Source organism: Tursiops truncatus, chromosome 10 (genome assembly GCF_011762595.2).
Source record: "Tursiops truncatus isolate mTurTru1 chromosome 10, mTurTru1.mat.Y, whole genome shotgun sequence".
NCBI lineage: Eukaryota > Metazoa > Chordata > Mammalia > Artiodactyla > Delphinidae > Tursiops > Tursiops truncatus.
Genome location: NC_047043.1, coordinates 36,264,613 through 36,386,508, shown reverse-complemented (window position 1 = coordinate 36,386,508; position 121,896 = coordinate 36,264,613). Strand labels below are relative to the sequence as shown.

Below are 121,896 nucleotides of genomic sequence, written 5' to 3'. Positions count from 1 at the left end.
GGTTGGACCAATGGTGGTGTAATTCACTGGAAAAAGAGCAGGCTTATGGGAGAATATAAGGTCAGACTTGAATCTATGGGTGTGAAGTGACTGAGGATGTTCGTCAGACTTTTGGCCATATTGGTCTGAAGATCAGAAGAGGCGTTTGGCAAAGGAAGTCATCTGTGTCCATATGGTAAAATGCCACAGGCGGCCTTCTTCCTCTGGACCTTTGTTCAATATCTGTAAAGAATGTACTGTATGCTGCGTGTTGGGGATACAGCAGTGAACAAGAAGACTGGGTTTCTGCCCTCAACCAGTTTTCCGTTTACCTCTCTAAACTTGTTACTTTTTTTTTTTCAGTAATGGAAGCGTGGAGTCCTAACCACTGGACCGCCAGGGAATTCCCTCTCTAAACTTGTTCTTAATCTGTAAAATTAAGATAATAATGAGAATAAGAGAGATGAGTCGATGTGATGGCACCTGGCGTTTTTTGTTTTTGATATTTGTTTCTCGTACCCAAAGCCGGAAGATACCTGGTTACTTTTGCTTTTGTATCCTTTCCCCGTTGGGTCTTCTGCGCAGGCGCCCTGGGCTGCTCAGGGGCAGGGGGTGGGGCGGGCCAGAACTACAGCGGTCTGCCCCGGGGCCAGGGCCCGGGAGGGTGGAGGGAGCTGGATGCCCTGACGTCATCAAGCTGCGCGTCCCGCAGGGCGGGACCCGAGCGCGACTACGCGGCCAGCGGACCGGGGCGGGTTTGTGGGGAAGCGAAACTGGGGGAGGAGGAGGCGGCTCTGGCAGCGGCAGGGCCAGGCCTGGTGGCGGCGGCATCGGCGGCCTGATCCCCCCCTCTCCGCTCCTTGGCAGCTCGCCCTCTTCCCTCAGCGTGAGTGCCGACGCGCGGCCCGGGGGGAGCGAGCGGGCGGGCCCGCGGGCTCAGTATCTTCCCCTCGGCCCCCCACGGGCGGTCGTGACCCTCACCGCCCTTTCTCTCTCCCTTCCTCCTTTACACCCTTCTTCCCCGCGCCCCATCCCCAGTCCATCAGCTGCCGCTGCCAAACGTTTCTGCGCACACATTCACACACTCACGTTATCTACAAATGAAAAGACTGGCCCGGGGAGATGTGAGCTCATCTCTTCCCTCTATGAATAGGGGTGGTAGTGCGAAACCGAGGCCCAGGTAGAGAAGACTGGAGAGGGGATTTGAACCCCTTCCCTGGGGGAGCAGCAGGTAGAACCAGGCCTTCTGCCTTCCACTTAGAAGTCCTCTGCCAGGGCACATTCTTTTGGATGTGTAGGTCACTTGAGCTGGGCACTGGTTAGCTGTGCGGCCTTCCCCTCTCGGGCCTCAGTTTCTTTTAGTGGAAAAGGAGAGGGTTGAATGAGGTGATTTGGAAGGCCCAAATCTAAGGTGGTTTGGGGAGGAGCATCGGTATCTCCTGCCTTTCGGACGCTATTTCCTCTCCTTTGTTGGCACCTACCTCAACACAGTTCTTGAGTTTCCTGTGCTTCCAGTCTCCCCCGGAGTAGCTAGGAATCAGAGGGCCCTTTTTGCTTACGTTATGGGCCTTTGGGGTGAGGGGATATTTAACACGGTAGTTTAAAGTGAAATGTGGCTCAGCCTGGTGTTGCTTTCTGTTTGTTCAACGCCTCCTGTTCTTCCTACTTCCGCAGGATAGCCCCTGCCTGTGCCTATAAGAGGCTGCCTCCTTAGGAAGGATGAGATTATGTGTTGGGTAGGCTTCCTCATCCTTGAGCTGGAGAGAAGTGAAACGTGATTCATGTTTGAAATCACGAGGGGATCAGTGGTATCTTTGGATTTCATCACTCTCTTGCTGCTGTGACCCATACTGTAAGCCTGTTCTTGTGCACCTGCAACTCCCCTTTCCTAAGGAATTGCAGCCCAGCTGAGCACCCACCTGTTTGCTCCTATTTTTGAGTACTTTCTCTTTTCTGAGTCCTCTTATAAACAACGGTTGTGTGTAAACCACACTGTATTCACTTCTACTCTTAATTGTTCTTTAATTTGATCATTCCTTAAGATTTCAGGAATCTCATAACCACTTCATTCCATCTCATTTTTTCCCCTCATGCTTGCCTCTCATGCTTACCCATGGGCATGGATGATGGTGACATGGTGCCTTGCCTGTTTCCATTCTTTTTTGTGGAGGTGGGTTCTTGTTCTTAAACTTGTTTTTGTATCTGAGTCCTATGATATGGCTACCTCCGGTCCTGCTAACTTTCCCACTCTTCTGTTTCCTCAGTCCTAAGTCAACCACTGCGTCCATTCCTTACTCCGTTTAAAAACTTGCCCAATTCTCCCATGTTTTCAAACATCCTGAAGTAAACCAAAACCCAGCATTTGTATCATATTGTATAATCTCTTAATTGTCCTGGTGAAATAATAATGGTGATGTAGCAATCATTCTGGGATGATTTTTTCACCTTGGAAATATTTGTTGATATTCATCAGGTTTCATAATTAATTTCTAGTGTACATTGTTGTCACACATAGCCAGTGTTGCATCAAAAATATAGAATAACAAGTACGCAAGGTGTTTTTCCTCCTGTGGCTCGTGGAGTTGATCCATGACTTTTTGGTATCTGACACCAATGGCCCAGAGGCTGCGGGTCTGTGAGCACATTTTCCAGTAAAACTAACAGCTGTTATTGAAAACCAGAGCTTGGCTAGCATCCTTCCTGGACCTCATTCTGAGGAAGAAGCTATTCAAGTGCTGGCAATGGAAGCTGTTTGGAGTTGACAACTTTCATGCATTAATGGTTCATTCCCATTCTTTGAAATTCCTGCTGTGATCCTAGTGTGTCTGACAAGGGCAGCTGACTATCTGGATTTGTGGTTGCAGCAACAATGAGGAGGAGAAATGATTCAGAATGCACTGCCCCTCTCAAGAAACAGAAGAAAAGAGTTGCAGAGCTTGCCCTGAACCTCAGCTCTACATCTGACGATGAACCTCCCTCCTCTGTCAATCATGCAGCAAAAGGTAAGCTTACCTATGTGGTCAGAGGCCACTGACCATCTGGTTATTTGAATCACTGATGCCTGAGTTGGGCAGAATACAGTTCAGTGCCTCTTGAGGAAGATTAGGCAAATTCTACAGAGGGATACTGGTTGTAGACTCTCTTCTCTTTTACCATTCTCCTCCTGGGAGTTGGGAACTTGTTTTAACTAAAAAATTGGAATTTTTACAGGTGTGCCTTAGTTCTGTTGTGGTCCTTCAGGTGGCACTCTTTTGCTGCCTTAAACCAGGTGGAAGTAGCGGTGAGCATTGAGTGCCCTGTGCTTTCAGCTGTTAATGATCTTGGGGCTCTTTCACAGGGCTGGGCTCTTTGCTGCAGTGATCTGGCCTAATTCCTCTCAGGTTTTTGCATTCTGTTTCCTCAATTCCCTCAGCAGTTATGATCAGAAACACCCAAATGAATTGGAGCATCCCTGTGTTCGCTGTTTACTTTAAGCTCTAAGGATTTCACTGATCTGGTTGAAACTAGCATTTTGCTTTGCCTGCTTTTTAGGGTTACAGATGTTCACAGTTTCCACAGGTGCTTTCTATGAGAAATTGTGAAGCATCTCAGAGCTTGCCTGAAATACCAAACAATTAGAAGTAGTTCCATTTGCATTTATCTTTACTTGCCAGCTGTATTAATTTCCTAACAAAGTACCACAAACTGGGTAGCTTAAAACAATAGAAATTTATTCTCCACACTTCTGGAGGCTAGAAGTCTAAAATCAATGTGCCAGCAGGGCCATGCTCCCTCCCAAGGCTCTAGGGAAGAATCCTTCCTTGCCTTTTCTAGTTTCTGGTGGTTGCTGGTGATCCTTGGTGTTCCTTGGCTTGTAGCAGCATAATTCCAGTCTCTGCCTCTGTGTGTGTCTGTGTTCAAATTTCCCTCTTCTTATGAGGATATCAGTCATTGGATGAGGGCCCACCCTAATCCAGTATGACTTCATCTTAATTTGATTACATCTGCAAAGACCCTATTTCCAAATGCCATGTTCCCAGGTGCTGGGTGGACATGAACTTTTGGGCACTATTTAACCCAGTACACCAGCAGTCTTGCATTTTGTATCCTCTGCTGGGTCACTGGTAAATTGGAATGAAATATGGTGACAGATTGATGACTGAAAGAGTGTGAAGAATCCTTTGAGGGTGATAGAAAATACAATTTATTCTCAACTGGTTGGCTAATTGAAGGGCGGTTACTCATCAGCTGTACTGAGTAGCTGGTCCAGAAAGGAGAAGCTTGACAGGCCTTACATACAGCTAATGAAGCCTTTGGGGCGGCTGTGATCCTGGCTGGATCAAGAGACTCTCTTATAACCTTGTGTGTGGAGATACGTGTGCCTTTAAAGTTGTCACAGTGTATTCCAGGGTAGGTGAGAAAGGCTGTATGTAACTGAGGTTACTAAGTGGGAGGGCAAAAATATATTGGGCGTATAGGTTCTAGGGCCTGTTGAGGAAAGGGAGTTTTGCTATCACCTGGGATTTGAGCAACTTGATGAAGGTAGAGTCTCCTTGGGCAGGGCTCTGGGGTAGTGGGAGAAATGGCCTGCAAGAAAGGGAGAGCGTGCCTGGGGGAATAAATGATACTTAGGTGGTGGAGGTATCTGGTTCTAATCGGATCTTGGGGGACAACTGCTCTCAAGAGAATGGCTCCCAGGTAGAGGAAGGTGTATAGTTAAGGATCTTTCAAGGGAACCAGTCTAATTTAAATTTCAAGCTTTTAAAAATGTGACTGTGAATTGAGATTATCCTCCTCCCTCCCACCCTCCCACGAACTCACTTTAATTGTACCAAATGTCTTTAACCTTTTCTAGAAGTAGCACCGTATGACTCAGTCAGAATTGACTGTTGCTGTTGTTTGTACAGAATGGAAATCTAGAGGTGGCCTGTACCTTGTATGTGTCTGGCAATAGGCCATTTGGTCCCTTTCATTTGCATAAAAATGAGGCAGGAGGCAGAGGCAAACAAACATTGTTAGATTTCCCTGGGTCAGCCTATTTTAGGAAGGGCAGCTCCACATTGACCAAAAAACTCTGAGGGCTAGAGTCTGGTGTCTTCATCAGCAAGACTGCCCCTCCCCCTGCAACCCTATGCCTGGTGTGGAATAAATGCTCAGTAAATATTTACTGAATAGAACCAATGGAAGGCAGCAGTAGTATCTTTTCCAAGAAGCTTAAAATGCTTTGCCTCATTCATTTTGCCTATGTCTCCTCCAGTCTGCAGAGGATCATTTCATTAAGTACTTCGCATTTATATCATCTCTGTTCTGTGTTGGCTTCTCTCAGGCATCCCCTGGACAGTGTGCCCTCGTAGTTAACTATCTCGCCAGAAACTACATATCCCCTGAGATCTATATGCAGCTTTCCTATTCAAGTCATTGTATTAAAGCAGGTGTGTTTCCTTTTGCTCCAACCCCTTCTACCCGGACATACTGTTGAACAGATGATTGAAAAATGCTCTTTAGGGAGTACAAATAGAAAAAAAAAAAATAGTTGCTATTTCTGTCTGTCTGGGCCTTGTTTGTACTTTCTCTGCTAGATCAATGTGATGACTCATTAATAGAACTATTTAGTTTAATCGGTTTTTATTTTACATTATTGACAGGGTAGCTGCATTGCCAGTCAGAGTCTAACATCTGACCAGACTAAAGAAGAAAAGGGATGTTGTTGTCATGGCCACTGGGGAATCATATACTCTTTAGAGTATTTTAAGAGGAGTTTGAAGGCATTTTCAAGCCTAAATAAACTCTTGGAAATTTGCTATTAAATAACATTTTGAAGCAAGGAGAGGCAGATGGAGGTCATTTTTTTCTTTTTGGTTGGTTGTCACAGAGAAACTGTGGTCTAGACCCCAAGACAATTTCCTTTTCTCTTCAGCTGTGCATCTAATGTGGGCTCCTGGCCCTCCCACAGCATGTTGCTTTGGAAGTGGCTGGGCTCCTTCACCGGCACCACACTGAAAGTGCCTTCCCCTCCGTCAGGTTTAATTCTACGCTAAATAGGCCATTTTCCCTGAAACACCATGGTTTTCCTGTCAGCCCAGATTCATGACCTTAATCAAAAACTTCCTTTATTGGTGTCTGTTTAAATTGCTTTAACGAGTTACCATTTGTCTGGCATGAAGGAGAAATGAGTCTTTAACCAGGAATGAGTGTATTCCACAGCAGTTGTTAGGCAGGATGTGGTGTTTATTAAAGTCCATAATTTATTCTTCTGCATCTGTGTGCTGCTCACCTTGGCCAGTAGTGGTTAGAGCTGTCCCTCCTTGTGTGTTGTCACTGTCATTTTTAATCTTGGCATGTTTGACCTACTGTTCTGTTACGGAAAATTTTGTCAGTAGCTGGGAAATCTCTGATTCTTCTATAAAGTGAACCTGTTTTCTTTAAACTGACTTAAGAGTAATGATTTCTATCAGGTAGAGGAGAAATCTTAAATGAAAGCTCTAAATAATGTCTTGGGCTCTCTGGTAGGTTTTAGAAGGGGAGCTCCTGGGGAGGTAAATGGGAATGCCACCCAATTTTGGCAAGTTCTTAATGAAACTCATGATTTTAATAGTCTGACCTTATTACTCCTGTTAATTTATATCCTCATCACAAGATTGTCTGCTCAATGTTTGCTAAATTCTTATCAGTCTCGGGAGGCTGAACTTCCTCTTTAGTTCCTGCTGTAGCCAAGACAGTTGTCTTCTTTTCATCTGAAAAGAGTGGCCCCAAAGGCCCAGGGGTGAAAATGAGTAGTGGCTGTGGCAGTCTGTGGACTCAGGACTAATCTAGGGAACTTTGTCTTAAATCATGTCAGGCTGAGAATTGGCTTTAAATAGCACATGAAATAAAAGAGAGAAGTAAGGCTTATCTGCTTATCCAGCACACTTTTTGGTCTCACAAAGAAAAGCCTAGTAGGGTGATATTTTAGCTCTTATCAACCTCATTCTCAGAACCTGGACAGGACAGCTATCTGTACATTAGGTAACACCTAAGGAAGAGGAATGGAGTGGAAAGATCTTTGTGCCAGAGTCTGGTGCTGGAATATTGCACCAGAGCCACCAAGGATTTGCCCAATGAGCCTTGCACCCAGATTTGGTTCTTCCTGTCATTTTGGTCCAAAAATGGCATGAGGACAAAGAAAACAAAAGATCTCTCTCTGAGATCTGAGAGTGGCAGGAACCCTGCATGCCCAGGAATGATATTCATACCATTGATGGGTGCCCAGTGATGGATCCTTAAGCAAACCTAACAGCCTGGCAACTCCCTAGAGCTGGACCAAGGGCACACTCTCCTTTGAGAAGGACATCAGGTTTTCCTGACCTTTATATAGATAGACCTGTGAATCTCCAGATAGCTGGTGAAAGAAATAACAGCTGATTTAACATTGTAGTTTCTAGGTTAGTCTCTGGATTCCTGGGCTGCCCAGGGAAACTTTAGGGCAGTGCTCAGGGAGCTGCCCCCATTCCTGCACTAATCGGTACAGGTTGGAGGCATGGAAGCAACTGAGTGAAGAGACTCTGCACCTTTGGAAGCACAGTTCTTTAACATATGGGAGCTCTGTTGCAGAGCACATTTCTCCTTCACGTGGGCAATGAGAGATGAGAGGCCCAGGCTTAGTTTTAAGCTACTCAGAAGGTCTTTCCCCTCATATCTGCTGTCCTCTGAAGATTTCTCTGGAAAGGAACCAAATTCTGCACAAGGCTTAGAATGATACTTTATTTCTTTATAGCTTTTTTTTAAACCCTAATTTTCAAACTAATATATTCTTATTTATCACACAGAAAATGCAGAAAAGGCAAAACAAAATAAATATCACCTCACTTCTCAGTTTCCATGGTTACTCATTGTTAATGTTCCGGGTCTTTCTTTCTGAGTGGCACTCTCTGGCACTGTGACATGTGCTGCATTGGTCCATGTAAGCAAGTCAGCTCCTTATTGAGGGAATTGAACAGCCACCTTTTTAAGAGGACGAAGGCAGATTTGGTGCCTCTCATTCAGGGGTATTCTCAACCAGAATTCCTCCTTAGGAGCCAGAATTTTGGTTTTAAGTTTATTCTGATTTTTTCACACATGTTCACCTGCCTTTCTTTTGCAAAATGTTATACCCTTAAAAATGCATATTTATTTTAACTATTGGGTTTTTAAGTTCTCTGGGGGTAAGATTGTTACTTTTGGATAGTATTCCATTGTATATAGCATGGACCGTTTATAAAACAGAGCATGGACTGTTTATAAAACAGGTCCTGAACCAAAGTTGTTGTCTGATCTGTTAAACAATATCAGATGTCCTTTTTCAGCCTACTGGGGTGCAGGGTGCTAAGTGATAGTCCAAGGGGGAGTCAGTTCTCTGCTAGGATATAGGTATTCCATCCTCATGCTTAAACTTTTTGTTGTTTTTGTTGTTGAACCTTTAAAAAAACTTTTTTTTTAAAGACTTCTTTTTTTTTTAGAGCAGTTTTTAAGGTTCACAGCAAAATTGAAAGTACAAAGATATCTCCTACACACCCTGCCCTTATATGCACAGCCTCTCCCAGTAGCACCATCTCTTACCAGAGTGCTACATTTGTTACATTGATGAACCTGTGCTGACACAACATTATCAACCAGAGTTCATAGTTTATATGATGGTTCACTCTTGATGTTGTACACTCCATGGGTTTGGGCAAATATATAATGACATGTACCCTTCCTTATTTATTTATTTATTTTTTTGCGGTATGCGGGCCTCTCACTGTTGTGGCCTCTCCCGTTGCGGAGCACAGGCTCTGGATGCGCAGGCTCAGTGGCCATGGCTCATGGGCCTAGCCGCTCCGCAGCATGTGGGATCTTCCAGACCGGGGCACGAACCCATGTCCCCTGCATCGGCAGGCGGATTCTCAACCACTGCGCCACCAGGGAAGCCCCCCTTCCTTATATTTTTGAGGGCTGAATGTCTTCCACTGCATGTATGAGGTGTTGTAAGAGGAAATATCCTGAGGTACACTTAGTAGGTGCTTAGCAAAGATGACAACTGGGTGACAGTTCTTTAAATTCACTACAGTGAGCAGTTAATTTCTGTTAAATGCAAAGCCTTAGTCCAAGTGTTGGAGATAGAATGTTGGTTGTGGCAGAGTCCTTGCTCTCTAGGAGTGACCCTGTCCAGTGGGGTGGCATGTGACAACTAGCTCGCAGGAAGTGTGATGAGTGCTGTGCTGATGGTATGAATACTGGTGCTACTGGAGCACCGTGGAAGGGAGAGTCAGGCCTGGGGTGCTGGGGAAGACTTCGCTCTTCTCTGAATGTCAACCCTTAGTTTGTGTTCTCACTGGGAAATGGGTGGATCAGTGCAGACAGTCTTTAGAATTAGGATGTAATCCTCAAGTTATGAATACCTGTATAATGCCCATTTTGGGTATATATAAATAATTTTTTTACATGGCTGCCCTTTGTGCCTTTCCGCAAATACCTCCCACAAGCAGCCAAACTTTGAGTCAACATCTCTTCTCAGGGACTTCCTTTCTTCCTTAAAGGAATTGTGCTACATTGCTAAGTTATTTTTTTTTTTTCACATTTATTTAAAATTTTAATTAAGATAATTAATATCTTTTAATTAAGATAATATATTCACATGGTTCATAAATCAAAAATATAAAATGATAGCCAATATAAACTCTAGTGATATAAAAATGTAAATCAAGTTTCACTTCTTCCACTTTCACTCGTTCCAGGTAATCATTTTGGTATTCTTTTTCCATGCCTCAACCCCACATGTGTGGATAATCACTTTTACTGGTCTTGTATATCTTTCCTTCCAACAGCTCTTTTTGCAGTTACCAGAAATAAAAATTTATATTTTTATTGTCCCTCTTTAGTACACAAGAGTTAGGATGCCATGTTCATGAATATGGTCTAGGTCTTCTATCATTCAGTTGACAATGTGTCTCGGTGATCTCACGATTTCAATACAGAGGGAGGTTCCCAAGTTTTCTTGGTTTTTGGCATTCTTAGTGCTGCCTTAACTTTTTTCACCATGCCCTAAAAATACCAAAAGAAATACCTAACAGTTTAGTTTATTAAGTATTTAGGTCTAAATAACAAGCATTTATATCCTAACAACTGATAGATGTTTGTAAGAATAATATTCATAAATTGAAGAATTAAAAAAAATTTATTCTTAAATAAGCACAATTACTTATTAATGAGATTTGTATACTGTTGAGCACTATACAACTTCTCAAACCTTGGGATCAGATTGGATACTACCACACTTATTTCCTGTTCTGCATTCCTCCTGGCTTGCAGTTTAATACCATTTTCAATGGGAATATGCAGAAATTGTTTACCAGATTTTTTTTTTGCCACGCAGAGCGGCATGCAGGATCTTAGTTCCCCGACTAGGGATCGAACCCTCGCCCCCTGCAGTGGAAGTGTGGAATCTTAATCATTGAACAGCCAGGGAAGTCCACTGTTTACCAGATTTTTGAGATACAATCTATTTCCTTAAGAAACTACCTGAATAAAATTATATTGGGTTGAAATATCTTTTTTTGCGGTACGCGGGCCTCTCACTGTTGTGGCCTCTCCTGTTGCGGAGCACAGGCTCCAGACGCGCAGGCTCAGCGGCCATGGCTCACGGGCCTAGCCGCTCCGCGGCATGTGGGATCTTCCCGGACCGGGGCACGAACCTGTGTCCCCTGCATCGGCAGGCAGACTCTCAACCACTGCGCCACCAGGGAAGCCTGAAATACCATTTTTTTTGGCCATGCCGTGTGGCTTGCTGGATCTTAGTTCCCCAACCAGGGATCTAACCTGGGCTCCAGCGGTGGAAGCACCGAGTCCTAACCACTGGGCTGCCAGAGAATTCCCTGAAATATCTTTAAAAAGAAAATAATAATTAATTAATTTTTGGCTGCATTGGGTCTTCATTGCTGTGCATGGGCTTTCTCTAGTTGTGGCGAGCAGGGGCTACTCTTAGTTGCAGTGCGCGGGCTTCTCATTGCGGTGGCTTCTCTTGTTGTGGAGCACAGGCTCTAGGAGTGTGGGCTTCAGTAGCTGTGGCATGTGGGCTCAGTAGTTGTGGCTCGTGGGCTCTAGAGCACAGGCTCAGTAGTTGTGACACACAGGCTTAGTTGCTCCGTGGCATGTGGGATCTTCCTGGACTACGGCTAGAACCCATGTCCCCTGCATTGGCAGGCGGATTCTTAACCACTGCGCCAGCAGGCAAGTCCTGAAATATCTTTTAAGTTAAGAGATTCACGTATCTATAAAAGATGGGGAAAGACCCAGTTACAGTGACTATCTAGACTGTGGATTATCCCACTTTTGACCAGGAGACAGGTAACCCACCACTTCCGGCAGCTGCTAAGGTGGGTCTTATTTGGAATCCTTTGGCAACAAGGTTGCTGACAATGAAGATAGTGGCTTGGCTCACTCAGGCCGGCAGCTCCCTCCTGGAGCCTTTAAGTGCAGCTCCTCTACTCTCTGCCTCTGTTGGTGTTGCTGCTTGAGCACCCCGTCTTCACTGTCCTCTCTTTTTCTTCTCTTTTTCCTTCCTTTCCTGTCTTCCCCTCCCCCTTCGCTTCTCCCTTTCTCTTTCCCACTTTCCACCTGTGAGCCGGCTCTTCTCTGGGGCTGTGCTGTATGTAGATCCACCATCTCACCTACAAGTTTGAAGGACTATGAAAACAGGAAACTAGGAGGTTAAACAATCAGAAACTGTTAGTCCTGTGATAGAATTGTTGAAAATGAAACCAGGTATCAGTGTTTGGAAATTGATTTTCAAATAATAAATAACAATCATATCATCAATAAATACATGTTATATCTGACAGTGTACTTTCAAATACATTTTTTCACTTAATCTTCAAACAACCCTATGAGGAAGATATTACCATCCCAGTTTTGTAAGGGATGGGAAAGGAAAACTGATATTTTGAACTCTTGTATGTCAAGTACCATTAGGAACCACAGTGACTTGCCCAGGATTACACAGTTTGTAAGAGGTAGAGAATACATTTGACCTGGGTCATTTAATGAACTTTATGTGTGCAGTGCATATACTGAACACTAGTTGAATAAATGAAACTTGGACTTCTAGAGGCTATATTGTGCCATAAACGCACCAAAACATCTTCCTTTTTTCTTTTCCAGCATCTGCTACAAGCCTAAGTGGGTCTGACAGTGAGACTGAGGGGAAGCAACGCAGCTCAGACTCTTTTGATGATGCATTCAAAGCAGACTCTCTTGTGGAGGGAACTTCTTCTCGCTATTCCATGTATAACAGCGTGTCCCAGAAGCTTATGGTATGTCAGGGGTTGGGTTGGGTTGTGTTGGGTTTCTGAAGCTCTACTAGCAGAGTGAGAGAAGGGAAATTGTGTTGGTATGAGAAGAAGCAAAGTGAGGGCATGAGTTTTTCCTCTGCTTTAGTTTAGTAGAGAGCTGCTATAGTTTAGTAGAGAGAGTGTGACCCCTTCTTGATAGAAGTATCACATTTGAATCATCCATGGGAAGTGGCTGCTGACGCCTGCTTCTCCTGTCCTGTCCAGAGCTGAGTTCTTGTGAGTATATGTGAACACATGAATGTGTGTCTGTGGATAAAGAGGCTTCATGCTGAGATTTTTTTCCCTAGTGAGTGAGCTCAATAGAAATGACTAAAATCCTGCTCACTCCTAGGTACCTAAAATAAATGGGAGTAGTAGTCTTCTGTATTACTTCCAAAAGAGGGCCTAGTTTTCCTTAATAACTTCAGCACCCGCATTGGTATACCACAAGAAGGAAGGTGAAAAGGAAGATCTGCTACTTTCCTTATGAGACTTCAGTGTATGTGCAAAGGTTAGGGAAATCCAAGTTTGTCTTCTGTCTAGCTTCAAGAATATTATAGTTGACCTCTCCATTTTCTGTTGGATTCATTTAAGAATGAGAACTGCCACTTCTGAAGTCATAGTCAGGATTCTGGGTTGGGGCCAAAAACTTTGGGGAAGTGGAAGATGGGGAAGTTTGTGACTGAGTCAGACTCTTTGACCTGGGGAAAGATTTGTGGCTACTGTAGGAATTTCATCCAGCTCCTGAGCTGGTAATGCCCCTTCCATATGGAATATAGACCTTCTAGGGTAAATCAGATCTTCTTAGGATTGGAGTTCTTTTATTAGACAAGGGTGTGTGGGTTTTGGGATTCGGGTCTCTGGTTTGGGGGGTATGTAACTGGGCTCAGTAACTCTAGAGTTTAATGTAAGCTTTTTAGTTAGGTGTGACATTTAAAAAAATGTTTCTGTCCAGAGTCTTATAGTATCTCCCATACCTCAGTTTTACATGAAGTGATTTTTTCAGTTAATCTCTTGATTAAGTGGGCTCCTACAAGCCCTCATTGTCCTTGCCTAGTAAGGCCGTTTGACTGGTTAAAGGGTAAGGTTTAGAAGTTGCCGCTTGAAGCGGTTCCATTTTAAATTATGTTCTCTTTATCAACTTTACTCTGGATCTACTTCTCACCTAATCAGACAAATTAGCTGGAAGGGTAGTTGTGCAAATGTCCAGTGAGATTCATTATATACTCTTGGTGCCTTTAATTACAGCTATGAGGTCCCTTCTCTTTTATCCAACTTATAGTTGCCCTAGAGTTTCACCTCCAGAATAGACAGCCACTGGGCCCACAGTTAAACTGCAGTTATTTATTTATGCTTCTTTTCATTAGGCTAGAAGGAAAACCTTAGGCCTTACTCGTTTATATTTCTCAGGGTTTAACACGTCTGACACATGATAAGGGCTAAATAAAAGTCTGTTTATTTATATAAATGCACCATTACTTCTCTTTTTCAGGCCAAGATGGGCTTCAAGGAAGGTGAAGGATTGGGTAAATACAGCCAGGGTCGGAAAGACATCGTTGAGGCCTCTAATCAGAAAGGTCGACGAGGCTTGGGTCTGACGCTGCAGGGCTTTGACCAAGAGCTGAATGTGGACTGGCGAGCTGAGCCAGAGGTAACTGATATGGAGAGGAGGAGACAGGAAAGCCATTTATGGCTCTATGAAGCCATATTAACATTAACAAACTAGAAGTCTCCAGAGACAGTATGATCAGGGTGGTTAGTGGAGATTGGAACTAGTTTCTTATGTGGAAGATACTGGGGGTGTCCAAAATGGAAAACAGGAGTCTGGGGGAGATATGGTGGGATGTGGATTTGTTTCCTGTTGCTTCATATAGGACTGTCTAAGACCAGTGGGTATAAGATGCAAGAAGGCAGGGCTTCCCTGGTGGTGCAGTGGTTGAGAGTCCGCCTGCCGATGCAGGGGACATGGGTTCGTGCCCTGGTCTGGGAAGATCCCACATGCCGTGGAGCGGCTGGGCCCGTGAGCCATGGCCGCTGAGCCTGCGCGTCCGGAGCCTGTGCTCCACAGCGGGAGAGGCCACACAGTGAGAGGCCTGCGTACCGCAAAAAAAAAAAAAAAAAAAGATGCAAGAAGGCAGAGTGTGTCTCCACATAGAACTTTAATAAATATATACAGCTTTCCACCAGTGACGGAGGTGCCTAATGAGGTAGTGAGCTCCCTTTGCTGAAAGGATTCAAATGGGGCCAAATGAGGACCTACTCTCCCATTGTGTGAATGACTGGATTAGGTGCCCTCCAAGGTCCTTGCACCTCCACAGGTTTATGACATCTCGGTATTAAATAGGTGTTTGTTTATGCCATATAGCTTTTCTGTTGTGGGTTTAGTCTGCTTATCTCCTTGGGCACGAGTTTGCTGAATACCAAAGGAGGCTCTATCCCTTTTCATGACACAGGTAATGTTGAGATTTTATTTTTATTTATTTATTTATGCCCTACCTTATTCCACAGAGGATTTGAAGTAGGTATAATAAAAGCACCTAAAAATAATGGTAAAATATTACCATTATAGAGTTGAAACTAGAGAAAATAGAGCACAGATATCTAGCCTTCCACATAGTTGCTGTAGTTGAGCTTCAGATGTGGGTCTGAACTCTGGAAAATTGATATTTTATTTGTCTCCTGAACTGATGTTCCAGTTCAGGAAAGAAGTCCTGGGAACCTGTGCATGATAAAAGCCTAGTAAGGTGTCAGAGTAAGATGCTGATAAGCCAGGAGCTAATGGGTTCTGGGGCTGGTCCTGCTGTGCTGCCTTGTAGTTATGAGGAGACGAGACAGGCAGAATAGGGCAAATATTTGTAACTGGGGCTAGATGTAGGTTTTTACTTCAGACATACTTGGTGCTTTCCATGTCCTCATTTGTGTGAAAACAAGTGAAGAGTCCCTATCCTCTCAATGGGGCAGAATTAGAACTAACTTTGCAAACTTAGAATCTGAAATTTGCTCATAAAATCTGTTTTTAATGTAGACAGACTATTGGGAAAAAAGAATTTTTTTTTTTTGTGGCCATGTCGCACGGCTTGCAGGATCTTAGTTCCCCTGACCAGAGATTGAACCTGGGCCGTGGCAGTGAAAGTACTGAGTACTAACCACTGGACCACCAGGGAATTCCATGAAAAATTTCTTCGAGGCAAAGCTGTCCTAATTATCATTTACCATAATTTACTTTTGCTCTTAAAAAAGATGTCCTGTCTTTTGGATAAGAATTTGGCTCAACTGTTAGTTGGTGGCCACTTCTTTAAGGTAGATGAGTCTGGGCAGCCTGAGGTGAACGTCCAGTTCCTGGAGTCACCACACGGAGAGTGCTCAGTGGCCACTGCAGCCCAGGAATATGGAGTGCAAGGTGTGAAGCTTCAAAGTCCACTTTGTGGGTAGCCTTAATGTTCAGACTTCCATGGGGAGATTGAGTCTGCTTTTCCTCTCCAAAGGGGCATCCAAAGTGTATATGAGCTTCTTTTTAGAGGTTATAATTCACAGCTATTTATGCTTAACGGGGGTGGATTTGACCAGGGGGAGAAACCATGATTCACTGCTAGATTCATCGACAAAATTTTCAGTAATTTTTCTTTTAAACTTTTTCTCTGTTAAGTGTGGTTGGCTTGCCCTCAAGACCTTGCATTGTGATACCATTTTATGCCTTTCAGAGCATGTAATATTGCCTTTAATCTCATCGCTTCAATTCACAGTGGTGAATCTCTTCTCCACACTTGCTTGGAGGGAATGTGTGGAGCTGCCAATGCAGGTTAGCCACCTGTTTAGGTTTTATAATCCATGTCTTTCTAGCCCAGTGAACTTAGTTCTGGCTGCATGTTAGAATCACCTGGAGACTTCTAAAAACATACTTATACCCAGTCCCCACTTCAGACCAATAGAATCATATACTCTGAGGGTGAGGCCCAGGCATCAGTACTTTTTAAAAGGTCTGCAGATGATCCTAATGTATAGCCAGGATGAAAACCACTGTTTTAGCTTGATAAGGAAAGTAATTGAAAAATTAAGAGGAAGCAACATTAGAGATGCCAGTTTCTGCTCTGTCTTGGAATGAAAGGTATCAGGAGGTGAGACTCATTGCACTGAGTCTTCCTGATGTAATTACCTTATCATGGACTTAAATCCTATGTTTACTTCTCTGTGTCCCCACTGCTCTGATTATAGGCCTCTTGAGTTAAGGACCATGTGTTTTTTCTTTTTTTTTTTTGGCCACGTTGCAGGGCATGCGGGATCTTAGTTTCCCAACCAGGGATCAAACCTGTATACCCCCTCCAGTGGAAACGCACAATACTAACCACTGGACTGCCAGGGAAGTCCCAAGGACCATATCTTTTTTTTTTTTTAACATCTTTATTGGAGTATAATTGCTTTACAATGGTGTGTTAGTTTCTGCTTTATAACAAAGTGAATCAGTTATACATATACACATGTTCCCATATCTCTTCCCTCCTGCATCTCCCTCCCTCCCACCCTCGCTATCCAACCCCTCTAGGTGGTCACAGACCACCTAGCTGATCTCCCTGTGCTATGCGGCTGCTTCCCACTAGCTATCCACTTTACACTTGGTAGTGTATATATGTCCATGCCACTCTCTCACCTCGTCACAGCCTGCCCCTCCCCCTCCCCATATCCTCAAGTCCATGCTCTAGTAGGTCTGTGTCTTTATTCCCATCTTACCCCTAGGTTCTTCATGACCTTTTTTTTTTTCCCTTAGATTCCATATATATGTGTTAGCATACGGTATTTGTTTTTCTCTTTCTGACTTACTTCGCTCTGTATGACAGACTCTAGGTCCAACCACCTCACCCCAAATAACTCAATTTCGTTTCTTTTTATGGCTGAGTAATATTCCATTGTATATATGTGCCACATCTTCTTTATCCATTCATCTGTTGATGGACACTTAGGTTGCTTCCATGTCCTGGTTATTGTAAATAGAGCTGCAATGAACATTTTGGTACATGACTCTTTTTGAATTACGGTTTTCTCAGGGTATATGCCAGTAGTGGGATTGCTGGGTCGTATGGTAGTTTTATTTGTAGTGTTGTTTGTTTTTTAATTAATTTATTTATTTTTGACTGTGTTGGGTCGTCGTTTCCGTGCGAGGGCTTTCTCTAGTTGCGGCAAGCGGGAGCCACTCTTCATCGTGGTGCACGGGCCTCTCACTATCGCGGCCTCTCTTTTTGCGGAGCACAGGCTCCAGATGTGCAGGCTCGGTAGTTGTGGCTCACGGGCCCAGTTGCTCCATGGCATGTGGGATCTTCCCAGATCAGGGCTCGAGCCCATGTCCCCTGCATTGGCAGGCAGATTCTCAACCGCTGAGCCACCAGGGAAGCCCTATTTGTAGTGTTTTAAGAAACCTCCATACTGTTCTGCATAGTGGCTGTATCAATTTGCATTCCCACCAACAGTGCGAGAGTGTTCCCTTTTCTCCACACCCTCTCCAGCATTTATTGTTTGTAGATTTTTTTGATGATGGCCATTCTGTCCGGTATGAGATGATATCTCATTGTAGTTTTGATTTGCATTTCTCTAATGATTAATGATGTTGAGTATTCTTTCATGTGTTGGTTGGCAATCTGTATATCTTCTTTGGAGAAATGTCTATTTAGGTCTTCTGCCCATTTTTGGATTGGGTTCTTTGTTTTTTTGTTATTGAGCTGCTTGTAAATTTTGGAGATTAATCCTTTGTCAGTTGCTTCATGTGCAAATATTTTCTCCCATTCTGAGGGTTATCTTTTGGTCTTGTTTATGGTTTCCTTCGCTGTGCAAAAGCTTTTAAGTTTCATTAGGTCCCATTTGTTTATTTTTGTTTTTATTTCCATTTCTCTAGGAGGTGGGTCAAAAAGGATCTTGCTGTGATTTATGTCATAGAGTGTTCTGCCTATGTTTTCCTCTAAGAGTTTTATAGTGTCTGGCCTTACATTTAGGTCTTTAATCCATTTTGAGTTTATTTTTGTGTGTGGTGTTAGGGAGTGTTCTAATTTCATACTTTTACATGTAGCTGTCCAGTTTTCCCAGCACCACTTATTGAAGAGGCTGTCTTTTCTCCACTGTATATTCTTGCCTCCTTTATCAAAGATAAGGTGACCATGTGTGTGTGGGTTTATCTCTGGGCTTTCTATCCTGTTCCATTGATCTATATTTCTGTTTTTAGGACCATATCTTTTAAACTCTGCATTCTGAGCTCTTAGCCCACAGTAGGTATTCATCAAATAATATTGGAACAAATGAAAGAAACTTTGTAAGTTGGGGAAGTTTCTTAGGATTCAATCCAGAATTGGACCCGGCCTTCAGAAGTTAAACTTTAGAATTCTGGCTCTTAGTTCTAATGTCTGACACTGCTAGTGGCCTCAGCTTCCTGGACCCTTTTCACTCTGAGTCCCTCTTGATTGTTTTGGGGAAGCCCTGGTGAGTTGGGGCATAGCCCTGAGGGTCTATCTTACCTGACTTACTTCCCTCTCTTTTGTTTGTAGCCCAGTGCCTGTGAGCAGGTGTCATGGTTCCCAGAATGTACCACTGAAATTCCTGACACTCAGGAAATGAGCGATTGGATGGTTGTGGGAAAGGTAGGATTTCAGGAAAATGTACCCTGAATTCTTGGCACTTATCTCCTGACTTTTCTCCTCCTCAAGTCAGTTGTGTACATCTGTGTACTCACAGTTTAAGAAAAATGTGAATCTGAGCATTCTGCGTCAAGAGGGTGTGTCAGGGGCTTTACGGATATGCCCCTGTCAGATGAGGCAGACAGGGTTTTTCCTCCTTTAACTTGCAAGGCAGCACGAAATGTATAACTTCTGTCTTCCTCTTGGTTGCTTTTTAGAGTAGCTTATTATACATCTGTATATTCTGGTCACTGCTGGGCACTGTTTCAGGTAGATGAAAAGGCACTATCCCTGTCCTCAGAAAGTATTGAGGGAGTTGTTACGGAGGAAATTTAATTTCCTTCTGGAAAATTATAAGAATAAAGTAGATAGCTATACCAAGTCAGCATGGTCTGGAGAGCAGTTCTCAAAGTGTAGGGACCTCCAGGGATCTCCCTGACCCTTTCACGGGGTCTACCAGGTCAAAGTTATTTTAATAATGATACTGAAAAGTTATTTGCCTTTTTCATTCTCATTCTCTCACAAGTGTCCAGTGGAGTTTTCCAGTGACCATGACATGTGATATCACGACCAATTGAATGCAAATGTGGACAGGAGAATCTAGCTGTTGTGTATTAAGCCAGATATTGAGAGATTTGCAAAATGGAAAACAGGGCCACTCTTCTCAATAAATTTTTTTTTTGGAAATGTAGTTTTTTCTCATAAAAATGTTATTTATGTTAATAAACCATCTTCTTTTAAACTAAATTAGTAAATATTTAAATGTTTTCTCAGTTTTAACTTCTAATATATATACACATATCTCTTATATAAACAAAAGCTCTTTGGGGGGTCCTCAGTGATCTTGAAGAGTGTAAACCTGAGAACGCTAAGTTTGAGCATCACTGATTTAGAGGTAGCCTCACTCAGACATGAAGTTGGACTTGACATCCCCATGAGGCTCCCTCACCCTTGTTTTCTGTGACACTACCAGGTCAGTGCCTGGTATCCTGCCTTTGTACTCATCACAGAGCAGGAGGCTTCCTGGTTGAGGGAAAGGCTTCTGTCATTTGGGGCATTCCCCATCCTTCTGCCTCCACACTCTAGGGACAGACAGCTTGGATGTCTCCTTCCTGTTTGCTTTTCTCAGCCTCAGCATTCATGAGTCTTGTATGCATATGGTGCTCTAGTCAGAGTACCCACGGGGCTGCTTCATCTCACAGCCACCTGGACTAGAGCCAGAGGGATTTAGGATTTTCTTTTTCCCGCCCCTCAGGGATTGATGTTCTTTGGCCCCTTTTGCTCTACTCACTCAGAACCCTAGTTTCTCCATCCATCCCCCCAAATACAGTTGCTTGTGGTCATTATTGATTGTTTTCTTCTCCCTGTAGAGAAAGATGATTATTGAAGATGAAACAGAGTTTTGTGGGGAAGAGCTGCTTCACAGTGTGTTGCAATGTAAGGTAAGGACTCGTGGCTAGAGCTGGAGTTGAAGATTTTGTGTGAGGGGTTGTGCTGGGCTTTTCTTGTTCTTTTGAGTCAGTTGTGGGGAGGCTGAAGTTTAGCTAAGATTTTTCCTTGAGATCAGATAGGTAGCTTGGTACATTTCTGTGAGGTGTCCTTTTTCCTGGTGGCTCTCCTGCCCTGTAGTGTTGTGCTATCCCTGTGATCAGTAGCCAGGAAAGGAACCACTTAATTTCAGTGGGTCGGTTCATTGTAATCCTGAAGGGGGCCTGACATAGTGAAAGGTTCAGAATCATTGTGTAGCATCAGATAGAGCTGAATTCAAATCCTAGTTTAGCAGCTTTTTTTTTTTTTTCCTGTGTGACCTTGGGCCACTTGCTTTAGCTTCTCTGAGTTTGAGTTTCCTCACCTATAAATTGGGGAGAAAATACTCACTTCCCAGTGTTGTTGTAAAAATTAAAAGAAGTAGCTGGTGTTACCCTCCCCTTGATGTCTTTTGGCCTGTCTTTGGGTCAGGAAGTGCATTGCCTGGGGCAGAATGGGCCAAGGAAACTCTGAGGAAGAAATGGGTTGGAGAAGAAGCAAGGCCTCAGACTAGCTTCACAGAGCTTATTTTTCTGGCAGGCAGAGTGTTGGGAATATCCTTAAGGTGACTGGAACTCAGGTAAGGTGAGGCTTTCTTTTTTCAGAGAGAATATTAGAAAACAGAGAAGGGTTCCCTCCTGTGTGGTAGGTGCCCTCAGAAAACTCTGGTCTTGGTTTGTCTACCCTGTCTCTGGGTACCCTTCATATCAGAACTCTGGTCCCTTGGGAAGTTGCTGCTGGGGTGGAGAAGCAGATTTGTTATGAGGATTACCAGTGCCAGGAGGTGACTCCGTGCCATTTATTAACCACTTAACCATGTGCCAGGCACATGCTTACTTCCCTTTTATTTTGTACCATTTTACAGGTGAGGTAGTTGAGGGTCAGTGATTGAGTGACTAGTCTAGGGTCACACATCTGGTCATTTCAGAACTGGGATACGGCAGGAGCCTAGCTCTTCAGAGGGCTGTGAATCAGGCCCGTCAAGCTCATTAAGACACCTGTTTCATCCCAAAGTGTGATGCTCACCTTCAGGTTCTGATTCTCTCTGGGCAGAATGTGTTTGATGTCCTGGATGGGGAGGAGATGCGGCGAGCTCGGACCCGGGCCAATCCCTACGAGATGATCCGAGGAGTCTTCTTCCTAAACAGGTTTGCTGACATTTCCTTCCCCCTCACCCCGATGTACACTGCTCTACCTTTTCATTTGAGCCTTAGCTCTCCATATGTCTGGTACTGAGGCACACTTTTCTGTCTTGCTTTGTTGCAGGGCGGCAATGAAGATGGCTAACATGGATTTTGTGTTTGATCGCATGTTTACAAATCCGAGGGACTCTTATGGGGTGAGAACAAGATTTTGCTTCTGAATTCATAGTGCCAAATGAGCTTGAGCTTCAGAAATTGCCATTTGTGCAGTGCTAGGAGAGTATTCCTGCTAGGTGATAGAGATGTATTTTGTGAAAGAGATATATTTTGCTTTGAGCTCTTCAGGTAGGGTTCCACAGTGCTTCCCTGTGGTCCCAGGAGTGCCCCAGTAAGCAGTTGTCTCTAGGGCTTCAGGCCCTGAGTCCCACCCCCCAACTCTGCAGACCCTGCTGCTCACTCTGAGTGGAGGCAGCAGGGCTTGCAGGGGTGGAGAAGGGGCATTCCTGACAAAATCAGCAGCTGTGCATCTATAGGCCTAGGGAGCAGGGAGATGAGGCCATGAGCTAGAACACAGGCCTCCCTCCTGCATTCATTAAACGTGTATTTATCAAAACCCCTACATTGTGCCAGGCACAGTACCAGGAATATAATTTTGAAGGAGATAGATGTGACCCCTTTCCCTGTGGTGCTTGTGTTCTGGAAATTCTGGTGGACTTGAGAGCTGATAAGGGTACAGCGTTGGGGGTTTGTAAAGCCTTTCTGTGCTCATTGATGTGTGGAGGCCAGTTGCCACCAAGGAGCTTTCCCCTGCTTTCTTCCTACCATGGATGAGGTAGAGCCTGAGTACAGTCAGCCCTCCGTGTCTGTAGGTTCTGCATCCACCAATACAGAGGGCCGACTGTACACTGCCATTTTATATAAAGGACTTGAGCATCTGCAGATTTTGGTGGCTGCAGGGGTCCTGAAACCAATCCCCTGCAGACACTGCGGGATGACTGTATACAGTCCTTACAGTGAGTGTTCCAAATTGAAACTTGTGACATCATCTGATTTGGTTGCTGTTTCTGATATGAGAGGGCAGTACTCTGGGAAACGTTTGAGTGTTGAATGAAATGTGGGTATCTGGGTTCTTTCACTGGTCTATTTAAAATCAATATTGTGTCTGAAGACCTAGACTGTGTTCAGTGAGGGTTGAGGGCGGGCATGGAGTGCAGCACTTAGTCGCAGGTGGTGTCACTTAGGTTCATACCTTCTTTGTGTCTCAGCTGCCTCATCTCTGAAATTAGCCCTACTAACCTGCCAGAGGGCTGGGGTAGGACCAAAAGACTCTTAAGATTTGTTCCAGCTCTAAAATCTGTGATTTCAAACATGGCCCCTTTCCCTTTCTGCCTCTCTGAACAAGCTTTATGTGGGATCATAATTACCAGTCTTTGGCCCTTCTCAAGAAGTGGTAGAGCAAAATGATTTTCTACTTTGCTACATGTCATTTTTCTGAACACAGACCCTCCATAATGATAGAGAAAGAAAAAAGGAAATTTCATTCTAACATTCCCTTCAGGGTTTCAAAGCATTTTTACCCAGTCCTAGAAAGTTAGTTCTCTCTGACAGTGAAGGGGCCAGGAGCCAGCTGTTCCCAAACCTGTTTCTGCTTCACTCACCCTCCTTCTACTAGGCCCCGATTATCCACTGCTTAAAGAAACTTGTTTTCCAAGTTCTTTAATGTTTCGGCTTCACCCTGACTACTTCTTCAGTGCTGGCGAAACTGGTAGGTGGACCCCTCTAGTCTTTAGTTATTTTTCTCTCCCAGGTCTCCCTCCCCATTTTACAGTACCAGCAAGCTGCACTAAAGGGCTCTTGGAATTAGCATCTTGAGAAAATTCGGTTAATATAATGTTGATTTAATTTTTTGAGCTCCAAATGATTTCTTTTAAACCCCTGCCTGGCAAAGGAACTCTGTCAAGCGGCTGGGAAGTCACAGCATCACTTTGGGCTTTTGAATGTTAAACGCCTCCAGCAGCTGGTATCTGGTTATTTTCTTTCGCTGTCAGGAAAATGAAGTAGGCATCAGGGTTGTCCCATTGAGGTCGAGGGTGGAGATATTAGTTACATAGGAAAAGGCAGCCGTGTTTGTGATGCTTCAGGCAGCTTCTTGACTTGAATTGATTGATAGTGGCCATGGAGAATTGCCCTTTCAGAGATGTTCTTCTGCACTACACTATAAAAAGTGATTTCTCTTCAGCTCCTAGTGTTTTCTTCTCTCTTTTCACCTCTGTTTTCCCCCAAGGACCAGAGTGACAGCCAAGCCCGGCAGGCTTGGTGTGTTTTTCAGGCGAGACACTCTAGAGCACTCCCAGCAGAGCTGGGAGTGGTGGAAGCCCCAGGCACATGCCCAGGTTGGCTAGGTTCTCAGTGGCTCTTGCATCAGGCAAATTACAGAATAAGAGTGTGGAGAACTTGAAGCTTGGGAAAGTGTGAGGAGGTTGGAGGTGGGAAGCCAGAGGGAGGGTCTCTGAGGTTTTTCAGTGTGTTTCTGCTTCTGCAGGTTGTGGAAAAAGGAGAAAAGAGGCTAGGGTAGGGAAATAAAGAAATCATAAACAAGAATTGGAAGGGACAAGGGAAAGAAGGGAATTTAGATTGTTTGGGTATATGGAAGCATATTATAAACCAAAACGTTATGTGAGGGACTTGTGTGCTTGGGGTTATTGTTGAGGTAAGAAAACATTGGCTGTGAAGCGTAACAGGAGACAAAAACTGAATGTAGATCTTTAAGTTTCAGTGCTGTCTTAGAAGAAATTAGACAGCACTTACAAAGTGCCCACTGCATGTGGAGCACAGTGCTAGGCATTGCAAAGACGGAAGGATGGAAGGGACCAGAGTTTTGACTCTAAGGAGGTTGATCTAGTTGAATATAATGTTATCTTACATTTGTTTAGTATTGTACAGTTTCTAAAGGTCTTTGACATATGGTACTTCATTTAACCCTCTAATAGCCTTAAAAAATAATCTGCATTAGTCCCAGTTTACAGTTGAGGAAGCTCGAGCTTAAAGACATAAGTTACGGACTTGCCTTTGACTGCACAGCCAGTAAATGGCAGAGGTGAGAATCCCAGATGTCCTTTCTATGAAAGGACCTTCTGGCTGTGGCCTGTGAGGGTATGACACATCTTGAAATCACAGAACAGATCATATTTATGCCCTCTTCTTGAAGGTGAGATGCTTTCATTGATTCATTCCCCTTCCTTCTCCCAGTCTTCCTTTGGGCCATCTGCTTACCCAGAGAGACTGGAGCCTGGGGCTAGGACATGGCCAGTGGTGAGGAACAATGTTTTCACTCTTTCTAGCATGTGCAAGCCTTAAAATTGTGACCCCTGCCTCACTACCACGTTGCAGCCTGGGAAGTGCCGCGTAATATTCTCGGCAAATGCCATTAGGTCTTTCTTTGTGTGTGCAAATGAATATAATCCAAAAATATGAAAACTGATGGCTCAGGAACAAAAAGTATGCTAGGGTGGAGTGGCAGGGGTAGGGGAGAAAGAACTGATATATCCCAGCATGCTGAATGGGCTTGTCACAGGATGATGAAGTTTATTTTTAGCTAAAGTCTTTCTCCTGAGACTTTTCCACCGTTTTGATAAAGGTAGATAACCATCATCAGAGGCAAGGCCCTTGTCACCTAGAAAGTGACTGGATTGTGAGCATCAGTATTTCCATTTCTTTCTTATAACTGTTTCCCCTGGAGCTTTCTGATCTTTATCTAGCAGTTAACAGAGCTCTGGACAAGCACCCAGCCATGCCAAACCTGTAGAGAGAGAAGGCTGAGCTGCCTTAGCCCCTTTCTGCTGGATGTTCATGAGGGTCCCCTGCAGTCACCCCCTCCAGAACTCAACCTCTTGTCACCAGTGCAGATGGTTTATCCTCTCTGCTGTGGAGGGTTGGGACAAGTAGAATTCATCATCTAGGGCCCAGGTGTGTAGAAGAGAAGTGTAAACACACAGTCTAGGTCTGCACGCAGCATACATTTTATTTTGTTTATTTATTTGGCCGTGCTGCATGGCTTGCGGGATTAAGTTCCCCGACCAGGGATCGAACCTGGGCCACAGCAGTGAAAACCGGGAATCCTAACCACTAGGCCACCAGGGAACTCCCAACATTTTAGATTAAGAGTTAAAGCCACTCAAGTGGCCAAAACTATAATCCAATAAAAATACAAATGATTATTGTAATTTAGTTATTCCTTAGGTGGGTGGGTGCTCTGATGGCTGCCCGGAAGCTGCACACCATTGTCTCCTGTTCTCTCTACCTTGTCAGCTCCCAGCTATGCACCACCCAGGCCGTGGCTAGCAGAGGAGCAAAGGCAGGAGAGGGAGGGGGTGCTAAAAAGGAAGAGACTCAATGCACTGTGGTATCTTGGATGGGGTCATGGAACAGAACAAGGGCTCTAGTGAGATCGGAATCAAGTCTGGACTTTAGTTAATAGTAATGTACCTGTGTCAGTTTCTTAATTTTGACAAATGACAATGTAAGATGTTAATAAAACTGGGTGAAGGGTATATGCGAACTTTATTCTTGCACCTTATCTATAAATCTAAAATTATTCCATGATAAAAAGTTAATTGGAAAAAAAAGGGACAGCCTCAGAGGTAGGGGAGAAGGGAAGCAGAGGCTATGATCTGGAAAGATAGGCCCTGTGGCTGAGAGGGGGTGATGTGAGAGCCCCTCAGACTTTGGTTGGACAGGAAGGCCTGCATCTAATGGTCAGGCTGATGGGATTCTGATTTAGCTTTGCTGCGGACTGTCTGTGAACAAGTCGCTTTGTGTCTTGGGGTCTCTTTTTCCCTATCTGTAATGTGGGGTTAGAATATTCTGCTCAGTGGGACTTTTGTAAGGCAGGATATGATGCTGAGAAATAATGCTGAGGAAAAGATGCTGAGAAATAAAAAATGCACACTTAGATGCCCATTAAGATGTTTTTATTAGGAGTCTGAGCTAGGCCTGGTGGGTTGAAAGGCATCAGGGGTGTTTGAGGTGGGGATGGGCAAAAACTTTGGAGGGCAATGATCACAGAGGACACATTTCTGGGCGCTTGTGGCTCTGGCCACAGGAACTCTGCATTGTGCTTGCTGAAAGGCTTATTTTACTCCCCCTGCCTTCTCTTTCCTGCTCCCCATTTAGCCATCTTTTTTCCCTTCCTCCCCTGACTTCCACTTGCCTTTGCAGAAACCACTGGTGAAGGACCGGGAAGCTGAGCTTCTATACTTTGCTGACGTCTGTGCAGGCCCAGGTGGCTTCTCGGAGTATGTGCTGTGGAGGAAGAAGTGGCACGCAAAGGGCTTTGGAATGACTCTGAAGGGTCCTAACGATTTTAAGCTGGAAGACTTCTACTCGGCCTCCAGTGAGCTCTTCGAACCCTACTACGGTAGGGATGTGGAGGAGGGTAGCAGGGGCTATGAGAGGCAGTTCTCTTTGGAGACTTTAGGTCAGAAGTAGTTATTATCCACTTGCCATGTTTTCTTTCCCAGGTCTCTGAGTCTGGGGTTCCCAGCCAATGTCATGAAGGTCTCGGTTCCCTCTAGACTGTCCCTTTTTACCCCAGGCCTGTGGGTACAGGTTAAATACTCCACTAAGCAAACTCTCACCAGAGCCATATTAATTCCTCCTTTCTTCTCTTGTGGTGACAGGAGATAATGAAACTGCCTGATCTCCGGCTGAGAACTGGCAGGGTTATTAACACATACAAACCCACACCCATCTCCAGCCAGCTCAGCAGCCCTCCAGCAGTTCCCTCCACTCTGGCTCGCTTTTTGTGATTTGGCAGCAAATCCTAAGTCCTTTGTTAACAGTTCTTATTAAGAAATTGATATTGGTTCCTAAATGTAGGTGCTTTAAACACAACTTTGATCTTGAGTATGAAGACCTTCTGTTTCAGTTGATGACTCTTGGCTGGTCAGCTCCTTCTGAACTCTGCTTTATTATAGCAGGGCACTGTTTTTGCCTCCTGTCCATCACTGCAAGGCAGCCTTGTATGATGGGTCCTTCAGTGAGTTGCTCCTCACAGGGGCTTTTCTCCTGGGCCTCGAGGTACACCTGGTACCTGTGTTCACAGCCCCAGAGAGCTTGTGTCCCAGCTCCAGGGATGCACAGGGCATATGAGCTAAATGTGAATCTTGTGTCTTGTCAGGTGAGGGTGGGATCGATGGAGATGGAGACATCACCCGCCCAGAGAACATCACTGCTTTTCGGAATTTTGTCCTGGATAACACAGATCGCAAGGGTGTCCACTTTCTGATGGCTGATGGGGTAGGTGACCTGCTCTTCATAGGGTGATGCTTTAGGGACTTATCATGTTAGAGGCTTGAAAATTGGTTTTGTTTGTTTTGATTTGGTCCTTTAGCTGCCCTGGAAGGGCAGATAGTAGGGATGTGTGATGTATGTTTTTATTCTTTTCGTGCATCTTTTCAGTGGTAACTTTGTCAAGGCTGTGATGTTGTGGGCATCTTTGCTTGGAGCAAGTGGACCTTCTCAGCTCACTTCTTCAGAGGGCCTTGGCTGGCTATGAGACATGGTGAGAGGAGGGCCATGACTAAGATGAGCTAGGCAGAGCTGACCGGGAAGAACATTCCCATCATTTGTCACCTGGGTGCTGCTCCTGGTAGAGGCTGTCTACACATGGCCGCTCCTAAGCCTCTGGATGGGCTAATAGGTGACCGTATAACCGAAGGCAGCAGCTCAAAGGAGTCCTCCGGGACTCCACAGGAGGCTCGGTCAATCACTGGGCTACAGTGAATATTCACGTCGCCTGTTTCTTGGGCAGGTATTTGATGTATAGAGGCAAGTCCCCTGCAGCTTTCTCACCTAGTAATCTGATGCTGCAGGTAGTCTTTTCTGGAATGAGCCACAAATTAGTGTAGAGGAGGGTCAGAGAAGTCACAGTTGCACCAGGGTCACATGGCCAGAGTTGAGAAGAGCCTCTGGAGCCCCTTGGGTAGCCTTTCAAGCAGTAGCCCTGTGGAGAGGTGAAGAAATGTTTAGGATATCAGCACAGGATCTGAACATGCACCTCGCTCACCAAAGCTTTGTGCACAGCAGGCGACAACAGATAGACAGGCTTGGGTGGAGGGGAGGGAGGGGCTGCTTCACCTGTGCTTGAGGGATCTGATAGTGCTTGGGAGGCAGGCAGCCTTGCAGTTTGTCAGCCAGAGTGGCAAACTCAAGGATTGTCCTTCTGGCTTAGGCAGCTTAGACTGGTGACCTGTGTGGCTGATTTATTTGTTTGTCTGTTTCCCCTATAAACAGACATGCATTTTAAGAAGCATCTGTAAATCTGGAAGACGTTGCTAAACATTTTTGATTCTGGAGACCTGGCCAGGCTGGGCCCAGCTTAATGGAGGCCAGCCTCTTTACTTTTCTTAATTATTGTGATGAAAAACACATAATGTAAAATTTACCATTGCAACCGTTTTTAAGTTTACAGTTCAGTAGTGTTAAGTATATTCACACTATTGTGAGACAGATCTCCAAAACTTTTTCATTTTGCAAAATTGAAACTCTGTACCCATTAAACAACAACTCCCCTCTCTTCCTATCACAGCCCCTGGCCTCCTTCACTTCTGTGTGAGCATGGCTGTCTGCTCCCTGCTGGGATCTCACAGAGAGGGAGACCACTCCAAGAATAGCAGTGTACATTCTTTGAACAAACACCCTGGCCAGAGACACTGCCAGCTGGAGGGAGAGGCTTCATGGTCTTGGGACAGGAAAGGGGGTTTTGTGAATAAATCCTTGGTCTGCAGAGAAAGAGATTACTGTGACTGTCAGAGTTATGCTAACTTTTCTCCTGTCACCAGATTGGGGCCTGTTCGGTGGTCAGCCCACAACTGAGCAAACCCATTTGCAGAGTTTCAGGCCACATGTACTCCCTGGATCTCACTGGATTCACCAGGGCATTTAGTTTCCTATCTTGTAGTTGGCCTGTGACTAGCGTATTTTGACTCTGTTCTGCCATACTCTTCCCTTGGATTCCCACGTGAGTTTTAAAATTTTCTGGACCATCTCCTTGGAGGAGCAGACTTGGTTCCATCCCCGGGAGTGATAGAGCAGGAAAACAGCACTGGCTCAGTAGTCAGGCCTGGGTCCCAGGTGCTGTCTTCACCACAGTGAGCCATGTGACCACGCCGAAGAATCTAAACACCGAGCTGTATCTTTATCGGTCAGATGGTGGAGATCAATGAAAACACTTCAAGAAATCTCACAGAAGATGAGGTAGGGGGTACTCTTTTCAGTCCTCATCACTTCTGTTTTCTACCCTGATCCTTGTGCTCTCATTTCAGGGTTTCTCAGTGGAGGGACAGGAGAACCTGCAGGAGATCCTCAGCAAACAGCTGCTGCTCTGTCAGTTCCTCATGGCGCTGTCCGTTGTCCGGACAGGTGACACTGCCTCTGCTGTCTCCCCACCCGGACCCACCTCTTAGAGGCCCTGTTGGACAAGAGCATGTATAGGGGTTGGCTTGGAAGTTAAAAAACAATCTGCTTATATTAGGTGACAGGTGGCTGAATGAGGAATTTAGGGGAAAAAGTGCCATAGAATCCCCAAAGTCCCCTCTAAAACTGAGTCTTTCCCTTATATTGCCTGTGACTTTAATGGACCCAGCTGCTGGGTCCCTGACTTCGTCATACTCCCTGAGACTGCCTTACCCACCTTGTGGAATGGAAGCTGCTGACTGCTACTGGTGTTTTCTCTCTCATCTAGGAGGCCACTTCATCTGTAAAACCTTTGACCTCTTCACACCTTTCAGTGTGGGGCTCATCTACCTGCTGTACTGCTGCTTTGAACGAGTATGTCTCTTTAAGCCGATCACCAGCCGTCCTGCCAACTCAGAGAGGTGAGACTTTCCTGTCCATTTTAATCAGACTAGTTGGCTAAATGTCAGAACAGCAAATCCTGGTGCATCTCTGGCATGACCACTCAAGCTACATTAAAAACCTTGACTTAAAAAAAGTGATTGGAGCCAAGAGGAGTCAGGATTTGGATTTTAATGGTTCTTCAATGTACCCGTCAGCCTCTGCCTCCTTTTCCACAAACCTTATTCACCACACTTACGTGGGCAACCCTTGGCTTGGCCCGGGAGGGAGAAGGAGACCAATAGAACGGTCACCTGGAGGGACTAAGTGGGCCACTAGCCAGAGTCACTGTTGGTGTCCCAGGTGGGACACAGTGTCCATACACGATGTGAGAGAAGATGTGGCCAATCCGAATTTCTAAGTGGCTTGTTAAAAACACAGATTTCTGGGCCCTGTCCCTGGAGAGTCTGATTGTCTTTAACTTAACAGACTTCCCAGGTGACGATGATGCAGCCAACCTGGCACAGGGCAGTTGGGAACCACAGCCATAGAGAGTAGAAATACAGCCCAACATAAAAAGAAAGGATTTGAGGTGAACTTTGCAACACACAGACTGTGCTGTTCTTTGTGCATAGACAAGAGCTTCACGACTCAGCAAGGGGATTGGGGAAGGGAAAAGTGAGGGAAGCCCTTGCTCAGTGGAGTGACAGGGTATCTCCTGCCAGGTATGTGGTGTGCAAGGGCCTGAAGGTGGGCATCGATGACGTGCGGGATTACCTCTTCTCAGTCAATATTAAACTCAACCAGCTGCGGAACACCGATTCCGACGTCAACCTTGTGGTCCCCTTGGAGGTGATCAAGGGAGACCATGAATTTACTGACTACGTGATACGGTCCAATGAAAGGTAAGCAAACCAATGTGTTTTTTTCCTTTGTTTCTTCTTTTTTTGCTGGCACCACTGGGCTATCAGGAAAGACCAGAGAATGAAGGACTGAATGACCAGCTCTTTGTATCACTTTGTTAATTTTGAAAAATTGGTAACTGGGATTGGTCTGCTTATTCCAGGGCTCCCTGGGACTTTGGGTACCTTGAGGACTTTCATCCTGCTCCCATGCCCTGCCACAAGGGTGGCCAGTGGGAGCCTGGCTGGCATACCCCTGCCCATGGGAGCCTGAGTATGATAGTGAAAGCTGACAGAGAGCAGACTTGTTCTGTGTCCTCAGAGGAAGGAGTAATTTCCCTTTAATTGCTTCCATTTGTAAAATGCCATCATAGTTTGTTGCCCTGTGAAGTCCCCTGGTTGGAAGCAAGAGACGGCTGGAAAGCAAGTATATAACATGCTTTGGAAATTTCTGTTACCAAAGCTTTTGCCAGTCCATGAGTTCCCCAAATAGGCCATGTGAATGCTGGTTTTTGTTTTTTTTTTAACCTTCATTAATTGTTTTCCCCCTTCCCCGTTAGTGGTGATAATTTAAAGTTGTGACAGTTGGCTCAGTTTGCTAAGTGGGCAAGCCTTATTGAACAGTTTTCTAGATAGGCTGGAGAGTTGTATAGTGGCAATGAATCAATAGAAGTGCTTTCTTAGGGGAGCCAAACAGGTGTTGTAAAGGTCATTTCTAAGAGTACAATCCCAAGTCTTCCAGAGAAGTTCCTTCCATGTCCTGGCTATTGTAAATAGAGCTGCAGTGAACATTGTGGTACATGATTCTTTTTGAATTATGGTTTTCTCAGGGTATATGCCCAGTAGGGGGATTGCTGGGTCATATGATAGTTCTATTTTTAGTTTTTAAAGGAACCTCCATACTGTTCTCCATAGTGGCTGTATCAATTTACATTCCCACCAACAGTGCAAGAGGGTTCCCTTTTCTCCACACCCTCTCCAGCTTTTATTGTTTGTAGATTTTTTGATTATGGACATTCTGACTGGTGTGAGGTGATACCTCATCGTAGTTTTGATTTGCATTTCTCTAATGATTAGTGATGTTGAGCATTCTTTCATGTGTTTGTTGGCAATCTGTATATCTTCTTTGGAGAAACGTCTATTTAGGTCTTCTGCCCATTTTTGGATTGGGTTGTTTGTTTTTTTGATATTGATCTGCATGAGCTGCTTGTAAATTTTGGAGATTAATCCTTTGTCAGTTGCTTCATTTGCAAATATTTTCTCCTGTTCTGAGGGTTGTCTTTTCATCTTGTTTATGGTTTCCTTTGCTGTGCAGAAGCTTTTAAGTTTCATTAGGTCCCATTTGTTTATTTTTTTTCTTATTTCCATTTCTCTAGGGGGTGGGTCAAAAAGGACCTTGCTGTGATTTATGTCATAGAGTGTTCTGCCTATGTTTTCCTCTAAGAGTTTTATAGTGTCTGGCCTTACATTTAGGTCTTTAATCCATTTTGAGTTTATTTTTGTGTATGGTGTTAGAGAATGTTCTAATTTCATTCTTTTACATGTAGCTGTCCAGTTTTCCCAGCACCACTTATTGAAGAGGCTGTCTTTTGTCCATTGTATGTTCTTGCCTCCCTTATCAAAAATAAGGTGACCATATGTGCGTGGGTTTATCTCTGGGCTTTCTAGCCTGTTCCATTGATCTATATTTCTGTTTTTGTGCCAGTACCATACTGTCTTTTTTTTGTTTGTTTTTTAAATTTGTTTTTGGCTGTGTTGGGTCTTCGTTGCTACGCACAGGCTTTCTCTGGTTTCAGCAAGCGGGAGCTACTCTTCATTGCCGTGCGCGGGCTTCTCATTGCGGTGGCTTCTCTTGTTGTGGAGCACGGGCTCTAGGCATGCGGGCTTCAGTAGTTGCAGCACGTGGGCTCAGTAGTTGTGGCTGTGGCCTCTAGAGCACAGGCTCAGTAGTTGTGGCGCACAGGCTTAGTTGCTCCGCAGCATGTGGGATCTTCCCGGACCAGGGCTCAAACCTGTGTCCCCTGCATTGGGAGGCAGATTCCTAACCACTGTGCTACGAGGGAAGTCCCATACTGTCTTGATTACTGTAGCTTTGTAGTACAATCTGAAGTCCAGGAGCCTGATTCCTCCAGCTCTGTTTTTCTTTCTCAAGATTGCTTTGGCTATTCGGGGTCTTTTGTGTTTCCATACAAATTGTGAAATTTTTTGTTCTAGTTCTGTGAAAAATGCCATTAGTAGTTTGATAGGGATTGCATTGAATCTGTAGATTGCTTTGGGTAGTATAGTCATTTTCACAATGTTGATTCTTCCAATCCAAGAACATGGTATATCTCTCCACCTGTTTGTATCATCCTTAATTTCTTTCATCAGTGTCTTATAGTTTTCTGCATACAGGTCTTTTGTCTCCTTAGGTAGGTTTATTCCTAGGTATTTTATTCTTTTTGTTGCAGTGGTAAATGGGAGTGTTTCCTTAATTTCTCATTCAGATTTTTCATCATTAATGTATAGGAATACAAGAGATTTCTGTGCATTAATTTTGTATCCTGCTTCTTTACCAAATTCATTGATTAGCTCTAGTAGCCTTCTGGTAGCATCTTTAGGATTCTCTATGTATAGTATCATGTCATCTGCAAACAGTGACAGCTTTACTTCTTCTTTTCCGATTTGGATTCCTTTTATTTCTTTTTCTTCTCCGATTGCTGTGGCTAAATCTTCCAAAACTATGTTGAATAATTGGACTTCTTTTTGTTGAGCCACGCTGGCATCTGATATGGGTGTGTGTGGATGCATGGCAAAACTGGACTTCTCAATGCTCCCAACTGCACAGAGTGTTTAAGCAACCTGTAAATTGATTTGCATCTTTATTAAGTTGTTGGAATTATTTATATATTCTGAATGCAAGTCTGGTGTGTTGTGAATATCTTTCCCCAATCTGTGGTTTGCCTATTCATTTTCTTAATGGTGTCTTTTGATAAGCAGAAGTTAAAAAAATTTTTGAGTCCTTTTTTTTTTTTTTTTTTTTTTTTTTGGGGTATGCGGGCCTCTCACTGTTGCGGCCTCTCCTGCTGCGGAGCACAGGCTCCAGACGCGCAGGCTCAGTGGCCATGGCTTACGGGCCTAGCCACTTCGCAGCATGTGGGATCTTCCCGGACCGGGGCACGAACCCGTGTCCCGAACCCATGTCCCCTGCATTGGCAGGCGGACTCTCAACCACTGCGCCACTAGGGAAGCCCTTCCAGAACTTTTTAACCATCCAAAGCAGAAACTCTCTACCTGTGAAACAGTAACTCCCATTCCCCTTATCCCCCATTCCCCTTTCTATCTCTGTGAATTTGCTTATTGCAGGTACCTCATATAAGTGCATTCATACAATAATTGTCGTTTTGTGTCTGGCTATTTCACTTAGCATAATGTTTGCAAGATTGATCATGTTGTAACGTGTCAGGATCTCATTCCTTTTTAAAGGCTAATTAATAATTCATTATATGTACATACCACATTTTGTTTATCCATTCAGCTGATGATGGACATTTGGGTTTTCCCCACATTTTAGCTATTGAGAGTAATACTGCCATGAATATTGGTGTGCAAAGTAACTGTTTGTGTCCCTGCTTTCAGTTTGTCTGGGTATACCTCTGGAAGTGGGATTGCTGCACCATTTTACGTTCTCACCAGCAATGCACCAGGGTTCCAATTTCTTCATATCTTCTCCAACACTTCAGCCATCCTAATGGGTCTGAACTGGTCATTGTAGTTTTGGTTTGCGTTTCCCTAATGAGTAATGATGTTGAGTATGTTTTCATATGCAAATTGGCTGTTTGTATATCTTCTTTGGAGAAATGTCTATTCAAGTCCTTGGCCCATTTTTATTTCTAAAATTTTATTTTTTATTGAAGTATAATTGACTTACGATATCATATTAGTTTTAGGTGTACAACATAGTTATTTGATATTTTTATACATTACAAAATGGTCACTGAAGTCTAGTTACCATCTGTCACCTTAAAAAGTTATTATATTATTTACTATATTCTCTGTGCTGTACATTGCATCTTGTGACTTATTTATTTTATAACTGGAAGTTTGTACCTCTTAATCTCCCTCTCTGATTTCACTCATCCCCCCTCCACTCCCCTCCCTTCTGGCAACCACCAGTTTGTTCTCTGTATCTGTGAGTCTATTTCTGTTCTGTTCTGTTTGTTCATTTTTTTTTAATTCCACATAAGTGAAGTCATACAGTATTTATCTTTCTCTGACTTATTTTACTTAGCATAATACTCTCTAGGTCCATCCATGTTGTTGCAAATGGCAAGATTTCATTCTTTTTTATGGCTGAGTAATATTCCTTTGTGTATATATACCACATCTTCATTCATCTGTTGATGGACACTTAGGTTGCTTCTGTATATTGGCTATTGTAAATAATGCTGCAGTGAACATAGGGGTGCATATATCTTTTTGAATTAGCATTTATGTTTTCTTCAGAAAAATAGCCAGAGTGGAATTGCTAGATCATGTGGTAGTTCTATCTTTAATTTTTTGAGGAGCCTCCATACTGCTTTCCATAGTGGCTGTACCAATTTACATTCCTACCAATAGTGCACGAATGTTCCTTTTTCTCCATATCCTCGCCAACATTTTTTGTTGTCTTTTTGATAACAGCTATTCTGACGGGGAGGTGATATCTCAGTGTGGTTTTGATTTGCATTTTCTTGATGATTAGTGACGATCTTTTCATGTGTCTCTTGTCCATCTGTATGTCTTCCACAGAAAAATGTCTATTCAGATCCTCTGCCCATTTTTAATCAGGTGTTTTTTTTTTTAAATTGAAGTATAGTTGATTTACAATGTTGTGTTAGTTTCTAGTGTACAGCAAAGTGATTCAGTTTTATATATATATAAAACGTGTATTATTTTTCAGATTCTTTTCCATTATAGTTTATTATAAGATATTGAATATAGTTCCCTGTGTTATACAGTAGGACCTTGTTGCTTATTTATTTTATATAGTTTATATTTGATAATCCCAAACTCCTAATTTATCTCTTCCCTCTTGGGTAACCATAAATTTGTTTTCAGTGTCTGTGAGTCTGTTTCTGTTAGTCTGTTTTGTAAACAAGTACGTATGCATAATTTTTTTAGATTCCACATATACGTGATATAGTATGATATTTGTCTTTGTCTTACTTAGTATGATAATCTCTGGGTCCATCCATGTTGCTGCAAATGGCATTGTTCTTTTTTTATAGTTGAGTATATTCCATTATGTATATATATGCACCACATCTTCTTTATCCATTCATCTAGGTGTTTTTGTTTTTTTGATGTTGAGTTGTATGAGTTCTTTGTATATTTTGGATTATAACCCCTTATCAGATATATTGTTTGCAAATATCTCCCTCCCATTGCTGTGCAAAAGCCTTTCAGCTTTTGATGTAGTGCCATTTGTTTATTTTTATTTCCCTTGCCTAAGGAGACATATCAAAAAAAAATTGCTAAGACTGATGTCAAAGAGCATACTACCTGTGTTTTCTTCTGTAAGTTTTATGGTTTCAAGTCTTACTTATATTTAAGTCTTTAATCTATTTTGAGTTTATTTTTGTGTATGGAGTGAGAAAGTAGGCCAGTTTGATTCTTTGGCATGTAGCTATCCAGTTTTCTCAACACTGTTTATTGAAGAGGCTGTTTTTTCCTCATTGTATATTCTTGCCTCCATTGTCATAGATTAATTGACCCTATTTCCCTAGTTTGAAATTAGGGAGTGTTACACCTCCAGCTTTGTTCTTCTTCTGAAGGTTGTTTTGGATATTTGTGGTCTTTTACGGTTTCACACAAATTTTAGAATTATTTGTTCTAGTTCTGTGAAAAATGCCATCGGTATTTTGTTAAGGATTGCATTGACTCTGTAGATTGCCTTGGGTAGTATGGTCATTTTAACAATATTCTTCCAACCCATTGGAATCCATTCTTCCAATCCAATATTCTTCCAGCCAAATGGAAAGTATATCTTTTCATTTGGTTTTGTTATCTTCAGTTTCTTGAATGAATCAATGTCTTATAGTTTTCTGAGTACACATCTTTTTACCTCCTTGGTTAGATTTATTTGTAGGTATTTTATCTTTTCAATGCAGTTGTAAATGGTATTGTTTTCTTAATTTCTCTTTCTGATAGATTGTTGTTAGTATATAGAAATGCAACAGATTTCAGTATATTAATTTTGTATCCTACAACTTTACTGAGTTCATTTATTCTAATAACATTTTGGTGGCATCTGTAGGATTTTCTGTATATAGTATATGTATATGTCATCTGCAAACAGTAACAATTTTACTTCTTCCTGTCCAATTTGGATAACTTTTATTTCTTTTTCTTGTGTGATTGTTGTGGCTAGGACTTCCAATACGATGATGTTGAATAAAAGTGGCGAGAGTGGGCACTCTTGTCTTGTTCCTGATCTTAGAGGAAAGATTTACGGCTTTTCACTGTTGGGTATGATGTCGGCTGTAGGTTTGTCATCTATGGCCTTTATTATGTTGAGATATGTTCTCTCTACCAACTTTGTTGAGAGTTTTTTTCATCATAAATGGATGTTGAGTTTTGTCAAAAACTTTTTCTGTATCTATGGAGATGATCATACGATTTTTATTCAGTTTGCTGATGTGGTGTATTATGTTGATTGATTTGCAGATATTGAACCATCCTTGCACCCCTGGGATAAATTCCATTTGATCATGGTCTTAATCTTTTTTTTTTTTTTAAGATGTTGGGGCTAGGAGTTTATTAATTAATTTATTTATTTTTGCTGTGTTGGGTCTTTGTTTCTGTGCGAGGGCTTTCTCTAGTTGTGGCAAGCGGGGGCCACTCTTCATCGTGGTGCGTGGGCCTGTCACTATCGTGGCGTCTCTTGTTGCAGAGCACAGGCTCCAGATGCACAGGCTCAGTACTTGTGGCTCACGGGCCCAGTTGCTCCACGGCATGTGGGATCCTCCCGGACCAGGGCTCGAACCCATGTCCCCTGCATTAGCAGGCAGATTCTCAACCACTGCGCCACCAGGAAAGCCCTGGTCTTAATCTTTTTAAAGTATTGTTGAGTTCAGTTTGCTAATATTTTGTTGAGGATTTTTACATCTGTGTTTATAAGTGATATTTAGCCTGTAATTTTCTTTTTTTGTGGTGTCTTTGGTTTTGGTAGCAGGGTGATGCTGGCCTAGTAGAATGAGTTCAGAAGCATTCCTTTCTCTTCCATTTTTTAGAGTAGTTTGAGAAAGATAGGTATTAACTCTTCTTTAAATGTTTGTTAGAATTCACCTGTGAAGCTGTCTGGTCCTGGACTTTTGTTTGTTGGGAGGTTTTTTGTTTGTTTGTTTTTACTCATTCAGTTTTATCATTGGTAATCACTCTGTTCATATTTTCTATTTCTTCTCTTTTAAAAAATTTTATTGAAGTATAGTTGATTTACAGTGTTGTGTTTAATTTCTGCTTTACAGTAAAGTGACTCAGTTACACATATATATATATTCTTTTTCATATTTTTTTCCACTATGGTTTATCATAGGATATTGAATATATTTCCCTTTGCTATACAGTAGAACCTTGTCGTTTATCCATCCTATATATAATAGTTTGCACCTGCTAATCGCAAACTCCAATCCTTCTCCTTCCCTCCACACTCCCCCCGCACCCCCGGCAACCACAAGTCTGTTCTCTATGTCTGTGAGTCAGTTTTTGTTTCATAGATATGTTCATTTGTGTCATATTTTAGATTCCACATATAAGTAATATCATATGGCATTTGTCTTTCTCTTTCTGACATACTTCACTTAGTATGATAATCTCTAGGTCCATCCGTGTTGCTGCAAATGGCATTATTTCATTCTTTTTAATGGCTGAGTAATATTCCATTATATATATATATATATATATATATATATACACACACATCACATTTTCTTTATCCATTCATTCAATGGATTCTATTTCTTCTTAATTCAGTCTTAAGAGATTGTATATTTCTAGGAATTTATCCATTTTTCCTAGGTTGTCAGTATAATTGTAGTAATTTTTAAATTTCCTTTGTATTTCTGTGGTGTTGGTTGTGACTTCTCTTTCATTCTGATTTTATTTATCCGGGCCCTCTCTCGTTTTTTCTTGATGAATTTGGCTAAAAGTTTATGAATTTTGTTTATCTTTTCAAAGAACCAGCTTTTAGTTTCATTGATCTTTTCCGTTGTTTTCTTCCGCCTCTATTTCATTTCTTTCTGCTCTGATCTTTCTTTCCTTCTACTAACTTTGGGTTTTGTTTCTTCTTCTTTCTCTAGTTCATAAAGGACATGTACAGTTAGATTGTTTGATATTTTTCTTATTTCCTGAGGTAGGCTTGTATTGCTATAAATTTCCCCTTTAGAACTGCTTTTGCTGTGTCCCATAGGTTTTTGGATCATTGTGTTTCCATTTTCATTTGACTTTAGGTACTTTTTTATTTCCTCTTTGATTTCTTCAGTGACCCATTAGTTGTTTAGTAGCATACTGTTTAGCCTCCACATGTTTGTTTTTTGCAGTTTTTTTCTTGTAGTTGATTTCCAGTTTCATACCTTGTGGTTGGAAACAATGCTTGGTATGATTTCAGTCTTTATAAATTTATTGAGACTTGGTTTGTGGCCTAGCATGTGATCCATCCTGAGAATGTTTCACCTGTACTTGAAAATAATGTGTATTCTACTGCTTTTGGATGGAATGTTCTATGTATATATCTTGAGTCAATCTGGTCTAATGTGTTATATAAGGCCAATGTTTCCTTATTGATTTTCTTTCTGGATGATCTGTCCATTGATGTTAAGTGGGGTGCTAAAATCCCCTACTGCTGTTGTGTTACTGTCAATATCTCCCTTTATGTTTGTTAATATTTGCTGTATGTATTTAGGTGCTCCTATGTTGTATGCATATATATTTACAATTGTTATATCTTCTTGTTGGATTGATCCCTTTATCACTGTATAATGTTCTTCTCTGTCTCTTGTTACAGTTTTTGTTTTAGAGTCTATTTTGTCTGATATGGGTATAGCTACCCCAGCTTTCTTTTAGTTTCCATTTGCATGGAGTATCTTTTCCATCCCCTCACGTTCAGTCTCTGTGTGTCTTTAGATCTGAAGTGAGTCTTACAGGAAGCATATATGTGGGTCTTGTTTTTTTATCCATTCAGCCACTGCATGTCTTTTGATTGGAGCATTTAGTTCATTTGCATTTAAAGTAATTATTGATAGGTATGTACTTATTGCCATTTTGTTCACTGTTTTCTGGTTGTTTTTGTAGTTCTTTTCCTTTTGAAAAAGAAAGGTTCCTTTCTTTTTCTTTTGCTCTCTTACCTTGTGATTTGATGACTGTCTTTAGTGTTATGTTTGGATTCCTTTCTCATTTGTGTGTGTATTTATAAAAGGTTTTGGTTTGTGGTTACTGTGAAGTTAATACATAACAATCTATATATATATATATATACGTGATTATTAAGTTGACGAGCTCTTACATTTGAATGCGTTCTAAAAACCTTGCATTTGTACTTCCCTCTTCCCCCTCCCACGTTTAACATTTTTGACATCATATTTTATGTACTTATGTCTGTGTGTCCCTTAACTACTTATTGTGGATATAAATTATTTTACTATTTTTGACTTTAACCCTTCCTAATAGCTTTATAAGTGGCTGATTTGCTAACTTTACTGTATATCTGCCTTTATCAATGGAATTTTTCCTTTTTAATTTTCGTATTTATAGTTGTGGCCTTTTCTGCTTTGAGAAGTCCCTTTAAACATTTATTGTAAAGCTGGTTTAGTGTTGCTAAACTCTCTCAGCTTTTGCTTGTTTATAAAAATCTTTATCTCTCCTTCAAATCTGAATGACGTTCTTGGAAGGTAGAGTATTCTCGGTTGTAGATTTTTTTTCCCCTTTCATCACTTTGAATATATTATGCCACTCCCTTCTGGTCTGCAAATTTTCTGTTGAAAAGTCAGCTGACAGTCTTACGGGAGTTCCCATGTATGTAACTAGTTGTCCTTCTCTTGCAGCTTTTAAGATTCTGTCTTTATCTTTTAATTTTTGCCATTTTAATTATAGTGTGTCTTGGTGTTGACCTCTTTGGATTCATCTTGTTTGGGACTCTCTGTGTTGCCTGGACTTCTGTGTTTCCTGGATGTCTGTTTTCTTTCCTAGGTTAGGGAAGTTTTCAGCTATTTTCTCCTCAAATAAGTTCTCTGCCCCCATTTCTCTCTTTTTTCCTTCTGGGACCTCCATAATGCAAATGTTAGTATGACTGATGTTGCCCCAGAGTTCTCTTAAACTGTCCTCATTTTTTAAAATTCGTTTTTCAGCTTAGGTGATTTATACTATTCTGTCTTCCAGTTCACTTATCTGTTTCTCTGTATCATCTAATACACTGCTGATTCCTTCTAGTGTGTTTTTTATTTACGTTATTATATTCTTCAGCTCCGTTTGATTCTTCTTTATATTTTTTAACTCTTTGTTAAACTTCTTACTGTGTTCATCCATTCACCGAGTTCATTAAGCTTCCTTATGGTTATTACCTTGAACCCTTGATTGGGTAGATTGCTTATCTCCACCTCGCTTAATTCTTCTGGGGTTTTGTCTTATGTCTTCACTTGGGATATATTCCTCATTTTGCCTGATTCTCTGTTTACTTCTATGTATTAGGTAGGTTGGTTACGTTTCCCAACCTTGGAGAAGTGGACTTATATAAGAGATGTCGTATGGGCCCAGCAACACACTCCCCTCTGGTTACCAGAGGTATGGGCTCTAGGGCTATGGGCTGCATGGGCCCTTCAGTTGTGGCAGGGTTGATTATTGTGGGTGTGCTGTTAGGTGGGGCTGGCCCCTGACCCAGTTGGCTGCCAGGCCCTACCTTGTGTGGTAGTTACCAGCTCGCTAGTGGGTGGGGCTGGGTCCCATTGTGGCTGACTGCCTGTCCCAGGAGGGTCCTGGGGCTGGTGCTCACACTCTGGTGGGTGGGGCCTGATCCTGGGGTGGTGGCTGTGGGGCCCTGGGGGACCAGGGGCTGGTGCTGGCTGCTTGTGGATGGGGCTGAGTCCTAGGGCAGCTGTCAGAAGGGGCTGGGGGGGTCTCAGGACTGGTGCTAGCCCATTGGTGGGTGGGCAAGCCCCCAGCACTAATAGGTAGAGGGAGGACACCAAAATGGCACTTGCACACACCACTGTCCTCATGGTAGAATAAGCTCCCCCAAAATGGCTGTTGCCAGCATCTGTGTCCCCAAGAGGAGTCCCAGTGGCCTCCTGTCTCTCTGGGAGACTCTCCAAGATCACCAAGTGGGTCTCACGCAGCCTCCTTTACAATTACTGCCTGAGTGCTGGGACTTGGGAGTATGTGAGAATTTTCATGTGCCCTTTAAGAGTGGAGTCTCTGTCTCCTACAGCCCTCCAGCTCTCTTGTAAGTAAGCCCCGCTGGCCTTCAAAGCCAGACATTATGGGGCTCATCTTCCTGGTGCAAAGCCCCTGGGCTGGGGAATCCAATCCAGGGCTCAGATGCCTCAGTCCTTGGGGAGAACCTGGGCAGTTGTGATTATCCTTCCATTTGTGAGTTACCTACCCAGGGGTGTGGGTCTTGACTATACCACATCTCCACCCCTCCTACCCATCTCATTGTGGTTTCTTCTTTATAGCTAGAAAATCTCTTCTGGTAGTCTTCAGGTTGTTCTTATAGCCAGTTGCTCTCTAAATAATTGTAATTTTGGTGTCCCATGTGAAGAGGTGAGCTCAGGGTCTTCCTACTCTGCCATCGTGGCCACACCTCCCTTTGCCCATTTTTTTTTCTTTTTTTATAAATTTATTGTATTTATTTATTTTTGGCTGCGTTGGGTCTTCGTTGCTGTGTGGGCTTTCTCTAGCTGCGGTGAGCGGGGGCTACTCTTCATTGTGGTGCATGGGCTTCTCATTGTAGTGGCTTCTCTTGTTGTAGAGCACAGGCTCTAGGCGTGCGGGCTTCAGTAGTTGAGGCATGTGGTCTCAGTAGTTGTGGTGCACAGGCTTAGTTGCTTTGCGGGATGTGGGATCTTCACAGGCCAGGGATCGAACCCGTGTCCCCTGCATTGGCAGGCGGATTCTTAACCACTGTGCCACCAGGGAAGCCCTGCCCATTTTTAAATTGGTTTGTTTGATTTTTGTTGTTGTGTTATAGGAGTTCTTTATACATTCTGGGTATTAATCTGTTAATCAGATATATGATTTGAAAATATTTTTTCGCATTCTGTGGGTTTTTTATTATATTGATTGTGTCCTTTGATGCACAGAAGTTTTAAATTTTGATGTAGTCCATTTTATCTGTTTTTTTCTTTTATTGCCTATGCTTCAAGTCCATTCCTAAATCCAGTGTCATGAAGCTTTTCCCTGTGTTTTCTTCTGAGAGTTTCATAGTTTTAGCTCTTATGTTTAGGTCTTTGATCCATTTTGAATTGATTTTTATAGATGGTGTAAAGTGAGAGTCTAACTTTATTCTTTTGCATGTGGATATCCAGTTTTCCCAGCACCATTTGTTGAAAAGACTATCCATTCCCCATGGAATGCCTTGGCACTCTTGTTGAAAATCATTTGATCATATATGTGAGGGTTTATTTCTGAGCTCTCTATTCTGTTCCATTGGTCTTGATACCAGTACCACACTGTTTTACTGCAGTGTCATAGTAAGTTTTTTTGAATTCAGGGTATATGAGGTCCCCAGCTTTGTTCTTCATTTGCAGTATTGTTTTGGCTATTTGGGGTCCTCTGAGTTTCCATATGATTTCTAGGATGGATTTTTCTATTTCTGCAGAAACTGCCATTGGGATTTTGATAGGGATTGTACTGAATCTGTAGATTGCTTCGGGTAGTATTGTCATGTTAACAATATTAAGTCTTCCAATCCATGAACACAGCATGCCCTTCCATTTATTTATGTCTCTTTTCATTTTGTTCAGCAGTGTTATGTAGCTTTCAGTGTACGTCTTTCACTTCCTTGATTTAATTTATTCCTCAGTATTTTATTGTTTTTGATGCTATTGTAGATAGAGTTGATGATTTCATTTTCAGATTGTTCATTGTTAGTGTATAGAGATGTGACTGATTTTTGTCTGTTGATTTTGTATCCTGCAAGTTAGCTGAAACTTGATTATTATAACAGTTTATTGTGGAACCTTCAGGGTTTTTTGCATAAAAGGTCTGTCATCTGCGAACTGAGATAATTTTACTTCTTCCTTTTCAATTCAGTTGCCTAGAAGTTTTAAATTTTGCTGCTGAAATCCAGTTTATCAGTTTTTTCTTTTTGTTGGTGATTTTTGTTTTCTCTAAAAATTTTTCATGTATACTAAAGACATGAAAATATTCTCCAGCTTTCATCTAGAAATTTTATAGTTTTAGCTTATATGTTTAGGTCCATAATCCATCTGAAATTAATCTTTGTATATGGTATGATGTAGTGGTCAAAGTTCTTTTTTTCCTTATAAATATCCAGTTCTAGCACCATTTGTTGAAAATACTTTTCCTTTTCCCATTTAATTGCTTTGGCACCCTTGTTGAAAATTATTTGACTGTATATGTGTGATTTTATCCAGGGCACTCTGTTTTGTTTCCATTAATCTGTTTTTCTGTCCTTTGTTATGTTTTCTTGATGACTATACCTTGAAAAAAGTCATCTTGAGATCAGATAGTATATGTTCTCAATCTTTGTTCTTCTTTTTCAAGATTGTATTAGCTAGTCCAGGTGTTTTTTTTGTTTTGTTTTTCATTTCCATATAAATTTTAGGATCAGCTTTTCAATTTCTACAGTAGGCCTGCTGGATTTTTGATGGAGATTACATTAAATTTATAGGTCAATTTGGGGAAAAATTGACATCTTAACAATATTGAATCTCCCTATAAATGAACCAAAAAATAACCATTTATTTAGGTTCTTTAATGTTTCTCAGCAGTTTTATAGTTTTCAGTATAGAGGTGTTATACATCTTTTGTTAAATTTATTTCTAAGAATTTTATGGGTTTGGATGCTATTGTAAATTGTGTTTTAAAAATTTCCTTTTCTAATTGTTCATTGCTAGTATATGGAAATACAATTGATTTTTGTATATTGACTACGTATTTTGTGTGAATGCTTAATTTACTTATTAGTTCTAGTAGTTCGGTAGATTCATTAAGATTTTTTACATATATAACCATGTCTTCTGCAAATAAATAATTGTATGCTTTCCTTTCCAATTTATATGCCTTTTAATGTCCATTGACAGATGACTAAATATATATATTCCTTTATATATATATATTTAAAGGAATTAAAAAGGGATTAATAAAGGGAAATTTATAGCATTTAAATATATAGATATTTAAACAAGACAAAAACTTCAAAAGATTACAGATTTATAGATTAACACCCCTCATGAACATAGACATAAAAATCCTTAATAAAATGTTAGTAAATCAAATTTAGCAATATATATGTGATACTCGTGACCAACTGGAGTTTATCTAAAAATGCAAGATCTGTATACCTTTTGAAAATCATTCATTGTACCTCACTGTATTAAAGGAATAAAGAAGAAAAATAATATAATAATTTTTATAGATACAGAAAGACTATTTGACAAAATTAAACATCCATTCATGATTAAAAACTCTCAGCAAACTAGGAATAAAAGAAAACTTTGTCAGTCTGGTAAAGGACATCTACAAAAAACCTACCTACAGCTGACATCATACTTAATGGTTAAATACTTTATACTTAAAATCAAGAATAAGGCAAAGATGTCTGTTTTCACCCTTCAATTCAATATTATACTGGAGGAACTAGTCAGTGCAATAAAGAAAAAAACAGAACTACCATATGATCCAGCAATTCTACTTCTGAGTATTTATCCAAAAGAACTGAAATTAGGATCACAAAAAGATATGAGCCCCCCCGTCCCCCCAACCAATGTTCACTGCAGCATTACTCACAATAACCAAGATTTGGAAACAACCTAAATGTCCATTGACAGATGAATGGATAAAGAAAATCTGGTATATACATAAATGGAATATTTCCCTTAAGCCTAAAGAATTTCTTTTAGAATTACTTTTTTAGTGCAAGTCTGTTGGAGAGTAATTCCTTCAGCTTTTGTCTTTTGAAAATACATTTATTTCTCTTTCGAAGGATATTTTCATTGAATTTAGAATTTGAGGCATTTTTCTTTCAGCACTTTAAAGATATTGTTCCACTATTCTCTGCCTTTCTTGTTCTTGATGAGAAGTCAGCCATTATTCTTATCATTGTTTCTCTGTATGTCATGTGTCCTTTTTTCTCTGACTGCTTTCTAGATTTTCCCTTTATATTTTGTCAGTTAATCTATGACAAAGCAAGAATATACAAGAATATACAATGGAGAAAAGACAGTCTTTTCAATAAGTGGTACTGGGGAAACTGGTCAGCTACATGTAAGAGAATGAAATTAGAACATTTTCTCACACTATGTACAAAATTAAACTCAAAATGGATGAAAGACCCATGTAAGACCAGAAACCATAAAACTAGAAGAAAACAAGGGCAGAACACTCTTTGACATAAAGTATAGAAATTTGGGGGAGGATCAGGTCCTAAGGCAAAGGAAACAAAAATAAAGAAATTCCACCTAATTAAACTTAAAAGCTTTTGCACAGCAAAGGAAACCAACAAAATGAAAAGACAACCTACCGAATGGGAGAAAATATTTGCAAACGATGTGACTGATAAAAGGTTAATATCCAAAATATGGAAACAGTTCATATAATTCAAATATCAATAAAAACAAACCATCCAATTAAAAAAATGGGCAGAAGACCTGAATAGATATTTTCCCAAGGAAGACATACAGATGGCCAACAGGCATATGAAAAGGTGCTCAGTATCACTAATCAGAGAAATGCAAATCAAATGAGATCACCTTGCATTTGTCAGAATGGCCATCATCAAACAACAAATGTTGGTGAGGATGCGGAGAAAAGGAAACCCTACTACACTGTTGGCGAGAATGTAAATTGGTGCAGCTACTGTGGAAAACAGTGTGGAGGTTCCTCAAAAAACTGATCCAGCATGTGATCCAGCAATTCCACTCCTGGGTATTTATACGGAGAAAACAAACACGAATTTGAAAAGATTGCATCCCACTGTTCATAGCAGCATTATTTATAACAGCCAAGATATGGAAGCAACCTAAGTGTCCATCAACAGCTGAATGGATAAAGAAGATGTGAGATATATATATATAGAGAGAGAGAGATACACACACAATGGAATATTTATTACTCAGTCATAAAAAGAATGAAATTCTGCCATTTGCAACAATATGGATGGACCTAGAGTGATGGACCTTAGTGAAATCAGTCAGAGAAAGACAAATACTGTATGTTATCACTTATATGTGGAATCTAAAAAATAAATGAATGAATAATAAAACAGAAACAGACTCACAGATTTAGAGAACAAACTAGTGGTTGCCAGTGGGGAGAGGGAGGAGGGGAGGGGCAAGATAGGGGTACGGGATTAACAGGTACAAACTACTATGTGTACAATATGTAAGCTACAAGGATATATAGCCAATATTTTATAACTTTAAATAGAGTGTAATATATTAAAATTTTGAATCACTATGTTGTATACCTGCAACTAACATAATATTGTAAATCAACTATACGTCAGTAAATTAAATAAGTAAAAAAACATTTATTGCTAATATACTTTTCATTTCTAAAGTTTTTATTTGCTTTTTAAAAATACAGTTTTTATTATTTATTTTAATTAATTAATTTGGTTGTGCCGGGTCTTAGTTGCGGCTCATGGCCTCCTTAGTTGTGGCATGTGGGCTCCTTTGGTTGTGGCAGGTGGGCTCCTTAGTTGCGGCATGCGGGCTCCTGAGTTGTGGCATGCAAACTCTTAGTTGCGCATGCATGTGGGATCTAGTTCCTTGGCTAGGGATCGGACCTGGGCCCCCTGCATTGGGAGCATGGAGTCTTAACCACTGCACCATTAGGGAAGTCCCCAAAATACAGTTTTTATATCTCTGCCAATATTCTCCATCTTTTATGCATGTTATACCTTTTCCACTAGATCCTTTAACGTGTTTTTCACAGTTATTTTAAAGGTCCTGTCTGATAATTCCAACATTTGGATCACCTCTGGGTCTTGTTCTATTGGACTGTTTTCCATCTTGTTAGTGGGTCACATCTTGCTTTATCACGTCTCACTTTTAAAATTAAAAGCCAGACGTTGTGTCTAAAAGAGTCATGGAGCCTAAAGTAGAAAGGGCAGCTGTTGGTGCAGGTAAGTCAGTTTAGTGTGTAGTTGAACTGGGTCTGCGCTCTGTTGTTGCTTTATTTAGCATCAGTTCAGAGAATTCCCTGGTGGTCCAGTGGTTAGGATTCCACGCTTCCACTGCAGGGGGCACAGTTTCGATCCCTGGTTGGGGAACTAAGATCCTGCAAAACTAAGATTCTTTAAAAAAAAAAAAAAAGAATCAATTCACTACTGCTTTCAAATTTTTAAGGATGCTATCAGAACCTTCCTTTTAGCTGGACTTGGGATCTGAGTGTCTGGAGGGTTTGACTCAGTTCTTCTGCTTTACCCTAAGCCTTTATCAGGTACCTTAAGGGTATGGTCGAGGGGTTTCTCTTTTGACTCTCTAGCCCCTCCCTCAAACATAGATGGCCACTGCTCTGGCTAAACTTCTCTGTCCTGATGTCTATTGGCTGTCTTTTTTGGTAATCCTTCTGAGATAAAATCATTTTTTTTCTTCTAGCCATTGTAGTCTGCAGATCAAAGCTCTGGCTAAAATCCATGCCTTTGTTCAAGACACGTGAGTGTTGCCCCTTTCCAGAATTCACCTATTTCAAGGGAAGATCTTTATGTTTTGTTCCTCCTCCTGAGCTCTTTGTTTATTTCATTTACACAAACACTTAAAAATACCTACTTTTTTTAATCTCATACTTTGCTGTAGTCTGTGAAGGATGCCAGAGGAGCATATGGCATGAACCTTGCCCTCAAAGATTATGTTGTCTTTGGACAGACAAGGGTAAGCCAGGAAAAGGATACAGGAAAGTTGTTAACAGTGCATCAGAGGATGTAGAGTGGCATAGCATGCGTAGAACATCTAACGTTCAGGGGACACAGAGTAAAGAGTGATCAAGAGAGGAGATGTAGGACTGGTCAAGGAAAACCTCTGGTAGGGGGTGAGCATAAGTTAATTCAGCTTTCTGGGACGTGGTGACATCCTGGGATGGACTCAATGTGGCCTTTGTCAGAGGAGCCAGCATGTGCCGATGGGTAATTGGAAGAAGGGTGTGTGGGGACCCTGACATCCAGGGTGGTCAGGAGGGTGGTCTCCTCCCTTCCCTTTGTGGTGGGACAAGGAGGCCATCTCACTTTGTGTATATCTGAGCTCCTGTCTCCAAGAGGCAGAGGCATGGGAGTCTTATAAGCACCCTGTGTAATGGCAACTTGGCCTCGTATGTGCATGTACACACTGACGTCCTCTCTCTGGGGTTCTGATGGGTGCACGGGAGGCACACTCCTTGTATGCCTTTGACGTTTTAGTCATTTACTGGCTTCATTTTCCCAGGACACTGAGTGAGCCTCGGCAGGCAGAGATCCGGAAAGAGTGCCTCCGGCTTTGGGGGGTGAGTGTCTCCCCAGCCCATTTTTGCTCCAGGGCAGGGAAACTTTAAAGAAGAATGGGACTGACTCCCAACCCGGTCATCTTAGGGTTCCCCGCCCCTGCCCCAATGAAGAGATCTGCCTACCCTCACAGCACTCCAGAATTGGATGTCTCAGCATTGTTGGGAGTAACCTCCTTGGCCCTTTCACTGCTCGTTTAGCCCTGCAGGCTGGTTAGCAAGGACAAGGGTGGTGGGTAAACAGGCCTCATTTTCCTGCTGGTGGCCCTGGGTAGCGACACTGACTACAGAGAGCCCCAGAGAAAGGTAAGTGGCCTTTGGGGTGTGCTACCACAGGGCCTGAAAGGGAGCAGTGACTGAATTAGCCAACTCCACTCCCACCCCACCCCAGCTTCCTTTGTTGTGTGCCATTTCCTCTTGCCCAGCCTGAGCCTAAGCCCTTGCCTGCGTAAACTCACACACAGCCTTGGTCAAAAATGCGTTTGAAAACCAAAGCTCTTTGCTGTCTTGTTTTAGATCCCAGACCAGGCTAGAGTTGCTCCTTCTTCCACAGACCCAAAATCTAAGTTCTTCGAGCTAATCCAGGTAAGCTTGGTATCTGGTGAAAATAAAAAGTTAGAGAGGCCTAATTAGATGTAGTATCACTGAGACCCCCAGATGCCTGGCCTCCAGAGGGCTTGTGCAGGTACCACATGGGTTCCCGGGGCTGGGCTGAGGCCACCACAGATGGGAATTTTTGGTGTAGGGTGTTCAGTTCCCTGGGAGCCCATCAGGCTGCCTGAAGATTCTTGGCCCGAGATGTGTTCTGTTCAGCATTCCCGCTGCCCAAAGGGTGGTGCTGGCTCTCACTCTCTGGCAAGTTTAGGGTCCTGTGAGTGTGCCTGCAGGGGAGACATGAAGTATGGGATGATCTTAGGCTGGGGAGCTGGTCAGAGGGCCAGGAGGGGCTGCCAGGAGAGCTCACAGTGGAGCTGGCCTAAACTTAGACTTTCTGTTCTGTTTCTGGTGAGTGGTCCTCAGAATTCTTCTGCCCTATGTTTTCCTACCACCTGACTTCCAGCTTTTCCCTGGGCTTTATTTAAATCTGGCCCAGATCATGGGCCATTGTGCTGGTTAGGGACTGGAGAATGAGGTTCAAGATGGCCTCAAAAAAAAAAAATAGCACGTGTAAATTTTTCTGAATGGGTAGAGAGATTACTTAGCTGCTTTCAAACCAACTGCTTGCAAGTCTTTGCCTTCAGTTTTAGTGAAGGGGAGGCTTTTATATTCTGGTGACATTTCCTTATAGCTCTGGTAAATCGATCTGTACTCTGGGGACTCGGTGTTCTTTCCTTTCCCAGGCTCTCCTAATAGATCCTAAAGAAACACTCCAAGCAGACAGAATTAGATCCCAGTTAGTGCATGTGTAGGTAGAGCAGGGGGCATGTTTCAGACAGCAAGTGCTTCCTGTCCCTCCCCTCCCCCAGCCTGCCCTAACTCCCTGCCCCACCCCCCACCCCCCAGGCACCCGTACTGAGCGCCTGTCCCTTCCCCCAACCCAGCCGTGTTTTCTCTGACCCGGGGCTGCAGGGCACTGAGATCGACATCTTCAGCTATAAGCCCACGCTGCTTACTTCCAAAACCCTGGAGAAGATCCGCCCAGTGCTCGACTACCGCTGCATGGTGTCTGGCAGTGAGCAGAAGTTCCTCATCGGCCTGGGGGTAAGTCTGCAGCTGGCTTCCTACCCAGCTTGGGTGGTGGAAGCTTGCTGTCTGTCTGTGGGAATCTGGACAGCTGCCTGCCACACTTGGTGCACGTTCTCTTGGCACCAGGGAGCTGGAGCTTTGACTGCAGGGAAGGTATTTCTTGAAACTTCACTTCCTTTCTTCCTCTAAGTTAGCCAAATATCATTCATTCATTCTTTCTATCTTTCATTTATCCATGTATTTGCTTATTCACCTCCATGTATCGCTAAAGGGAACACTGCCTCCTTTCTTGTGATGTGGAGCTTCCTAGGCTAGCAGGATGGTCAGTAGGCTAAGCTGGCTTGAGCCCATGCAGCTATTTCTTTGCAACACCACCACCATCCCATGTCATCCCCTGTCTTTGGAGTCTAAAATGAGGTGAGGGAAAACCTTGGCAGTTCTATATCTTAATTGGGTAAAGTCCTCATTGCTCTTTCTTTTCACTCTGAGTTGTCTTTATAGTTTTATCTCTTCTTCCTCACTTACTTTCTCTGTGTCCTCTCACACTTTATCTTTTTTTACTTTCTCTCTGCTCTGCTCTGTTCTCCGGACCCTTCACCAAACCCACTTCAGACATACACCAAGCTGGATCTTTCTTGAGGGCCTCTGATCATGAACTCAGGCCTCTTGAATAGTGCCCTGAGCCTGTTCCCTCCCAGTGGGACAGAGTCAGAGCTCTCCTCTTCCACTGAGGCAGTGGAGGACAACACTGTCATTATAGTGTACGAAGTATAACTGACTAATCTCTCTGAGACCTTTTCTTCTGGCATTTCCCAGCCCCATCAGCTTGTAGCCACCAACTAAAAGCCCTTTTGAGAGCTGAGCTTCTCACCACTCAATGTCTTTGTCTGCCTGACCTGGCCCTTTCTCTCTGCCCATAGAAGTCTCAGATCTACACATGGGATGGCCGCCAGTCAGACCGCTGGGTCAAGCTGGACCTGAAGACAGAGCTACCCCGGGACACTCTGCTCTCTGTGGAGATTGTCCATGAGCTGAAAGGGGAGGTTAGAGGTGGTTCTGCTCACGTGTATGGCTCTGCCATCTGGGGAACAGCTGGGCCTGTCCCTTCGCCCCCATGCCCCCTGAGTTAACTGGGTTATGTGTATGTGGTGCCTGAGAGGGCCCAAGGCCTGGCGAATGCTTTGTAATTGTTCCTCCTCCTCGAGTAGTTGCTCTAAGCCATGGCATATTCAGGTAGGAAGGACCACAGTCTCCTTATGTTTAGGAGATCTTGATCATCTCTGTGTAGCAAAGTCCCTGGTGAACCTGCTGCATATTTTTTAGCTGCTGATTGTTATTGACCAAGGATTCCTTGGGAAAGAAGCAACTTGTTATTTCCCATGAGCTTTGGGTATTACAGCCATACAGATAACTTTCAGAACAGTCAGTGGGAACAGTTGGCCAGAGTGGGAAGCCAGGGCCTGCTGGAGCACCATGGCGGCAGCCTCACTGGGTTTGAGATTCAAGGGGGCTCATCACCCATCACCTCAGGCCTCTGTCTTCTCAGAAGCATGGGCCAGCCTGGTGCTGAGAATCAACTGGGAGGGAGGTGAGAGAAATATCCTGTGTTTAGAGCCCTTCCCTTCCCCCGGCTATGTGTAGAATGGAGGCCAGCGTGCCACCGTGGGCAGAGTGAGCCCCAGGCCAATTCCTGGCAGGGTGGGCAGCATACTTGTCCTTCTAGGGGAAGGCCCAGCGGAAGATTAGTGCCATCCACATCCTCGATGTCCTTGTGCTGAATGGCAGCGACGTGCGGGAGCAGCACTTTAACCAACGGTCTGACCTGGGCCCTGGGGGAGGGAAGGTGGGCCGGGGTGGGCCAGGGCAGCTCTATGGCGGCAGCCTCTGTGGCTTGGGCCTCTCCCAGGCTTTCTCTGCTTAAGAGCATCCTCAGAGTTTCCCTCTTCTACCCACTAGCTGGTTCCAAGGGCAGGGTGAGAAATTGGTGTTGACACTCCCAGTTACCAGGACTTGGGCCTTGATTTCATACATACTAGCACACTCTATTTTGCCTCAGCTGTTCAGATCAGAGGTGATGTTTGTTTTAAGGTTGAGCAAGAGGGTGACCTTATGGGGAAGAGGGAGGGTCTTCTCCTCTGAAGAATGTGTTCTGTTCTTGGTGGTCCCACTTAAGTCAGTTTATGGATCCCACAACTCCCACAGAGGTACTTTTGTTCGTGGATAGATTCCTAATCAGTCGTTTAAAAGGGGGGTACAAAAAGGAGAGACATCTTACACCGCTATGGTGCTGAAGTCACTCCTAAGTTGGTTCATCTGAGTGGGTGTACTGTGGTATCTGTGGTTTGGGGTGAAGGAGCCGACGCACAGAATAAAGATGATGCTTGAAGTTCTGGTGGAGGTGACTGAACACAGCCGAAGTTACACTTCAGGGAAACCAACCAAGATGTATTGAAAGTAGAGGTCAGAATCCAGAGTGGGGGAGAGGGCGTTCATGACGACATCACTGGAGAAGGGCAAGGGTGGGCTTCCTGGGAGACATGAGTGCTGCCTCTTGGAGCAGTTTTGCTGCAGATTCAGGAGTGTACTCCCACTGGTGCCATGACAGTGCCCTGGGGCTGCAGGTGCTGGTAAAGATACCCTTACTTGCCTCTGAGAGACTCTGTTTGGATTGTAGAATTCAGCTTGCTGAGAAATTTGTGAAAGCTGTTTCCAAGCCCAGTCGGCCTGACATGAATCCCATCAGGTGAGCAGATCATCTCTCCCCCCAAATCCTCCTCTCCCATTGCTTCTTTCTGGCCAGTGCCTGCCTCCCTGTCCTGTGAGGGCTGGGAGGGCTCAGTGGAGGAGACCAGACCAGGCTGGCATTAGAGATCAGACTGCCATTGAGTGATTTGCTTGGGGGTGCTGGGTAGGTGACTCCTTTGCCCCAGAGTATCCCCCATTCCTGCCTGTCACAGTGGGCCAGCCTCCACAGGAGAGGTTCGTTCCTCAGGTTTAAGGCATCCTCATTAAAGACACACATGCCTCTGAGAGCACTAACACACCTTGTGAGCCACACATTCATGCTTGAATATCATTAGCATATCAATCCTGGCCTTTTCATTTTTTTCAGGTAAGAAAAGGGTGCTGAGGGAATGGGAGTTTTTGAACATGAAAAAGAAAAGGTTGGTTTGAGGTAATGGGATCCTTGGTGCATGGAAAGAAGGCCATGGTTTGTTGCCACGTTAGGTAATGTAAAAGTTCTAGGCCTTTAGAGGGTAACAGTGAGGGAGCAGACAGATGGAACAGACTTTTCCAGTCTGGGCTGAGGTCTGAGGTTATTATCTTTGGGGCTTCATGTGACTAGAGACTGAGGTACATTTTATCAAAATAATTTTCATTATTCTTTTTAATACAGATTTACATAGGATTAAATCCAATAGTGGGAATGCACTTTTAGAAGTCTTCTGAAAGTCTAAAAGTAATTTCTTCTTGCACTTTAAAATGTCCTGTCTGCCGGTTCCTGAGAAGCAGCTTCCAGGGGTCCTGCCTCTGCTGCTTGTGACGGTCTGGTTGCTTGGCTTCTGGGCACCTTACTCAGTAGCAGTTCCAAAGGCGTGTTCAGGGGCCCCCAGAGGTGGAGGGCTGGGCATCAAACAGGAGCCTTGCGTCCTGGGTAGGGGGGTCTCCTCACCCCTAATGGTAATAGGCCTATTAGGACGATTTGGAAGCAACTCTGTTACAGGAAGGCCTAAAATCCATGTAGACAGACCTGGGCAAGAGCCTGGCCCTTGGTGTTCTGGCCTCTAGAGATGGTGACGGTGACCCAGGGTGGGAATGCTGACAGGCACATCTTGGTCTGCCAGACCTTCCTCTTTCCCCCACCTGACTTCCTGAACCATAGCTGTGCTCCCCGGGTGCCCTGGGGCAGGCTCCAGGGGGTGCTTGGCAGCTCTGAAACCTAGGGCTTGTCTGTGGAGGGTGGCAGTGACAGGCTAGGGGTCCTCATTCTTGGTGGGTTGGGTGGTGCAGGGCCTGAGGCAGAAGGTGAGGATAGGCACAGCCTCCTGCCTACCAGCTGCTGCCCAGACAAGTGTCCCACCAAGAATCCTTTGTCAGCTCTTTGTCCGTCTGTCCACAGGGTGAAGGAGGTATACAGGCTGGAGGAGATGGAGAAGATTTTTGTCAGGTGAGTGACTCAGCCAGGGTAGCTCAGGATTTGAGAGGAGTTGGGGTGGGGGGCATGGCAGTGTCCAGGATTCGTTCTCTTTTTCTGTAGCGGTGGGTTAGGGGTGTGGTGGTGAGTTGCCCTGGTGGCTGCCTCTACCGCCCCCCCACCTCCTTTGCCTGCGTGGCTCAGCTGCAGCCAAGGGCCCCCCAGCTAAGAGCTGATTCAGCACTGTCAGGAGGGGAGCCGGGCGGGTGTGTGTCAGGCAGAAATACGGGCTCACTGATGCTGTAACAGTTACGAGGGGTGTGTGCGTCAGGCAGAAATACCAGCGGGCTTGTTGATGCTGTAACAGTTACGATTGTCCCTGCTAGGGGCAGAGCATCAAGCTGCTTGAAACACTATAAATCCCAGCTCCTGGTGCTGACAGAGAGATTGAGCCTGGAGGGGTAGAGGGGGTGTAACTGCTTCCTCATAATCTTAGCGGTGTGCAGGGTGCTCAGATCTGAGGGTCTCATCCTGGGTGTGCCCCTGTGGCCACTGGAGCTGGGCTGGGTCTCAGTGCTCCCGAATTAACTCTTTAGTAGCCACACTGATGCCATGGGTGGTGAACTGAAGATCCAGTGGCACTCGTAGTCAGATCTTACCCTTACCGGTGTCACCCTGACACCCCGCAAACAGCAGCAACATAGCAGGGGCATGTGTCACTTCCCTGCCTCCATTGCTTAGTTGGGAGTTCAGAGCCTGAGTTCTAAACCCAGCACCGCACTCAAACTCACTTTCTGTGTGGCCTGGAGCAACTCAAGTCTCTGCCTCAGTTTCTCATGTTGAACTGAGGTAAAGTACTGTGGTTGGTTGGCTGATTTTGACATTAGCCAGAGACTAACGTTAGGGCTCTCTCTCTCTCTCTCTCTCTCACACACACACACACTCACGCTTCCTGTTTGCATGCCTACTCTGGAAAATCAAGGTTGGAAATGAAGATCATCAAGGGCTCCAGTGGCACGCCAAAGCTCAGCTATACAGGGCGGGACGACCGGCACTTTGTGCCCACTGGCCTCTACATTGTCAGGACAGTGAATGGTGGGTGATGAGCCACTGTTCCCTAACCCCACTCCCTCAGCCAGGGCAACTGGCCCAGACCCTACTTGAGCCAGAGCTAAGGGCTCCCTACTGAGGTGGGCATTTCTTTGAGGTGTATGTTGAGCGGGACTGTGTTCCCTGAGCCTCTTCTGTTCTTCGGTGGATCCTGGGGGGGTTGTGCTGGGGCTGGAGAGAGGGGAGCCCAACTTGTATATGCACACGTGGTGTCCTCATGGCAGGAGAAGGGCCTTCGCAGTGGGCAACAGCAGATCCAGAAAGTCAAGCTTGGCCATTCGTATCACCTGTAGAATCCTTTTTCCTTAGTACCCTCTGGCTAACAGACTCCTACTCCCTCTGCCAGGGCCCGAGAGATGTTGCCCTGGTAGCAGGTTGGCGGGACTGGGGAGAGTTGTTGAGAATTATCTTAGTTGTCTTCCTGGAGCCCCTTTGGGCGGGTGATGAAGGCTGTGTCCTCACAGGCTCTTCTCCGCTGCTGTTTGGCGGGGATGGGAGTGGAGGAACGGGCGTGAAGGAAGGCATGCCCTTCACTGGCCTGACCTGTCCCCCATGGGTATTTTGTGTCCTTTCTGGGCTTCTTCCCCCTTTCCTTCTGTCAGAGCCATGGACTATGGGATTCAGCAAAAGCTTCAAGAGGAAGTTCTTCTACAACAAGAAAACCAAGAACTCTACCTTTGACCTCCCTTCAGACGCCATTGCTCCATTTCAGTAAGTAGCCTTCTTCCAGGCCTGCCCCCTGCAGCCCCAGGTACTCCTGCTAGAATGCCAGCCTGACCTCTCGGGGCACACCCGGGTCCTGAGACTGACTGCTGCCCATGCAGGGGCTTCCCACGAGGGTATGGCTGTGATGGTTGGGGGTCCTGGGTGTGAAGGGCCCGACCCTGGCCGGGTGTGGGCTAATGCTGAGGTCCACAGTCTTGCCTTTGGACCCAGTGTGTTGCCGGATTGTTGGTCATAGGTTTCGACAGCAGCCAGTAGCCCTGATGTGCCTGTAATTAGCCACTGACACCAGTGTGTCACCACACTAATACTGTTCTATTAGAGCAGCAGAGACAGATAAACCAGGAATATCAGTAATTAAAGGATCCAGTAGGATGCAATTAGCAGCAGCAGCTGTGTGTTGAAAAAAGCTGGTTCTGGAAGGCAGGGAGCAGGGCCTACTAGGTACATTTGGCTGCCGGAGGGAAGACGCTCAATTGGAGTCATTAGTGAGACCTGCCCTCCCCCCTGCCCCCAGTGCACACACACACACTCTTAAGAACACCCATCCCCGAAGTCACGGGTGCCAGGATGGGTGGTGAGCTCTTGGTCCTGCTCCACGTGGGTACAGCCCTCTGACCTCCCTTCTCCTCCCCAGCATCTGCTACTACGGCCGGCTCTTCTGGGAGTGGGGGGATGGCATCCGTGTGCATGACTCCCAGAAGCCCCAGGACCCAGACAAGCTGTCCAAGGAGGACGTCCTCTCCTTCATCCAGACGCACAGCGCCTGAGGATGCCCACCCCTGCCGAATGCCCTGTCGTTCCCTGAGCCTGGCCGTGAGGTTGGTGGCCTCCTCTGAAGAGCTCAGTTGGGGCCTTCTGGGACACTTTTTGGAATTCCCTCCCCGGAGCCCTGCCTGGGAACTGTCTCCCCTGCTGGGACTCAGCCTGAAGGATGCAGCTCCTACAGCACGTTTGAGGTCAGGGCCCAGGGCACATGGGGCCAGTGGAGGATGTGTCTGTCAGAGGGCAGCAGGGCTTCGGCTCTGCCATTCCTTCCTGTATCCTGTAGACTCACTTTTCTGAGTTCCACACAGTGCCCTGAGGGGGCGGCCATGCTCCTGCTTTGCCCAACTTTTCATTGGGCCGACCCTGAGAGGCAGGAGGCCTGCTGTTGTGAGCTGGCCAGGAGCAGCTGCTATATAAATCAAGGTTTTGTTTCTTTGAACTTGCTCTGTTTTGATGCCAAGTTGGAGATTTTCTTGTCTCCTCCCCCTACCCTCTCCTGGTCTTCCCTGGAGTTCTTCCCAGCCCAAACCTCTGACCGTCCCGCAGGCCGGGAAGGGAGGCATGTGGACCCCACATCTCTGACACCACGTCAGGATGCAGGTAGCATTGTCTGGTGGTAGGTGCGACTGCTTCCTGGGGTTGTAGAGCCTTCCTGGGCCTCACCCCTTTTGATCCAAACCTCGGGCAGCTCTAGAAGGGAAGGAAGCAGCCTTGAAGACCTGCCATTTTCTATGCGCCAAACAGTAGTGGCCCCACTGTAACAGAGGTCCTGTTGGGTTGGGTTGCACTCAGTCCTCTGGCAATCATGGCACTCCCGTTTGTCCCAGCCACCTTGCCACCCTCCCCCCTCCGTTTTTTCATCCCCAGCAGGAGGCACAGTTGCTTTTGTTTGTCCTTTTGTGGTCATTCCATTTCCTCTATCTTGGCGGGGTGGAGGGGGAAGCTGGGCAGTAGCTTTGGGTGGGGGAGGGAACCTGTGGTTGTTTTTAATGGGAAATACCTCTCAGAGATGCTCCTGTGGGCTCCCTAGGGTCTCATCCCAGTGCTAGACTGGTTTCCATGGAGATAGAGGGCACTGAGGCTCCCCATGAGGTTGGAATTGACTCCACCTCAGGGGTCTCAGGCCAGCATCCCCCAGGCTGTCAGCAGCACCGCTGAGATGCTGTATTTCCACCCAATTCTGGGTATCAGTGTGTCTTGCAGAATCTTGGATCATTAAAGATAAACATATTTTTAATGCCTGTGTGGCTCTGTGCTGGGGCTTGTCCTTCGGTGCTTTGTGGTCTGGGACTTGCGTGAATGAAACAGCTTGGGCTGGAGGTGAAGGGGAGGAAGCTGTACTCAAGAGGGGAGAAAAGAGGGTGGGTTTAATCAGAGCCTTGTCCAAGCTCAGGGCTGCTGTTTGCTGCCAAAGAGGGGCCCAAGGAAGAGTCAAAATTATGTGGCTCCTGTGAGAAGCAGGGATTAGAGGATGAATGAACCTACAGCCCGGCAGGGCAATGTGACAATCCAGGATCAATGTGTGTGACTAAAATAACAGAGGCGTCAGACCAATTAGTGCCACTAGACGGGGAAGACAGAAAGGGAGAGATGGTTTCGCTGACCCCGCCAACCTCCCCTGCTCTGCGTCTGCACTGGAGGCCGTGCGCGTGCTGATGGCGCCTCTCCCTCTCTGCTCTAGGCTAGCGTTTCTCCACCAGTCCCATCACCAGTGCAGGTTCTCCCTTAGAGCCCGCTGCCTACACATTGCTTAGCTCCTTCACCTGGGCCCCCAGATTCCTTCCTTAATGTTTCACAGCCTTAGTTTAGCTCGCAGGGCAACTCCTTTCCTTGCGTTTACTTACTTGGTGTGATCTCGGCTCCCAAGCCCCTTCATCCTCTTGGTTGCCCTACTCAGCCTTACTCCAGCCTCCCACTCCCAGCCCTCCTGGCCCCTGTGCTGGGAGTAGAGGGCTGTGCTCGGGGGCGGTGGAGGGAGGGGAATGTCTGTGTTTGCCGCTCCTGCAAACGCCGCCTGATTTACTGGCCACTCACCGTTAAGTCTGTGTGGTCATTACCGTGGCTCCAGCTGCCCACTGGCTCTGCCACACCTCGCCAGACTTGCAGCCTCTTGAAGATGGATTAACTCCGCACTCCCGTGGGACCACCACACGACCACCTCAAGTCCCCAAGTTGCCCTTTGCTGCACAGGCTGCATTTTTTCTGCCATAATCACAGGCAGTGGCATCGACTGGAGGGCAAGACAGGGTTTGGTGGGGGGTGGCAGACAAGTGGTGCAAGGTCTGCCTCTCAGCCCCAGCAGTGCCCAAGTCCTCGAGATGGCGCCCACTATGGTTTGCCTTAGGAAGCACTTTGCTAACGCCTTACTCCCCACCTAAGCTGGGGGCTTACCTTCAGGCCCCTCTCCTCCCTTGCATCCTGAATGCCACCCCACTGCCCCCAGCTGCCACCAGATCATGACATTTACTCAGCACACAGAAGCAGCCAGGGTGGTTTTTATTGCCTTTCCCTTGGGCTAAGCCAACATAAAGTCCTTCTGGAGACTCAAGCCCCACAGCAGGAATGGGAGGCAAGAGGGGCTGGGCCAACAGGAAGCCCTGCTCTGATGTCTGGGTCAGGGAGAACTGGCCCTTGTACCTTGGTCCTCTTGGGGTTTGAAGGGCCTGCTTGGCCGTGACCACGGAGCTGAGGGGAAGCCTGTGCTGACTGGAGAAATCTCAGGCTCACAGGGTCCAGTAGGCGTAGATAAGCGTCAGAAGGAGGAAGATGGCCACAGACAGCAGCATGTTCTTCCGGTTTTCCTGCCGAAGCAACTCCAGCTCCTTCTCTGGGAGGAAAAAGGGTGATGGACAGGTGGTCTGGGCCCATCTGCCACTCTCATCTGCCTCCGCCTATCCCACCAATGGGTACACACACTGCTGAGTGCAGAGGTGTTCCCTCCCAGCTGCCTCCTTATCCATAAAAATGACCGTCCTCCTCGATCTGCCCAGATTTGGCTACAGATCCTGGCCCAAAAAAGCCCCAACCCCCAATGCTGCTCAACCATTTCTTTCCAAATGTAGTTGAAGATGGACTATGTGAGGGAGTCACAAAAAGGCCACACCTAAAAGCCAAGCTAGGTGGTGGCATGGCCTCACCAGGTGAGCCCTCTGGCCCGTCACTGGGTGCCCCCATGGTGCTCCTCCTTCCAGGGTGTCTCACCTGGTCAATTAGAGACTGAGGGCAGCTGGGACCTCCTTGGGCCTGACACTGGAGTAGGGACAGGGTGGGCCCACACCACCAGTGCTCCTAGTCCTTCCCTGCTGGATGCCCAGCTCAGCAGGAACGAGGTATGCTAAGACGAGGTAGTTTGTGCCCACAAGGCAGGCAGGCCGCCTCTAGAGGAAGCCAGCCCTGCTATTCTACAGCCACACTGTATCCATTCATATGATACACAGGTGGTTGGTATTCTGTGAGGGCTGACCTGAGTGCTAAATGCTACAATTTTGTGTGAAAATTGCTAGGTTCGAGAGGGAACTGATGTCCCATCCCTCCCTGTGTGAGGAAGCAGGGAGATACCTGCAAACCAGCTCTGGGCAGGCCAGACGGGACCCGGGTAGGGGTGTGTGACAGGCACCGTGCTAACAGTGTTGATTCAGCCTGGTTCCTACAGGAGGCTCCCTGCCATATGGACTATTCTAGGGCTGATTCTTGGCCAGGCCTGGCCCCTCAGGGTGAATAGAACAGACAAGCCTGAGGAGCCTCTGCAGACCCATTTCCTCCTGGGCTGCTGGGGGCAGCGCCCAGCAGCCACCCTCTAGCTCCGTGCCGTCTGGGCTCTACCTGGCTTTGCACCCAGCATCCAGAAGGTGGCAGCATTGCTCCACTCACAGTAGCCCTTCACAGCACCCAAGTGGGAGGTTCATCCTCCACCCTGGACCCCAAAGACCCTATTCCCATCACTCCATTGCAGGGTTTTCCTGGGAGAGAGTGGAGGTCTGGGAGGAGGGGGCAGGGAGGACAGACCTCCCAAGTCAGGGTGGATGTGAGGATCTCTTCACCTGGCCACAGCCATACCCCTTCATCCCACAGGAGAACAGACCCACAGGACTCTCCATCTCCCTGGGAACAGAGGAACAAACTTGCTCTTCCAGGATGCTGGGCCTTCAGTTGGTGCCTGCAACCCCCTGGGGGCTGGCTCTCTCCCAAAGAATGCCCTTGACCCCCATCACTTTGTGGGCTCCCTGGGCTGTCTGACCCTTCCTGATCCTAGGACGCGAGGGTGGGGCTGGTAATGGCAGGGAGCTTTCTTACCATAGTTGGAGGCTTTGTTCATCAGGCTGCTTTTCTCCTTCTCCAGAGAACTCCTGTGAGGGGGAAGGGGTCAAAATGGCTCAGGCCCTTTTTCTTTTTCCCACCTGAGGGACAGCTGGCACACCAGAGCAAGGGAGACAAGAGGAACATGGGCTCAGGTCTCTGGTGGCAGGGGGATGGGAGGGGTGGCAGTTGAGGGCTGGGGCCCCGGGACAGATAGGAAGGACTGGGGGATGTCGGGAGGAGCATTACCTGGCCTCTGAGCTCAGCTCTGCCCCACAGAGCCTGGAGTTCACAGCCTCCAGGTCTCTCCAGCATCGTGACAGCTTCTTCTCCAGCCCATCCATCTGAAAGACACAGCACACCCAGCAGGTAGAGATGGGTGGCAGAGCCTTTCAATTTTCAAGACAGCTGGGATCCTGGGAGCAGGAGGAGGGAGCCTCTAGGCGTCTTTGAACTAGCAGCTATGTTTTGCTGTCCTCTACCTCCACGTGGTGCAGGCTGAGCGCGCCTAGAAACAGCTTTGAGTGTTGCTCAGGGTCTCCAAGCTGCCCTGACCCACTGGGCCAAGCATGGGTTGGGGCAGATGGGAGCAGCACCCCCAGTCAGCTGTCTCCTCAGCACAGGCCCCAGCTGGGCCCCACGGCAGGAGCAACCAGAGCCCTGAATGTGGCAGGCACAGGCGGCTCCTAGAATGAAACGAGACGATGCAGGAAGCCTCTGCCTTTCCAAAGCATTCCACGTGTGATTAGACATCTAGGGGCCAAAAAGCAGAGGCATGTTTTCTCGTTGGTACACTTCATCTTAAAGTAACCCAAGCTGTAATAATATACATTTTTCCATGAGATTCAATAAAAGTTACTGACAGTACAGCTCAAAAACACTTCTGTTAGTTTCCGACTCGGTTCTTGCGCAAAAGCATTGACCATCATCAAGATAGCTGTAACTTGGGCTGGGGGGGGGGTGGGGTGGTGCAAAATAGCTAAGCTCCTGAAAGGCTGCGTGCCAAAGGTACCAGTTCTCCCATTTGTTTTGATTATAGTTTCAGAGATGTGTTCTTGGGGAAATAATTTGAGTTATGGGGAAATGTTTTATGAAATACTGGACTGGATCATCCAAGGTCCTGGTATCATGCATTTGGCTTTGAAAGTTCATCTGTGTCCATCTGTCTCCAGGTGTCTGTCTAATCGGCCACCTCTCTCGGCCTGGGCCTGTTCTTCTTGAACCTCTGCCCTGCTGGTGGGAGCCTAGATTTCAGTGGGTGGGAGTTCAGAGGGCCCTGTGTCCCTCATAGCAGCTGAATGAATAGTGCTTTGGGTCCAGCTAATGCTTGATTTTCCATATGACTTCACTCATTCTCACCACATCCCTGGGAGGGATAGCAAATACTGATACAAGCTCTATTTCACAAATGGGAGAATGGGTCCTCCAAATGGAATGATTTTTCTGAGGAGTCAGAGTGGAACACTCCTTTCCTTATCGGTCTCAGCCAGTTCTCTGCTCCAGTCCTTTCTGGAGTGGCCCCTGGACAGACGGTAATCAATGACTGCAACTACGAATCCCATCCCTGGCCAGTGTTCTGCCCCTCCCCCTGGCCAGTACCCATCCCAGCCATTCTGGGTCAGCTACTTTCCCTCATCCCAACGCCCAGCCCAAAGGACACACCATCTACCCGCTTCCCTGCAGCCCCAGCCTGCTGCCAACTCCAGCTCTGGAATTAGGGCCCGGTGGGAGGGAGCAACTGCAGAGCCTTGAGTTTAACTGCTTGGTTAACTGTGTCACTTCTCTGCTAACGGGCACCAAAGGGAGGGCTGTCCTGGGAAACAGCCCCAGCCAGGAGATGGGGCCTGTGCCTGGGAGGCCAAAGGCCATGCTGAAACCTGCACTGTAGGGAAATGAGCACTGGCAAGCCAGGCTCAGGGAACAGCAACAGCCTGATGTGAAGGTTAGTGGAGACGGAGCCGGGAGGAGCAGGTGCTTCAGGCCACCATGAAGCCTGCCCTTCATAGCAGTACCCCCAACACACACAGCCAGCCCCTCAGTACCCTAAGACTTGCTGTTTCTACCTCCTGGTGTAGAAACCACAGAGCACCAAATTCCACGCTGGGTCCCACACAAAGCTTGATTCTTGATGCTCTATCTCCTCCGTGAAGCCTTCTCTACGGCCCTTGGCTGGAGAGGTACTGCCTCCTTCCCCTGGCTGATTAACCAAGCCTTCTCTCATGAAGCTGAGCGCATACTGTGTCATCCAGCTACATGTGTCCAAACCTCATCTTGCCAAACTCTGGGAGCCGCTAGGGCAGATGATGTAAACCTGCAGCCCAGTGGTCAAGTCTAGCCGAGATCGGCCCATGCCACTTGTGTATGTGACTGCCTGGCCTCTAAGGATGCCTGACTTTGTAGCTCCTGTCCTAGAAGGCCTGGCCCACTGCAGTCCTTGTGTTTGTAGCCATGGAGGAATGAGTAGGGTTGGACGTGGGTGGGGCCCAGGGGCTGGGCTTCATGTGGCACCGGGAGTCTAAAATCCTCCCCTCATGCCCACAGAAGCTGGAAGAAGCTAGGAGAAGCAGCTGTATGTGCACATAGATTATGTACTTTGTGGATTACCCAGTGCAAGTATTAGTCCTAGGTTAGATTTCTCCCTGCCCCACCTTTGGCCAGCCCCTGGTTTGCATGTCATTCTGGGGAGGAAGTTGGGGGACTTCCATCCCTAAACACCTCTACAAGGCTACCAAGGGCCCAAACGGGATAACTGGGCCAGAGTGAGGCCAAGAACTCATGCTCAGCAAAACCTTTAAATTGAGGTTGGCAAACCACAAGTGGCCAAGCTGGTCGGCTGTCATGCTCTGGGCAGGGCCTGTGGAGCTGGCAGCTAGAGGCCTTTATCTGAACGAGCCCAATCTATCTGCAGTTCCATGAATACCCCCACTTTCACTTACCACTTTTTAATGAGCTTAAACAGACTAACACAAATCAAGGTTTTAGGGACTCAAGTTCTAACCTCCCTCTATGAATATTTATGTCCTGCTGCAGCTCTCTCTGATTCCCTTCTAAATATCAAGTTCTCCTCCTTTATAACCCAGCTGCTTGATATGGGCTGAGTGAGGGGGAGTCTGGGACTGTCAGGAGGCTCTTCAGTAGGCCACAGACCCATCCTCAGAAGGTGACCCCACTGACGGTTAAACACCCTGCAGCATTTGTTGATGCAGAAGCCAGTTCTCAAGCAGCTATAATAACGGGTGCCAACATTCTAGTGACCTACTGGCCGCAGATAAGGCAGGGAGGGAGGGTCAGGATGCATCTTTTAGTTGTGGCTGGGGTCGGAAGTGGTGGCTACAGAGCAAAGCTAGCCCAGCAAGATGGACCCAGAAATAGGGGAGAAGACCTAGGAAGTGGGCCTTAAAAGAAGCCCCTAGTTGGCTTTTCAGTCAACTCTCAATGACTTGCACACAAATAATGCACTTCACAGACTCCCCAAAACAAATCTATAGTCCTTGATTAGCTTCCTCTCTGCCACCAGGCTGAAGGCAACAGAGGACAAGATAGCCAGGACCAGGAGAGAAACACGGGTTAGGACCAGAATAAGGAGACAAACGTCAAGAAGATTCTGGAAGCATAAGGGTCAGAACTGGGCAAGCAGTTGGGAGCCCAAGTGCTCAGAAGCCTGAAATTGTAGTTCCTGAAAAGTGTGGTAATAAGGAGTGTGGGCTGTAATCAGATGCCTCAGCTGGCCGTTCACTTGCCGTGTGTCTAGGTGACTTCCTTAATTCAGTGCCTCAGTTTACTCATGTGTAAAACAAAGATAATAATGTTTCCTATTTCAAAGAATTGTGAAGATGATATGAGGCAATACGTGTAAGATACTTAGTACCTAACACACGGTGATGGTATAACAAGTGTTTGCTAGCATTATTATCAGAGAATGGTTTTCATTAGATCTGTAGGGAATAAAAAGAAAATTGAGTTAATATGTGGCAAGAGTAAGAGGAGATAGAAGCAGGGGTGTGTGATGGAGAGTACTCTCCATTGGTCACTGGCTGGCAGCAGCAGGGAGGGGAGCCCCTCTGGCTCAGATATGGCCATGCTGATTCTATGGAGGGGTTCAGCAGGAGTGGGGCCTGCAGGGTAGACCATCACAATAGCAATGCCTCTACAGGCCAGCCTCTCCAGCTGGCTCGGGACACAGCATGCTGGGAACCTCATGATCCTGCCGGGGGTTGAAGCGCTGGGGTAGTGTCTGGAGCTGGTGCCAAGTTGTAGAGGCTCGGCCTGCTGGAAGCTGAGGATGAGAGGTCTAGGGCAGTGTCTAAGGGCAGAACAGACTCAGGTGTGGTCTGGGCCCTGATGGGCATCTGAGGAGACACGGAAAAGCAGGTGGAGCCTAGCAGCTGGAGTGCAGGTTCACTGACGCCATGGCTCTACAGCGCCTGGTGCCCAGCTAAGCTGGGAGCAGGAATGCAAAGCCCCAGGACTAAAGCAGAAAGAGGCCCCATCAAAGAGATCCGACCAACTCCAATGGGAAGAGGAGGTTACACTCTGGAGGCCAGGGAGGCCCCCAGGACTCCTGCCCAACAGGCTGGATAGTGGGTCAGTTGGCAGGAAGGGCACGGCTGACCCAACTGGTTCAGTTCTGGGACTTCCCTAGAGCTGCAGGGGGCAGCACTGCTGGCTGTGACTGTCACAGGTAAAGTAATAGCCAAGGTAGGGACTGAGACTGGCACTCATTCAGGCACAGAGTCGGGGCAGAGAGTGGATGCCCTTGATGTACAATAACATGGACACAAGGAGTGTCCATGCATTACGTTTATACTCAGAAGACCAAGTGTCCGTTTTTATACAGGAAAAAAGAACAGTGTGTCTAAGTCATTGAGATGACAGTCAGTAGGTGAAACGGCTGCAAAGGGACCTGAGGAATCAGCAAGGCAGTGGTGTGAGCTCCATACCAGTTAGCCAGCTGTGCCTTCTGGCACATCACATAGAGCTGAGGACCTGGTAGGTGTTGTGTAAACCTGTGTGCAAGCAGTTCAGGGGACTGGGAAATAGGTGGTGAATATGCAGGGTGTCCTGGTGGGAAAGTCTACTCTTGACCCCAAGACCAGAAGTAGCTAAAACCTGCCCATGGAGACTGCTGGTCTGAGCCTCGGCAGGGAAGAAGGGAGGAGAAGAAAGGGAGGCAGAAAAGATATATGGGGCAGGGAGTGGAAAGGAGCAACCCTCAAGTAGGAGGGAGTTGAGGGCCCCAGGGGAGGCCCTGGAGACAGGATCCAGAAGTTTGTACTTTAACAGGAAAGGCCCACGAGGGATTCCTCCACAGTCAGGATGGGAACAGCTGCCTTTCTTAACCAGGCATGGACTGGGGGATCGGAGCCTGGTGGGTGGCTTCAAGAGTGGGCAAAGGAGAAGGCTCAGTGAGAAGTATAAGACCAAGAATTCTCCACAGAGGTGGGGATGTTTCCTGCAGAAGAACTTGAAGTTCTGAAGTTAGACTGACAGTCAAGGTCAGCAGAGGCCCCAACCCCAGCCAAGTGGGGCCACTGCTCCTGCTGGTAGTCATCATTGCCAGGGTCTCTTCCTGCAGCCTTCCTCCAGGACCCCTCCCTCAGAAGCAGCTCTGAGCACTCAGCTGGCAGTTCAGTAGCCCTGAGCCAGCTAAGCAAAATCACCTCTGCTACCTGACTTGGGGAACAACACCCTATTCTCAGAGCTTTAGGGAAGTCTCCCTGGAGTCCTATATGCCATAAAATCACTGTGTTAAGAGAAACTGTAAAATTCTCCCAGAATCCCTGGGTGGCGTCTTTTCAGGAATGTGGAGCCTCCCAGTACGGAAGCCCAAAATGAGGCCTCTCTGGGGGCGGGGAAGGTGAGTGCCATCTTGCACACAGATAAGTGCCCAGTACCCAGGTTAGGCCAGGCCCGCGGGGGGCCAGCTCCAGGTCTGGCTGCTGCCAAGGCCTCCAAGCAGCTTTTATTCTGCCAACAAGCACTATTGAAGGTGGCTGAATGGTGCTCCCACAAGCATCTTGACAGCCTGGGAGGTGGCTCCCTGCCCACTCCCTAAGGAGCCACTGTCTAGGGCCCAACGTTCTTCTGGGAAAGGGCAGAGGCACCCTTGGGGCTTGGCACTGCCAGGCAAGCCACTGTGCTTTCTGGTTTAGGAAGTTGTTTCCGGTCTTGCTGGCCTTGCTCTTGGGAGATTCTGGGCTGTGAGTGACAAAAAGGGGCTGGCAATGAGTTAACCTCAGGAGTCAAGCAGCGGTCATGGGGCATATCCTGCACCTGCCTGGCCGGGTCCTTGCTGGGCACCAAGACCTAATAAAGAGCACGGTGTCAAGGTACCTGAGCCCAACTCAAATCATGGACTTTCACATGTCTGGATGGCACAGCACAAGTCAGAACAGTCTCTGGAAGCCCAAAGTCCACAATAATACCAGTAGCAGCCAACACTACGGTAGCAGGCATATGTGCCAGGCACTGCTCTAAGCACCTCACATGACTCCCTCACAGGACACTCACAATAACCCTGGCGGGAGAGGAGTAGCATCAGTATCCACACCTTGTGGATGAAGAAACTTGGGCTGCGGGGATGAAGTAACTCGTCCAGGGTCACGCAGCCAGTACCCGGGGGAGCGGGCGGTGGGAGTCGGTGCTGTGAGCTACCAGCACACATGGGGGAAGCTCAGAGGCACCAGCCCAGAGCCACTCTTAGCTCCTGGGCATAAACTCCGCTCCTTACACCCTGGGCCATGCAGTTTGTGGGCAGCTTCCCATATGCTCCCCAATGTCTGCAACAACTCTGCAAGGAAGGGACTTTTTACAGTCTCCCTTTTACAGAGGAGCAAACTCGCACATGGAGAATTTAAGCAACCTGCCCTAGGTCGTGTCACTGGGAAGTGGCAGAATTGGGGTCTGAATCTGGGTTTTTCTGCTTCAGAGCTTATGCTCCTTCCACCTCTTCAAGCTCTTTCTCCAAAATCCCTCATGAAAACATTCATGACAAAGAAGGGTTCTGTGGAACAAAATCATTCCACATCCCAGTCAAAACCCATTTAAGCTTGTTGATCTGGCTTTAACAGATTCTCTACTCTGAATAATCTTGTATAAGGGCTTTGCTTGCTTTCTGTCCACATAACAGATACTCACTGTGAGGGGAGAACCTGATTGAAATCTGTTTGCTTGGAGACAGTGAGCGTCTCCAAGCCCAGCGTCTGTCCTCACACTGAAGGCAATTACGCTCTAACTCTGGGCTTCACGGACATCCCAGGCACCCTCCCCCAAACCGCCTACGCTGCCAAAGCACCCTCCAAAACACACACAAAACAGACCCGGGTTTGAGAAGGAAAAAGGTGGGTTAGTTGGGCCTGATAAACCCTCCTTTCCCCAAAGTCTTTCTTCTCACTTGCTAATAACTCACAGCCCAGAGAGTGGTGTCAGCTGTTTCAGCTCCAGCCCCAGCAGTCTGGGAACCGGATTTCTGGAAATCCACTCATTTTCACATGTCAGGGAAGCCCCAGAATGTTTATTATAATGGGTAGAGAAGCCGGACCGCCTGCCCAGATGGTCTCTGGCAGGAGAGCAGGGGCTTCCCATCTGGGGCCTTGAGGCCACACAGCCAAGTGACATGGGGGTCACGGGCCTTGATTTTCCAGGTGACTATCCTCAAACCCCAAAGGACCGATTACCCTGATACGGCTTAAGGGATGTGTTTCTGTGGAGGAGGCTCTGTGAGGGCAGAAAACAAAAACCTCCGCCATGGCTCCCAAATCATCAGAAGTTTCTCTCCCAGGCTGGGCAGATGAAGACAATAAACCTTCCCAGTTTTTAATCAATGAACAACTTCCAGGAAAAGCAGAGAGCCAAGAGACTTGTCATTTCTCTGGAGAGTCACCTCCCGCCCCAGGTCAGGAACGTGGAGGTCCTCTTGAAGCCCGCGCAAGCTCCGAGGGCTTCTGGTCTCTGAGAGGCTCTGCAAGCAGAGGCACGTCAGTCCTCACCTGAGCCTTCAGCTGTCCCTGGGCCAGAACGTTGTCTGGGGTTTCTTTTCTCTTCTTTCCCCCAATATATATTTTTTGATAAAGTAGCAAAAGCTTCTTCATCGCTGAAAGGCTCAAAGCACTTTTCAAGAATTGGCATCCACCCCGTGCCTTATGAATTCATTAATTAAGATGCTGGCAAACAGCCACTCCACACATGCTGACATCCAGCCGTGTTAGGTAATGAGGTTTTAGTCTCCTGACCCCCATCAGATGGAGTTGAGCCAGACGCAGGCTGCTGAGAGAAATCACCTGCCCAATGGCGACCTGTCGCTTGTGCCTGGCAGCAGGTGAGGCTCATTTAATGGTCAGCCGCCCTTGAACTGTGTCTGCAGGCCTCAAGCCTTTCTCCCAGCCCTGACTGGGCAGCCGCCAGCAAGACAGTGTCCAGCCGCCTGCTCCACTGTGGCCTCCTGATCTCTCACCAATGAACCACTCAACTGGGCCCAGAAGTCAAGAGTGAGGGTTCAAGTGCCTCCTCTAGCCTCTCAAAACCAATTCAGTAAATATTTACGGAGAGTCCACTAGGCTGCTTCTATCCCTTGTCTTAGAACATCAGTAGGTTCCTGTCAGCCTTGTAACAGCCTGTTCCAGGACTGAGACTGTCTTCATCCCCACTTAGTGCTCCTCCCTGCCCCCAGGGAGCTCACAGTGGTGGCTGACATTACACAATCACAAGTGTCCACACTCCTCTCTTCCTGGTGCTCATCCTGCTTTGGCCATTTTCTCCACTCAAACTACCACCTACCCTTCATCGTCACTGATCCTGGCCCCTTTTTCTGATAAGAATTCCAGTGAATTTTAAGTAACTCCTATTAGGGCTTCCCTGGTGCCGCAGTGGTTGAGGGTCCGCCTGCCGATGCAGGGGATGTGGGTTTGTGCCCCGGTCCGGGAGGATCCCACATGCCACGGAGCGGCTGGGCCTGTGAGCCATGGCCGCTGAGCCTGCGCGTCCGGAGCCTGTGCTCCGCAACAGGAGAGGCCACAGCAGTGAGAGGCCCGCGTACAACAACAACAACAACAACAACAACAACAACAAAATGACTCCCATTAACTTTTATTCCCTCTAGCAGATACTATTAGTTGCCCAACACAACATTGATTCCCTACCCCTCCCCCTTTGCCTGCCTCCACCACAGAAGTAAGAAAAGCTCAACAGATGCTTTCCCAGCCTCACTGCAGCCAGAGGTGGTCATGACCAGTTCTGGCCAACGAGATGTTCCAGAAGTTGGCTGGGAGACGACTGAGAGAGCTTATGCTTTGCTGATAAAAGGGACAAGATTGTTATAGATCCTTTTTCTTTTTTCCCTGACTTAAAGTTGAATATGATGACTGGAGCTGTGGCAGCTATCTTGTGACTAAGAGGAAACAGCTGAGAGAATGCAGAAACACCAGCCCTGACATAGCTGAACCTTTGAACCAATGCCAGTAGCCACCTCCCTCCAAATTTCTTGTGATGGGAATAAAAAGTATCTTCTTGTTTGATTAGGTCACTGAGGTCAGTTTTCTGTAACCTGTAGCTAAAACCTTTCCAAATTGACAGATTTTTGTACCAGGGACCAGATCCAACCAAGTTATCCCCTTAAAGATGTCAACTAAGGCACTGCACATCTGTTAACTAAAGACCAACTGGCTGTTGAAACATTTAAGACACTAAGAATGGTCCAGCTGTGGAGGAAAAAAAGTACAATGACCAAATAACAGCTCATTACTATCAGAAATTAAAAAACAGGTTTTACATCAGCCAAAATCCTATCAGTTTAGACTGAAATGCATCCTTTCTCTCAGCCAGAATCCTCCTATCAGTTTAGACTGAAATACAACCTTTCCCTCCTCTCACACAACTTGAAAATCAGTACCAGAGCTGGTGATTTCTCACCTGAACTATAATTCTCTCTTGTTATTCAGAATAAAACTCATAGCCAGTTTTCCCCAAATCTGAGATCTCACAAGGTGGCAAATGAGCTGGATAAAAAGGCCTTGAAAGGAGCCACAAGTTGGGAAGGCTGGGAGGTGCCTTGGTGTCCTGGGAGGTGACTACCCAGTACAGCTGGCCCCAGCCAACCCTCAGGGGGAGTGCTCTGTAATTGCTTCATTACAAGTGGAGGCTGTTTGCAGGTGCTGAGATCACTCACTTGTGGGAGTTTTACTGCACTCGTCAGATTAACATTTTTGATTAAATCACCACTTCATTGGCTTTGAGCACACGACTTTTAATAACAGGACAATATCTACTGCTACTGAGCACCAGAACACATTCAGTACTCAGATCCGCAGGGGGCAAAGGAGGAACAATGTGAGGAGATGGCTAGATGCCAAGTTTTTTCTCAGGTGCACAGTGGCAGAGCTCAAATCTTAGAATATCCAAGCAAAAGGTAACCTAGACATCAAGATGGCCAATGTAAATATCTATATTGGTATTGATAGGTTAAAAAAATAAAGGGGTGAAGGTGACTGGTATACGGCCCTAGGAGAGCATGTACCCCACCAAATTCAAAACACTTTTAAAACCCGTGTCAGCCAAACAAAAGACATCTATGATCATCTATGATCTATATGTGGACCACAGTCAGCGAGTCTGTGTCTGTAACCCCTGGTGAAATTCAAGTCCTTCATGTTACAGATGAGGAAACTAAAGTCCAAACAAGGGGGCTGACATAGCCATGATGGAAGGACGTGAAAGAACTACGAAGGCTACTGATAAGAAAGCACTGTTTGTTGATTATCCACCCTGTGCCGCACATGCTAGGCACTTTACAAATATTGTCTTATTTAATCCTCAAAACTACACTGTGAGGTAAGATGGAGTCTGCTGAGGAGAATTGGGCTGTCCACTAAAATACACTCTTCTTCCACAGCAATGGAGCTGTAGTTGGGCACGTGGCCTCCTAGCTGATGAATGCATTTCCCAGCTACCCCTTGCAGGTTTTGCATCTTAGCTGCATCTTTGCCAATGGAAAGTGGGCATTCTGGGCCCAGAATTCTTAAGACAGTGGGTGTGCTTTCTCCACTCTCTCTTTCCCACCAGTGGATACCTCAATGGAGTGCAACCTAGTTTCATTCATGAGGTGACAACAGGCCCTGGCCCCCAGCAGAGCCACAGGATGGAAGGAATATGGCAGAACCAACACTGTCCTGGTACTCTAGCCTAGGGGTTGACAAACAATGGTCTGGGGGCCAAATACATTCCATGACTTGTTTTTGTAAATAAAGTTTTATTGGAACACTCTCATTAATTTATGTACTGCCTATGGCTGCTTTTGTGCTAAGACATCCTATCTGAGTACAGCTGACTCTCATTATTTGTGGTAGTTATGTTCTATAAGGTTGCCAACAATGAATTAGCAAATACTGAACCAGGTTAGGTTCTGGTGAGCCTCTGGTCACATTTTTATCAGCTGATCAATACAAAACCTTGTTTTGTGTGTGTTTCTGTTTAAAGAGACCTTATTTAATACATATTGTTGATTAATTAACACTGAATCACATCCCACAGGACTATAACTCATGCCTGAGAAAGCTTATCTAACACACATATTTTCTCCATAAGGCATGTCACAGCCTTCTTGCACTTTGGAAGACTAAACAAGCACTTCAGCACTACACTCAAGGGCCATTTTAAACAGCAAAATCACCAAGAAAAGCACAAAAATGCAAGAAACTTGGCAGTAAATAGACCAGAAAAAGGACACTTGTTTACAGCACACAGAAGAGCTGAAAAATAAGACACAGCATTGCCTTGTTCCACCTTAATGAGACACATGGGCCTCAGGTGAATCAAATATTGACGCTTTGAGTCAGCCTGTTAATTACTACAAAAGCATTTCAAGGACTGATTTGGGGGTTACAAGTACATTTTACCAAGTAGACAAATGCACAAATACGGAATCTGTGAACAATGCGGATCAACTGTAGTTGCAACAGAGACCATGTGGCCCACAAAGCCTAAAATATTTACTATCTGGTCCTTTATAGACAACATCTGCCGATCCCTGCTCTAGCCTGTCAGAAAAAAAAAAAACTTTCTTGTTCTTGAAGCCACTGAATTTGGGGGTTTCTCTGTTATAGCAGCTTATCATGTTCTAATACAGGCTATAAAGTCTAGGCTAGTCCCATTTCAGAGTGCCATCTCATTTTAGCATCTATAGTCTCTCTTACAAGGAGATTCACATTTCCATCGTTTTTTTCCCTACCAAGTTGGCCAATATTTCTCAAGGGGTGGTACTAAAACCTCCTGCATAAACACTGGTGTAGCTTGTTAAAAATACAGATTCTTTGTTAAAAATACACACCAAGTCCTACTGAATTACTCGGGGTGGGGGAGATTCAACTCTCCATTTTTAAGACAGATGATTCTTAATGCGTTCTTAAGACTGAGAACCACTCAACTGGTAGTAAGCTCAATAAGACAATTACCCAGTATCTTTCTTGCAACCCCAGGGAGGGTGATCTAAGGGAACAGTAACACAGGAGAAACAAGATGCACCAGAAGGCAAATCACCTGTGCTTGATTCTCGGCGCCTCAACCGTTTCAACGGTTGGGCTCTACTTGAAACCTCAGGTTCCCCATCTGTAAAAATCTCACAGGCTTGTAGTGAGCGCAAATAAAGTAACAAATAGCAGCTGCATCAATTTTCTTTCCGTCCGTATGCAGTCAATTATTTGTAAGCTCTTTGCGAACATCACCATTCCAGAATTCTCTACAAATTCCCACAGGTTCCCAAAGTAATTTTCAAGCTTCATGCTTTAGTACCCCGGAGGAAAAATTCCCCATCTCAAGGGACAGTTAAGCCACCAGTAATACATTAAACAGTATGGGGGTCCCTCACTTCTGAGGGTGCCCTCATCTACAGGTCTCTAACCCTTTGGGATCCCCTCACCTGCGAATACCCAACCCTTTTGGGTCCCCTTCACTTAAACGTCTCCCCTCAGGGCCTCAAGATTTCGGTGTCACGCCCTCTTTGGTGCTCCCCTTACCTGCCTGTCTCTTCCTCTCTGGAGGTCCCCTGGCCTTCTGTTCCCAGCTCTCGTGGCCCCTCGGGCTCTCCAACCTTCGGTTCCCCCAGCGGGCCGTGTCCCAAACCCACGTCGCCCTCACTTCCTCCCCTCACTCCCTCCTCCAACCTGCAGCCGGGCCGACCCACTACCCCGCCACGGGGAGAAGGCAGTTCACGACGTGGCCCAACCCCCATTTCTCCCCCTCACCTCTTGCGCGACGCCCAGATTCTCCCGCTTCTTTTTAGTCATGTTACTTGCCGGGTTCCCGGAGTCGTTATTGGACTCGCCCAGCGGCGGCGCCACGCATGCGCAAACCCCTGTGATTCTCCCTCATTGGCCGCCGAGAAGGGGGGAGGTGGGACTACTGGCGGTGTCCATCTAATTGGGGGCGTGGCCAGCTTGGCGCGGCCATGTTTATGAGGGGCAACCGCTCTGAGGCTTCAGCGTAGCGGGTGGTGGGAAGAGGATAACTAGATTGGCCCGGGAGGAACGATGGCCCACCCAGGGGTGGAGCTGGCCCTTTCCTTACGGGGTTTCCTTAAGGGGTTTCCTGGTTAACCCCTTACCTTCTTCCATCCTCACGCCTTCACGCAATACTACACATCAGCTCCCTACCCCTATTTCAGCCAGATAACCATCTGAATTATTTCTTTAAGATAAATTCGCACAAGTGGAATTATGGGGTCAAAGACTATGAGATGGGAATCGAAGCTCCTTATTTTCTGACCAGTTATCTCTCTGTTGGAGTCTCTGTTTCTGTGTGTGAATAATAACCCTGATGCAGTGTTTGGGTGAAAAAAAAAAGTTTTCAGATCTGTTTTGTCTTCTTGATAGAGTCATTGAATGATGGAGCAGGAGGGGACCTGAGATACCATCTCGCCTGGCCGCCTGACTGAGGCCACAGAGGGAAAGTAGTAAATTCTGTCTGAACAGGAAGCAGGCTGCTCAGAAGTTGTTTAGTGCAGTTCTTAGCTTAACACCCAGCCCAAGAAAAAACTTACTCAAGAACATTGTCCATCAGCTGTCAATCAACAGCATTTATTGTCAGAACACTCTTCATATCATTGATTCTGATCCAGAAAAACCAGAGACTGTGCTTCCCAATTGTCACAGGCACAGGCCTAGGGAAGGTGAGAGGAGGAGGAAAAAGACTATGTTCTTTTAAAAGTGGTTCCTTCTGCATTTGTTTGGCACCAAGAAAAAGCCACGTAGATCTGGGTACGTCTCATGTTAGTTCCTTGTCTCTCTTCCCCATTCCCTGTGAAATGATGCATGAGCTGTCATCCTTCTCCCCAAAGAGCCTTGGATTCTCCAAGCCAAACCTTGTCCCACGGTTCTGCTAATGGGACAAAATACTTGAAGTGGGTCTGGAATGAGAGCCTATGTGGGTTGGAGTGAGGCCGACTGGGATTACAGTCCCAGCTCTGCCACTTAGCAGTGGTGTGATTTGGGGCAAGATACTTAAACTTGCTGAGCCTTAGTTTCCATGACTAAAACAAGCTCATTGTGTCAGACTTATAGGGTCATTGTGAGAATTACTAAGTGGTTGGTACTGTGGCTTGTGAGTGACCAGGAGAGACTCAGCAGAACTGGTGCACCTGCTGCCAGCTTTTCATTACAGGGTTTCGCTTAGCAGTTGTTGCCATTCATATATTTTGTTATTGTTTTGATATCAGTTTTTATCAGCTTTGACATTATTGTAAATGATCTGTCGTTAGGAGTTTGGGGCAAATACTTGGGTTGTTTTCTGCTATCAAGGATGCATAGTTTACTGCAAAAGGCAGCCACTAACATACACAAGTGTCTCTCCACAGAGAGGAGATGCCCTCTTCACCCTCTACTCATCCTTCCTACTGAGACCATCGATTTTGGGTTTCATGTGCCCAGACACTGCAGATGGTGGTGATCCCCATGGCGTCGGGGAGGCTGAAAGAGCCCCAGGTAACCCACCGCATTCCTTTCATCCCCGGATACATGAAAGACCAGCTTTGGGGCTTCCCTGGTGGCGCAGTGGTTGAGAGTCCGTCTGCCGATGCAGGGGACATGGGTTCGTGCCCCGGTCCTGGAAGATCCCGCATGCTGCGGAGTGGCTGGGTCCTTGAGCCATGGCCACTGAGCCTGCGCGTCCGGAGCCTGTGCTCCGCAACGGGAGAGGCCACAACAGTGAGAGGCCCGCGTACCAAAAAAAAAAAAGACCAGCTTTGATTTCCATGGGGGCTGTTTGCCGAGCCTAACGCAGCTTAGCCTGGCTTCATGCTGTAAATTCTGCCCACGCGCAGATGGGTTACTGTGAGCTAGCTGTCTGTCTGTCTGTCTTTGTTCCAGTGAGCTGTGGTCCTGAACTGTCTGGGAGTTTTAGAGCTAGGTTTTTAAGGAAAATCGAGCACTGCACTGGAAGACAGGAGAAATGGGTTAATTCCTGGCTAGGCCAGGTTCTCACTGCATGACCTTGGTCAGGTCAACCCTCCTCTTTGGCTCTCAATTTCCTTGTCTGTGAAAGGCACAGTGGAAAAACTAGACAGCTTAGATACCCTAGGATTCTATTTTTAATGGCCTTGTTATTTGTAAAGTGCCCAGATGTAAGGCACCCTCACTGGCTGTAAGGTAGACATATAAAATAAGAGCCAATCATTACCCTCAAGATATCTTCAGTCTAGTTAGAGAGACAGACTGACAACATGAAATAGTGAATGCCAGACGACATATAATTAAAAGCCAGCTGTCTGGTACTTACTGTTGATGCGTTAGGAGCTCAGGGGGAAAAAAGAATGCTGTGAGTATTGGGGGTGGCTTTGGAGGCTATGAGTCCTGGAGGATAGACGAGACTGGGTCAGGTGAAGATGGGGAGAGGACACTCCAGAGGGGAGCCCAAGGGCTTCTTGTGCCTACAGGAGGCGCCCTTTTCAACTCTGCACGAAAACACCGTATAGGCTAGCCACAGCCCTGGCTTATTTGTCATGGAGACACTTAGGTCAATTTTTCCATCCCTTGTCCCATCTTGGGCTTGCCTGACCCATGGGTCCCAGACCTGGACTCCTACCACTGCCCCGAGGGCACCTTCTCAGAGCGGGAGTGGGGGAGAATGGAATCATTCACTGTCAGAAGCATTTCAGGCAGGAAATGAAGAATTTCGTAGGTGGTTAAAATTACAGTGGAGGCTGATTTATGTTTGAATTTTGTTCCAGGACAGCAGATTATAGCCCAGGTTCTGAGGCAAAGGCAGCCGTGTCTTTATGGCCTGCTTGGATCAGTTTTATGTCTTAGTGGTTTTTATATATTTCAGCTAAGCCAAGATGCTCGAACTTTTTGTCTCATACTTCACTGGGGAACTCATGTACCACTCCTGCACCCAACCTCATTTTCCCATAAATAGAAAAAAAACAAAATAGATGAAAATAATGTTTTTGCTTCCTACTTAGTTGGTATCCAGTAATTTAAGCTAAATTAAATCAAATCATAAATAGATGATGAATCCACATGACACCCTGAAGTAGATGTCAGGGAACATCGTGAAAATAAAAGGATAGAAATCTAAATATTGTTGAATATGCAGATCACTCCATCCCATAATATTTTCTTGATAAGAAGAAATTTCTTTCTCTTTTTTTTTTTTTTTTTGCGGTACGCGGGCCTCTCACTGCTGTGGCCTCTCCCGTTGCAGAGCACAGGCTCCGGACGCGCAGGCTCAGCGGCCATGGCTCACGGGCCCAGCCGCTCCGCGGCATGTGGGATCCTCCCGGACCGGGGCACGAACCCGTGTCCCCTGCATCGGCAGACGGACTCTCAACCACTGCGCCACCAGGGAAGCCCCAGAAGAAATTTCTATCAGATATTAGCACCAAGAAAAGCTATGTGGCTCTTCCTGGCATGCTAACAGGTTTTTACCTCATGGCTACTCTACCTTTTGTAACTGATCATGCTTCACACTTTTTTTGCTCATGATGAACCTCAGACCTGAACCCGTTCAAGGATTTTGAGCAGAGGTTTCCACGTACTAGCATTCTCCCTGGCTTTATTTTCTTTTTCTACCCTTGTTTTCACTTTGCTCTATCACTTTATCTATTTTTATCCCACTGTATTGTGTGCATTTTGATAAACTACCTCAAATCCTTTTTTAGAACACAAAAGAGCATAAATAAATCAATAAATACATCCTGTGTTTGTAAATATGGCACTTTGATCTTTCTAAGGCAAATTTTCACATCCATTAGCTCTGTGGGTCCTCACATAGCACTGTAAGGAAAGTTAGGCAGGCTCAGTCACCCTCATTTTGCAGACAAGGAAGCTGAGGTACATCCATGAATAAAATGGTTTGCAGAAGAGGACAAACCCACTCTTCCACCTGTATACAAGATCACCAGAACCCCTCTGAAGAAGGAGACAGGAATATGAAACAGCCCACTTCCCTTTTTCTAGAGAAGCGGATTGAGAAGGAGGAAAGGTTGGAGGTCACCACTGGAGAGGACACAAATTGGGGTGACCATTGGCTTCAGAGATTCCTCCAGAGTCCGTATCTGTGTTGCCATTTCTACCGCCTCCTGCCTTTTGATAACAAACCCACTCCCACCTGTCACATGGGTGGCATATAACTCAAGCAGGGTAGCCAGTCATAGAACCACATGCTCCTGGCCATAGTGATTCGTTCAGACAGGAGAACACATGACCCAAGCTGGGCCAATAGGAGTTCTTCACCGAGATTTTTAATCTCTAACTCGGAAATGAAACCTCATCTCAGCTCTGGTTGCAGAGCTGTTGAGATGTGATCCTGGAACTGCTGATGGCTGTGCTCCCTTCCAGGAAAAGAGGCTCCTGAGGGGTATAAGGGGAGGCCGGCAGCATGAATAAAGCAGCAGCTGTGAGAGGTGGTGGGAGAGAGTGACTTGTGGATGTTTGGAGCTGAGGTTCCAGACTCCTTACCCTTGCCCCTCCCAGGATGGAGGCCAATACATCCCCTTTTTTGAGTAAGCTAGTTTGAGCTGGGTTTCTCTCACTTACAGCCTAGAGATTTCTGAATTCATATAGTTTGTAGACTGAGTTTGTTTTTGTTTCTGAGGGAACCCTGAAGTTCTGCTTTTCTGGAATCCAAATTTTGGTCTCCTTTGTCCACACAACCGGACACTCAATGTTTAAATCTCAGTGTTTAGCTTATGCAAGGGAGCTTAGGCCCTGGGAAGTAATAATAATAATTACCAGCCCATTGTCATGCATCTGTCACTGGAACATAAACAAAGGCAGTAGAGCTTAGTGGTTCAGAATGTGGTACCTGGCTCTGCTGCTCATCAACCGTGTGACCCTAGGCAAGTTATTTAACCTCTGAGTCTCAGCTCCCTCATCTGTAAAATGGGGATAAAATAGTAGGCACCTCATAAAATTCTTGTGAAGATTATATTCAAATAATCCATTTCAGCACATAATGCTGTGCCTCATACCTCATTAGCACACCATAAATGTAACTCAAGTATTTTGGATAATTTTACACGTACTATCCCTTGAGAACTTCTATGAATGAAGCAGAACAAATATTCTCATATTCGTTTGGCTGATGAAGACTCTGATGTTCAGAGGGGTTAAGTGACCCATGCAGGCCACATAATAAGTGGAAAAGTCTGGATTCTTGATATTGGAGTCAAACCCAGGGTTCTCTCCTTTGGACCACGTTACCAAGTGGCGCTGTGCTGGCTATTGTCAGGAAGCCAGTTTAACAGCTTATAAAGGGCACTATCCCTCCAGGCACAGAGTCCATTAGCAAAGCCAAATTCTGTCCAGGAGGCTGCTTGCTGAGGACAGAGGATTGGCACTGGAAAGATGCCCACAGAAAAGACTGCTTAAGTTGGCTTCCCTGGTCACCTCCAGCAAGTGTCTATCTATATTCCTCTTCCTCTTCTTCCTCCCTGTCAGCTCCCAGCACCCACACATCTCACATATAAGAATTCTAGAAGGCAGACTACCAGAATCAGAAAGTAATATAGAGATTGCTCGAGTCCATCCACTCATTCAGCAAACATTTGTTAAGCTTCTACTATGTGTCATGCATAGTAGATGTTATGGTGAACAAGACACAGATCAAATCTCTCATTTTACAACTGAGAAAGACCAAGTCCTAGGAAGGAAGATGGTTTCCCTAAGGTCTACAGTGAGTCAGTAACTTTGTTAGACACCTAGATGTATCTGCCTAGCTCACAGCAGCACCCACTTTTCTGAGGTTTACGTGATCTCGCCTTCCTTGTCATAGCTGATTGGACCAGGGGAAAAAAAGACACCTGACTGAAGTTAAGCCAGCCAGATTTCATCTCCCAGGAATTTGACCCTGGTATGAGATGCTGATTTCAGCCCAGAGAGAAAGGAACAGAATGAATGCATGGTCCTATCAATAGTCTATCTATCCCCCCTTGGGTGTTCTACCAGTACCACCCATCCCTTATATCTTTCCTCTTCGTTTTTGGAGTTTTGAATGTTTTTTTTTCTTCTTGCAACAAATAAATAAATAAACTAAACTAAGACTGTGTTCAAACTTTGATTAAAACCTAAGCCTCCTGGCTCCCAGACCTGTGTTCTTTCCATCACGCCAACTGGCAGCAGAGATGCCTTCCCTAGGATCTCTCAGAACTCTGGCCTTTGGATTTGCCAAACAAAACCATGCCATCCAAAGGGGTTCTCAGCGTTCAGAGAAGGGGTCTCTGGGAGAGGCCAGGTCCCTTGATCTCTAGAGCAATTGCTTTCGGTGTGTGTGTGATGGTTTCCAGAACAGCAGGAGAGGATGGTGATTAAAAGTTCAGGTCTTGAAGCCAGACTGCCTGAGTTCAAATCAATCCAGGTCCTCCACTCATTAGCTGTGTACCTTGGGCAAGTCGATTTTCTCAGTTTCCTCCTCTGATATTTACCCCCATGGGGTTGTGGTAAGGCTCCATATATGTATGAAGTGCTTGGAATAGTGTACAACAAATGCTAGCTATTTACTATGCAAGCAGCCAGCTTTTTAAGATTGCATTTGCTTACAAAACATTCCCAGACCCTTAGGGTTTAGCTTTCACTCACTTCTCTAGCTGCTGCTAGTCCCCTGAAATCCACCTTGGTCTGATCACATTTTTAGCATAAAAACAAGTAGCATTCAAAGCCCAGGTCAGATACACACATGAAAAGCAATCAGTCTCTGACCTTTTACACACATTGATGTGTGTGTTGTACCTGTGATGAGGTAGTTGTCTCAGCTAGTACACTCCCCTAGGGCAAGAGCTGACCAGCCTGATTAAAGTTTCTCATCAAACTTCATTCAACAATTATTTATTAAGTGCCTACTATGTTCTGAGCTCTATACTGGGGCTGGGGGACAGGGGCTCTCTGTGTGGTGACAGACTAAAAGATAAATACAATACCATGTTCCCAGCACTGTGAGAGAGGCAAGCATAAGGATCTATGAATGCGTTGAGAATGTGGGCCTAGCTCAGACTGGGGAGTTAAGGAAGCAGGCTCAGAGAAAAGGAAAGATGAGTAAGAGTTAGGCAATGCAATTTCACACCTATCAGGTCTGCAGACATCTGACAAAACCAAGTGTTGACAAGGATGTGGAGCCATGGAAACCCCGATACATTGCTGGTGGAGTGTAAATTCGTACAAAACTTTGGAAAACAAATCAGCATTAACTAGAAAAGTTAAAGACGCACTGGTGCACCAGTTGACATACTACAATCATGTACATTGTTGCAATAGCAAAGAATTGGAAACAACTTAAATGTCCATCATATTAGTCAGCTACTGTTGCAATAATACTGTGTAACAAATAATCCTAAAAATATCTCAGTGATTTACAACAACGAACATTTACTTCTTGCTCACAGGATTTCAGCTGGGGTGATTCTGCTTAGGTTTGCATCTGCTCCATGTATCTCTCATTTGGAGACCCAGGCTGCAGGGATAACAGTTTGCTGGGAGCATGCTCTTCTCATGGCAAATGGCAGGAGGCCAAACTAAACCATTTATAACCTCTATACGCATCACATTCTCTAGCATTCCGTTGGTTAAATTCCGTTGGGTCAAACTCAAAGTCAGTGGAGCAGGGGTATGTTCTCCATCCACTCTACATGGCAAAGGATGTAAATGTATAGTTCCATATAGTCGTGGAGTAAAGAGTTGGGAACAATAATTCAATCAACTATATCCATCAATAGAAAAATGGGCCAATAAATTGTAGTGTAGACATACAATGAAAAATTATACAGCAATGATGGTCTAAAGCAGGGATAAGCAAACTACACCCAATCCAGCTTGCTGCTGGATTTTTTTTGTAATTACAGTTTTTGCAATTACACTTGTACTGGAACACAGTCACACTCACTCATTTACATGTTGTCTATGGCTGTTTTCACATTATAGTGGCAGAGTTGAGTAGTTGCAACAGATTGTTGAGCCTGCAAAGTTTAAAATACTTATTACCTGTCTCTTCCAGAAAAGTTCGCCGACCTCTGATCTAGAGTTACGCACATCAACACGGATGAATCTCACAAACATAGTGCTGTTTGAAAAAACAATTTGCAGAGGAACATAAACTATATGATACCATTTCCCTAAAGTTTCAAAACATGCAAAATATTCAAAACAATACTCTATATTGCTTTAACTACTCAAACATATGCTGTATAAATAGTAAATGTCCAAAGCAGGCTAGGCATTTCCCTGGCAGTCCAGTGGTTAAGACTCTGCGCTTCCACTGCAGTGGGCGAGGGTTTGATCCCTGGTCTGGAAACTAAGATCCCTCATGCTGCTAGAAGGCTAGAGATTATCTCAATAACTGGGGAGATGGATGTGACTGGGGACAGGTGCTCAGGGGATTTCTACTGTTTTGGTAACGTTTTACCTCTTAAGCTGAGTGATGTTGGTCATATAAGGGTAATAATTTTATTATTATTCATACCTTTTATGTAAGTCTTGCATATTTCATAAAAGAAAAAAAAAGAGTTAGGGGAGCACAGAAGATGGGTGAAGGGTGTTCTAGGCCCGGGACCCAGGATGCAATGATGGAGGCATGAGGAAGACTAGAATGACTGAAGCATGAAGTGCATGGGGAGAGGAGGCTGGGAAGATGCGGTGGGGGGCTGGTCTTTGGACCATTCTGAGGAGTTGGATTCTTTACTGAGGCAGAGAGGAGTTCCTGGGCAGTTCTGGGCATCAGTGGCACTGTAATCAGATTCGTGTTTTAGAAGTGTCAGCTGGTTGCAGTGTGGAGGATGGTGGGGAGCTGGGCTGCCCCACATCTTGCCCCCCAGGTGTCTCGCTTGCCTCAGTTTACTCCCAGCCCTGGTCTGGGAGTGGGTGAAACTGGAGGCAGGGACAAGGTTAAGAGGCTGTGGCAGTGGTCCATGGTCTGAGCCAGAGCAGTCACAGTAGGGATGGGAAGGAGCTTGGAGAGCTATGAAGAAGGTGATTAAAGAGGGAATGTGGAGAGTAAGTGAGGGAGAGAGTCTAGGAAGCCACCCACCTTTCTGCCTCAGACAAATGGATGGTGTTGCCATTTGCTGGGACAGGAAATCCAGGCAGAGTGGCAGATTTTGGAAGAACAGTGGTGAGTTCAATGGAGTGGGGATCCAGGATGTAGCTGGAGGGATGATAGATGGAGTGGGAGGGCAGGCAAGTGGTTGAAGGACCCTGAAGTTCTTTGTTTTCTTTGTGCTCCAGGAGGGGAGCAGTGGGAATTGGGATGGGCATGGCAGATACTGTCCATCACCTACCCCCCAGCATTCCTCCTCCTTTGCTAGGAGAGCCCAGTTTTCTCCAGGAGTCAATGTGTCCAGCCCCCAGATTAATCATGATTGGTACAAATCAATTATGACCATCTATTTCTCTCTTCTAGTAATTGGCTTAGGAATAGACATGTGACCTCATTCTGAAAATGAGACATAAGGAATAATATGCTGGGACTTCTAGGAAATTGTTTTCTTCCATGATAAGAGACATATATGTGAAGAAAGTCTTCCTGTCTTCTCATTCTACACATACATTTTTCTCTACCTGACTGCTTCATTTCTACTTGGGAAGCTGTTGGGGAGGGGTGTGAGGCTTGGAACTGCAGCAGCCATCTTGTCACATTGAGGAGACACATGGAGGATGGCAGAATGAAAAAACAGGAAGAGCCTCTGGGTCCTTGATGACATCTGTGAACTGCTAAACTAGTTTTGGGACCTGCTACCTTCAGACACTTGTCCAGTACATAATATATGTCCTTATGTTTTGAGCCACTGCCAGTTGGTTTTTCTATTACTTGTGGTCAATTACACCCTAATCAGTATAGGGGATTTGAAATTCTGAAATAATTGCAGTGTGGCTTGAAAGAGGGAAACCAAATACAGTGTTGAGGGTTCAGCTGAGAAAGAAGATCTTAGGATAGCCTACAAGGACCTCCACAACTGGGTCCCCCCCACCTCTTATTACTCTCACTTGCTCAATTGACCCAGACACACTGGCCTTTTGCTATTGCTCAAACATGCCAGGCATGCTCCCACCTCACAGTCTTTGTACCTGCTCTTCCCACTGCCTGGAATGCTCTCCCTCCAGGTGACTACATGGCTCCCTCTCACCTCCTCTAGGTCTTTACTCAGAAGTCACCTTCTCTGTGAGATCGTCTCTGGCTGTTCTCTTTAAATTGAACCCCCTCCCAAGTCTCTTTCCTTTTCCTCCATAGTACTTACTATGTATTTTGCTTATTTGTTTTGTTTATTGTCTCTCTACACTAGAACGTAAAACTGGGAAATTGGGTGGGGGGAGGCAGTGCTGGAAAGGTCAGAATTCACTGATGTATCCCCCAGGGCCTAGAATAGTGGATATAAATAGGAGCTGTTCAATAAATATATATATTTTTAAAATAAATTTGTTAATTTATTTATTTTTGGCTGTGTTGGGTCTTCGTTGCTGTGCGCGGGCTTTCTCTAGTTGTGGCGAGCGGGGGCTACTCTTCGTTGCGGTGTGCGGGCTTCTCATTGCGGTGGCCTCTCTTGTTGCGGAGCATGGGCTCTAGGCACGTGGGCTTCAGTAGTTGTGGCTCGTGGTCTCAGTAGTTGTGGCTCGCAGGCTCTAGAGCGCAGGCTCAGTAGTTGTGGCGCACGGGCTTAGTTGCTCTGTGGCGTGTGGGATCTTCCCGGATCAGGGCTCGAACCCGTGTCCCCTGCATTGGCAGGCAGATTCTTAACCACTGCGCCACCAGGGAAGCCCAATAAATATTTGTTGAATGAGTGAGTGAATAAATTTATTTGTAGGGACTCCAAGACTGACAAGAAGATATCATTTTCTCTTGCTGACATCAGCAGCCTGGAGGGTGAAAGCAGATGACTAGATGGATTCAGGGATGAGGTTTTGCTCAGAGGGGGCAGAGAAAGGGAACAGGAGGGGCAAAGGTTTGGAGGGGATTCTCTGGGTTAGGGTCTCCACATCTGTGGTTATCAAGTCACGTGGTGTGGTGTTTGAGAGCAGGGACTCCAGGACCCGTATCTGGTCCTTCCCACCAGCTTGCCCAGCACGCAGAGAGTTCCCTGCCCTGCCTGTTCCAGACTCCTGCTTTTACTTGGTGACTCCTCTCACCTGGAATTCTGACATTTTCCGTGCTGGCTCCCCCGGCCCTATTTCCCCCTTCTTGGAATTCCTATATACATATACTACCCCAAAACCCTGCCCGTCCCTCCCAGTGTTCTCACGTTGTTTCATGTCTGTGTTTGTTTGATCTCCAACCCAACATCCAGCCTCCATCCCCTCCTGTGCTCCAGGAGCCCACAAGACGGGGTGCCCATGAAGACATTCAGAAAACCCTTAGGGGGCGAGGGAAAGGTCCTGTTATTTCAACAAGACACATTTAGAGATGAGTTCTTCCTTTTCGGTATTCCATCAAATGGCCCTTGCCCACCATCCTCCATATCTTCTGGGGAGGAACATGTGCTTTCACACGTGTGTCACATTCACTTCTCCAAGAACCCCAGGAAGTGGATGTTATTATTGCCACTTTCCAGAGGAGGACACTGCGGCCCAGAGAAACGCAGGATCCTGCTCAGAGCTACTCAGTTAGACAGATGCAGAGCCGGGTCTGAGTTTTCCCAGGGAGAAGGGAGAGAGAACCCCTTCCCCCCCTTTCCCCCGCCCCTTCCCCCCTCACTCCACCTCTCATTCAGGTCTCCCCTTCTCCGGAGGAAGCGAAAACCTGATCAGTGTTGTTTTGCAGTGAACAAGGCTTGGAGCTCTTCCTAAACGGCTTGCTGGAGGTACCGGTGTTTTTATACATGGCTTCCCGTCTCCCTCGCTTCCTCTCTTTGAGGTTGTGTGGAATCAGAGAGAGCGAGCACCCCTCCTCCTGCCTCCTGCCTGGATTCCCTTTGGTGGCTCCTGCCTGAAGTTAGATCACGGATCACTGCTTAGCTGCCTACCCTGCTCTGCCTGGGGAGAAGCGCAGACGTCTTCCTCTGACATTCCTCGTGCTCCCTGGGATGTGAGTTTTCAGTGCCTTGCTCCCAGGCCTGGACGACTGCCTCTCTGGACGCATCCAAGGGCTCCCTTGCCCTCTGGCTTCCAGTTGGGCTTAAGGAAGGGAGGGGAGTGAGGACAGGGAATTTATTACCCCAGCTTCCTCCCTGCAAGGTCACCACTGGTTGGCCATGTCCCTCTACCCGTGATTACCCACCATCAGGCAGCCCTCCCCACACTGCTGCTCTCTCAGGGGCTCCCCACTCTTGCCAGCCCTGGGTGCTGCAGCACCCTTGCCAGTTTCCCTAAACCCTGCCTGCACCTTCGCAAACAAGCTCTTTATTAAACTCTCCTCATGTCATCCAGGGTGAGGCTGTCATCTCATTGCCCCCAAGACCCCGAACTAATCAAGTACCGGCCAGTTGAGAGTCAGCTGAATCCGCAACAGGAAACAGGACCCAGAGAGACAGCCTCACTGAGCCGGAGGGTGCTGTCACCATCCCCCTGGCCATCAGTCTCCCAGAGGGAAGAACCCCTGGTAAGCCACAAGTGGGAGTCCAGTCAACTCCACCCTGTAAAGCAGACTATCTAAATGCCTGCTGCTTCCAGACTCTGAAAACTGCTGCCTTTGCTTCTCCCCCAGGAAGAGGAAGACTGCCCTGATGGGTCCTGATCCACAAATGGGCACCATACTGTGCAGTAAACGGTAATCTCCAAATATTTTGATCACACATCCCTGTGGGTAAAACATATTTGAGGATGTGCCCGTATATTAGTCAGGGTCTCAGCAAGAAACAGATGTCCTGGGCTTCCCTGGTGGCACAGTGGTTAAGAATCCGCCTGCCAATGCAGGGGACACGGGTTCAAGCCCTGGTCCAGGGGGATCCCACATGCCGCGGAGCAACGAAGCCCGTGCGCCACAACTACTGAGCCTGCGCTCTACAGCCTGCGACACAACTACTGGGCCCTCACGCCACAACTACTGAAGCCCACACGCCTAGAGCCCACGCCCCTCAACAAGAGAAACCACCGCAATGAGAAGCCCGCACACTGCAATGAAGAGTAGCCTCCACTCACCGCAACTAGAGAGAGCCCGCGTGCAGCAATGAAGACCCAATGCAGCCAAAAGTAAATAAATAAATTTAAAAAAAAGAAGAAGAAACAGATGTCCTGTTTATGTTAGGGTAATTCAAGCAAGTTTATTTACAAAAGATTCTTTATAAAGGTGTGGGTGTAGAGGCACCATAAGTGGTAGTGCCGTAAGCAGAGCTGTGACCACCCCTTGGTCCATAGGGGAGGGGAGAGAGTGGTACACCCAGATTTGGAGGGAGACAGCCAACCTGTGAGGAGCTTCCCAATAAGGGACACAGCCACCTGAAGTGGCCCTGCAGGGAAGGAGCCATCGGAATAAATTCCCCAACTGCACTTTCCTCTTCCCATTAGCCCTCCCATTACCCAAATCCCACCTGACTCCGCAGGGCAGGGAGCCTAAGGGCTGGGCTGAGGAGGGCTGAAGGGACAAGCAGGAAAGAGTAAGCTCATATCCCCCGCAAATGTATGTTTATCTATTAATAAATTCTAAACATGCACAACTGTGCTAATATATTATGTACATTATAAAGTACATACAAGGAGGGAAATTGAAAAGGACAAGATAGAAGAGATAGAAGTTGTGCCCCAATTGATTATTTCCTGTCCCCTTGGAGGTGTGGGCTCCCTGCTTTGATGAACACTGTGTTGAGGACCAATGTCCCTGAAGGAACATTCTGATGTGATAGAAGTGTGTAAAAACCGATCAGGCTGGACACTTGAGATGAGTGCATTTGCCTGTGTGTAGATCTCTCTCACACACACACACACATGCACATGCAAGTCTGTGCCCCGTGGGTTCCCACTTTTCTCCATTGTTCGCTCAGGAGGTTGGAGCAGGCCTGTTGTTCCTGGGCTACTTCTCTCCCTTTCTCCTCCTCTCACTCGTGCGGGCCACCAGCTGAAGTGGCCCAGCCCAGGGCACCTCCTTCTGGGAGGCTGGGGGAGGCTGACCCCTTGTTCTCTCAGGGTAATAAATGAGTCACACTTACAGGTTCTTGCCACGAGCTGGGAGCTGCTCCAGGCACTTAATATGCACTAACTCATTTAATCCCCACAACAACCCTCTGAACACTGGTACTATTTTTTTTTTTTTTTTTTTTTTGTGGTATGCGGGCCTCTCACTGTTGTGGCCTCTCCCGTCGCGGAGCACAGGCTCCAGACGCGCAGGCTCAGCGGCCATGGCTCATGGGCCCAGCAGCTCCGCGGCATGTGGGATCTTCCCCCACCGGGGCACGAACCCACATCCCCTGCATCGGCAGGCGGACTCTCAACCACTGTGCCACCAGGGAAGCCCTGAACACTGGTACTATTTTTACCTCTTTTTTCCAAATGGAGAAACACAAGAGGCACAAAGAGGGGAAGTGACTCACCCAAGGCCACACGGCTAGTGAAGGGCAGAGCCAGGATTCAGCCCCAGGGTCTGTGCTCTGACCCAAAGCTGTGTGGCTTCTCTTGGCTTCCCCGGGGCCAAGAAGCAAGCAGACTCAGCCTGTCCCATCAAAGCTGATCTCCTTTTCTCTCTCACTTTCTCCAATTTCCTCTCATGTGGTGATTGGTATGGGAGGGAAGGGGGTGACAAACGAGCAGCACCTGAGGGCAAGTGGCCTGGGAGGCCGCAGTCAGGGCCTGGGGCTGGGCCTCCGTGCTTTCACCCAACCTGGAAGAGGGAGAGGTGCATGTCTGCCCTACACCCTCTCCCTCCAGCAGGCTGACCTCCTTTTCTCCCTCCCTGGCTGACTGGCTCCTCCTGACCTCTGCCTTCAGCCAGCCCCCTCCCCACTCTCTGCAATGCACTCCTGCTCCCAGCCCAGCTGGCCTTCCAGGCTCAGTTGAGGTCCCACCGTCCCTCTAGGGATTATCTCCCCCCCTCCCCCACACCCTAACCCACTTTTTGAATCTCAGAGCCAGGCCCCCCTCCTCACTGCCAGCTCAGAGAGGGTAGGAACCACATCTGTCTTGCTTACTGTCACCACCTGGACACCTTCCCCAAAGGTGCTTGGGACAGCCAGAGCAGGCACCCAGGGATTGCTGGAATCAGCAAAGGAACGTAGGGCTGTTCGTGACTTCTGACGTTGTTTTGGGCCATCAATGGGTCATCAGAGGGTTTTCGGCACGTGCATTTCATGATCAGAATTCTCCAGGGGTCCCGGAGCATTTAGGGGGGCATCTTCCCCCCTTTCTGGAGAGTGTTTGCCAAGAGCTGCGGCGGCTTGGGAAGACCCCTCCCCGATGACCGCAAAGGAAATGGTGGGCCCAGTCTCCTTAGCAGCACGAGCCGTGGGCAGCCAGACAGGGCAGCGCCACGAGGCTGGCTCTGCTGACTACAGGCGCCATTCGTGCCCAGCCGGCGGGGGAGCCCGCCTGCATGGGCCTCACGACAGCCTCGTGTCAGAAAGCCCTGGGCACCTGAACTCTGTCGCCTCACAAGACAGGTCACTTCCCTCCCCAGCTTCCACGTCTTTACCGGAGCTGTTTTCTTGTCCCTTAACTCTGGTGGTATTGAAGTCTGGGCAGCCTGACAGCCCTGGCAGGCAGCCCAGAGGCCAGGGCCCCAAGCAGACACTCTCTCTGCCTTATTATTCAGCTGTAGCGGGCTGCGATTGGGTGGCATTTGTGAGCACAAAAGAGATGACGAGGTCATTCAGGAGACTCTCAGAAAAGGGCGCCACAGGCCTCCTGGCTGGAGGTTCTCCTGGGGTCCGGTTGAGTCTATTTTCAGCTGTCCAGGCATTTCTGTTCACATCTGACCCCGGCCCCTGGGCCTCTGCATACCCGGGGGTGGGGGTTGGCATGGAGATTTCTTCTAGGACCTCCCTGCCTAGAGAACCCAGTGCTGGCTGCCCCGATCTGAGGCCCTGGGCACTCTACTTGCCCACTCTCTCACGAATGGGATGATGGGGGTGGCATCCACAGGGGTCAGTTCCCTACCACAGGCACCTGCATCCACCTGGCCTCCCTCCACTTGCCAGACCAGCAGAGAAGAGAGCAGAAGCAGCTGTGCTGCTGCCGCCACGGCCCTGTACTTGCGAGTCAGCGATAAAGGGCCAACGCCCTTAATTGGTGCCTCGTGTGATTCGTGGCTCCTTTTTCACCCACAACATCATTCCTGGTACCCAGATCAAAGCTCCTGCCAGCTGTGCACTGAGCCCTGCTCTCGGCAGGAAACAGTGAACTGGAGCAAGTGAGGATGAAAGATGAAGCTGAGGATGGAAAGTCATTTTTGTTGACAACAGGCTCTGTCCCCCTGCTGCTCCCTGTTGGCCTCTGCCCCCAACCTTGTTTCTAGTCCTGGGAGCAACGGGGGCTTTGAAAATTCCACCGAAAAATGGTGCCCTGGTTCCCGGCATGCCCTGTGGCCGTCTGTCGTTGATTTGAAATCTTTTCGCCCGGAGTCCCAGTCCTGCTCTGTAGACAGCAGTATTTGCTTATTAATTTGTTTATTGATTTACTGGGCTGTACTTGGGGCTTCTCCCGGGAAGAACTCCAGACATGTGGGCTGCCCAGCATCCAGCCATCAGTCAGAATCAAGTTTGGGCTTAAGATGCCACACGGGGGTGGGATAGGGAGGGTGGGAGGGAGGGAGATGCGAGAGGGAGGAGATATGGGGATATACGTATATGTACAGATGATTCACTTTGTTATAAAGCAGAAACTAACACACCATTGTAAAGCAATTATACGCCAATAAAGGTGTTAAAAAGAAAAAAAAAGATGCTGCACAGCTTGGAGTGGGCGGGCCTCGGACCAGCACAAAGTCCCGGAAGGATTGAGGGGATGGACAGTGGGGCACTGGAAGGCCGAGGCCAGTCCGTGAGGAGGTGGGCTGACGCAGCAGCCCCAGAGACCAAGGCACGCTGCACTCTGTGGGAATGGCGCCCCCTGGAGTTGTGCAGCATGGCACTCCAGCTTTGGGCCTCTGCCTGTGGAGAGGTTATTATAGACTCGTGGCCAAAGGGAGGGAAGCACACATCTCCATCTCGGGGAGTGGCCCTTCTCCTGCTCAGCAGTATTTAAGAGGCATCCTTCCCAGAGGCAGGGGATGGAGGAGAACCAGTCCAAGGTCTTTGGTGCCTGAAGTCGCTCAGATTCATGTCTTAGGACGGGCTTTCTGAACGTGCCAGGACTGAGTAAAGCAAGTGGTGTTTCTAGAAACAATTCTTTCAGCTCTTGCATAATAATACTACATTTTAAAAAAACTCTGAAGAGGTCTGTGGCTTTGTCACCTTTTCAAGACCTATGTTGACTACAGATTGTGGTAGCAGGATGGGAGGGGGAGGGGAGGGTGGTGAGGGAAGAGGCAGCAGTGTCTGAACAGAATTCTGTCATGGATATAAAGATCTCTGACAGAGAACTTGTGAGAGCCAGGCGACTCTGAGTGTGGGCTTGGGGGTCACACAGACCTGGCGCAATTCTCGGCTCCATCATTTACGAGCTGAGCAAACCCAGGCAAGTTACTTACCGTCTCTGTGCTTTGTCTCATCTGTAAAATGAGGGTGAGCGTGTCAACCTCATGGAATTGATGGGAGGTCTAAATAAGACAACATAAGAAACACACTAATACATGGATGTTTGTTATCTTCCTATCATATACACAGGATTAGACACGTGATGTTTCCTGATGGAAATCTTACCCCTAAAATGAAAGGAGGACCCTGTCTGAACGAATCTGGGGTCTGCTTTTCAGATGTGCCTTTCTCTTTGGCTGCTCTGGACTTCCCTGGGCTTCCCTGGAGCCCCTTCTCTTCGCTTTCCCTCAGGACCAAGATCAAAATCTCCTGGTACTGCTATAAGCCAGCCAGGCACTAATATTGCCCGCAGGCGATACCAGATGGAGAGGGAAGGGGGGGGTCAGGGTGGGTAGCGGGAAAGGGCTGAGAGTAGCTTCTGTGAAGCCACGGCCCTGTGAGAGTGCATAGGGTCTCGGGGAGCACCAGGCTGAGAAGTGCACTGCCCAGACTCCAATCCCAGCCCCACCATTCCCTGCTGTGAGCCTGGAGCAAGAAGTTTAATCTACCTTTGCCTGGTTTCTGCATTTGCAAAAGGAGATTATAAGAGTACTTGTCTCATAGGGCTGTTGTGAGGTTAAGCAAGTTTATACATGTTACACACTAGGCATCTGTACAGAGTTTCCAAGTCTTACTCCATACAGGGTTTAAAACACTCACAACTCATCTTCCACTATTCCTACCCCATTCCCGTGCACACTGTGCTCAACCTACACCAGACCATCCCTGGCCTTCAGTCATGGCCTCTTTGCCCTGTCCCTCAGCCAGGAATGCCCTTCCTCCCAGCCTTGGCCTGTCCAAGTCCTTCTCACCAGAGTCTGGCTCCGCTCACTCTGGAAAACCTGTCTTGGTCTCTCAGGACAAAATTTATCTCTCTCTCCAGAGTTCTCCAAGCTCTCATATATGCTGAGAATGTGCTATGTCTCAGTTATAGCACATTCACCCCTCTCCCCCTACATCTCACCATCTTGAAAATTCCTACTCATTCTTTGTTTTTTATTCTTTTTTTTTGCAGTACGCGGGCCTCTCGTTGGTGGTCTCTCCCGTTGCAGAGCACAGGCTCTGGACGCGCAGACTCAGCGGCCATGGCTCATGGGCCCAGCCGCTCCGCGACATGTGGGATCTTCCCAGACCGGGGCACGAACCCGTGTCCCCTGCATCGGCAGGCGGACTCTCAACCACTGCACCACCAGGGAAGCCCCCTACTCATTCTTTGGAACTCGATGTAGGCGTCACTCCCTCCAGGAAGCCTTCCTGGATCCCCACATCTCCCTCCCAGTTGGGGCCTGGTCCTCCCTCTTCTGAACTTCTTCCTACAGTACCCTGTGCATGTCCATTGCCACCACACTCGGCAGAGTTGGTCTATTTCCTTCTGTGCCTCCCCCAGCTGACTGAGCTTCCAGGGAGGGGGTCGGTAACAGTTAGGACTGAGATGGTCTGCAGGTGATAGTAAACCCCCAAATATTGGTTTATGCAATTTAGAAGTTTTCTTTCTTTCTCTCTTGAAAGTCTGGAGTCCAGGGCTGATAAGGTGGCTCTGCTCCATGTGGTCCTCTGGGACCCGGGCTTCTGCTCTCTTGTTGCTCTATGATGGGCGACTTTCATGACCAAGGTCTTGCAGTCTAACACGGCTGCTCCAATTCCAGCCATTACGTCCACTTTCCAGTCAACTGGGGGAAGAGTGTGTGTCAGCTCTCAAGGAGGAAGCTATCATTTGACACCTCCCTTTACACTATTGGTCAGAATTTAATCACATGACTGTCTAGCTGCAACAGAGGCTAGGAAATGTAGTCTTTATTCTGTTTGGCTGGGTGACCGGCCAAAAGTTCCAGGACTAGGAAGGAGGGGGAGAATGGAAGGAAGATAACTAGCAGTCTCTGCCATAGGGCCTCCTTCATCCCTGTGTGCTCCGCGAGCGCTCAGTGTTTATGGAAAGACAGACGCATGTAGACGGTCACAGTGTGTGTTTGCCTCCCCCAGCAGAGTGGGTGTGTGGCAGCCTCTGATTGACCTGTGTTGTTCCCCCACCCCCATTCATTCATTCACACATGTTTGTTGATGCCTCCTATGTGCTGGGTGTTATTCTAGGCGCCAGGCTAAAGCAGTGAATAAAAGATGCAAAAGTCTGCACCCTTGTGAGCTTACATCCCTCTGTAGTGATATGAAGCACTGCGCTAAATGCTTTCTGAAGATGAACTCACTCGAAGGGGTACCCATATTACCCATCTCTATTTTACAGACGAGGAAACTGAGGCATGGAAAGGTCACAGTGACTTGTCTAGGTCATACAGGTTAGAAGAGAGAGAGCTGGGATTTAAACCCAGGGGGTCTGGCTTCAGAGCCTGTCCCCTCAGCCTCTACTGGCTATAGCCTCTCAGCTTTTCTTACACCATGGTGCTCTTACTGCACATGTTGTGCTGTGTCCTGCTTTCTGCCCTGAATTGTGCCACAGATATCTTCCCATAATTTTTGTAATCACCATTTGTGGTGGTCACGTGGGGGAGGGCGGGGCAGAGCAGCTGTGGTGTGTGTGCATGGAGGGAGAGAAGGGGGTTGTGGTCCCTGTGAGGAGTCAGGAGGCTCTGTGTGCATCTGACTGGGAGGGGCCTGTGACTAACAGGCCTAGGGCCCCGCTGGCTTGGGTGACCTTTACTCTGTATCCCTCTCTGATGGTCCAGACAGGGGCTGTCTTCTCAGCCCCTCTCTACTCCTCAGGGAGTCTGCTGGGCCTTGAGCCTTCCCTCATCTCCCTTGGCTTGTCCTATGACTGACCTTCAGGCCTCAGAGTCATCTGCCCCCCTCAGCCAGTGGGGGCCTAAGGGGTCCCCCTAACCCCCATCCTCTGGGCTCTGTAAAGCATGTCTGTCTCCCAAACCCTTTCCTAGCCTGGGGAGAGCGGGGAGAAAGTAAAAGAGCTCTGGAGGAAGGGGAGTGGTACCAAAGATAAGATGCTGGGGCTTGCATCTCCCCCATCTCCCCCTTCTTCACCTCTTTCTTCTACTGTGCTTCAGGGACCAAATAGAAAGGAACAAACCCTTCCTGGACACCTATTCCCCATTGAGAATATTATTTTACAGGGGAGGACACTGGGGCTCAAGGAGACCTGGTCCCTGACCCTGTGTCACCAGCTAGTTGGTGGCAGGATGGAGGGTGAAACTCTGCCCCTTGCCTGGTGGGCAGAAAGTGGCTGCCCATTTTGCAGATGGGCACATCAAGGCCCAGAAATTTAGTTAAGCTATGCCCAAGCCAAAGATTACACAGTGAGTCAGGGATGGAACTTGGATCTTGGGGATAACCGGTCCAGGGCAGGCCCATTTGACTCCATCATTGGCCCCATAGGTTTGGTTTCTAGGACCCCAGAGATCTCAAAGCACCTAGTTAAAATTGTGGAAGTCCTCATAATCAGCGAGTGCTTGTGGCCAGGCTGAGTCCTGGCAAGCATCGCATGAAGTGCTGTGAGGAATGCAAAAGAAATTAAGATGTGATTCTTCTTTGGAGGCAATGGTGGTTGGGGTAAGGGTGGTTCCAATCGGGTTGGGGAGATGAGCTCTTGAAAACAGCAAACATATCTAACACTCAAACATTTCAATATACGGTAATGCCCTTGAGAGCCAGTATGGACCAAAGCAGTTAAGAAAGCTTAATGGGAGAAGAGGATTCGAGCTGGACCTTAAGAAGTAGTAGGAATTAAACTCATACACAAAGGATGGAGAGATGGCAGGAGGGTAGGGGTACCAGCTTGAGGCACAGAAGCTGGACGGAGGTGGCACATGCCAAGTACGATGTGAGACCTGGCTTGACTAGAGTGGCCTTGTTGGAGAGGAGTAGGCAATGACCCTGCAGAGGAACTGAGAAGCCTGACAGTGAAGAGGTCTGGAAGAGCAGCAGAGGTATTTGAACTTAATTCTGTAAGCCAGGGAAGATAACTCTTCAGCATGGGTGCCTGCTATCTCCTTCCTTCATTCATGGCAGACATCACTAGTCAATCACTACACTCTCCCTGTTGAGCCACACAGGGGCCTTAGAGTCCTTTTCAACCCAAAGCTCCAGGCAGTCCCTGCCTACTTAGTTGTTGTGGGTAACTGGGAGCCACTGCATGTTCTTGAGCCGGAGAATGAGTGTCAGTATATATTTTGTATTCCTGGAGCTTGCGTGGGCTGCTTGCCATGATCCCAATCAGCCTTGAGTCACAACTGTGGTAGGGCTGTGGCCTCGGAAGACCACAGGGCAGTGGAGCCTCTGCCTTCACCCCTCGCCTGGGGTTGCTCGCCTGGGGAGAGGACCCAGTTTTTCTCATCATGGAAACTGAGCAGAGAGAGAAAGAAGCAGTCACACCACTCAGGAGAGATTGAATTCTGAACAAGGCCCTGGTTGGCTGCCCCCCTGCTGAGAAAGAAAGGCGTCCAGGCCAGGGCTGGATGGGTGCCACCACTGACCCAGATTCTAATTTAGTGAGTTTAAATGCACCTTTAAAATGCATAAAGGGCCGAACAAAACTCATCTGTCATGGTTTTCAGAGTGAGAGAGATCCTTCCATCCACCACAGATATATATATGTGTGTATGTGTATATATATATATATATATTTTTTTTCTTTCCCCAAAGTAAGTATTGATTCTCAGTGACTGTAAACAGGCCATAAGAATGCTCTCAGGCAACCCACACTCTGATTTCAACCATACAGATATGACTCTGAGATGACATTCCTCCTGTGGTTCTGGTTTGTTTGTCATTGCTGGGATGTGTGTGTGTGTGTGTGTGTGTGTGTGTGTGTGTGTGTGTGTATGTGTATAGTGGGTTGGTGAGACGCACAGGGACTAGAAAGGTGGGGATAAAAGGGAATCATTCTGTCTGCCCAGAGCTACTGTGGACACTGAATGCAGGTGTTTTTCATGGGTCTTGCAGGCTGGTGGATGGGAAGGGAGCTCCAACATGCCTGGAGGGAGGGTCTGAAGGTTCCCTGCTTTGCAGGCCCCCAGAACCCCACCCCACCTCCAGTCTACAAGTTTATCCGTGGCTGGGGAGGCTTGTTGATAACCCAGCTCCCTGGCAGAGCGCTAGGTCCATGAGCAGCTGAGAGATATGTTTATTTCCTTTTAATGTTTTTCAGGGTTCAATTTACCCAGTGGCATGCTAGTAAATAAAAAAGAAAACCAAACCTTTGACGGGAAAATATGGGGTTTTCCTCCTACATTCCTGAGTAATATCTCAAAACTTTTGTGACTCACGAGGGCCTGCAGTGTTTGGCTAGAGTGGGAAAAAAAAAGAAGGAAAAGAAAACCATCTCGTTTCTTATATATTTGTCAACAGCTTGTTTACAGAAAGTGGAGAATATTCTATATAATGTGGCCCTATGCACCATCCGTGCTGCTGCCAGGTTTCCCGAGGTCTGTGGCTGTGTCTGAAGCCAAGGAAGTGTAACCTGTATAATTGTATCTCTGTAAAGGGGGCCATTTTCTACTGCCCAGAACCCATTACCCACCAAATGTCCTGACACCAATCTCCCAGGCTTCCAAGATCTGGGCATTAGGGGTGGTGAGTTATGGCACAAAAATCATTCAAATATTCTGGCGCGGAACACAGAGGTAGTAAGAAAAAAAAAATGAGGGAGGAGCTATTACAGGCGAATGAGGCACTAGGAGGTGAGACCGGCGAGGTAAGAATGACAACTCTGCATTCTGTTATGTGTTTACCTGGAAGACTTTGAGACCCTGTGTGCTAGGCATTGAGTAAGGCACAAGGAGAGTAGGTGACAATAACAACAACAATGCAATCATGATAACAGTAATAATAACGGGACCATTTACTGAGCCTTTAGTAGGTGCTGGGCACTGTGCTGAGCACATTATCTCAGAGCTGAGTAGCCAAGCCAAGCTCCTCGCTCTTGGGGAGTTTACAATCTGGTGCAGGAGAAGGGAGTGGGATCAGCTGACTGCTGAAAATCCAAGGAGAATCCTGGTCTTGAAGGACAGTTGGAAAAACCTCCAATTTGGGAATTTTTGTAAATTTTGAAATTAGGGGCTCTGATTGATATTAGAAGCCTCAGTCCTGTCAATTTGACGGACTAAAGGCTAAGGTTAACAGGAATCTGGTTATTCAGGTTTTCATGGGAGAGCTTGCCAAATTTAGCACAGAGGGGATGGGCGAAGGGGTGAGGACAGGTGGAGGCTGGTGAGGGAGAGAAGGGGACATTCAGGGCACAGAGAAAGGCAGGGGGCAGGAAGAGAGGAAGGGGGTGGGGAGACTCTGACCACCAGGGTGTGAGGTGAATAACTGTGACAAGCAGATGAAGGCTGGGGGACTTGGAATTCCCCAGCCCAGGGCACTGATATGAGAAGGAGGGAGATGAGGGCTGTTGGCTGGCTGGCTGGGAGCTGGGTTCAGTGGTAACAGGTCTTCTGTATCCTCAAAGGAATCAACGAAGGCAGCTGAGAGTGAAATTCCTCCTTCAGTTTCAGGACAAACTTTGAAGACGTGCCTCCCAAGGAGGTAGAGGGGAAAAGAGGGGTTGTGAGTGGAATCCTAGGGACAGCGGGTGGAGGGAGATGGTGGGGAAATGGCTGTTCTCAGTGGGCTCCCCTGTCTCAGGCATGAGTGGAAGATGAACATTGAAGGGAGATGCTGGGAGCTGTCCAGGTCCCAAGTGCTGAAACGGATTCCTGGAAATAGCGTGTTTTAGTCACAAGAGCTAAAAGGCTCCTACCCAGTGGTTCTCAAAGTGCAGTCCCTGGACCAGCAGCACCTGGAAACCAGCTAGCAATGCACATTCCCAGGCTCAACCCCAGACTCAATGCATCAGAATCCGTGGCGGGAGGGTGCCTGCAGTAGCAATCCGTTTTCAACAAGTCCTGGAGGGGATTCTGATGCCCCTCAACTTGGAGAACCACTTCTCTAACCAATAGCTTTTCCCGTTCCCAATCCCAGACCCCCAGTCCATTCCTCCAGGGACAAGCCCTGTACACAGCTCTACCGTGGCACTTGCCATCCTGCTTTTAAAACATGTCTCATCAGCTGAGCTCCATGAGGGGAGGGTAATGTCCTGCTTAACTCTGAGCCACCAGTGCCTGGCACAGACTGGCACACAGTAGATGTGCAGTTGATCTTGTTAATGAATGGATGGAAGGATGGATAGATGAATTCTAGAAAGGCAGTTCTTGTGACCTTTAAAAATATAAAGCCGGTTGTGTCACTTTCTTGCTTAAAACCTTCCCGGGGCTGCCAACACATTTAGAATGAAATCTAGCTCCTTACCCTGGCCTGTGAGCCCTTTTGATCTGGACCTGTGGCCTCACCTCTCTAATTTATCCTGCTGTCTCCCTCAGCCACTATCCCATTCTTCCAAACACCCCAAGCTCATTCCCGCCTCAAGGACTTTACACAGCTGTGACCTCTATCTGGAGTGCTGGTTGCCCAGATGGTCACACAGTGGGCTTTCTCTCATTTCTCAGGGCTTGGCTCAGATGACACCCTCTCAGAGATGCCTTCTCTGACCACCCATCTAAAGCATCACCTCCCTTCTCATTCCGTCACCTTGTTGGTTGGTTGGTTTGTTGGTTGGTTTTCTTCTTCACAGCACTAGTACAGATTCCAAGGGTGCATGGGGAGGGATCCTCCTCCAGCATTTCCATATGTCCCTCTGTATAAAAGAAAATCATCATTCACATAGAAGATTGACATTGCCTCAATTAAAAAAACTTTCTATATTTATTTAGATTTAAAGTAAAATCATTGTGTATACTTAGCAAACCCAGCTTTAGGGTGAGTTCCCTTCTAATCATCTTGCTGCATCTAAGTCCCTTTGGATGGGGCTTCTGAAACAGCCAATGACCAAGCCCCTTTAATCCCACCATGGTAAGAGCTATAGACTTAGGGTAAGATGGGCCCTGTAACCTGGGGTGTTCCATTGAGCAAGAAGGAAAATGGGCCACCTAAAGAAGACACAGAGATTATGGGTGAAGACTTCAACACATTCAGAGAAATGAGGGAAGGATGCATTCTTTGGGACTGGGGTACAAGTTAATCAGAAAAGACTTCTTGCATAACTGAGCACTTGTGTTGCATGGGGAAGATTTTAAAGGGATGAAGATGACAAAGATAACCGTAATAATATTCTGTTTAGTGCTTGACTCCATGCCAAGCACTGTTCTAAAAACCCATATTCATTTACTCCTTACAAGAACCTTATGAGGTGGGTGCTATTTTCACCCCCATTTTACAGATTGGGAAACTGAGGTACAGAGAGGTGATGTAACCTCTCCAAGGTATGCAGCTAGAAAGAGGTCGAGGCAGAAAATCTAGTTTGAGCCTTAACCGTCACCCTCTCCTCTCCAGTAATGACGTCAGCAGTCCTTCAGTTTTCTGTACAGTTTCTCAAGCCTGTCCCCACACTCTAGCTGGTTCTGAGCACCTATGAGGTAGTCAGGGCAGGCATTTCATCTCCATTTTTGAGGTGAAGTTGGTGAGGTTAAGCAAACCACCTGAGGCCCCACAAAAAAAGAAGAGGCAGAAGTGGGACCATAGTCAGCAAGCCCAGCCCGGGAAAGAGAGGGCATTTGGGAAGTGACATTGAGAGCCGGCAAGCAGGCAGCGTTCCTGCGCCTTTCCCCAGCCCACCCTCTCCCAGACACAAGATATATAGAGCACCAATGGAGCAAAGAATCATGTGTTTGTCTGCAGCCCCTTCTGCAGATCCATCACAGAGCAGCGCTCGGTGCAGATTTCGCAAACAGCTTGAGATTACTGAATTAATTAGAATAAAATTAATCAAAACCCCCATCACAAAGGAACCTGAGCGTGTGGAGTGTGTCTTGGGTGAAGAAGGAGGAGCCGCAGAGAGATGGCACCATGGGCTGGACTGGCTGTCCGCCCAGAGCCTGCTGGGGCAGCAAAAAGCCGCTGGGTCGGGGACTCTGACTCCTGCTGGCACTCCAGCAGGCTCCCCAGCCCCCATTTCTGCAAACTGGGTCTTGAAAAGGTGAGGACTCTGTCCCTTTTGTCCAGACATTTTTTTTAAACTTTTTATTTTCTATTGGAGTATAGCCAATTAACAATGTTGTGATAGTTTCAGGTGCATGCAGGCTGTACCTTTTGCAGGGACTGAAGCTTGGGTCCTATTGGAATGTTTGAGGTGATGCATGGGAGGGAGGTGAACAGGCGGGGATAATGCCACTGATTACAGTTCAGAAGACCTGGGGTCTCTGAGCATCATTATCCTAGTTTACCAGGAAGGATGGTTTCGACTTTACTCACTTGTTTCAGCCCTTGTAAGTCGTAGAAAATATCAACAGACGAGAAGTTAAGAGTATGCACCCTCAGCCAGACTGTCTGAGTTTAAAGCTTGGCTCTTCCACTAACTAGCTGTGACCTCAAGCACTTACTGGCTGCATAATCTCACTGAGCCTTAGTTTCCTCATCTGTCAAATGGGGATAAAAGATAGTGCCTCCCTTATGGTGCCTATTGTACAGTAAGTGCTGTATAAATGTAAGCTGTTCTGATATCTAACCAGTCAAGAGGCCCTGTCCATCTTCCTTCAATTTGCCTTCATATTTCCTTTTTCTGCCTGCTGTCACTGTCTCAGTCAGGCCTTCATCACTCCATTCATTCATTCATTCATTCCATAAGCATTTATGGAGCTCCCACTATGTACCTGACACTGGACCAGAGCCTGGGGATGCAAAGATAAGACCCAGCCACTGGGGACTTCCCTGGTGACACAGTGGTTAAGAATCTTCCTGCCAGTTCAGGGGACATGGGTTTGATCCCTGGTCCGGGACGATCCCACATGCCGCGGAGCAACTAAGCCCATGTGCCACAACTAGTGAGCTTGCGCTCTAGAGCCCACGAGCCACAACCACTGAGCCTGTGTGCCACAACTACTGAAGCCCGCACACCTAGAGCCTGTGCTCCACAACAAGAGAAGCCACCTCAGTGAGAAGTTCGCGCACCGTAACTAGAGAAAAGCCCGCGCACAGCAACGAAGACCCAACGCAGCCAAAAATAAATAAATACATAAATTAATTAAAAAAAAAAAAAAGATCCAGCCACTGCCTTTGGGCATTTCCCATCCAACAAAGGAGTGTGGATGCACCTGGTCAAACTCCCAGGGGTCAGGGAATGCTTCACAGAGAGCTTGCAAGCCTGGGAAAGACATTCCAGCAAGGGGAACAGCATGTGCAAAGCACTGCCACCAGCGTTAGTATCCTAAAACACAAATCTGGTCAAGTTATGTCCTGGTTCAAAACCGATAGTCAGCCCCGTTGGCTCACTGTGGTCCATGCTTCTCCCAAATCTGCCTCCACTTACCCTCATGCTCTCCAATTCCCAGCACTCCCTTTCAGCTGGGGACTGCAAGATGACAGGGTTATCATAGAACTTAATGATTATGTGTATGCAGCAGGAGCTTAATAAATGAGGCCACCCCTCCCTCCCACCCCCACACTAAATTGCTTGGTCAGCTTCTCTTTGTTCAAGAGTGTGCAGGGGGCAGCGCCATGCAGCATTCAGACTGCCAAGCCCTGGCCTGGGGGTCAGCAGAGCAGTTTCTAGTCCTGAATTTGCCTCCCAGCAGACTGGCCTTACTCCTTTTTCTGCCCCAAGCGGATCTTCCCTTTATTTCCTCATCTGAAGAATGAAAGGTCCCAGAGTTTTTCAATGAGGGCGCTGTAGGCATTTTCAGGGGGTCTATTCTTTGTGAGACCCTCCCATGCCGGGAGGGACAGTTTAGCATCCCAGTAGTGCCCCCCCTCCACCCCCGGGTATCAAAGCAACCAGACCACCCCTCACATTTCCAACCTCTCCCTTCCTGCCCCAGGGCAGAGACCCCCTTTTGAAAAGCATTTTTGTAGTCCTTTCGAGCTCTGACCTTCTATCAGTCTCTGGCTCCTCAAGGATGGGTCTCATGCCTCAAGGGGCCTCTGCTTGTGCCCCGTCCCCACAGTGCCTAGAGGAGTTGGGGGGCACATGATAAGGCAGTAAACAGGGAGTCCGTGAGAGCCTCCCGGGAGCAGCCACAGCCCAGGCTGTGGAGCCACACTGAGAAACTTCGAATCTGGCTCTGCCATTTACCGGCTGTGTGATGCTGGGAAAGCTTCTCAGCCTCTCTGAGCTCCATCACTTGGTTTATCTGTAAAATGAATGACAGTGGTAAGAGTAACTACCCCATAGTGTTATTGGGAGGGTTAAATAAGATAACAAATGTAAAGCACTTAGCACAGAGCCTGGCAAGTAATTAATGTTCAATAAAAGGTCTATTGGGTCATCTTGGGCAAAATTGAATCTCTCTCAATTTTCTCATCAAACAAGACTCTCCCCAGGCTGTCAGGAGGTCAAAGTCAGCAATGCATGTACATGCCTGGCACAGTTAGCTCTCTGCAGGGCACACAGCTGGTGGAAGTTTAAGTGATTCACCATCTTTGGAGGTCAGTTGGGCAGCATTTTCAAAATTATAAGTGCACATGCGCCTTGTCCCAGCAATTCCATATCTAGCTATTTTTTTTCCTATAGATATACTTCCAAGTGTGCAAAATAACACAGGTACAAGGTTCGTATTAGCAAAAGATTGTGGATAACTCAAAATAGCCATCCAGTGGGGATTGGTTAAATCAATTATGGGACATAAATGCACTGGAATACGAGACAGCTGTAAAAAGGAACGAGGAAGTTTTTTACATACTCCTATAGAAGGATCTCCAAGACACATTGCTCTGGAGAAAAAAAAGAACAGTGTGCTGTAATGGCTGTATTTGTGTGCGTGTCTATCCCTAGAATATCTCTGGAAGGATCCACAGTGACAGTGGCTGTTCTCTCCAGGGAGGGGATGAATGGTGCAGAGAAGAGAGGAAGGCTTTTGTGAATGTGGAACCATGTGCCTATAAAAACTATTGATAAGTATAAAACCTGACTTAAAACATCAGGAACCGTAATGAGCCCAAGTCTGAAGTGAGATCCTCCTCTGGGGGTGACTGTGAGGCTTAGCTCCCCCTGTCTCAGGCATATGGCCCCTTGCTGTTGCTGGTACCACACACTTCTGGAGGCCTAGAGGTGGGCCTCAGCTGGGGGTCCAGAAGGATGATGCCCCCCCAGGGCAGGCAACGTCTGGGTACATTCCCATCACCTTGGGGAGACCACTTTCCCCCAAGGGTCCCCATATGTTTGCACTTAAACTGAGGCTGTGGTACCAAGAGCCTGATTGCTCTGCCCAGGACCACGCCACCCAAGGGCTCAGTGGGCGCCCATGTGATTGGAAGAGGAGTCCTTGGGTGACCTCTCAGGTCTGCCAGGGAGGCAGTTTCACAGACGGCCTGGTTCTGCACCCCTTTTCCCTGCCTGCAGCAAAGGAGTTACGGCTGTAGCTCTGAAGGAATGAGGTGTCCATCCTGAAGCAGGATTCAGCCTCTCAGAGGGAGAACTGGGAGGCGAATGGAGATCTAGAGCCCATGGAGTCAACTTGAGTTGAACACTTGGGTTCAAATCCCAGCTGGGCCATTTACCGACTGTGCGATCATGAGCAGGGCACTTGGCCTCCGTTTCCATATCTGTGACGTGGAATGATCACACTCACTCCACAAGGTTGCTGCTAGGAGTGAAGGTAATGTCTTTGAGGTGCACTAGCACAGAGGTATAGCTAAGGCCAGGATTTGAGTGCAAGTAGTTTATTTGGAGGGTGATCTTGGAAAGCACTGGGCAAGGGAGACAGGGAAGGAGGAAATCCAATAAAGGGTGTGTTGAAGAGCAGTTACCACCCTGGGTCCCAGGCCCAGTCCTGCTGGACCTCTGGGAGACTGTGTAGAATAAGCCTCAGTTATTCTACGCAGTCTCCCAGAGGTCCAGCAGGGACAAGCTTGCTGGATTATTTATATGCCAACTCCCTACCATCACCGGTTGAAGGCTGCTCTGGGCACTTAAACCATTTGCACTTCCAGCCTGCCTGGAGCTCAGGGCAAGCAGGCTGGGAGTGGGTGTGTGGGTGGAGAAAGCTGTCAGGCAGAGAAACACCGGTGTTTGGAGCTGGAGCAAGTCCAGGTGCTTCGCATGGGACTAGTGAGTGCTGAGGGCATGTGGCAGGGGCACCAATGTCTCTGTCACAAGTGGTTTAGCACACGCTTGGCACTGTTTTAAGCACTTTGCAAATATTAACTCATTTAATCCTTTACTACAACTCAACGAGGTAGGTGAAGATACCAGGGCATGGAAACGTTAAGTAACTTGTCTAGGTTCACCCAGCTAGAAGGGGGAGCCAGGATTTAAGCTGAGGAAGTCTGGTTTATTAGGTCTAAAGGGACCTTAGAGACTGCTTAGGTCAATGCCTTCATTTTATGGATAAGGAAACCAGAGAGGAGAAGCAATCTGTCCAAAGTCACACAGCTAGCTAATGACAGAACAAAAACTTGAACTCGGATCTCTTGTTCCTTCTCTGACACTCCCCCCAACCCCCATCTTCTTAACCATAGCCCTTTCTCCTCTGGGCTACCAGTCTCGGGGTGGCGGGGGGGCAGAGGCAGGTGGGAGGGGTGTGGAAGGTGGCATTCTGCAGAATACTGGGTGCTGCAGTGCGGAAGCCACGGGGCTATTAATCGGCTGGTAAGGCGGGCATGGCAGAATCAGATTAGATCTTTAAGATGCATGCTTGGAATCTCAAAATCAGCGAAGGAATCAGAACTCAGAGGAGGCGTATGTCGCTTGTCCCTGACTTTTAACCCCAGGCTGGCATCAAAGAAGAAAAGATGAGCTGGGCTCACTAGGGTGTGAAATTTCCTTTTTGTCTCCTGAGGTGGGGAGGGAGAGATGAGAAATTGCGATGAGCCCTGTGTGTAATTAAAGGCTCTAGAATTTCTTGAAGATTATGTTGCTCAAAGAGACACAGTGGGGTATTGCTGGGCCCTGGCTGACGTGCCTTTAGACAGACTAAGAGAGGTAAGGAGGTGTGTGGTGTGTGTGCATGTGTGCGTGCTTGGACTGAGGGGAAATCATAACTGACAAGATGTAAATTAACCCTTGCAGCTTCATACTTTTCAGAGAAGTCAGAGCAGGGACTAGCTGTCCTTGCCTGAGACAACCTTCTAGAACCTTCACCCTTGAGTTGCCAAGGAGTGTCCTTGCCAAACTGTCTGTTGGTTGCTGCAGACGTGGCTGGCCCAGCAAGGGTGACCGTGTCCCAGTTCGCCTGGGGCTGTCCTAATTTTAGCACTGAAAGTACCATATCCTGGGAACCCTTCTCAGTTCTGGACAAATCACAATGGTGGGTCACCGCCAGGCACGGCCCTTCAATCCCCACCCCTCCTAAGGCCTGACCAAGAGAAGCTACCTGTGTCAGAAGACTGGGCCTGTGGGGCATGGAGGAGGGCAGGGTCATGGACAAGTGCTACCCAGCCAGGTGTCCAAATCTGCCTCCAACTCCTGTCTTTGGAATCAAAGACTGCTCCCTCAGATAGGGTCACACTCCTGTCAGAGGTCCTTCTTGCTCTGAGAAGGGGGTCCATGATTCCCTTGTGGGCCTGTTGAGCCTGGCTGGCAGGGCTGTGTGCCTGGGAAGGACCCTGGTATAGGAACATGTAGGACAGGGCCTGAGGCCAGACTGTGAGCATAGTGCAACCTGGGACAGTCCCTTTCCCTCACTGGGCCCTGTTTCAAATGAAGTGATTGGACTGGAGGTCTCTTTTTCTTTTCTCTCTTTTCTTCTTTTTTTTTTGGGAAAAGATTTATGTTGAAATTATGAAAGTAATGCAATTTTTGTTTGTTTGTTTTTTGCGGTACGAGGGCCTCTCGCTGTTGTGGCCTCTCCCGTTGCAGAGCACAGGCTCCTGACGCGCAGGCTCAGCGGCCATGGCTCACGGGCCTAGCCACTCCGCGGCATGTGGGATCCTCCCGGACCGGGGCACGAACCCGTGTCCCCTGCATCTGTAGGCGGACTCTCAACCACTGCACCACCAGGGAAGCCCAATGCAATTGTTTTTGAAAAAAAATTTAACAGAACAAAATTTAAGAGTGAGAGGTTAAAGTCCCTTTCTCGTCCTTATCCTGTGGGACAACCATTAACAGTCTCTTTTTTATCTTCTCAGACATTTTCTCTGCATATGCAAGCATGTGAATATATATAGCCTTTATTTAAAATGTAACACTAATGAGATCTTTCTCTACATGTTATTCTGCAACTTGGTTTTTCTGTTTAACAATATATCCTAGACATCTCTCCACACACACAAATCTCCTTCTTGCCAGCTGTAGAATGTTCTGCTGTCAGGATGCACCATGGCTTGTTTAACCAGAACTGCTGGTCTCTAGGGCCCTACTGGCTCCCAAGTTCACTGCCCCGGCAAGAGTCACATCTCTTCACTAAGAGATGAAAATGATTTGGAGAAGGGTGAGGAGGAAACAGAATTCTTGGGTCCTGAGAATAAGGCGTGGGATGGAGAGCTTCTGAAGATACAGAAAACAGCCCCTCTGGCACCGAGTTGGGGCCACAGACACAAGGCTCTCTGCTAATGCAATGTGACAGGGCTGCAGGACCCGATAGGTTTTTCCATTTCTTTGTCTTTCCTGAGAGAAGCTCATGATTATCACCTTCCAGGTCACCAGGAGCAGAGCACAGAGAGACAGCACAGCTCTCGCGCTTCCAGCTGGCTCCCATCAAGAAGTTAGAAGGGAGGGGCTTCCCTGGTGGGCAGTGGTTGAGAGTCCGCCTGCCGATGCAGGGCACACGGGCTCGTGCCCCGGTCCCAGAAGATCCCACATGCCGCGGAGCGGCTGGGCCCGTGAGCCATGGCCGCTGGGCCTGCGCGTCCGGAGCCTGTGCTCCGCAACGGGAGAGGCCACAACAGTGAGAGGCCCGCGTACCGCAAAAAAAAAAAAAAAAAACGAAGTTAGAAGGGAGCCTGCAAATGCATTTCCTGTTATCATCTCTCCTCCCCAGAACGACTTTCCCTGGCGGGGCTGGGGGAGGGGAGGCAGGCAGCAGGCCCCTCAGCAGAACCTGGGCAGGAATATTAATGCCCGAACAACTTCTTAGCGCAGCGGGGAGGAGCGACGGCGGCTCAGCTGGTCCTGGGAGGATCTGGTTGCTGAGCAGCCAGGGCAGGGACGGATGCACGGGCTCGCGGCAGGGGCCGCCCAAGTCCTAATGAAAACGTCTCCTCGCTCTGGGCCGGGCGCCCCCAACACACTGCCCGGGCCTCGCTCGGCCACCTGGGAGAGGATGGGCGCTGCGCGCGGACACCCAGCCAGCCTACCTAGGCGCGAACAGCGACATCGCTTTATTCCCGGCTGGTGCATCCATCTCGCTGGGTCTAGATAGATAATACAATCTCTCTGCCCGCACCCCATTTGCTAGGAGACAGCCTGGGCTTCTGAATTTTTTATGGCCTCACTTAGCTTGGAGGAAATCCAGAGGTCAAAGCCGGCGCAGACGCTCCAGTCACCTTGCCCGTCCGGGCGCGCAGCCTTTCCGAAACGGGCTCACCCACGGGGCTCTAAATTACGGCGATTACACTGCAACTCGCGGCGCGATATTACTTCGATACACTACCTGCTGCAGCCGGCACTGGGAGGCGTGCATTATTTACCAGGGAGGCTGCCAGCGCTGCGCACCAGAGCCGCCAGCGCTCCACGGGGTCTTTCCTGTCCCTGCAGCCCCGCCCCCGCTCGCACGGTGCAGGGTCTTGGGTGGAGAGAGGAATGGAGCAGCCACCCTCTCTCCGAGTGACGATTTTCTGACCGCAGTATAGGCCGGGAGAGGCACGAGTGACAGAAATGGCAGCTGGCGTGAGGTTGGGGGTGGGTGGGGAGAAGTGCTGAGCCCGCGGCGCCTCCTGCTCCGAAGGACACCCCTGGTCCCTCTTAGCCGTCCTAGGAGCTCTTGTCGGGTGCGTCCTGGGAACCGCGCGGCGGGCGCGTCCAGAGCGCACAGTTGGCTCTCGGAGGCTGGCTAACTGCAGCAGTCCGTTAACCCTCGGCCAGTGGTGGGGAGGGAGGGAGATCAGGTTACGCCCCTTCCCTAGGTCCCTGGAAACGGAGTCTGCTGCAGCCGGAGGCCCACTTTCATCCTCGCTGGGGGCCGGGGGCGGGCTCGGGCAGCTGGCCTCCTTCCGGCTCCCCTGTTATGGCTTGGCATCAGCATCTAGATTGCAGGTTACTTCTGCTTTTATCCAAAGTGGTCCTTAAGGGAGATGGATTTCTGATTGAAATCCAGTCAATTGGCGCCGAGGCTGGCAGGGCGCAGCGTGAGTGCACTTCTGGGGAAATTGCCCTGGGCCGGGTGTGTGTGTGTTGGCGGGGAGGGGACAGGAGCTGGGGGCCCCGCTCACCGTCCTGCTCAGGAGCCTGTGAATGAGCTCCGGTTTGTTGGTATCTGTAGGAGTCCCCTACAGAGAATCTGCTCTGCCTTTCCAGCTCCTTGGGATTGATGGAGCCAGAAACCTTCTGTAGGGACCCCCAGAGGTCAGTGCATCCAGTCTCTGGAATCCAGACAGTGTGTGGTTAATGAGCCAGAGGAGGAGACCACAACTGGTGAGCTGGGGTGTCTGTTTTGTGGGGTGGAGGATAGTCTGCAGTGGGTCATGGTGTTGATCTGTCCAGATGTGGATCAGTGTCAACATCCTAGTTCCTGTTCTCTAGGATTTACTAACAAACAGGGACAGGTAATCGTTCCCTGCAGGACATGCCTGGTTCAGGACATACCTGTTGGAGGGGGCTGCCCCCAACCCTGTGAAGTGTGCCTAGGGTCCTTGTTATCTGCTTCCCCTCCTGGATCATAACCCCCCACTTCCACCTTCCTTTCCCATCAAGGAGTAGCTGAGGAGCCCTGGGAAGGCATCTCCAAGCCCCACATCTCTCCCCAGCATCCTGAAAATCCTTAATGTCCATGTCTAGATTCCAGATTAAGCTCCACCTCTCCACTCTTGCAGAGCCTGACTTGAAATGCAGATTCTCCTGGGAGGGGCAATAGTTTGAATACCCACTGTCTTCTAGCGGAGGAGCTTATCAGTCCTTCGCGAGCAGCTAGAGGAACTGGGTGTGGAGGGGCTCCTGGAAGGAAGCACAGGGGCACGGGGAGGAGAAGGATGACAGATGCCCATACTTCCCAAATTGCTTGGGAGAGGATGTGGCTGTGAGAGGAAACATGAAGACTGGGATAGATCCCAAAAATGTCAGGCACTCATTCTGCCTGCTCTTCCTGGGCCAGCAGAGAACATACATATCACCTCTGTCCACTTTGGGACCTGCTTAAGACGAACATATTTTTTTGTTTGTTTGTTTTTGCGGTACGCGGGCCTCTCACTGTTGTGGCCTCTCCCGTTGCGGAGCACAGGCTCCAGACGCGCAGGCTCAGCGGCCATGGCTCACGGGCCTAGCCGGTCCGCGACATGTGGGATCTTCCCGGACCGGGGCACGAACCCGTGTCCCCTGCATCGACAGGAGGACTCTCAACCGCTGCGCCACCAGGGAAGCCCAGTTGAACATATTTTTAAAAGGAATCCTAGCTGCTGCAGGAGCAAATGGTGCTGTGAGGGCTGCCAGGGGCAGGAGGATGAGCGCTGGCTTGCGAGCGAGGAGCCCTAGGGCTTTGCCGGGCCCTGCCCCTCACTAGCCGTGTGACTGTGAGCGAGTCACACTCCCTGCCCCGACTCAGGGTCCCTTGTGAAGAGTGGGTGGGTCCCCTGCAGTGCGCTGGATGAGCTGAGGCCTCGACCCCCTGCTGCAGTGAGGACAGAACACTACCCTGGTCAGCAAGGAAGACTTACTTCTCTACTTATTTGTCTGTTCAGCTGCAGGCATCGGGGCTCACCCCTCTCTGTTGCAGCTGTTTGCCTGACGGATTGATTTGGTGGCCTTGCTGGCTGGAGCTGGGTCCCGGTGTCCCCCTGCTCATTTGCCTCTGGGCCTTCCCTGGGGTTACCAGGAGGAGCAGCCCTACTGTGGAGGTCGGGGAGACTAAACATCCACCATCACTGACTGCCTCTTGGGTTTGGAAAGGATCTTAACAGCTGCCTGGTCCAGCGGCCACCTGGTGCTCCGGGCCCCTCCTCAGAAGCTTCATTTCTCATAGTAGGAGGCTCACTATCTCTCACCGATCCACTCTCTTAGAAAGTCTGTCCTCTTCTGGAACCAAAGGCCAGTCCCCTAATCATCTCCCCTTAATTCTAGCTCTTCTTCTTGGGAAAAGCACATACAAGGAGTGGATTCTACAGGATTCACAGGACAGCCCTTCTGATGCTTCAGGGCAGTCATCTTGTCCATACCCCACCCTATATTCTTGGGGCTAAACCCGCCTGGCCTCTTCACACTGCTGCTTCCAAGTCCCCTCACGATCTTAGCTCTGACAAGAATTGATTACGCTTCCAGTCTGATGGCAGAGCCCCTGGTCTTCAGGGAGCGTCCAATCTGGGAGATAGTCTTCCTATGACCAAAACAATGAATAATAAAATGGCACAGGTATTTGGGATGGTTGGATTTCCAACTGGCATGGCTGCTGGTCTAGAAAATTTCTCAGAGGTGAGTATGTCAAGTCGGCCAGAGAGAGGAATTTTCCAATTCTAAAACAGTTGCCTCAGGGCTTCCCTGGTGGCGCAGTGGTTGAGAGTCCACCTGCCAATGCAGGGGACACGGGTTCGAGCCCTGGTCCGGGAGGATCCCACATGCCGCGGAGCAGCTAAGCCCGTGCGCCACAACTACTGAGCCAACATGCTGCGGCTTACTGAGGCCCGCGTGCCTGGAGCCTGTGCCCCGCGGCGGGAGAGGCCACCACAATGAGAAGCCTGAGTGCAGCGACAAAAACCCGATGCAGCCAAAAATAAATAAATTAATTAATAAAAAAATAAATAAAACAGCTGCCTGCCTTTCTCCAAGAGGGTCTGTTTCAGTGCCCCCATCCTCCACGGAGAGGGAGAAAGGAGCCGTGGGAGAGAATGCTCTTCAATCCTCTCCTCCCCGACATAGCCATCGTCGGGGGATGGGGACCCACTGGCTTTGGTGCCACAAAGATCTAGGGCCAGTGGGCCTGTGGCCTTGGAGAAGCCTCCTCCGCATCTGAGACCCCAGTGTTCCATTATTTCTCTTGATTCCTAGATGTTCCTGGAGGGGCCGATCTGCCCCAGTGCTGAGTGGGTCCTCCCCATCGACTCCTCCTCCACCCGCCTGCAGCTCTTAATTTATTATTAACTCTGGAACTGGCTTTGAGATTATGGAGGACCGTGCTGTTTCTTTCCTTGGCATCTCTTACGGTCCCCGAGGGGAGGCAAGCGGAGAGCTCCAGATACACAAATATGCTGTGAAAACCCTGTGGATTTGCAGTTCTAGCAAAGGGGAAGGAAATTAGCTGTAATAACTGCTACCGCCTCACTCGAAAGACTCCACCGCAGACCCTCAGAGGGGCTCCTGGCCCCCTTCCTCTGTTCTCTTCACTTCCTGGCCACCTGTCTGGAGACCTCATCTTCAAGATCCCCTGCAGGACAGTTGGCCTCCTCCCCACCCAGTCCTGGGACATCGAAGTCACCGATGGGATTATCAATATCCCCGGGGCCTGTGAGGAGGAGGCGGGGGAGGAGGAGGCCACAGGCACACAAAGAAGCTACCCCTGGCCTCTCCCTGAGTGATTTGCTTGAATGGTGGTAGGAGAAGCAGGTGGAAGTCAATTTTCATTCTCCTAGAACTACTGGAAGGGAGAGGGCTATTTGGAAGTTTCTGAGAAGTGAAAGGGATTCATTGGCCCCCAAATAAAAGGCTCAGTAGGCATCTGCCCTTTCCTTTTTCCTCTCCTGAGGAGAACCAAGGGCTAAAACACAGTGGCAAGGAACCAAGGACTACCCCACAGTGGCAGCTGCACTTAGGCAGAAAATAGACTCCGGCTGTGGCTGGTGCGATGGAAGGAGCTGGTTCTAGCCCTCGACTGGCTAACAAGTTGGCCCACCGTGATCTGGCCTCTGGCTTCCTCTCTGGCTTCTGGTGCAAAGAACGTAACTCAATCATGTGGCAGATGTTATACAAATGTTTATTGAAATGAATAGTTTAGGTTCTCCTGCTAGTTTGCTGTGTGACCTCTGGCAAGTCACCTAACATTTCTGGACTTCTGTTTTTTTTTTTTTTAATATATAAAAGGAAAACATTGGCAAGATGTGACCCAAACACACTTTCTGGCATGTCCACCAGCCAAAGTGATGTGCTGTCTGCTGCAGTCTCACACAGATCACGTGAAAGGAAAGTTTTACACCCAATGGGATATTCATGATTTTCCACTACTAACTATTATCTTTGTGAATTAAAACTTTGTCAAAACTTTGTCAATAAATTTGATTCCTTTGTCAAAACTTTGTCAGTAAATTTGATTCCTACCAATATTGTTGTATCTTTTTACTTTAACATTTACTAAGATGTTTTTCCCCTTGGAGAGACAGTAAAATGTAATGGTAAAGAGTGTGAGCTCAGGAGCCCAACTACTTGGCTGTGAATCTTGGCTCTGCCACTTACCAGCTGTGTGATTTTTTTTTTTTTTTTTTTTTGCAGTACGCGGGCCTCTCACTGTTGTGGCCTCTCCCGTTGCGGAGCAACAGGCTCCGGACGCGCAGGCTCAGCGGCCATGGCTCATGGGCCTAGCCGGTCCGCGACATGTGGGATCTTCCCGGACCGGGGCACGAACCCGTGTCTCCTGCATCAGCAGGCGGACTCTCAACCACTGCACCACCAGGGAAGCCCAGCAGCTGTGTGATCTTCAATGTGTTCCTTAACCTCTCTGTGTCTCAGTTTCCTCATCTATAAAGTGGAGAACACGATATATCATAAGTTTGTGATCTGAAGGGCTTAGAACAGTGTCTGGAGCACAATGAAGGCATACCTGATAGGTGTTGGGTATTATTAGTGTAATAACAGAATGCCTTTAAACACTTCTTAGGAAATGTGGGCTCTTTGTTTTCATCTTGCTGGGTCCTGAATCTTTGCTAGATGATCAGTTAGAAACATAACTTCTAAAATCCTGAGAAGCCCTGAACAGGATGATCTTTAAGGTCATCCATCTATGCTTCCAGCTAGAGTGTTGGGGGTGGGGTGTATGTTCCTGGTTAATAGAATATTCTGGTTAACAGAGAGTAGCCCATTCCTTTTAGTTTCATTCCCTTTGTAGTTGAAAATTTATTTGAAATGCACAAACCCGTTTCCTTGCTTTAGTCAGCAAGGTGAGTAATATTCCTTTCTGTGGAGACCTTGAGGTATTATTGGAAAGAGCCCCGACTAGGCTGTGGGGAGGCTGACAAGTCTGTCCTGCCTCCACCCCTGGCTTCTGCATCTGTAAAATGGGGTGTGGCGGGGGGGGGGGGGGAGGAGGAGACCTGGCGGGAGCTGGGGCTTTCCCTTCGCACAAGGAGAGATCAGGTGGGGTGAGTGCTCCAAGAGAACTTTGTAAACTCTAAAGCCCTGGGCCCCCAAAAGGGTGCCTCATCTTCACCAGAGATTCTGCTCCCTGGGAGCCCATTTCCAAGGCAGGAAGTCACCCCTCCCCAGGCCTTCCAAGGGAGGCCCAGGAGACGGCCTAAAGGGTGCTGGGCCTGGGACTTTACCCCAAGGAACAGGATGTTGTTTTGTTACTTTTCTGTGTTCTTTTCTGATCTTGCTTTATCCTAAAGTCAAAATAAAAATCCAGTTAATGGACAGTTCTATGAACTGAGACTTTAGAGGTTGGATATGTGTGTTAAAACATGTGATGCATGTATGTGGCATTCCCTTAGGACTCGACCTTGACCAAGGTTTCCAGAGTTCACCCTCACATCTGGCCAACACCACGTGCTTTGCCGATGTAGTTGTTCATTCATTGAAGAAGAATTTATGAAGAATCAGTCAGATGCTGTTCTAGGCACTGGGGAGACAGCCATGAATAGGACTGTGCCCTCATGGACCCCACACCTAGTTGGGGAGAGATAGATAATAAACAGAGAGATAAATAAGAAGGGCAGTTTGGGGACTTCCCTGGCCATCCAGCCATCTGGTGGTTAAGACTCTGTGCTTCCACTGCAGGGGGCACAGGTTCCATCCCTGGTGGGGGAACTAAGATCCCACATGCCGCGTGGTGTGGCCAAAAAAAAAAAAAAAGAGAGAGAAGGGACGTTTAGGTTGTGATGAGTGCTGCGAGGTAAGTAAACCAGGTGGACATGACAGAGAGTGACTTGGGGCCTAGGTCACTTCCTCAGGACAGGACAGATTCTGCTGCATGGGCAGCCTTATGTAACAGAGATTGTCCTAAATTCTTTCTCTTTAATAGAAATACACTACCGTGCATAATAAGAATGACAGTAGTTAACAATGGGTGAGCTGGCAGGAATTCCCTGGAGGCCTAATGGTTAGGACTTGGTGCTTTCACTGCTGTGGGCTGGGTTCAATTCCCTGGTTGCTGGCGCCACATCCCGTCCTGAATGGTTTGCAAGACGCATCCAATCCCTTCAACAGCCCCACGAGGAGGGTATTGTTATCCCCCCTTTACAGATGAGGACATTGAGGCACAGAGGTTAAGTAACTTTCCCGATATCTCACAGCTAATAACGAGTGAAACTGGGATTTGAGAGTGCTGATGGATTTATGAATATTGTTGCTTTGGGGGGCTACACTGTAGCTATTTGAACTGTCTCTGGAATAGTTACACTCCATTAAGTATTCTTCATTCGATTTGACCCATTTTCAAAATGCATTTGGTAATTTGTAGGTTTTATTTCATTTAGTGAAGAGGGCTTCCCTTGGGAATTGATTGGAAAGCTGGTAGTTCAGAGAGGTTTGTAGTTTCTAGGGTGGTAGAGAAAGCGCAAAGTCGTGGCATAGGAAAGCTGCCAATGCTGTGGAGACCATCTGGCCCAGGTCACTTATTGTATAGATCAAGAAACTGAGTCCAGAGAGGGTATGAGTCACCCTAAGACACACACACATCACACACCACACACACACACACACACACACACACACAGACACACACACACACACACACCACTTTGGGTCCTCCCTCCAAGCCTCCCACACATTTTGAGGAGCATGTCAGATTCTATTAAGAGTAACCAAGTGCGGTGTTCAGACACCGTTTCAGCCTGTTTACCCAAGGACTCCACAGCTTTGGAGGCAGCAAACATGCCCATTTGTAACTATTTACAAAATGGTGTACACCAAATATGGGCTTTCTGTAAACAGATTAAAGAGTAATAAAGTGGCCCCATTTGCATACTAGAGCGCCGTGCTTCCATTTTAATGAAGCTTGCTATCGCAAAACCATTTTTATGGCTTGTCAAACAAGCTGAAGCCCATGGCTGAACATGGAGATGTGCTGTCACTCCTTCCTTCGGTGTGTACAGGGCACCTGCTGTGTGCAGATGGGGCTGGGCCCGGCCCCTGGACCATCTGCTATGCTCAGGAAACCCGATGCGTACCTACAATACTGTTAAATAGCAAGGTTGGACGCCATAGTCCACGTGAGCCACGTGAACAGTAATACTAGTAATAAAATTTCATCAGCGTTTACCATATGTCAGGGTGCTGGATATCTTGTCTGCTCCTCCAAATTCACCCTGTGCCCTCTGCCACCCTGCCCTGTGCCCTGGGAGGCTACCTCTGTGGATTGCATCCCCCAGGCTTCCTGTGAAGTGAACTCCTCTTGTTGGCATTGCCCAGCGGGAGGCACCACTGGGAGATGAAGCGGGGAGAGAGTGGGGTTGAGGTAGGTATTTCAGGATGCAGGGGCCACGCCTTCAGTGCTCATGGCGCCTTTCTTGGCCCCTCTCCTTTAGTGTAGCTCTGTCTCTGAGTTCCTGCTTCCTCTCTGTACCCCTCTAGGCCTAGGGGTGCTAACAGTGCCCTAGTGGTGCCAGCCCTGGGGTTCTGCACCACCCCCTGCTGCCTTCCTCAACCCTGTGCCTATCTCTGCAAACACCTGCTTTGGTAAACTCTCCTCAGTGGTTGAATAAACCATCTGTTTCCTGCCAGGACCCAGATGAGCACAAACAGCCTGAGCTTAGCCTTTACGGATACGCTCTCCATCCTCCTCAAAAGATCTCTGTGAGGTAGAGGGTGTTATTAGCCCCAGTTACAGATGAGGAAACTGAGGTTCAACTTGCCCAAGGCCAAAGAGGTGGCAGAATTTGGCCACCTGTGTTGCTTGATAGAATTTTCAGTCTATCAATCAACAGAGATAAACTCTTAATCACTGCCTCACCTGCTGGAGAGGAAGACCGACTCCAGTCCTGTTTACCTTCAGACACCTCCAGAAAGGGAACTGGCTCACCTGTCACGAAATCGTTTATTAACAAACATTTATAGAGCACCTACTATGAGCCAGGCACAGTGCTAGGCACTGAGGTTTAGTGTTAAAATCAGCTCCTCCTTTCTATGGAGGAGACCACAGCCTGGTCCCTTTGTTCTCAACCATGGCGAACACAGCCTGGTCCTTTGGTTCTCAACAACGGTGGCACGTCAGAACCACCTGGGGAATTAAACAGAATCAATGTCCTGCCGCCCCACCTCCAGCCAACTAAATCAGAATCCCTGGTGGTGGAGCCCAGCCATTAGTGTTTTAGAAAACTCCTCTAGTGAGTCTAATAAGTGCCAAGGTTGGGGACTGGGCTCAAGGGCCACGCCTGTGTGCCACAGGGGGTCAGAGAAGGTAGAGAGAATTTGCGGCTGAGCAGGTTGGGAATGTGGGCTGACTTTGGAGGATATGGAAAGATGGAGGCCAGTAGAGGTGAGCCATCTAGGCTGGGGGATAACTGGCCGGCATGTTTGCGATTATTCATTCAACAAACACTAGTTGGGCAGAAACTCAAACTCAAGCAAGCAGTGTAGTTCATGTGCAGAGGTGGACCTTCTGACCCCCAGGGCACAGGAGCTTCCCTCTGGGACTTGGGATTGGGCTGGGCGTAGGGGAGCCATCCACACTCCTCCCTGCTCCTGAAGCCAGGGACAGGCCTGTGAAAGCTGCTGGCTGAGCCTGGGGCAGGACCAGAAAAGAGGGTATGGCCTGGACACGACCTCCATCAGCTCTCACCACCGAAACATGGACCCTGTGGCTCTCACTGGATCTCTCCACTTCCTGCCAGGACTTTAATTCTCTATCTTGCTTCCCACCGACCCAGACAGGATGAAAGCAATTTTTGAGTAAATGGAGCACCATCATGCCCTCCCTAGAGCAGCCATGAGGCCAAAGTCTTGTTCTAGGAGATAAGTGAGGTGACACCCGGGAAGGAGACTGAGGGGAGACACAGCCCCGGCCTCAGGGAGCCCCAGAATGAGAGGAGAGAAGAGAGCTGGAAGTTTGAGTGGGGAGACACCACATGTGAGGGAGCCTCACCCCCATGTAGAGTTAGGACGAGACGCCTTCTGATCGGGGCTCCTGCCGGCTACTCCTGAAGCCAACAGAGCCTTCTGGTTCCCACTCCACACTCCACCTTCCCCAACAGCGGCGACCACCCCGTCCCAATGAAGTCCTAGGCCAACCCATTCTTGAGGCAGAGACCTTAAAGGAATGGTGGTAGCCTGAGGGCGGCCTTGTGAGGGGGGACACCTGACAGCAGATGAGTTCTCTGTGTCTGTTTCTCCCTCAGGAGCGGAGCAGAGTGCAAAGTGCAGAATGAAGGAGGGGAAGAGGGAGCCAGGCTGGGCAACCTCAGCCCAGACTTCTCTCCCTTAGAAAGACCCCCCACCTCCCACCACTTCTGCCGCTGCTCCTTTCAGACACACTCTGCTCCTCCCCTTCACCACTGTGTGGTCCTTCTGCCTCACTATTTATATCTAGACCCTCCAGGGCCCACAAGGACACCAGAAGGACCAGCAGCTGATAATGACAATTGACATTTACCATGTGCCTGGGATTGTTTGAAATCTTTTATTATTTAATGCTTACAACAGCATGGGGAGGTGGTTTCTATTATTATCTCCAGTTTGTAGGTGAGGAAACAGAGGCACAGAGAGGGTAAGCAATTTGTGCAAGGTTGCAATAGCTTGTAAGCACCAGAGGTTGGACCCAGGCTGCCCCTGCCCTTGCTGGCTTGCCCTTCTGTCTCCTGGTAAAGTGTGTGGATTGATGAGGTGTAGATGCGAGGCCAAGGCTTCGGTAGATGGAGTCAAAGGAAGCAGGCCTCACCTCCGTGTCCCTTTGGCTAACTGTCCCTGGGAAGGAGGGAATTCAAGCTGGAACTTGGGTAGATTCTGTTTCCCCTGGTTCTCCTGTTGAGAGGCTGAGGTCTGGGGCTTGAGGCCCCTCTGGCTTGGTGTAGAGGAGGAGCAGGGAGGGTCATAAATTAACCACCCTCTGAGACTGGCAGGTGCATCCAGCCCTGCACAGATGGCAGCCCAGGGCGGGGGCAAGAAGCTCTATTGGATTGGCTACATCTGGAGCCAGCGTTGGCCTCCTTTCTTCTCTCCTCCTGGAGAGGAAGGTAAGTCACGCTGGCTTCAAGGTGACCCAGGGTGGGCCAGGAGGCAGCTTCTAGGCTGTGCGCCCAGCCCCTGCCAGAGGGGTCACCCATGGCTGAGTCTGTAGGAGGCTAAACAGCTGTTGAAACAAGCCCTCCCTGGTGCTAGGATATGTGCATTAGCTCACTTAATCCTCATATCAGCCCTGTGTAGTGGGGATCGTTGTTATCCCAGTTTTTCTATAGGTGCAGAGAGGCCAAGTCGCTTGCCCAATATCACACAGTCCCTGCGAAGTGCAGAGCCAGTGTCCTCGACTACCAGGTACTTGTCTTGCAGCCTGGTGGAGTCAGCCCACACAGCTGCACCTGCGCCTCAGTTTCTTCTCTGAGTCTGCAGCCCCGAGTGGAAACAGAGCCCTGCCTGGAACTCCTGCCTCTGAGCCTGGGGTCCTGACCCTTTTTGCCCAGCTTGGCCCCTTGCTCCACCATCTTGCTCCCCCAAGGGATTCATTGCAGAGATTATATGATGCCTACACCTGAGTCTACAGGTACCCGAGACAGAGCCTAGCATGGTGGTTCAGAGCTTGGCTCCTGGACCAGTTCTGGCTCTGCTGCATGGTCCTGGGCAAGTTATCTAGCTTCTCTGGGTCTCGGTTGCCACCCCTGCTAAGTGGGGATGATAATCTCTGGTGGGGTGGCCCAGGAATCTGAATTTTTAAGTTAATCCTCCAGGTGGATCTGATGTCCACTAA

General features: G+C 47.3%; 2 protein-coding genes across 8 annotated transcripts; one reads left to right on the top strand and one right to left on the bottom strand.

The window, feature by feature from the left end:
- The first annotated feature begins 706 nt into the window (after nucleotides 1-706).
- CMTR1 (cap methyltransferase 1) lies at nucleotides 707-59,668 on the top strand. 7 transcript variants are annotated; one of them, XM_033864322.2, is made up of 24 exons: nucleotides 707-865; nucleotides 2,844-2,981; nucleotides 12,112-12,263; nucleotides 13,774-13,932; nucleotides 18,806-18,898; nucleotides 20,305-20,376; nucleotides 21,515-21,609; nucleotides 21,728-21,800; nucleotides 26,821-27,019; nucleotides 27,782-27,900; nucleotides 29,928-30,024; nucleotides 30,347-30,479; nucleotides 31,164-31,343; nucleotides 49,136-49,192; nucleotides 49,955-50,012; nucleotides 50,526-50,594; nucleotides 51,579-51,710; nucleotides 52,616-52,738; nucleotides 53,419-53,510; nucleotides 54,370-54,438; nucleotides 55,816-55,863; nucleotides 56,813-56,925; nucleotides 57,543-57,651; nucleotides 58,301-59,668. In XM_033864322.2, exons 2-24 carry the CDS (start codon nucleotides 2,849-2,851, stop codon nucleotides 58,431-58,433), a joined length of 2,508 nt encoding a protein of 835 aa, XP_033720213.1. In that variant the 5' UTR covers nucleotides 707-865; nucleotides 2,844-2,848; the 3' UTR covers nucleotides 58,434-59,668. The 7 variants fall into 7 exon arrangements, with proteins under 7 accessions (XP_033720213.1, XP_073666879.1, XP_073666881.1 ...); XM_073810778.1 differs by having other exon boundaries at nucleotides 51,513-51,710; XM_073810779.1 differs by having other exon boundaries at nucleotides 709-865; nucleotides 2,800-2,981; nucleotides 51,513-51,710.
- A 1,238-nt stretch (nucleotides 59,669-60,906) lies between these two features.
- CCDC167 (coiled-coil domain containing 167) lies at nucleotides 60,907-76,055 on the bottom strand. The gene is made up of 4 exons (XM_033864330.2): nucleotides 75,960-76,055; nucleotides 62,977-63,071; nucleotides 62,725-62,777; nucleotides 60,907-61,258 (listed from the first exon to the last, which is right to left on the bottom strand). The coding sequence occupies exons 1-4, from the start codon at nucleotides 75,999-76,001 to the stop codon at nucleotides 61,155-61,157; spliced, it is 294 nt and encodes a 97-aa protein (XP_033720221.1). The 5' UTR covers nucleotides 76,002-76,055; the 3' UTR covers nucleotides 60,907-61,154.
- Nucleotides 76,056-121,896: the final 45,841 nt, after the last annotated feature.

Excerpts from the sequence above, each read along its gene's own strand:
- CCDC167 (XM_033864330.2), bottom strand. The coding sequence starts at position 76,001 with ATGACTAAAAAGAAGCGGGAGAATCTGGGCGTCGCGCAAGAG. Across the intron at positions 63,072-75,959 it reads ATCTGGGCGTCGCGCAAGAG|ATGGATGGGCTGGAGAAGAA; the intron begins GTGAGGGGGAGA and ends TGTGTCTTTCAG. Across the intron at positions 62,778-62,976 it reads GAGCTGAGCTCAGAGGCCAG|GAGTTCTCTGGAGAAGGAGA; the intron begins GTAATGCTCCTC and ends TCCCCCTCACAG.
- CMTR1 (XM_073810778.1), top strand. The coding sequence starts at position 2,849 with ATGAGGAGGAGAAATGATTCAGAATGCACTGCCCCTCTCAAGAAACAG. Across the intron at positions 50,013-50,525 it reads AGTGCCTCCGGCTTTGGGGG|ATCCCAGACCAGGCTAGAGT; the intron begins GTGAGTGTCTCC and ends GTCTTGTTTTAG. Across the intron at positions 56,926-57,542 it reads CATTGTCAGGACAGTGAATG|AGCCATGGACTATGGGATTC; the intron begins GTGGGTGATGAG and ends TCCTTCTGTCAG.